This window comes from Erpetoichthys calabaricus, chromosome 3, assembly GCF_900747795.2.
Source record: "Erpetoichthys calabaricus chromosome 3, fErpCal1.3, whole genome shotgun sequence".
Lineage (NCBI taxonomy): Eukaryota > Metazoa > Chordata > Cladistia > Polypteriformes > Polypteridae > Erpetoichthys > Erpetoichthys calabaricus.
Genome location: NC_041396.2, coordinates 300,633,451 through 300,777,629, shown reverse-complemented (window position 1 = coordinate 300,777,629; position 144,179 = coordinate 300,633,451). Strand labels below are relative to the sequence as shown.

Below are 144,179 nucleotides of genomic sequence, written 5' to 3'. Positions count from 1 at the left end.
GGCCTTTAATGCTATTAGGACGGCGCTGGCTATGTGAGATGCCAACCAAGAAAGTGCAGGCTGCTTTGCTCATGAATGGCTTCCTGTTCATGCAGAGTTCACTCAACCAAAAACTGTTGGCCATCTGAAACAGTCCACAGGTGCAAAGGTCCTCCATCATGAAAAATAACAACAAGAACTCAAATTACCTGCACGTCAACTGAGGTGAGATGTCGTCACAAGATGGAATTCCTCAGATTGCCTGATTGAATGATTCTTGCAGCAGAAGTGTGGAGATCTTCTTCCTATGAGTGGTAATCCCAGCAAATGTGCACACAGTGGCCGCCTGTGGGCACACCATGGGAAGAGCAGGTCTCATTCCCAAGGCGTAACACTGCATCAAATAGTGTTTCCCAATAAGAGTATTAATTCACTTTTTGAGTCTCAGTGCCAGCTCTTCTTGGCATTGTGGGTCTTAACATTGTTCTTCACATGAGTATGCGATAATTGTAATGTGGAAATTTATAGTAATAAGTCGGTGGGCCATAGGTGGTCCGTCATGTTCTTCACTTGGTCGAGAGCAGTACATGGAGTCCATCACCACCGTGTGGCTTCTACATCACTGTTAAGTGACACCCACCCCCCAGCCCCCCCAAGTTTCATAGCTCAGCTATCTTTTCTAGGATGGTGTCAGCAGTGGGATCTGAGAAGCATGAGACATAAGGAAGTGCCTCCATTTTATTTCTTTCTGATCTCATTGTTGTCTAGGTAACCCCAAAAAGACATTATGGAGATCTCTTTTGGGGTTTTCATTCCTGATGTGTTCATTTTCAGTGTGCTGGAACATCCATCTTCAGGTCTCTAAAATCGGAGACTTTCAAACATCAATCCAGCAATCCGATCTTGAGTCTTTGGCCCAGTCCTGCAGATCCTGGACATCAATGCAGCTGTGTTGCTTTTCCACAGCGCCACCTGCTGGTTAGCCATGTGCCCCTTAACACCCAGGTGTGCTGTGTTTGCCTGTTGGTGCCCTGTTGGGGTGGCACCTGCTGGCTCCCTGAAGACTTGAGTGAGCTACAGCAGAACAGGAGGCAGTGATTCAGCAGAGCCAAGTGTATCCTTTTACAAACAGTGAGGCCCACCCGTCCCAGATGAACCGAGGAGGGTGGGCACAAGCAAGCCGGGGAGCTTCTGATCTTTTATGGCCGGTGAGAGAAGAAGTGCAATGTTATTTTTCAAAAGGCAAACAACGGCCCCGGCGTAATGGGATCTGTGTCACATAATTCAGATTGGCGGCATTTGAAATATGGATGTGTCGGGTGCAGCGATGGGGGCACCAATGTGTTTGGTGGTGTGGGCGCAAGGGAGCCCGAGCTTTGTTTGAGAGAACAAAGTAAAAATGGCTTTGGGTGCCGTAAGGTTTATTTATGGACGCCCGGCGAGACGTGTCACTGCTGGCGGAGTTGCTCGCATGATGATGAATGGCAGCTCAATGGCTGGTGGGAGGCGTCACATGGCGCTCTGCTCTGGACCACCTGACTGGGGCAACTGGGGACTGACACGTGACATGCAATATACTGCACACGGGTGGACATTTTCTGATTGCTGTGGAGAGAGCAGTATGCCCCCTGGATAGGTGCGCACACACACACACACACACGTGCTCACACTCTTGTAAGAAGATATAAGTGCACATGTATGCACACACAAACACACACATACACACAATAGTGTTTACACACACAAGCAGATTTAATTCAGTTCAGTTTAGTTTATTTTTATATAGCGCCCTTCACCAAGCACAAGCTCAGAGTTCACAATGCAAACTTTACAAATGACAAATCAATGACGCACACACACACATATATATATAGTGTGATAACAGACATGAATAAAAACACACGAGAGGATTAGGGGTACCAGGGGGTAACCCCATTTACTAGTCACTGGATGCGGCTAAAAAGAGGAAGAAGGGAATGTCATTGGATGCAGCAGACGTCATCAATGGGATGTCTTCCTCCATGTTTGTCCTGCAAAGGACAAAGAGCTCATGCTGGGTGGAGACAGACAGAAAGGGGTGTGGCCAGAGGCGGGGCTACCATTAATCTTCCAGGCTTCTTCAAGTCTGGGAGTTTAGAGATCAGAAAGGGAAGGAACCCCTCAAACCACATTATGTGATTTCCAGAACACAACAATAGCAAACAAGAGTGGAAAACTGGCCAGCATTTGACCAAACCTGCCCAGAAAAGGTGCGCTTTCCAGTAGCCTGAGTGACCCATGGGAAAGGCTGGCACCTGGTCAAATGGTTTCAAAATGTTCAAAAAACATAAGGATTAGCCCAAAAGTCCAGCAAAAGTTTCAAAACATTCAGAAAAATTAGGATTGGACCAAAAAAAAAATCATCCAAATGCTCCACAAGAGAGAGGATCACCATCAACCCCTGGTTTGTGAAAAGCAAGGCAGAAAAAAATGAATAAAGGCAGACTTTCTTTATAAAAAAAAAAGGAAAAATGCCACACAAAGCTCAAAAGAGCAAAAAAGATTTGACTGAAAGGCTCTCCTAAGATGAACAAATAACAACAACTCAATCCAAGTGTATTCTAATAAACCTAAGCAAACATTTAGTGGAATCAGTACATCCAGAGACCTGAAAGAGCATAACAGTCACTGGAAAGACAAGACCACCTTTGCCAGGGTACAACACAATGAACCGCAAGGGACTGCAATTCCCTGTCTGATTTTATTGGTAAGGGGCAATCGTTTAGCGGTGAGCCGTAAGGATGGCCAAGCCTCTTGGGGGGGAACCACCCACAAAAAACAAAGAACTTCAGAGAACAGATCTGCACACAAAGTAACTGCATTAACAATAATAACCTCATTTGAATCTGCCTCAACTGTAGAAGAGCTGCGATCACTGTATAATCAGAAAGGCTCCTTAGGGACCCCCACTGCTATGGACCCTCATATATACATATATATATATATATAATATATATATATATTATATATAATTATATATATATATATATATATATATATTTGCAGTTGGAGATCCACAAAGGGAGAAAAAAACGAATCACGTATCATAAAATAGTTTTTATTCCTGAGCTTTCAACCCCTATCAGGGGTCTTCATCAGAGGGTAATGATAGGGGTTGAAAGCTCAGGAATAAAAACTATTTTATGATACGTGATTCGTTTTTTCTCCCTTTGTGGATCTCCAACTGCAAATATGCAAACCGTATCACAGACCTTCTCTTCCATATATATATATATTATATTATATATATATATATATATATATATATATATTATAATATCCATCCATCCATCCATTTTCCAACCCGCTGAATCCAAACACAGGGTCACGGGGGTCTGCTGGAGCCAATCCCAGCCAACACAGGGCACAAGGCAGGAAACAATCCTGGCAGGGTGCCAACCCACCGCAGGACACACACAAACACACCCCACACACCAAGCACACACTAGGGCCAATTTAGAATCACCAATCCACCTAACCTGCATGTCTTTGGACTGTGGGAGGAAACCGGAGCGCCCGGAGGAAACCCACGCAGACACGGGGAGAACACGCAAACTCCACACAGGGAGGACCCGGGAATCAAACCCAGGTCCCCAGATGTCCCAACTGCGAGGCAGCAGCGCTACCCACTGCGCCACCGTGCCGCCCCTATATATATATATATATATATATATATATATATATATATATATATATATATATATATATACACACACTGTATACAGTATATATATGTAGTTCTTTGAGCATAGGCAGAGCATAATATTAATAATATTAAATATTATTATTATTATTATTATTATTATTAATAATAATAATAATAATAATAGCTCCAGCAGATTCCCGTGACCCTGTGTTCGGATTCAGCGGGTTGGAAAATGGATGGATGGATGGATTATTATTATTATTATTATTATTATTATTATTATTATTATTATTATTATATACACACACACCAAACACTGCTGTGTCTCTATACTCTGTCATACGGTCCGATAGACGTGCACGAGCGTGTCTTCAGTCGGGTCACGCACGCGCTCACGCGGGTCAGACTTTTAGACTTCTGTCTGGAATCTCAGGCTTCACACGCGCGCACACAAACACACACACGCGCGCGCACACAAACACATACACCCGCGCGCGCGCGACAGTGATCGAAGGAGGCATTTGGTTTTCTCCTAACTGGGACACCTTAGTGAATTTCAAGGCTGCTACTCGCTATTTCGGGGGACTGCCGTTTTGCAGCGTACGCATGCGCGATGACCAGCTCCTTTAACTAGACGCTAGCCATCAGGCTCCTCGGGCCGTTGGCTCGAGACAATCAGCTCGCAGTTCGGGGGTCTTTGTCCCGTAGGGACGATTTATGGCCATCCTCACACCTCGTTAAGCAAACAGGAAGGAAACGAGGAGGCAGCTGGACTCTTAAGTGCAGGCGGACATTCCTCTCCGCCTGGAGGCGACATGCTGTGACGGGTTCGCGCGAGTGTGTGTGTGTGTTTACACACATGCTGCGTGACTGAAAATGTCCGTGGTACGTGAGAACACTTGTTAACGTCTACGCCACACTAGACTTGCAGCTCCACAGCAAAACGTTGAAGTGGTCCTAGCACTGCGTGTTAGTCTGCGCTCCTTTTACTCATCCCTGCAATTAGACTGTTGGGATCGCAAAAACAGAATTCTAGGTCGATTTATAATAGATAGATAGATAGATAGATAGACAGATAGATAGATAGATAGATAGATAGATAGATAGATAGATAGATGTGAAAGACACTATATAATAGATAGATAGATAGATAGATAGATAGATAGATAGATAGATAGATAGATAGATAGATAGATAGATAGATAGATAGATAGGAAAGGTGCTCTGTAATACAGAGATAACAAGGCATGAAAGGCACTATATAATTGATAAACAGATAGATAAAGAAGACACCATTTAAAAGACAGACTGATAAACAGATAGATATGAAATACGCCATATATTAGCTAGCTAGATGTTGGGATATGAAAGGCACTATATACCTTGATATCAAACATTTCAGTTCTCCTCTCACTGTGTCTGCCCTCACTTCAGCCTGTCTTCACAAAGCACAAACACATTTTTTATGGCCGAAGTTGTTAAAACAAAAGTCTAAAATTCCCAGTTTCTTTCGCTCATTCCATGCGGTCGTTCCCGTAGAATTCCGGTTCGGTTTCCCGACGGTCTCTGGCAGACTCGTTTGCCAATTCAGAGTTGCCATCCCTGAATATTCCAGCAGAGGGCCACCTTCGCAAGGCTATAAGACCGGAGACGTTGCTCCGTTGTTTCTTTCCTGCCCAGCCCCCACCAAGCCCACCAAAGCGCTTAATGCTCCTTCAGCCGCATGGGGGCGCTCTGGGAACTCCCCAAATCCCCCCACCCCCCCACCCCCACACACACCGGATGTATGTGACTGCCAGCACCCCCAGACCCCAATTCCAAACACTGCTCACTTCCACCATTGTCTGGCTCAGAGGTCACCCCCTACCACCATCTTTAAGACCCCTAAGACTAAACTGCATTCTTGATGACAGGCAGCCTTGCCTAATGCCAGGGCAGTGGTGTTGAGAGTTTGGGTTCCTTAGACTGTCAGGACCCCCATGTTCCTAGGAGATGTGGAATGTGTGTTGGGAGCTGGGGGTGGGGTATTAGGTGGGGGGGGGTTGACAGTTGCTGGCTCCTTTTTATTGCCAGGCCTGCAGGGACTGTGGGCAAAGCCAGATAAGACTATTGGCATTTTGTGCAGCTCTGCCTTGATGGGGGGCAATAAAACCTTCAGAAGCCGAGGTGTTAATCACTCCGTCTCTTTCCCCGGAGGGGGCATTAAAGCCAAGAGGAGTCCAGGCAGATAAAAGCAGCTGAAAAAAAAAATCCCTTTTGCCTGAAAAGAAAGAATCTGAGGGCCTAGCGTTGGCAGGAGGGGTGGGCGTCCTGGAGGGGCAGCAGACCCCTGGGTGAGGGTGGAGCGTTTATGGCTGTCCACAGGCAGCTTTTATCTTCTCTTTAAGGTTATTTGTTTATTGCACTTGATTCTGGGCTGCGTCCTCTGCGAAGATCAAAGCTGCTGCGCCGTTTCCTGTCATAAATCAGTGATTTGGACTTTTTTTTTTTTTTTTAGCTCTGAGGCGTCTGGGGCTGTGGGGGGGCTACGGGCAGGGGGGCTATGGAGAAAACTGACCTTCACAGCTCCAAGGAAAGCTGGGTTTTTGGGGCTTTGTTTAAAATGGGGAGTCGTTAGGTGGGACTGTCTTTTTATTTGAGGCCTAATTCTTCTACGCTGTCAGGAAAGTGAAACCCAACGGAGGAAATTTCATATAGCACCTTGCATTATTGTCATATTGTTAAAAATACTTAACTCCAACAATTATATTTCAAAAATGGGTGGTGAAAGCAAACCTCTTAGGGATGCAGCTGTGGGATAGCGTCTTTCTGTCTTCCAGTTTCCATTTTAGGCCCAAATCAAATCCAGCTAAGAAAACAGCCGAGCCGTCGATTTGGTCACCCAGAATGAAAACACAAGGACAGATACGCGGATTGGCAACTTCTAACGCAGCTCATGGCAATGAAAGGTGCTATACACAGCCACTGAATGACTGTCTGCATAGCAAAATACTCTTAATAGGCACCCATTAAAAAGAACACCTGACTGCTTTGGAAAGAGCTGTGAAAGGCGCTATATAAAAAGGGGGGCAAATAAAAACTGGCTTGATTGATTAGTTAGCTTAACTGAGCCTTTGCTAAGTGGAAAAAAAAATTTCATTATGTTAAAATGGGAAAGACAGCTCAAGAGAGATAGATGTGAAAGGCACTATATAACTGAGAGATAACTCAACAGATAGTTAGTTATGAAATGTAATTTATAAAATAGATGTGAAAGATGCATTAAGACACTATATAAAATTACATTAGGTGAATTAGGCAGAACATAACAGACAGATAGATAGATAGATAGATAGATAGATAGATAGATAGATAGATAGATAGATAGATAGATAGATAGATAGATAGATAGATATGAAAGGCACTATATAATAGATAGATAGATAGATAGATAGATAGATAGATAGATAGATAGATAGATAGATAGATAGATAGATAGAAATGAAAGGCACTATATAATAGATAGATAGATAGATAGATAGATAGATAGATAGATAGATAGATAGATAGATAGATAGATAGATAGATAGATAGATAGAGGAAATGCACTATATAATAGATAGATAGATAGATAGATAGATAGATAGATAGATAGATAGATAGATAGATAGATAGATAGAAATGAAAGGCACTATATAATAGATAGATAGATAGATAGATAGATAGATAGATAGATAGATAGATAGATAGATAGATAGATAGATAGAGTGAAAGGCACTATATGATAGATAGATAGATAGATAGATAGATAGATAGATAGATAGATAGATAGATAGATAGATAGATAGATAGATAGATAGAGGAAATGCACTATATAATAGATAGATAGATAGATAGATAGATAGATAGATAGATAGATAGATAGATAGATAGATAGATAGATAGATAGATAGATGTGAAAGGCAGTATATGATAGATAGATAGATAGATAGATAGATAGATAGATAGATAGATAGATAGATAGATAGAGTGAAAGGCACTATATGATAGATAGATAGATAGATAGATAGATAGATAGATAGATAGATAGATAGATAGATAGATAGATAGATAGATAGATAGATAGAGGAAATGCACTATATAATAGATAGATAGATAGATAGATAGATAGATAGATAGATAGATAGATAGATAGATAGATAGATAGAAATGAAAGGCACTATAGATAGATAGATAGATAGATAGATAGATAGATAGATAGATAGATAGATAGATAGATAGATAGAGGAAATGCACTATATAATAGATAGATAGATAGATAGATAGATAGATAGATAGATAGATAGATAGATAGATAGATAGATAGATAGATAGAAATGAAAGGCACTATAGATAGATAGATAGATAGATAGATAGATAGATAGATAGATAGATAGATAGACAGATATTTCTCCGCAGGTAATTTGACATTTTTGCATTTTTTAAATTAATAAATCAATATAAACAAACAAACAAACAAACAAATAAATATTTTTATTATATTATGACAGATAGTCATATTACCCCATTTAAACCTCATTTAAACCAAAATGATAACCAGAAAGAAAACTCAAAAGCAAGAAAGAAAGAAAACCCCTGACTTGACTGAAGTTATAAAGAGCGTTTTAACAATATGTGATACTGACCGGCCCGTAAAGGCGCTATATAAATTAAGGTTTGAGTGCTGCATTGGAATAAGTGTGTTCAGAAAATGGATGTAAGAAGAATCAAGAATTGAACGCATATGACAGCATATTCACAAATCTAATTGTTGGCTGATGCATTTATTCTGAAAGGCGCTATATAAAATCAAAAGTATTTGCAGAATGTTACATTTCTACAAATGATGGATAAAGTCATTCCTGTTGCTCTGAAAGGCGCTATATAGAATAAACCTTGAATTCTGAATTGACTGGTTTGGTAGCAGCTGTTTGTGACAGGTATCATGTCTTGTTTTCAGATCGTTCGTCCTCCCCGCACTTGTGTGGCTCTGTGGCGCAATGGATAGCGCATTGGACTTCTAGTGTGAGCACTCTTGAGAAGTGATTCAAAGGTTGTGGGTTCGAGTCCCACCAGAGTCGTGGTTTTGAGGCTATCTTAGCTGCCTGCCTTTAGAGAGCCCCGCATTGGCGTTGCAGATGACGTTGTGTTCCCGCTACACTCCCCGTTGTTATCGCTTAGATGGACTGAATGGTCTCCTCTCGTTTGTCAGATTTCTTTCATATTCTGTGTGACATTTGCATGTTCTCGTCAGCTCAGTGTTTATGACAAAGACGCGTGTGTTCGGTGAGTTGTCTCTTCTCAGCAGGACCCCTAGTGCACGTGCGTGTGCATTGAGAGCTAGTCACAGGTCACATCTCCGTGCCGATTGGTTCGAGAAAAGAGATGACGACAGGCGGCCCGTCCAGGACTGGTTTTTACTTTGTGCCACTTACAACTGGCACAGCCTGAGCTGAATGCTCGGTTTTGAAAGCTCCCATTGTGTTGTTTTGTGGATGGGACTGTCACTTAGTGGCGTGCCAAATCAAGCAGTGAAAGCCCCGAAATAACATAAAGGCTCACCGCCAACTGTAGGTAGTCTTCTGTATGAAAGGCGCTATATAAAATGCTTGGTTATTAATTGAAATACATATCTCCAACTATGAAACACCTTAAATACAGTAAAGACTGAGTGCCAGTTTAATCGGTTAATATAATCATGAAAGGCGCTATAAAATATAAAACCCATTTCTGATTACGTAACTTTTGTGTGTGTTATGTCAGCCTTTGAAGAAGGAAAAAAAGTTTGACCTCCAGATATATCATATAATAAACGTAATTATTGGTAGATTTTCTTATGAAAGGCGATATATAAAAATGTACATTTTTTAAACGTATTGCTCTGTCAAGCTTTTCAAAGATTTTAAATTAAATTTAATCACCTTGTAAATCCTCGTGTTGTCGGTTTTCCGCGATAAAATTATTCACGTTCAATTAGCCAAGTTCGCTATGTCTTCCTCATGAAAGGCGCTACATAACATAATCCGGTTTTAATGAATTGCCGTGTTCGCTATGTCTGCCTATAAAAAACACGAGCAGCCAGCTTAATCGGATGCTAATATGAATTGCTGATGGGTTTCTTTATGAAAGGCGCTATATAAGGTATTCACTTCTTAATGAACTGCCACATCAACCTGTGAAAGAACTTAAATAAATTAAAGACTGACGGATTAATCGGCATGTAAAGGTTTTGCTGACGGTTTTCCTGATTAAGACGCTATATTTTATGATGTGTTATGTATGCCGGCTTATGAAAGACCATAAATGAAAGAAAGACCAGCTGCTGCCGGATTCATCGGACAATAAAATCAACTGCTGATGGTTTTCCTTATGAAAGGCGCTATAAAAGGTCATTTTAATGAATTGCCAAATTCGCTGAGTCTGTCTTTAAATAAAGACGAACTGCCAGATTAATCAGATAGTAATATAAATTGTTAATGGTTAGGGTTATGAAAGGCGCTATATAAAAGAGTCACTTCTTAGTGAACTGCCACATTAACCTGTGAAAGAATTTAAATAAATTAAAGCGGGTAAAGGTTATTGTTGACGGTATTCCTCGTGTAAGACGCTATAGTCAGTCAGTCAGTCATTTTCCAACCTTCTATATCCTAACTACAGGGTCACGGGGGTCTGCTGGAGCCAATCCCAGACAACACAGGGCGCAAGGAAGGAACAAATCCCGGGCAGGGCGCCAGCCGACCGCAGGGCACACACACGCACACACCAAGCACATACACTAGGGACAAGTTAGGATCGCCAATGCACCTAACCTGCATGTCTTTGGACTGTGGGAGGAAACCCACGCAGACACGAGGAGAACATGCAAACTCCACGCAGGTAGGACCCGGGAAGCGAACCACAGGTCTCCTTACTGCGCGGCAGCAACGCTACCAAGACGCTATATAAAAATGCCATTTCATGAATTGTTATACATGTTACGTCAGCTTGTGAAATACCTCAACGAAAATAAAGTATAGGACGGCCAGATCCGTCACATGATAACGTCGCTTCTTGATGCTTATCCTTGTGAAAGGCGCTATATGAAATATTCACTTTTAGTTATTTACCGCAACCTGTGAAAGCAGTGAAGTAATAAAACGACCTACAGACTAATCAGCATGTAGAGGTCATTGTTAACGGGGTTCCTCGTGTAAGGCGCTATATGAAAATACTTTTTTGATTAATGCATGTTGTGCATGTTGTGCCTGTAAACAAAAGGCCGATTCTCAGATTAATCGGATAAGAAAATCAATCGCTGATGTTTTACTTTATGAAAGGCGCTATATAATATATCCCGTTTTTAATGCATTACCAAGATCGCTATATCTGCAGATATGAAAAATCTTAAAGAAAGACGAACTGCCAGATTAATCAGATATCAATATGAATGGCTCATGGCTTTCCATATGAAAGGCGCTATATATTTTAAACGAATGGCCACGTCCACCTGTAAAATCCATCCATCCATCCATTTTCCAACCCGCTGAATCCGAACACAGGGTCACGGGGGTCTGCTGGAGCCAATCCCAGCCAACACAGGGCACAAGGCAGGAACCAATCCCGGGCAGGGTGCCAACCCACCGCAGCACCTGTAAAATAACTTAAATAAATGAAAGAATGACAGATGAATCATCTTATTAAGCCTGTTGTTGACGTTTTTTTCCCCTCATGAAAGGCGCTATATAAAATATTCACTTTGAATAAGTTACCACGTCAGAAAGAAGTTAAACAAATGACAAATTAGTTAGCGTGTAGAGGCCCGCGTTGACGGTTTTCCTGATGTAAAATACCATTTTTGATCACCGCATGTTATGCCAGCATAAGGAATCCTTAAATCAAAGAAAGGCCGGTTGCCTGAGTATTCGGATAATAAAATCAGTCGCTGTTACGAATGGCGCTATATAATATGATCCGTTGCTGTGTTCGCTGTGTCTGCCTATGAAAAACTTTAAATATTAAAGACGAACTGCCAGATTAAAGAGATGGTAATGTGAATGGTTGATGGTTTTCCTAATTGAAGACGCTATATAAAACATTCAATTTTTAATGAATTGCCACGTCAACCTGTGCTGAACTTCACTCAATTAAAGGCTGACAGATTAATCCGCGGGTAAAGAAAATTGCTGACGGGGTTTCTTTTGAAAGGCGCTATATAAAACGTTCACGTTGGGATAAATTGCATTGCGTGTCATATCAACCCGTGAAAGACCGACGGACTGTCAGATGCATCCGCTAATTGTTGATTATAGTTTTCCTTACGAAAGGGGCTACGTGAGGTGCCCCCTTTTCGATGAGTTACTTTGAGATGTGATTGTGACCGTTCAGCCGTTCTTATATAGCACCTTTCCAGGACGCCACCCATCGGGTTCCATTAAACCCCGACGAGCGCGCGTTCACGTAGGGCTGCCCGTGTAGCATTTTTAAGGCTGGTGCTATATAAAAATGAAGGCTGTATAATCAATGCGTTCTGTATAGCATTTTTTTTATTGTGAAAGGCGCTATAATTCAATGCGGATTCTGTTTTTGACCTCCTTGCTGCTTTTGTCTATTCCTGTATTCATTCTAATACTCCTTTCTTTTAGGAACACGACCCCCGATTACAGAATTTGGATTTTTGCCCCACCCCGTGTCTTTGGTGCGCTTGACGAAAGTTCAAGAGAGGCTTGAGCTCACGATCTGCTCCCCTTCGGGTTACCCCAGGGCTTGGTAGTAATTTAAAGGACATGGCCGTCGCTGTGTTCAGGTCGCTATATATAATATTATCTAAGAACCTCATAACTCACTCATAACGGCTCCCAGATTTGCTATCGTGTGTGGCATTGGTTGTTTGGTAATTGAGGTACTCTGGACACCCACCCACCAACCCCATCTCCTCCGCCAAAACCCCACCCACGGTCATTGGCGATGCTCGTGTATTGAAAATGTAGGCCGCTCCTCGTGTCTGGCAAGCGGCGGAGAGGAAGCCCGACAGCATCCTGCATGACGAAAAGCTTTTCATCAGTCATCAAAGGGTCAAGGAAATGAAAACAAATTCAGGGAAAGATCTGCTCGGCGAAGAAACCTCGCTCGCTCATTAAAATGTTTTATTGCTTCGCCTCTGTTTGCTGGAGGCTCGCCGAGTTGCGGCCAATGACCAGTAGAGGGAGCCACTTTCATCGGGGTTTGGGAAAACACCAAACCGAACCAAACAAACGAGTTGTGAACAGCGTGTGGGGCGAGCGGCCAATGTGGCGTTCAGTGCTCACACGCCGCTCCGCCCGCTCTTCTCTTCTTTTAATGTCAGCTTTGGCGAGGGTGACCATATTGCTCCCTCTACAATCTCAAATCAGATTTTTGTTTTTACACTTTCGGTCTGAAAAGCCCAAGAACAAAGCCAACCGGAGCATCGTGAGGACTTCGTTGGACTAGAGCGCCGCTTGTGGCCAGATTAGCGCTCGGCATCTTTCAGCGGAGAAGCTTTGAAGAAGGTAACCGCGCACAGTTGTGTGAAGCGGAATTGTGAAATGTAATAGGAACGTGTAACGTTTGGGACTGGCGTCCCGTCCAGGAATGGTGTCCGCCTTGAACCCACGATTCGGATAAACGGGCGTTATGTTTCAATTCTCCACATCGCGCGTTTATTCACCGGGTTAGAAATTATTATTATTTAGCAGATTCCTTTATTTGAGGCGATGTACAACAGTTGTGCTGCAACGTTTTTCCAGTTAGGGTGCAGGCAGGTGTAGTGACCTGATGAGGGTCTCACTTACTGTAGCACGATGTGAACTCACAACCACCGCACTGCCTGCCGTATAGTTTATAGATGGATAGCTCTGAAAGGCACTATATTGATAGATATATTAAAGGCACTATGTAGTAGATAGATGTGAAGGGCACCAGATAGTCGATAGATGTGGAATGCACTATATAGATATACAGGTAAGCATGAAAGGCATTTTACAGTAGGTAGATGTGAAAAGGACAATATAGATACGAAAAATCACTATAAAGAGTAGATAGTTATGAAAGGCACTTTATTATTAGGCTGACACCTTCAGTCAGGAGGCTTACATCATTTGAGACACAGCTGCTTGCAGTTCCTTAGTTTTTCCATTTGGCGCACAGGCAGGTGTAGTGACCTGCTCAGGGTCACACGGTGACAGTAGAGGGACTTGAACCCACAGCCTCAGAGACTGAAGTGGAAACGCTTACTCACTACACCACCAGTGATATATACTGTAGATGGATAGATATGAAAGGCGCTATACACCTAAAAAAATGTGATGATTCACACTTAATATTTTCAATCTGAACCAATATAATTCTTTTTAGCTTATTGATCCCACAATTTTTAAGTTGAGGAAAATCATTTAGAGTGATTGGGTGCAATTCACTTGTTTTATACTAAATCTATTTTTAAGTTCTTCTTTTTTGGCATTTGGAAAGCCAGCACGCTGGAAAGTTCAACCGGAAGAATATACAAACGGCCCCTCAAACACAACACACAAACAAACTAAAATATTAAGTTAAGTGCAATAGGATTTCTATGTTTATTCTATACAAACAATTTTTTTTACTTTGATTGAGATCTGAAACCAAATATTTCAAGCTACAACACTAAATAACTAATCTTAAGTTGCTTGAAACAGAAAATCTACGTTGAATGAACAACATCAGTGTTATACTTTTGTCAGTGTATAGAATAAAACTGTGAAAGGCACTCTGTTGAGAGATATATTAAAAGCACAAGGTAGTTGATAGACTGAAAGGCACTATATAGTCAGGAGATGTGAAAGTACCATAGGTATGAATGGCATGAAACAGATAGATAGATAGATAGATAGATAGATAGATAGATAGATAGATAGATAGATGTGAAAGGTACTATTAGATAGATAGATAGATGTGAAAGGCACTATTAGATAGATAGATAGATAGATAGATAGATAGATAGATAGATAGATGTGAAAGGCACTATTAGATAGATAGATAGATGTGAAAAACACTATTAGATAGATAGATAGATAGATAGATAGACATGAAAGGCACTATATAATGGATAGATAGATAGATAGAAATGAAAGGCACTATATAATGGATAGATAGATAGATAGATAGATAGACATGAAAGGCACTATATAATGGATAGATAGATAGATAGATAGAAATGAAAGGCACTATATAATGGATAGATAGATAGATAGATAGATAGATAGATAGATAGATAGACATGAAAGGCACTATATAATGGATAGATAGATAGATAGATAGATAGATAGATAGATAGATAGATAGATAGATAGATAGATAGACATGAAAGGCACTATATAATGGATAGATAGATAGATAGATAGAAATGAAAGGCACTATATAATGGATAGATAGATAGATAGATAGATAGATAGATAGATAGATAGATAGATAGATAGACATGAAAGGCACTATATAATGGATAGATAGATAGATAGATAGATAGATAGATAGATAGATAGATAGATAGATAGATAGATAGAAATGAAAGGCACTATATAATGGATAGATAGATAGATAGATAGAAATGAAAGGCACTATATAATGGATAGATAGATAGATAGAAATGAAAGGCACTATATAATGGATAGATAGATAGATAGATAGATAGATAGATAGATAGATAGATAGATAGATAGATAGATAGATAGAAATGAAAGGCACTATATAATGGATAGATAGATAGATAGATAGAAATGAAAGGCACTATATAATGGATAGATAGATAGATAGATAGATAGATAGATAGATAGATAGATAGATAGATAGATAGATGTGAAAGGCACTATTAGATAGATAGATAGATGTGAAAAACACTATTAGATAGATAGATAGATAGATAGATAGATAGATAGATAGATAGACATGAAAGGCACTATATAATGGATAGATAGATAGATAGATAGATAGATAGATAGATAGATAGATAGAAATGAAAGGCACTATATAATGGATAGATAGATAGATAGAAATGAAAGGCACTATATAATGGATAGATAGATAGATAGAAATGAAAGGCACTATATAATGGATAGATAGATAGATAGAAATGAAAGGCACTATATAATAGATAGATAGATAGATAGATAGATAGAAATGAAAGGCACTATATAATGGATAGATAGATAGATAGATAGAAATGAAAGGCACTATATAATGGATAGATAGATAGATAGATAGATAGATAGATAGATAGATAGATAGATATGAAAGGCACTATATAATGGATAGATAGATAGATAGATAGATAGAAAGATAGATAGATAGATATGAAAGGCACTATATAATCGATAGATAGATAGATATGAAAGGCACTATATAATCGATAGATACTGTAGATATGAAAAGCACTATATTATTATTATTATTATTATTATTATTATGTACATTAAACCAAATAATTAAAACAAGGCAATTTAGAACATTTGTGATTCCACAGGTTACATTTCTTTCTTTTCCCCAGTTGAAGCACAGACAGGTGAAGTGACTTGCTCAGGGTCACATACTGTCAGTGAGATTTAGATAGATAGATAGATAGATAGATAGATAGATAGATAGATAGATAGATAGATATTTAAACCCACAACCACAATGTTTGAAGTCCTAAGACACCCCACCGCCTGCCTTATATACAAAATTCAACAGCTTCCACCCAGCCAGCCATTTTCTGTACCAACTCATCTTGATCAGGACTGTGTGTCAGCTCTGAGCCTACATCAGCTAATCAGGCGAAAGGCAGAAACAATCTCTGGACTGGACACCAATCCATCACAGGATAAACTCTTTCTCTCTCTATGTCTCTCACACGCTTACACACACACACACACACACCAATCAGGGGCCAATTTAGCATCGCCAGTCCACCTAACCTGCATCCCTTTGGACTAAGAGAGGAAAGCGGAGCAGGGAATCAATCAGTACAAGAAACGAACCGCGTGATCCCCTAGCGGCCACACAGTAGTATGGCAGGCGCAAGGCCGCAGTTCCGTGTGTCGATCACTTGAGGAGCGCTTTTCACACGATCGAGTCAGTATTGTTCTGCCCCAGTCGGCCTCTTTAGTCCTCGCAGTTATTGGTTTTCGTACCCGGAGTTTAGCCTCCTTGCTATTTCTTCTCTTTTGTGCCATCGGGATTGAGACAGAGTTTCCCCGCTAAGATATTTCTAACATGACTTGTATTTGCTTGGATCAACCAGATGAATTACAGTATTTAATGGACACTGGTCACTGGTGAGGAGGAGACACGAGTGGTGTGAGCGACAGCTAGTAGACATTGTTTTAGTTCGACATCGGGCTTCGCGCTTCTTAAATTCGCGGCACTAGGCATATTTAAAAAAAAGTCTTCTGAAATTGATGATCTCAACAATAATTACGAACAAAGGTTCTAATGATACTTAACCGATGGTGTGGTTCCTCATAGCTCCATTTTGCTCCATTGCTGACAATCATTTCATTCTGTGAAGGGCTCTTTGCATGTCAAGTTGGTTCTTTAGACTTACAGGTAAAGGTTGCTAATTTGTGGACAAAAACAAAAATCTTCAATGTCGCAGGACACTAAAAGATAAAAAAATAATTAATTGTAGGCAGTGAGTGTCCCAGGAACACACTGGGATATCATGAACTATTTACGGTTGTCTACCAGTTACAGATCTAAAATGTCAGAAGTTCGGATCATTCATGCGGATGTTTTTTTAAGAAACAAAACACCGCACAGAAGAAACATTTTTTGTTTCCAATTGGTATCTTGGTAGCATTATTTGTGAGAGTATATAAATTTGTGAAAGTTAAAAAAGTATACATTAGTCAAAGAGAGACAATGATTTATTTATGTGTGTAAGTTAAATGCTTGGAACTGCCAGCACTTATGAACTGTGCTATCCATCCGACAGTTTTCTATTTCGATCAATCCAATTCACTGTCGCCGTGAGTGTTATGGCATCTGGATCAATCAATCGGTCAATTAGGCGAAGGATGGATAGATAGATAGATAGATAGATAGATAGATAGATAGATAGATAGATAGATAGATAGATAGAAGTGAAAGGCATTATATAATAGATAGATAGAAATGAAAGGCACTATATAATTATTAGATAGATAGATAGATAGATTGATAGATAGATAGATAGATAGATAGACAGAAGTGAAAGGCACTATATAATTATTAGATAGATAGATAGATAGATAGATAGATAGATAGATAGATAGAAGTGAAAGGCACTATATAATTATTAGATAGATAGATAGATAGATAGATAGACAGAAGTGAAAGGCACTATATAATTATTAGATAGATAGATAGATAGATAGATAGATAGATAGATAGATAGATAGATAGATAGATAGATAGATAGATAGAAGTGAAAGGCACTATATAATTATTAGATAGATAGATAGATAGATAGATAGATAGATAGATAGAGCGGTTTGAACCCACAACAGCAGGGTGTGAAGTCCGAGGTTTTGAGCGCTGCCACACACTGCCTGCCTGTGGATACTCCAGAAGTCATTTTAAAATCCTGAAGCCATTGAGTTTTCAAAAATCGGTTATCATTTTTTCTTCATGGGGGTTAAATAAAAGGTGGTCTCCGGGAACCTTCCTATGGATGGTTCTTTTACTTAACAATAAAACTCCTCTCGTATGGCATAGATAGATAACAGTTACAGTTATATGCGTTGTATGCAGTTTGCGATGAAATGTCATCCTGGTCAGGTGTTGTTCCTGCCTTGCGCCCTTTGCTTGCTCAGTTAGGCTCCAGTTCTTCTTCGACTCTGTCCTGCACAAGCAGGTTAGGAAAACATATTGGTGGATGATGGAAAGATACATTATTATTATTATTATTATTATTATTATTATTATTATTATTATTATTATTGTTGTTGTTGTTGTTATTGTTGCTATTATTATTTGTCGGGCGTCATTTTCTAGTATAACTTTCATTATCGGAAATGCGGTAGTTATAAATAACCAACTGACCACATAAAGCCACTTTGTTTGTATGAGTAAGCAGCCTTTTATTTGTAACGGAGGGCAGAGAATAGACAATGCAATGAACAGCAATTACACTAACAAAGCAAAGAGAGAACATAATAAAATTCAAGACTATTGTATTTAAAGTATTATAGACAAGATGCGCACATCTATCTTAAATCACATCGACTGCGTTAAACGTGTATATGTAACGTCACTGTGCACACTCTATAAACAGTACATTTTTTTCCCTCGACTTTATTGTTCACAAATTTTATTGCAGTCCCAAACAAATTGTGCAAAGATGCCTAAGAGCAACATATCAGCTTCAGACCACGATTAGAACGTGGCTTTGTGGAGCTCCAAGGCTGCGCCTGTCTGTTGTCTGTGACCCTGCGGCCAGCAACTGGCGTTTAAACTTGCAGGTCTCTCATTAGCATTCCGTGCCATCTGATTTGCTGGAATAACATGTATTTTCTGGAGCTCCGGCTCTGTCCACATACCAGACTTACAAATGTATCCGAAGAGACTCGTCCCTTTTCTTAATTCAAAACTCAGAGCAACATGAAACGTCGATTCGTATGGGACGGGAAAAGAAAAATGCAGATATACTGTAAAACGCGTCGTCATACTAAATAATGTTAGCGAAACTGAAATTTTAGAAATTAGTGAAAATAAACGAACTGAAAAAATAATGAATCATACATCTATTACTACTCTATTACTATTTCAACGAATACTAACACCAATGACCAATAATAATCAGGGTCGCAAAGGACGCGATGTTTACAACAACAACAACAACTATTATTATTATTATTAGTATTATTATTATTATTATTATTGTTATTATAATGATCCATTTCAGGGTCGCAAAGGCCGTGGCATTTACAACAGCAACAATTATTATTAGTAATATTATTATTATTATTATTATTGTTGTTGTTCTTGATATTATTAATAACAACTTCAGCAAACAAAAATACCACCACCAGCAACAACTACTACCACCAATTGTGATAATGATAGTTGTTGCTGATATTGTTACTAATAATATCAACACAACAACAACAGCAATAATAATAATAATAATAATAATAATAATAATAATAATATCAGCAACCACCAACAACTACTACCATATCGTCACTATTTTAAAAAAATAAGAACAACGACAATAATAATAATAATAACAATAATAATATAAACAACCACTCACAACTACTACCACATTATCACTATTTAAAAAAAATAAGAACAACAACGACAATAATAATAATAATAATAATAATAATAATAATTTCTGTTGTTGATTAAGTATTATTATTATTTGTAACGGAATAAAAGACTTCAAAAATGGATACCTGGATGAATGGATTGGTCATTCAGGTCCCGCCACCGCAGCTGTATGGCTGAAAAATTCAACTGTTCATACAGTATACATATATCATAATCGATTATAGCGCCTTTCACAGATATTGCACAAATAAGTGTACTCAGAACGTTTCATTACGTAGGTGAACACAGCCGAGCACATTATTATGATAGCACGGGGCGTTTGCACATTCACTTCCACGTTTCTCATTCTTCCGCAATTTGCACTTCATGTTGTCCCAATACCGAAGTTATAAATATTTATTTCTATTTGATATATAACAATAATACCATGACGCATTTTCCATCAGCCATATACATCTTCGAGGTAAGGAGCTATAAAAAATAATTATAGATATTTGTGTATCCATTGGCTGACTCGCAACGGGCCGCGCGTCGCTGTAATTGCGCTTCGATCCCGTGGTGTCGTCTGCCACGAGTCGCATGGCCGCCTTCTAATAATAACACGTAAGCCTCTTTCAGCGGCCGTATTTCTTTTTACTGCCGACACATTACATTTTACGCCACAGACAATGCACGTATGCATATAAATTTTTTGCCGTTTAGGGGGGTTGATTTTTTTACGGTATTATTACAGCCATCAGAATGAGCCCCATAGACGCTCATCTCCGCACCGCGCTGGCTTGTTTAGCTTGACCCGTGAGGACTCACATGAATATTGTCTAATCAATTTCATATTGCGCTCGACGTGGGGCGATCATAAAATCGAGCTTTAAAATAGTCGGCCATCAACCCCTAAAAAAATCATTCACTCTTAGATTGTAGAATTGATTTTCTACTACAAGGCCTGCTGCTGTTTATCCTAACCACGGTATTATTATTTTGCAATAATGTGCATTATTTGGGGCCTCGGAGAGCTGCAAAACCGCACGAGAAATTCACAGACAACCGGCGCGCAATCAGCCCCCCATCGACACACACACGGCGCAGGCACTCGAGGGGGCGCAGGAGCAGACGCGCTGCCGACACTTTAGAATTTAATAGCGCGGCCTCGTAAAAGGGAAAAAAAGAATCCTCATTACCGCCAGAAAACGGAATAAACACACATATCGGAAACTAGACATACGGGCACATGTGGGAACACCACACGACAGACGAGCCAACGTACATGAAGGGGTTTGGCCACACAATTTGTGTTTACATTAAAAACACACGACACAAAATACATCTTCTTAATACTCATTTTCATAAACTCTCGTGTATTTTAAATATAGAGTCAAAATAATTTGCGTTATTCGGTATTTCATTCTTTCAGTCTTTGAAGTTTAATATTTGCTAAAGAAACGTGAATTTAAGAATTGCTTAAAGTCGACAATTCATTTATTCTTCTTCAAAACACAATCAGAGGCTACAGCCGGGACTACTGGACTGTTCAAAGCGACATTGCAACTTCAATAACGGAGCCTGAAAATCAGTTAAATCAAATAAGAACTGTTAGGGTGGAGTAAATTTGGGCATCACTGGGAGTAAGGCAGGAATCAAATATTACGACGATGATTATTAATGATAGTAATAATAAGAATAATAATCAGATTAAATCAATTACTCATATTTTTGTAAGAGCTATTTAAATATTTAACAATATCCTGGCTAAATAATAATTAAACAGTTTTACCGTACAGTGTTCGAGGAGACAATTTAAGTTGGCATATAAATAATTCAGGAACTGTCAAACGTGTGCTTTATAAATAAAATGAATATCTGTCATATAGTGCCTATCACCTCTATCTTAATGTGCAAGTCCTATCTATCTATCTATCTATCTATCTATCTATCTATCTATCTATCTATCTATCTATCTATCTATCTATCTATCTAATAATTATATAATGCCTTTCATTTCTATCTATCTATCTATCTATCTATCTATCTATCTATCTATCTATCTATCTATCTATCTATCTATCTAATAATCATATAGTGCCTTTCATATCTATCTATCTATCTAATAATTATATAATGCCTTTCATTTCTATCTATTATATAATGCCTTTCATTTCTATCTATCTATCTATCTATCTATCTATCTATCTATCTATCTATCTATCTATCTATCTATCTATCTATCTATCTATCTATCTATCTATCTATCTATCTAATAATTATATAATGCCTTTCATTTCTATCTATTATATAATGCCTTTCATTTTTATCTATCTATCTATCTATCTATCTATCTATCTATCTATCTATCTATCTATCTATCTATCTATCTATCTATCTAATAATCATATAGTGCCTTTCATATCTATCTATCTATCTATCTATCTATCTATCTATCTATCTATCTATCTATCTAATAATCATATAGTGCCTTTCATATCTATCTATCTATCTAATAATTATATAATGCCTTTCATTTCTATCTATTATATAATGCCTTTCATTTCTATCTATCTATCTATCTATCTATCTATCTATCTATCTATCTATCTATCTATCTATCTATCTAATAATTATATAATGCCTTTCATTTCTATCTATTATATAATGCCTTTCATTTCTATCTATCTATCTATCTATCTATCTAATAATTATATAATGCCTTTCATTTCTATTATATAATGCCTTTCATATCTATCTATCTATCTATCTATCTATCTATCTATCTATCTATCTATCTATCTATCTATCTATCTATCTATCTATCTATCTATCTAATAATCATATAGTGCCTTTCATATCTATCTATCTAATAATTATATAATGCCTTTCATTTCTATCTATTATATAATGCCTTTCATTTCTATCTATCTATCTATCTATCTATCTATCTATCTATCTATCTATCTATCTATCTATCTATCTATCTATCTATCTATCTATCTATCTAATAATTATATAATGCCTTTCATTTCTATTTATTATATAATGCCTTTCATTTCTATCTATCTATCTATCTATCTATCTATCTATCTATCTATCTATCTATCTATCTATCTATCTATCTATCTATCTATCTAATAATTATATAATGCCTTTCATTTCTATCTATTATATAATGCCTTTCATTTCTATCTATCTATCTATCTATCTATCTATCTATCTATCTATCTATCTATCTATCTATCTATCTATCTATCTATCTATCTATCTATCTATCTATCTATCTATCTATCTATCGCACCTTTTATGTATCTTTGTCCTAATGAAATCAAACAGCGGCCATATATTCTTTTGCGGCGTATTTAAAGAGCTGCCCTGTACGGTCATACGTTTTCTATAAATATAAATACACAAATCTATAAAATGTATTCGTCACATTCTAACTGAAGAGTTACATATTTCTGCAGATGTATGGTCGCGTTCCCAAATCAATTGTTTTATCGTTTGAATTTGTTTTAATCCCATTAGCATTTGATTTCTAATTCTTCAATGTCATCAATTAGCATGACGTTTACGGTGAATTTTAATTTCTTAGGTTATTAAAGTCCCGGGCACACGGTTGTCCACAGCTTTAGCCCAAATGATTTTCTTTTCTTTTCTACTATGGGCTCTCTTTTATTATTCATTCATTTCCAGTCTATATGTAATCTAATTCTGTGTCATGGTTATTAACAGTTATTTTTAAAAAGAAAATCCAACACATGACTGTCTCTACATAAACTGGTGATTTAGCAACAGTGGCAATTATTTTATTACCAGGAATAAAATGGAATGGGAAAAAAGTATTCATTCTCCTTCTCCAGCTGTACCGGCGAGTACGAGGGCGAGTTTGCGCAAAATCAAAGGCTTGTGTTGTTGCCCAGTTCGGGTAAGCGAGTGATTCGTTGTCACTTTTCGTGTCCACAGACGCACAGATGTCACTCTGAAAGTGGCCCAGACGTGTTCAGTTCCTAAACTCGCACACAGTGCCAGATAGCGGTATTGGGCTTTGGACTTTAAGCCTTGAGGTTGAGGGTTCCAGTCCTTCAACTCACACTGTGTGACCATGAGCGAGTCACTTCACCTGCCTGTGCTCCAATTGGAAAAACCAACGAAATGTAACCAATTGTGTCCCAAATGGGATAAAGGCGTCAGTCTAATAATGAAGGCAGGATTCGTAATTCCATTATCCGTATATGCAGGAAAAGTAAAACTGCTGCCATAGTAGGCTATGGCACCTCTTAGTCTGCATTGCTTTAAAAATGAAAGGTTGCAAAGATGGATGGATAACAAAATAAGCATCATGACATCATTGTCAGTTACGTTAGCTGTAATCTAATATCTCCTTCGAACTGCAAGGCATAAACTGAAAGTTTGTCAGATTCTGAGATTTGTATTTTTATTTGCCTGTAAAACCCCAGCCCCTCGATCTGCCTTGGCGTCCCATGCGTCCTCTTCTCAGTATTCCCGACCTATCTGCGAGATCAGCGTGTGTGTGTGTGTGTCTTTGTGTGTGTGTGTGTGTGTGTGTGTATGTTTAAGCATCCTCGATCATCGACAGCTAGAAGATTCCGTGAGAGACGAGCGCGCGTAACTTAACACACCGAGCGGCAGTGACGTCACGACGCTGGGCGCCACCGCAGGCAAGATCTGAACGGTGAGGCGGCGATCAAGAGGGCCGTCAGATCCATTCGAGACCCCCAACCAGAAATCCGATACTCTTACAGTTTTTAATAGAGCTCATCAAAGACATTCCATCACTGGAAGCACCTCTGCTTCCCAGGTTTGTCGTAGTCTTCGCAGTTGTTACTTTGTACGCTTTATAATGAATGGCCCTAAAAACCCAATAATAATCGGACATCGAGATAATGCTCGTGTAAGTCTTTAACCTAAAGGGGGGGGGGGGGGGGGGGGGGTGTCATAAGGCAAAATATATAGCAAATCAATCCGGTGTATGTAGACAGATACAAACTGCACGTTTGGGAGACCATCATCTAGAGGAGTGCTGCAAAAACTTAATGTGACCCCCCCAACCCCTCACACCAAGGCTACATATACACCCCTGCAAAAACACACCTGGACTCCGGACAGCTTCCCCTGGACATTTGATTGCCCAGTTATAATTTGTATATCAGAACATTAGAAACCCCAAAGGGTTCCCTCACACCTTCTATGCTGATTTAAGTCCTGATTTGAATATCAGCATGCTCAAAACTCCAAGGGGGGGGGCCCTTAAAACCCCCCAACCCCTATGGTCTTGTATGTATTAGTACTCCAAGAAGGACCCCCCGGCCCTAGCTCATCAATTCCTGATTTGTTCATCAGCACTCTTGAAACTCCAAGGGGGAACCCTGGAACAAATCTACTATGAAATTAATGAAGTTTAAGCTTAAGGGCCCCTAAAATCCCAGAAGGGCCCCATGAAGTGATTTTATTCCGCATTTCTTAAAAATCATTGGGAATTTTAAAACCTGTACATGATTTTAAAAACATTATGGTGATCTGTTGTGGAACAGCCCTATTGAAGAAGATAACGGTGGTTACCCAGACGTCATTGTTGGTGGTGAAGGAGACCCCCATAACAGTTCAAGCCTTAGGGCCCCCCAAAAATGTAGGTCTGTCACTGTCCTTGCCCAATCTGCACACATCAGCACTCAGAAAACTCCAAGGAGGACCCCTCAAGGGGTTTCCCCACCCCTTTGTTAATTGAGTTCTGATATGAATACCAGCACCTTTGCCTTATCTGCACTCTTGAAACTCCAAATTGGATCCCCCGAGCTGATTGATTCCTGATTTGTATATCATCACATTCAAAACCCCAGAGATTTCACGACCCCTGTGCCCACTTAAACAATTTCTAATACAAATATCAGCAAGCTTGAAACTCCAAAGGGGACCCTTAAATACTCCCCACCCCCAAAGGCCTTGTATATTTTAGTGCTCCCGAAACTCAAGAAGGACCCCCCCCCCCCCCCCCTCCACCAGCTCATCGATTCCTTATGCATGTTATCAGCATACTTTAAACTTCAAGGGGGGCCCTTATTAAATACCCCCATCCCTATTCCCACACATATTAGCAGGCTTGAAAGTTCAAGGAGGAGCCCCCCCAGCTGATCAATTCCAGATAATCTACAGTCATATGAAAAAGTTTGGGACCCCCTCTTAATTCTTTGGATTTTGTTTCTCATTGGCTGAACTTCCTTTTAATATCTGACATGCCTTATGGAAAGAGTAGTATTTCAGCAGTGACATTAAGTTTATTGGATTAACAGAAAATATGCATCATAACAAAATTAGACAGGTGCATAAATGTGGGCCCCCCAACAGAGATATGACATCAATACTTAGCTGAGCCTCCTTTTGCTAATCTAACACCTCTAGACGCTGTCCTCCTATAGCCTGTGATGAGTGTCTGGATTCTGGATGGAGGTATTTCTGACCATTCTTCATACAAAACCTCTCCAGTTCAGTTCAATTTGATGGACAGCCTGCTTCAAATCATCCCATAGATTATTATATGATATTCAAGTCAGCAGGACTGTGACGGCCATTCCAGAACATTGTACTTCTCCCTCTGCATGAATGCCTTTGTAGATTTCCAACTGTGTTTTGGGTCATTGTCTTGTTGGAATATCCAACCCCTGCGTAACTTGAACTTTGTGACTGATGCTTGAACATTATCCTGAAGAATTTGTTGATATTGGGTTGAATTCATCCGACCCTCGACTTTAACAAGGGCCCCAGTCCCTGAACTAGCCACACAGCCCCACAGCATGATGGACCCTCCACCAAATTTGACAGTAGGTAGCAGGTGTTTTTTCTTGGAATGCGGTGTTCTTCTTCCGCCATGCAAAGCACTTTTTGTCCTGACCAAATAACTCCATTTGTGTCTCATCAGTCCAAAGCACTTTGCTCCAAAATGAATCTGGCTTGTCTAAATGAGCATTGGCATACAACAAGCGACTCTGTTTGTCATGAGTGCAGAAAGGACTTCTTTCTCATCACCCAGCCATACAGATGTTTGAATTGTAGAACGATGTACAGATACACCATCTTCAGCAAGATGTTCTTGCAGGTCTTTGGAAGTGATCTGTGGGTTGTCTGTCACCATTCTCACAATCCTGCTCATATGCTGCTCCTGTATTTTTCTTGGTCTGCTAGACCTGCAGGGTTTAACAGCAACTGTGCCTGTGGCCTTCCATTTCCTGATTCCATTCCTTACAATTGAAACTGACAGTTTAAACCTCTGAGATGGCTTTGTGTAGCCTTCACCTAAACCAGGAGACTCAACAATCTTTGTTTTCAGATCTTTGGAGAGTTGCTTTGAGGATCCCATGCTGTCACTCTTCAGAGGAGAGTCAAAGGGAAGGAAGCACAACTTGTAATTGACCACCTTAAATACCTTTATATCTCATGATGGGACACACCTGTCTATGAAGTTCAAGAATCAATGAGCTCATCAACCAAGTAATCAGCATTGAGCAGTGACAGGCACTCAAATCAGCACAATGACAAGGGGACCCACATTTGTGCACAGCCAGTTTTTCACATTTGATTTAATTTCATACAACTAAATACTGCTTCACTAAAAATCTTAGTTCAGAAAACACCGCAGTACTCCTAGGAAATGAAAGACAGACCACTGTTACCTTTTTTGTTAAAAGGAGAGTCGATTATTATGCAGGCTGAGAGGGGGTCCCAAACTTTTTCATATCACTGTATTTCAGCATGCTTGATACCCCAAGGGTGACCCTTAAATACCCCCTACCCCCAATGGTTCTGTATATCAGTGCCCTCAAAAACTCTAAGGAGGACCCCCACAGCTCATTGATTCCTGATATTTATATCAGTACACTCAAAACCCCATGGGTCTCACTGCTTCCCCGCTTAATGATTCCTAATAGGAATATCACATTGCTTTAAACCCTCAAGGAGGACCCTTAAATACCCCCCTATTCCCATTCCCACACATTTTAGCACACTCCAAACTCTAAGGGGGTATTAAGCCCACCCCAAACTCTTTGATATTATTGACTGCATCCCCAGGCAAGGCAGGCTAGTGAGGATCCTGCTGTCCCAGTTGCTCCCTGTGTGGCCTTTGCATGTTCTCTCTGTGCCCACCTGGATTTTTCTCCCACAGCACAAACTCATGCAGGTCAGGTGAACTGGCATTTCTACGTCTCTTTAATTTTATCATTTTTCATGTATTTTGTTTTGTACTTAATCTCATAGAATATGTTTTTGCTTCAGCTTTGTTATCATTCAATAAATACTGGTTGGTTCTATCATGTGTAGCGGATGGCCGGCAGCTCATCCCGGCCGGGACGTCCCTGAGATGGAAGGATGGAGGATGGCAGCTTTTCGAGGACACTGCCTCCCCCAAAACGCTAGATGGCAGCTCCCCTAGAGTGTAGCGGTGCCCCGGATTCCCGCAGGGCATCCTGGGATTTGTAGTCCGGTTTCTCAGCCCTGTTGGGTACCGTGGGTGCCACCAGGGGAAGCTGTTAAAGGACTAGGAAGTCATGAGGACGGAAGCCCCAAAGTACTTCCGGGCTGATTAAAGACAGTGGCGTAGCGTAGTGGGGGCGGCAGGGGCAGCCCGCCCCGGGCGGCACTTTTAGAGGGCGGCAAAATTTCACAATAAATAATAATAATATCTTGTAAAAATTTGAACCATACCTAAATAAGGGGGCGGCGGAATTTTCCTCCGCCCCGGGCGGCTGACACCCACGCTACGCTACTGATTAAAGAATTGGTATTCTCCATCTGACCCGGAAGTGCTGCTGGCAAGTCATGTGGAAGGAAGAACAGAAGCACTTCTGGGTCGGGCACTAGATAAAGGACTGTTGGAGACCCAGCAAGTGAGCCGGAGTTGGGAGGGAGTGTGATGGAGCTTGCTGGGAGGTGGAGGAGAGTATTGCATTGATTTATTGATTATTTATTCTATTTATCGTGGATGTGGTGCTTGAAAGGCACCATGAAGAAGAAAAAAGAATACAAAGAACTTCTTCATGCTTTTGTCCTGTGTCTGCGTATCCATCTGTTGGGTTTAATGGGGAGACAGCGACCCCTGGGGTTCCATCCATCCATCCATTTTCCAACCCGCTGAATCCGAACACAGGGTCATGGGGGTCTGCTGGAGCCAATACCAGCCAACACAGGGCACAAGGCAGGAACCAATCCCGGGCAGGGTGCCAACCCACCACAGGACACACACAAACACACCCACACACCAAGCACACACTAGGGCCAATTTAGAATCTCCAGTCCACCTAACCTGCATGTCTTTAGACTGTGAGAGGAAACCGGAGCACCCGGAGGAAACCCACACAGACACGGGGAGAACATGCAAACTCCACGCAGGGAGGACCCGGGAAGCGAACCCAGGTCACCCAACTGCGAGGCAGCAGCGCTACCCACTGCGCCACCGTGCTGCCCTCCTCTGGGGTTCACACATGTTAATTATGTACTCATTCATTTTTAAAGTTATGTTCCTAGTCTTAGTGGCAAGGTGGTACAGGCTCCTGCCTTGCAGCAAGGAAACTGGGGTTCTTGTCTTGGGTTCTGCCAACGTGGAATCTGCGTGTTTTTCTCGTGTCTGCATGGCTTTGCTTCCACAGTTCCAAAGAAATGCAAGTTAGGTGGACTGGTGGTGCTAAATTGGCCCCCTGATGTGTCGGTGTGTGTGTGTGTGTTCACCCTGCGATGGACTGGCGCCCTGTCTTATGGCTAATGTGTGCTGAGATGGGCACCAACTTCCCTGTGACATTGCTCTGGATAAACAAGTTAGAAAGATGGATGGATGGATGTTTGTTGTTAACTCTATGCCGAGCCTAAGGGGGCGGGTCCTCCTGAAGTAGCAATTGGTTTGATTCGCCCAGTGGTGGTGCTGCCAGGGTTTCAAGTCTTGGGCGCACCTGCACAATGTTTGCATGTTCTCCCCTTGCACTTTTGGATTGGTATTGGAAGGTAGGTGGATTGATGGATGGTTAGATGTTCCATGATATCTCTGTGCTGAGCTTAAGGGGCTGGGGTCTCCTGAGGTAGCAATTGTCGGGCTGCAGCCTTTGTGCCAGCGCTTTGGCATTGGACTTTGCTTTGTGTTTGTTCAGCTCTCCTGTGGATTGTTGGATTTTCTTTTGGATTTCGACAGTGGATTTTGCTTTTGGATGGCACCGTGGTAGGGCTGCTGGTGCATCCTATGTAAAATTGTCATGTTCTCCCCATGTCTTTGTGGGTTTCCATGCACAGTCCAAAGAGATGCAGGTTAGGTGGACTGAGGATGATAAATTGACACCTGATGTGTATGTGTGTGCTCACCCCACTGTGAGCTGGCACCCACTCCAGGGGTTGTTCTTGCCTTGTGCCCAATTGTTCCTGGTATAGCCTCCAGCTCCAGTTGGAAGATGGACCCTTACATGGTTGGATGTTCCCAGTTCTCTCTATATCCTGAGCTTAAGGGGCCGAGGTCTCCTAAAGTAGTAATTGTAGGTGCAGGCCTTTAGAAGCCATCATTTGTGCCAGCGCTGAGGCATTGGACTTTGCTTTGTGTTTGTCCAGCAGTCCTTGGATTCTTGGGGGTTTTGGTTTTGGGTGGCCCAGTGGTAGAGCTGGCCCCCTGATATGCGTGTGTGTGTTCACCCTGTGATGGACTGGCACCCTCTCCAGGTGCTCATGTCTTATGCTGAATGTATGCTGAGATGGGCTCCAACTTCCCTGTGACATTGCTCTGCATAAACAAGTTTGAAAGATGGATGGATAACTCTATGCTGAGCCTAAGGGGGTGGGGCCTCCTGATGTAGCAATTGGTTTGATTCGCCCAGTGGTGGTGCTGCCAGGGTTTCAAGTCTTGGGTGCACCTGCACGATGTTTGCATGTTCTCCCCTTGCTCTTTTGGATTGGTTTTGGAAGGTAGGTGGATTGATGGATGGTTAGATGTTCCATGTTATCTCTATGCTGAGCTTAAGGGGCCGGGGCCTCCTGAGGTAGCAATTGTAGGGCCGCCCCCAGGCCTGTATAAGCCAGCCTTTGTGCCAGCGCTGAGGCATTGGACTTTGCTTTGTGTTTGTTCAGCTCTCCTGTGGATTTTCTTTTGGATTTCAACAGTGGATTTTGCTTTTGGATGGCACCGTGGTAGTGCTGCTGGTACATTCATTGTGAAAGGACTATAAGGAAGTCACTGCGCACTGGAGAGATTCCGAAGGACTGGAAAATGGAGAATATCATCCCATTATATAAAAAGGGTGACAGGGCAGATCCAAGCAATTTATAGGCCAGTAAGCTTAACAGGCATCACAGGAAAATTAATGGAAGGAATTATTAAGGATAAGATGGAGCAACACTTGGCAAGGTCAGGAGTTATTAGGAACAGTCAGTGTGGGGTCAGAAGAGGGAGGTCGTGTTTTACTAACATACTGAGGAAACAACAAAAGGATACAACCAGAGTGGAGCAGATGATGTTATTGATCTGGACTTTCAGAAAGCATTTGATAAGGTGCCACATGAGAGGTGGGCATCAAACTAAAAGAAGTGGGAGTTCAGGGTGATGTTTGTAGATGGGTTCGGAATTGGCTCAGACACAGGAAGCAGAGGGTGATGGTGTGAGGAACCTCATCAAGAATTGTCCGATGTTAAGAGTGGTGACCAGCAGGGGGCAGTGCTGGGGCCGCTGCTATTGTTAATATATATAAATGATTTAGATCCATATTACTAACCGAGAATGTAAACCGGATGGCATGGACGCAGGTACACGGTGATGGGACCATGAGACGTACTGCACAGGTGCTTACAGTGCGCATCTCATAAACCGCACGCAAAGTTGTATCCACCACGCGCGAAGGAGTCACGGGCCAAAAACGAAAGAGCTCAACTGACATGAATGAGAAATGAAGCAACAACGCGCCCATAGCTAACGACTAACGACAGCCACACAAAAAAGAGGACTCTGCGCTGCAGCCCAGATTCAAACGGAAGAGGCTACGGCGGCCCCACGGCTCCATAAAGTACGGAAGGCGCAGGCGTCAGCGCCATATTGTGAGTGGCACTACTGCGGAGTGAAGGCACAGGCGTCACCGCCATATTGTGAGTGGCACTACTGCGGAGTGAAGTTAGGAATAATGTGCTGCTTGGGTCGACTAATGTATTTCAGGATACCCAACACCGGGGGTAGGCGAGCGAAGCGAGCAGGGGGCAGAGCCCCCTTGTAGGAATATAAAGAACAAGCTGGTTAAGTTGGTAGATGATACCAAGAAAGGTGGATTAGCAGATAATTTGAAATCCGCTATATCATCACAGAAGGACTTGGATAGCAGACAGGCTTGGGCAGACTTGTGGATGATGAAATTTAATGTCAGTAAATGTAAAGAATTACAGATAGGAAGGAAAAATGTGAGGTTAGAATACACAATGGGGGGGTCAGAAAATTGAGAGTCTACCTTATGAGAAGGATTTAGGAGTCGTAGTGGACTCTAAGCTATCGACTTCCCAACGGTGTTCAGAAGCCATTAAGAAGGCTAACAGAATGTCAGGTTATATAGCGCCTTGATGTGTAGAGTACAAGTCACAGGAGGTTCTGCTCAAGCTGTATAACACACTGGTGAGGCTTCATCTGGAGTCATGGGTCCATTTTGGTCTCCAGGCTACAAAAAGGACATAGCAGCACTAGAAAAGGTCCAGAGAAGATCGACGAGGCTGATTGAGGGCTACAGGGGGTGAATTAGGAGGAAAGATTTAAAGAGCTGAGCCTTTACAGTGATGAAGAGGAGACCTGACTGAAGTGTTTAAAATGATGAAGGGAATTAGTGCAGTGGATCAGACGGTGACTTTAAAATGAGGTCATCAAGAACACGGGGACACAGTTGGAATCTTGTGAAGGGGAAATTTCACACAAACATTAGGAAGTTTTTCTTTACACAAAGAATGATAGACACTTGGAATAAGAGACCAAGTAGTGTGGTAGATAGTAAGACTTTAGGGACTTTCAAAATTCATCTTGATGTTTTTTGGAAGAAATAAGTGGATAGGACTGATGAGCTTTGGTGGGCTGAATGGCCTGTTCTCGTCCAGAGTGTTCTAATGTTCTAAATTGTCATGTATCTCCCCATGTCTGTGTGGTGTCAGTCCAAAGACATGCAGCTTAGGTGGACTGGTGATGCTAAATTGGTCCCTGGTGTGTGTGTGTGTGTTTACCCCACAGTGGCCTGGTGCTCTGTCCAGGGATTGTTCTTGCCTTGTGCCCGATGGTCCCTGGTGTAAGCTCCATGTTCCCTATGTCCATTCTCAGGGTAAAGTGGGTTAGTAAAATGGATTGACTGATGCTTGGATGTTCCTTGTTCTCTCTGTGCTGAGTTTAAAGGGTTGGGGCCTCCTAATGTAGCAATTGTTGGGATGCCCCCCAGGCCTTTATAAGCTGGTATTTGTGCCCAGGGTTTATTCTTGCCTTGTGACCAATGGCTGCCAGTGTGAGGTCCATTTTCCCCTATGACCCTGCTCAGGATAAAGTGGGTTTGGAAGACAGATAGACGGATACATGGTTGGATTTTCCTTGTTCTTGCTATCTTGAGCTTAAGGGGCCGGGGCCTCCTAAAGTCGCAATTGTAGGTCCAGGCCTTTAGATGCCATCATTTGTGTCAGCGCTTTGGCATTAGACTTTGCTTTTTTGTTGTTCAGCTCTCCTGTGGATTGTTGGATTTTGGATTCCAACAGTGGATTTTGCTTTTGGATGGCACCGTGGTAGGGCTGCTGGTGCATCTTATGTGAAATTGTCATGTTCTCCCCATGTGGTTTTCCACCCACATTCCAAAGACACACAGCTTAGGTGAACTGATGATGCTAAATCAGTCCCTGGTGTGTGTGTGTGTGTGTGTGTGTGTGTGTGTTCACCCCACAGTGGCCTGGTGCTTTGTCCAGGGATTGTTCTTGCCTTGTGCCCGATGGTTCCTGGTGTAAACTCCAAGTTCTCTATGACCATTCTCAGGATAAAGTTAGTTGGAAGATGAATGAACAGATGGATGGATAGATGTTCTTTGTTCTTCCTACGCTGTGCCTAAGGGGTTGGGGCCTCCTAATGTAGCAATTGTAGGAACACCCCCAGGCTTATAAAGGCCTGGGGGTGTTCCTACAATTGCTACATTTGGGCCCATGGATTGTTCTTGCCATGTGCCCAATGGTTGAGGGTGTAGTCTCCAGATTCCCTATGACCCTGTTCAGGGTAAACTGGTTTTGGAAGGTAGATGGATTGATGGATGGTTGGATGTTCCATGATATCTCTGTGCTCTGGGTCTCCTGAGGCTTTGTGCCAGCGGTTTGGCATTGGACTTTGCTTTGTGGATTGTTGGATTTTCTTTTGGATTTCGACAGTGGATTTCGCTTTTGGATGGCACCGTGGTAGGGCTGCTCTGTGCATCCTATGTGAAATTGTCATGTTCTCCCCATGTCTGTGTGGGTTTCCATGCACAGTCCAAAGAGATGCAGGTTAGGTGGACTGAGGATGATAAATTGACACCTGATGTGTATGTGTGTGCTCACCCCACTGTGAGCTGGCACCCACTCCAGGGGTTGTTCTTGCCTTGTGCCCAATTGTTCCTGGTATAGGTTTCAGCTCCAGTTGGAAGATGGACGGATACATGGTTGGATGTTCCTTGTTCTCTCTATATCCTGAGCTTAAGGGGCTGGGGTCTCCTAAAGTAGCAATTGTAGGTCCAGGCCTTTAGAAGCCATCATCTGTGCCAGCGCCGAGGCATTGGACTTTGCTTTGTGTTTGTCCAGCAGTCCTTGGATTCTTGGGGGTTTTGGTTTTGGGTGGCCCAGTGGTAGAGCTGGCCCCCTGATATGCGTGTGTGTGTTCACCCTGTGATGGACTGGCACCCTCTCCAGGGATTGCTCATGTCTTATGCTGAATGTGTGCTGAGATGGGCTCCAACTTCCCTGTGAAACAAGTTTGAAAGATGGATGGATAACTCTATGCTGAGCCTAAGGGGGTGGGACCTCCTGATGTAGCAGTTGGTTTGATTGGCCCAGTGGTGGTGCTGACAGGGTTTCAAGTCTTGGCTGCACCTGCACAATGTTTGCATGTTCTCCCCTTGCTCTTTTGGATTGATTTTGGAAGGTAGGTGGATTGATGGATGGTTAGATGTTCCATGATATCTCTGTGCTGAGCTTAAGGGGCCGGAGTCTCCTGATGTAGCAATTGTAGGGCTGGTGCATGTTTGCATGTTCTCCCCTTGCTCTTTTGGATTTCCTCCCACAGTCCAAAGACATGGAGGATAGCTAAACTGACAGCGCTGCGTCTCTTTAATGTTATTGTTTGTGATGTGTTTCATTGTATTTAAAGATGTTAATTATCCAACCCGCTATATCCTAACTGCAGGGTCACGGGGGTCTGCTGGAGCCAATCCCAGTCAACACAGGGCGCAAGGCAGGAAACAAACCCTGGGCAGGGCACCAGCCCACCGCAGGGCACACACACACCAAGCACACGCACTAAGATCGCCAATGCACCTAACCTGCATGTCTTTGGACTGTAGGAGTAAACCCACGCAGACACGGGGAGAACATATAAACTCCACACAGTGTGGACCTGGGAAGCGAACCCGGGTCTCCTTACTACGAGGCAGCAGCGCTACACACTGCGCCACTGTGCCGCCCAAGTTGTTAATTAGGTTTTTGTTTTCACTTTGCTATTATTCAATGGCCATAGTTATATCATGTGTGATGGACGGCCGGCAACTCATCCCAGCCGACACATCCAGGCCGCTAGATGGCGTCTCCCCTGCAACATAGGAGTTCCCAGGATTACCGCAGGGCACCATGGGAGATGGAGTTCGGTTTTACAGCCCTGTTGGGAACCCTGGGGACCACCGTGGAACGCTGCAGGAAGACAAGGGGATTTTTATTTCCCGTATAGCCCGGAAGCTACTTACAAGTCACGGGGATGGAAGAACTGAAGTACTTCCGGGCTGAAGAAAAATATAACTCTTTATCTGACCTGAACGTGCTATGGAATCACATGGACTGAAGGACAGGAGCACTTCTGGGTCAAGGACTATTTACAGGACTGTGGGAAAGGAGGGCCGGAGTTGGGAGAAAGAGTGACAGAGCTGCTGGGTGGACAGGAGGAATGATTTATTGTATTATTATTATTGTGATTATTGATTATTGTATTGAGTATTGTGGAGGTGGAGGTGCTTTGTGCACATTATTGTAATAATAAAAATATTACTGGGACTTTTACCTGGTGTTGTCTGTGGGTTTTACAGGGCAACAGCGATCCCTAGTGTCACACGTGGTAATTACATATTTATGTTCCTTGTTCTCTCTTTGGTGAGCCTAAGGGGGTGGAGCCTCCTGAATATAGAAGTTATAGGACTGCCACCCATAATATCCCCCCCCAGGACTTTATCAGAGGCTTTCTGCTTGTTCAGCTTTCCTTTTCAATGTTGGATTTTTCTGGATTACGACAGTGGACTCTGCTTTTTAGGTGGCACTTTGGTACTGGTGCTGGGGTTTGCATGTTCTCCCTGTGTCCCTGTGTGGGTTTCCTTCCACATTCTAAAGACACATACATTAAGTGAATTAGCGATGCTACATTTGTGTGTGTGTGTGTGTGTGTGTTTACCCTGTGGTGAGTGGCACCCAGTCCAGGAATTGTTCCTGCCCCATGCACGAAGGTTACTGAGATGGGCTCCAACTTCCCCAAAACCCTGTACAGGATAGGTGGCTTTGGAGAACGCATGGACCCCAAAGACCCTTGACAAGTAAACAGCAGTGAAACGTCTGCTTTGGTGCGTATTTTTTGGAAGACGAGCCTGCTGTTCTACTTAGTCAGCGTCACAGAGTGAGCCACCGGCTCGATTTACCCAGCAGCTCTCTGATTTATAGCCCAGGAGTTTGAGCCAAGAATAATGAAATTATTAACAAATGAACAAAGGGATGAGTGAGAGAACGAGGTTTACACTTAACATCAAGTGCAGGTCACAAAAGCTAGAAACCTCTCAAAAGGTCAATCTAAAAAGCATTTGGAATGCGCTTACTACAGAAAGTAAAAATCTGAATAAAGGGGTCTGCAAAGTCAAAGCTGGAGGGCCGCAGCGGCTGCAGATTTCTGTTCCAATCCACTCGCCTAATTAGAAACCAAACCTCGCCAATAACAGATCTCATTTCATTTTATGGCTCCTTAGTGTTGTCATTTGGCCGTGTCAGCTCATTCTTACATCAAGGATATCATCTAAAAGATTGGCAGCCTGGATGGGACTGACCCCCTTCACATCTCCTACAGTGTGCTGGGCTGGTAACGTCACAAAAACAGAGGACCACCGAACTGACAGGCTCATTAAAGGGGCAGCCTTAGAGATAGGAGACGCCTTCTGGACATCATAGAGGTGTTGGGGGGGGGGGGGGGGGGGGGATGAAGACAAAACTGAGTGCCATTATGAACCACGCGGCACACCCTCTCTGTGACACCAACACTGAGGACTAACAGCCAATGAATCATTCAGGGGAAAAGTGACTGGGGGTCTCCTTTATACCAACAGCACCTCATGGGGACTGGGACTGCCAAGGAAGACGTGCCATGGTGTGTGTGTGTGTGTGTGTGTGTGTGTGTGTGTCTGTCTGTCTGTCTGTCTGTCTGTCTATCTATCTATCTATCTATCTATCTATCTATCTATCGCGCCTTTCACATCTATCTATCTATTATATAGTGCCTTTCATTTCTATCTATCTATCTATCTATCTATCTATCTATCTGTCTATCTATCTATCTATCTATCTATCTATCTATCTATCTATCTATCTATCTATTACATAGTGCCTTACATTTCTATCTATCTATCTATCTATCTATCTATCTATCTATCTATCTATCTATCTATCTATCTATCTATCTATCTATCTATCTATCTATTACATAGTGCCTTTCATTTCTATCTATCTATCTATCTATCTATCTATCTATCTATCTATCTATCTATCTATCTATCTATATTATATAGAGCATTTTAATTTACAGGACTGTATATCACTGCGTGTGTCAAATTTAGCGACTACATGATGACTTTGTAGTGCACTTGAACACGCCCCCTTTTTCTAATAGCCAATAGCATGCAGCCAGTTAGAGTCGGAGCTGTACAAGGGGTTAGCAGGTATTGGGGGTTCACTTACAATCTGTGTCCCCATTTTTCTTTTCTGCTGTGGTACATAAAACACGAGACACCAGACAGAAGGGCTTCTCCTCTGTTTGTGAGGTCCTGCGTTTTCTTCTTCCTCATCTCTACTTTCTATGTGTTGTTCTTCCAGCTGAACGCCTATTCAAAGTCAAACCCCTTTGAGGTGGCGACTCATTGACTAATGGGACATCGGACTTAATGTGTCACGCCCAGCGATATTCAGTCCTGTAAATTGACATTGTGTGGCGATGAGATGAGCAATCATCAAGTCTGACAGACCCCACAAGTAGACGTTGTGTAAGATGGAGAACTGCTGGATTGTTTCTCCTTTGCATCCTAATGCTAATGAGGAGAATGTCACATTACATGACTTGTGGTCTTAGGGTGTGTCAGACTTACCAACTATATCGCTGATCTCAATGGTGGACATGTCAGTTTACAGGACTGAATATTACTGAGTGTGTCAAATTTAGGTGGATTGGTGATTCTAAATTGGCCCTAGTGTGTGCTTGGTGTGTGTGTGTGTGTGTCCTGCGGTGGGTTGGTGCCCTGCCCAGGATTGGTTCCCTGCCTTGCGCCCTGTGTTGGCTGGGATTGGCTCCAGCAGACTGCCGTGACCCTGTGTTCGGATTCAGCAGGTTGGAAAATAGATGGAATGGATGGATGGTGTCAAATTTAACGACTGAATGATGACTGTGTAGTGCACTTGACCACGCCCCCTTTTTCTAACAGCCAATAACATGCTTGTCTCGACAGTGGACATGTCAGTTTACAGGACTGAATATCACTGGGTGTGTCAAATTTAACGACTGGCTGATGATGACTTTGTAGTGCACGTGACCACGCCCCTTTTCTAACAACCAATAGCATGCAGCCCGATGGAGCCAGCGATGTCCAGTGATTGCCATTCATGTAAACTGACATGGACTGGCGACAAGATCAGCAGTCAGCAAGACTGACAGACCCCACCAGTAGAAGTCATCTAATGTGACATCAGCTTTAGATGGAGAACTGCTGGTCCCTTTTGCCTTTGGAATCGCATTGCTAATAAGGGGCAACTAAAATAAGCAACAACAGGCTGGGGGTCTGACGACAAAAATGATGAAAGTGAAGCGTAAAAATATGGCATGAGCAATAAGTGCGTCAACAGAAATCACCGACTTGGGAAGGAAGGCACTGAGCCAAAAAGGAAAACCTACAGCCCTGATGACCCCCACACCCCTGGACTGACGTTGCAGACCCCCAGTCTAACATAAGAGGTAATGTGCACAAGTTTTGTCTTTGCTGTTAAATCATCTTGACTGCAGAGCATAAGGTTTCTGGTGCAGTCCTCTCTGCTAACAACACATTTCTACTTTAAGCTGTGCATTTTAAAACTGGGGTTCTGTAACAGCATTTTACTGAGCTGTGCGGCCCCTCGTAGTGCCATTGCTTGGGGAGACTTCTGTGCAAATGCACTCAAATCTTTGGGCTTTGAAAAAGTTCTTAATATCTGAACAAAGGAGAACTCGGAAATGTTTGGAAGGCTACGGGACCCCCACAGATCAAGAGAATACGAACTTGGCTGCGTTACTAAAATCACAGACAGACCCTGTAACTCAGGAAGCCATTGGGATTGTAGACACCTTACCTCGGAGATTTGAGGTTAGTTAGGGTCGAAATAAAAGGTTCATGTAGGAGCCTCCATGTGGAGGGATCTGTAAGGAACCACAAATGAGTTCTCCTCTGGTACTGCCCTGAAGGACCAACCGAGGACAAGAACACCAGATCGAGAAGACCTGGACTGTGACAGTGTCACCGTGGTATCACATTGGCTGTCACCATTGTCAAAGGATACTGAGAGCATCTGAGAAAAAAATCAGGTGGAGCAAAGAAAGATGAAGTGACTCGATCAGCGTCACCCAGTGGCAGTAGTGGGACTTGAACCCGCAACCTCAGGGTCTGAAGTGCAAAGCCATAAAAGCCATGCCACTCTGTGTGCCATAAATGAGAGACTGAGGATAGATAGATAGATAGATAGATAGATAGATAGATAGATAGATAGATAGATAGATAGATAGATAGATAGAAATGAAAGGCACTATATAATAGAAATATAGATAGAAATGAAAGGCACTATATAATAAATAGATAGACAGATAGAAATGAAAGGCACTATATAATAGATAGATAGATAGATAGATAGATAGATAGATAGATAGATAGATAGATAGATAGATAGATAGAAATGAAAGGCACTATAAAATAGAAATATAGATAGAAATGAAAGGCACTATATAATAAATAGATAGATAGATAGATAGATAGATAGATAGAAATGAAAGGCACTATATAATAGAAATATAGATAGAAATGAAAGGCACTATATAATAGATAGATAGATAGAAATGAAGGACACTACATAATAGATAGATAGATAGATAGATAGATAGATAGATAGATAGATAGATAGATAGATAGATAGATAGATAGATAAGGCACTATATAATAGATAGACAGATAGATTAAAGGCACTATATAATAGATAGATAGATAGATAGATAGATAGATAGATAGATATATAGATAGATAGATAGATAGATAGATAGATAGATAGATAAGGCACTATATAATAGATAGATAGATAGATAGATAGATAGATAGATAGATAGATAGATAGATAGATAGATAGATAGATAGAAATGAAAGGCACTATATAATAAAGAGATAAATAGATAGATAGATAGATAGATAGATAGATAGATAGATAGATAGATAGATAGATAGATAGATAGATAGATAGATAGATAGATAGATAGATAGATAGAAATGAAAAGCACTATATAATAGAAATATAGATAGAAATGAAAGGCACTAAATAATAGATAGATAGATAGATAGATAGATAGATAGATAGATAGATAGATAGATAGATAGATAGATAGATAGATAGAAATGAACGGCACTATATAATAGATAGATAGATAGATAGATAGATAGATAGATAGATAGATAGATAGATAGATAGATAGATAGATAAGGCACTATATAATAGATAGATAGATAGATAGATAGATAGATAGATAGATAGATAGATAGATAGATAGAAATGAAAGGCACTATATAATAGATAGATAGAGATAGATAAGGCACTATATAATAGATAGATAGATAGATAGATAGATAGAAATGAAAGGCACTATATAATAGATAGATACATAGATAGATAAGGCACTATATAATAGATAGACAGATAGATTAAAGGCACTATATAATAGATAGATAGATAGATAGATAGATAGATAGATAGATAGATAGATAGATAGATAGATAGAAATGAGAGGCACTATATAATAGAAATATAGATAGAAATGAAAGGCACTATATAATAGATAGATAGATAGATAGATAGATAGATAGATAGATAGATAGATAGATAGATAGATAGATAGATAGAAATGAAAGGCACTATATAATAGATAGATAGATAGAAATGAAAGGCACTATATAATAGATAGATAGATAGATAGATAGATAGATAGATAGATAGATAGATAGATAGATAGATAGAAATGAAAGGCACTATATAATAGAAATATAGATAGAAATGAAAGGCACTATATAATAGATAGATAGATAGATAGATAGAAATGAAAGGCACTATATAATAGATAGATAGATAGAAATGAAAGGCACTATATAATAGATAGATAGATAGATAGATAGATAGATAGATAGATAGATAGATAGATAGATAGAAATGAAAGGCACTATATAATAGAAATATAGATAGAAATGAAAGGCACTATATAATAGATAGATAGATAGATAGATAGAAATGAAAGGCACTATATAATAAATAGATAGATAGATAGATAGATAGATAGATAGATAGATAGATAGATAGATAGATAGATAGATAGATAGATAGATAGATAGATAGATAGCGCGGTTTGAACCCACAACAGCAGGGTGTGAAGTCCGAGGTTTTGAGCGCTGCCACACACTGCCTGCCCGTTGTTACTCCAGGAGTCATTTTAAAATCCTGAAGCCATCAAGTTTTCAAAAATCGGTTATCATTTTTTCTTCATTGGCGTTAAATTAAAAGGTGGTCTCCTAGGACCTACCTGTGGATTGCTCTCTTACTTAACAATATAAACTCCCCTCTTATGGCATCGCTCTGCTGCCCCTCTGTTTTTTAAGTGTTTGCGCTCCTTTTTTCCTTTAATTATAAGTGCGGCTCATTTGTTCACATGCCTCTCCCACTCTTTTCAAGTCCCAAAAGATAGTCTTAGTTGAAGGAAAACCGACACCCGAGTCATTTGTCCTGTTCTTCTCTTGGCCTCCCGGCATCTTGATGGTGGGCGTGAAGAAACGCATACAAATTACGCAAGATGCAGGTAAGGGTTATTTGGCAGTAACGCAATATTACCACACGGAGGCGCAAAATGCACACGCAGTGAAAATCAGCGGGCCGGTTAAACACGTTTTTATTTTTTATTTTTGTTTTTGTTTTCGTTTTTCGTTTTTTTTGGACTTACGGAACTTAGAAGACGGCACCGTTTTAATATGCAACTCTTCGAGGAATGCGTCAGAAAGGAAAGATCTACCGTGTGTGTTTGTGTATACACGTGACAAATATATGTATATATGTATGTAAGTCACAAAAGAGCCAATGTTGTCACCAGCACCACCTCTCATACAGACTACGGACAGTGTGAGACCCTAACATCTGCGAACAAAAGCAGACCACTTTCCCTATCAGGGGGGACCCGGGGGGGGGACGGCGTCGCTGTGTCTGGTTAAGAAGCTCAGGTGAGTGAGGGAGGATCGGCCGAGAAGCGAGAGGTCGCCGGCCAAAAGGTGCACAACTGGAATGTGCCTCGCCCACTCCTCCACCGGACAGCCCGGAGCTGAGCGGCTTTTCAACAGGGTGGCCTCGGGCCGCGGAGCGGAGCTGAGAGGCGCGGACGGGAAGCCTCGAGTTGAGCGCCGCAGGGCTCGGCGAACAGCTGTTTCTGGGGGGCGTGTCCGCAGGTGTGCGTGCAAGAGCGTGTTGGCAATGACCGGGCGGCCGTGACAGATGAGAGGGCACCTGCGCGTGCCGGCGGGGTCTCAGCTCGAAAGCCCTTCCGTTTCCGTGCCAGGTGTGTCTCTGTGACGTGGCGGTGAATGCCATGCCTTGCCGTCAGCGGTGTGCAGGGACACAATGTCTCCTCTGCTCAGTGAGATCTGTGCCAGCGCCAGTTACAGAGGTGCCAGTGTTGGCGAAGCTTGCAAATGGTTGCCAATTGTGTGACCACTGCTATGGCATCATGCAGCGTTTTGTAAATGGGTTGTTGCAAATTTTAACCTTTAATATGGTAAGAGGGTTTCTGAGAATTATGCAAACCATAAGGAAAAAAATACTTCATATAAAGAACAATACTTGCTGAGAGGAACGAAAAGTAATTAAACAAAAATACATTTTCATTTATTTGCTTAGTGGGCACTTTTATCCAAAGCGACTTACACAAGAGGTCAACCTAATCGAGAAAACATCAGTCTTTGGGGGGCTGTTTGGGAAACAAGTGTGACGGGACAAAGGGACCACAGACGAAATACAAGAACAGAACTTCATCCAACATGGGAGCCTTCGAAACGCTGGAGGTGGGCAGCTCGTTCCCCCAGGTAGGGGCTACACGTGAAAGCGGACTGGACTGAGGTGTGGTGCCACACAGGGATGGGCATCACCAGAAAGTCATTTATCAGCAAAGCCGAGTGGGCAAGAAGGAGCAGAGGATGTCACGAGTGTCATTCCACCAGGTAGGGGTTACACGTGGATACGGTCTGGACTGAGGTGTGGTGCCACACAGGGATGGGCATCACCAGGCAGCCATTCATCAGCAGACCTGAGTGGTCGAGAAGGAGCAGGGGACCCCCAACGTGTCTCCGCAGGTGCTGACTCACTGACTGCTCTGTAGATAAGCGTCAAGGCTGGAGGGACCCCAATGTTGTGCTCCGAAGAGAGGAGTGACGTGTGCCCACCTCGGCAGGTTGAACACCAGGCCTTTGGAATCATCTGCAGCGGCTTGGTGACGCCTGCTGGTACCCCTGCCAGCAGAGAGTTGGAGGTGGGCAGTTCTTTCTGCCAACTAGCAGCTTCACGAGAGAAGAGTCTGCATTGAGATTTGATACCACGCAGCGGTGATGTGGGTGAGGAGAAGCAGAGGACGTCACGGGTGTCGTTCCACCATGTAGGGGCTACACGTGAAAAGAGTCTGGACTGAGGTTTGGTGCCACGCAGGGATGGGCATCACCAGGCAGCCTGAGTGGGCAAGAAGGAGCAGAGGACATCACGGGTGTCATTCTACCAGGTTGGGGCAACGCATGAGAGCAGTCTGGAGTGAGGTTTGGTGCCATGCAGGGATGGGCATCACCAGAAAGCTTTATCAGCAGAGATGAGTGGGCAAGAAAAAACAGAGGACCTCACGGGTGTCTCCACATTCACAGGTGCTCACCTGTTGACTACTCTGTAGGCAAACATCAAGGCTCTGAAGTTAAGGTGTGTTGCCACAGGGAGTTCAAGTCCACGACAGGCGCCCATCTTACAAGACCAGATGCTGCATTTTAGACTATCTGCAGTGACTTGATGGCACATGCGGGTTCTCCCACTAGCAGTGAGTTGCAGTAGTCCAGACGTGACGAGACCAAAGGCCTGCACCAGGAGGTGTGCTGCATACTCCATGAGATAAGCTCTGACCTTACACAGAGGGGAACACCCAAGAGACCACTGCAACACGGTCCCTGAAGGACAGCTGGTCATCGATCAGCACCTCACAGTCGGGCACCAACTTGGCGGGTGTTAGGGACGCTGAGACGAGCTGAACACAGCTGGGGTGCTGAGTAGGAGGACATGTTGGGATAACAAGACAGTCTGTCTTTGGCAGGTTCAACTGGAGAAGGTGAGCCTTCATCCAGGGTGCCATATCAGTGAAGCAAATCTGCACCCCTGAGCACCGACTCATCATACGCATGGGGGGGGCAAAGATCAAAGATAATAATTTAACAATAACAATAATACTAATTATCATAATAATCCTCAGTCTGGAATGGGATGTGTGACGCAGGGACAGAAAATGAACACAAAGTGACCAGTGTGGCAGCAAACCTGCAACTCTTGGCTTTGGATACATTGAAAAAGTCTGATAAGTCTGATTTAATTAAAAATAATAATTATTTACATTAGTTTTAGGGTTACGGTTAGGGTAAAGTATTTTTCTATTTTTCACCTTCTTCTAAATCTCTTTTATTTTCCCTGTCTTTATTTTTCTCCTCCTTTATTCACTATCCCTTTGTTTCCTCTCCTTTCTTTATCTCTTTCTCTGAATTACTGATGCCTCTTAATCTACTGTTACCAAAGAGCCCAATAAGCATCCTCTCTCCTCACTGTCTAGGCTTAGGGTTAATAATAATAATAATTATGATTATTTACATATATATAGTGCCTTTCTCACTACTCAAAGCCATTCACATAGTGAGTGGGGAACCACGTCAGCCACCACCAATGTGTAGCCCCCACATGGATGATGCAAGGGCAGCCATTATGGCACCAGAGTGCTCATTACACCTGAGGTAATAGGTGAGAGATGAATAGCCAATCAGAATCTATCTAGCTATCAAAACATTCTTTTTTGTGAGTTGTTTTTTGCATAGATAGATAGATAGAAAGGCACTATATAGATAGATAGATAGATAGATAGATAGATAGATAGATAGATAGATAGATAGATAAAGGCACTATATAGATAGATACATAGATAGATATGTAAGGTGCTATATAATAGATAGATAGATAGATAGATAGATAGATAGATAGATAGATAGACAGATAGATAGATAGATAGATAGATATTAAAGGCACTATATAATAGATACATATTTAAGGCACTATATAATAGATAGATAGATAGATAGATAGATAGATAGATAGATAGATAGATAGATAGATAGATAGATAGATAAAGGCACTATATAGATAGATACATAGACAGATATGTAAGGTGCTATATAATAGATAGATAGATAGATAGATAGATAGATAGATAGATAGATAGATATTAAAGGCACTATATAATAGATAGATAGATAGATAGATAGATAGATAGATAGATAGATAAAGGCACTATATAGATAGATAGATAGATAGATAGATAGATAGATAGATAGATAGATATGTAAGGTGCTATATAATAGATAGATAGATAGATAGATAGATAGATAGATAGATAGATATTAAAGGCACTATATAATAGATAGATAGATAGATAGATAGATAGATAGATAGATAGATAGATAGATAGATAGAGGGCGGCACGGTGGCGCAGTGGGTAGCGCTGCTGCTTCGCAGTTGGGAGATCTGGGGACCTGGGTTCGCTTCCCGGGTCCTCCCTGCGTGGAGTTTGCATGTTCTCCCCGTGTCTGCATGGGTTGGCTCCAGCAGACCCCCGTGACCCTGTATTCGGATTCAGCGGGTTGGAAAATGGATGGATAGATAGATAAAGGCACTATATAGATATCTAGATACATAGATAGATATGTAAGGTGCTATATGATAGATAGATAAAGGCACTATATAGATAGATAGACAGATAGATAGATAGATAGATAGATAGATAGATAGATAGATAGATAGATATGTAAGGCGCTATATAATAGATAGATAGATAGATAGATAGATAGAGACTGAAAGGCACTATATAATAGATAGATAGATAGATATGTAAGGCGCTATATAATAGATACATGTGAAAGGCACTATATAATAGATAGATATGTAAGATGCTATATAATAGATAGATAGATATGTAAGGCGCTATATAATAGATAGATAAATGTGAAAGGCACTATATAATAGATAGATAGATAGATAGATAGATAGATAGATAGATAAGGTGCTATATCTTAGATAGAGAGATAGATATGTAAGACGCTATATAATAGATTGATATCTATAGTGCCTTTCACATCTATTATACAGCGTCTTACATATCTATCTATCTGTTATATAGCGCCTTTCACTCTCTATGAATCTGTCGATCTAATCTCGACATGCGTTGTGGTGCCGGGGTGGAGGTGGGGGTTTCCCTCCATCCTTGCTGCCCCCCCATCCTGATATTCCACAGCTCCTTCCACGTCACTCCATGTCGCTCTTATTCATTTTATTTTTTCCTGCCCACACATTTATACCTCCAGCACCACCTCAGATGTCATTTGGGGTCAGAAGCATCTGCATCACTTTTCCCAAAGTTTTGAGCTGAACCTTGGCAGGATCTTTAAATCAAATCAATAAATATTAATACATTTTATTTATATATCACCTTTTCCATGCTGAAAGCGCTTTACAAAAATTCAACATGAACTACTGGGGAATAAAAAAGTATAAGAAAAAAGATCAAATATGTATCATTCAAAATATTTCAAAATAATGATAATAATAACAATATCGGCGTAACGTACAAACATTAAGGATAAATGACATGAATCCCACAGCTCTGAATTCGAGTAAGAAGCTTCAAAATAGGATAAAGGACTAAGAAATCGCTGAACAAATAACATTATTGGTGATGCAAATACACATCATCTTATACACCTGGACTTGAAAGGTAAGCTAAGAGAAAGCATCAGAAAATATAACGTGGAAGGGTTTTCTTAAAAATAAGAGGGATTTTGTTTTCTTCATACTAATCACCTTCCATACGCTCCTTATCTTCTCCAACCCACGTGCTTGATGAAGGCCTCAACCAGAAACAGCTGACATACCGCACGCTGTGTTTGCCCCACCCACTTATTTCGAAGCTCGAGTATAACTGGTTAGAGGTCAGCGTGCACTGTGAGGATTGACTGGCTATCTGACGGCGGACATTCAAAGACCGATGCCGCGTCCGCGCATGGCGCGAGAGCCGTGAAAAGAACGTCAGAGACGGAGACACGCCCCTTCGTGCGGTTTTTCGCCACTCAGTCTCACACCTACACAGCGCTGCGGACACGGTGCTGTGTACCTAAAGTGGTGAATTTCTTTACGTGAGAGCCACACTGGTGACTGAAGGGACGATTATGACGCAACAGGCCATTACAGCGCATATCTGAAGCGCACGTGTTCATCATTTAGGTCCCTGCACGTGATAATATTATAATCGCCCTTCCTTCACTGCTTTCTGACACTCTGCCTTCTCCTTTTTGTCCTCTTACAGTTAGTAACAACAGGAGCAACCCTTCTTCCGTCAGCAGAGCCTCACTTTCTCTTCTGTGTCACTGTTAAGTATGTGACATTGTCACCTACTGACATGCGCAGTACCGCCGCGCCTATTGAACGGGCCTCCCTCAGCAGGTGTGAATGAGTTTCATTCCCTGGTCACGCGCACGTTTTGTTTTGTCGTCTGATTGCAGGCTTCACGCGATAAATCAGAATACTGCCAGTTTGTAATGCTGTAAAACAAAACTGGGCAGGAAAATCCTCACACAGTAACATGATTTTACATCCCCAGAGGTGTCTAGTTAATAATAATAATAATAATTCTTTGCATTATATAGCGCTTTTCTCACTACTCAAAATGCTTAGCAATTGCAGGTTAGGGGCCTTGCTCAAGGGCCCAACAGAGAAGAATCCCTTTTGGCATTTTACGGCATTGGAACCGGCAACCTTCCAATTGCCAGTGCAGATCCCTAAAATCTCAGTCATCCCCTCTAAATAGAAGCCTTCTAAGGTGACCTCAGCCTAAGCCGACGGCAGGGAACACAAGGCAGGAAGTACAAGTAACATTTTAGAAATGTCAAACTGTGCTGAAGAAGTGTCACAGAGTCTAACGCTCTGTCATACCCTGTGATCATGAGTCGAGTAATCTGGCAATGAGTCATCAAGTGTGACATTCCCTCCAACTAGAAGTCATGTAATGTGACATGCCCTGAGATTTTCAGTCGTGTAATCCGGCATCCTGAAGTGATGAGACTGGCAGCACAGTCATCCTCTCTGGTCGTGTAATCTGACATCCTCATTTCTCATTGTGTAATGTGACATCCTCATATGACACGATCATCAAATGCAGTAGTCAAGTTTGACATCCCCACCGACTGGAAACAGTGTAACGTGACATGCCCTGCGATTTTTAGTCACGTAATCTGTCATCCTCAGGGGACAAGATCAACCACCTGCAGCCATCAAGTGTGACATCCCCTCCAACTAGAAGTCTTGTAGTGTGACATACCCAGCAATTTTAGTCATGTAATCTGACATCCTCAAGCGGTGAGATCAGCAAGTGCAGTCATCAAGCCTGACATCTCTTCTGACTGAAAGTCGTGTAATGTGGCGTGCCCTGCCATTTCTTGGGATGTAATGTGACATTATCAGGTGACAAGACCAGCAAGTGCAGCCATCAAGATTGACCTCCCTTCTGACTTGAAGCCCTGTGATCGTTAGTTATGTAATCTGACATCTTTAGGTGACGAGCTCAGCAAAGCAGTCATCAGACCTGACATCCCCCTTGTCATGTAAACTGACATGCTCGGGTGACAAGATCATCAATTCCAACATTCCCGCCACCTAAATGTTGTGTAATGTGACATGCCCTGCAATGTTTGGTTGTGTAATCTGACATCCTCAGATGCACCAAGATCACCAACTTCAGCCATCAAGTCCATCATTCCCTCCAACTAAAAGTCATGCGCCGCGAGTTGTAGTCGCGCAATCTGACATCCTCGGGTGACAAGATGAACTACCGCAGTCGTCCAGCCTGACACCCCCTTCTGAATGGAAGTTGTGTAATGTGACATGCCCCATGATATTTCTTTGTGTGATCTGACAAGCTCAGGTGACATGGAGCCTGACACCCCCTCAGACTAAAAGTCGTGTGATGTGGCATACCCTGCGGTTTCTTGTGATGTCATGTGACATTATCAGGTGACAAGATCAGCAACCGCAGTCATCAAATCTGACATCCAACGAGTCGTGTGATCTCATGTCCTCAGGTGACGAGAGCAGCCATCAAGTCTGACATGCCCTGTGATACTGTACCTTGTTGTGTAATCTGACATCCTCAGGTGACCAGATGAGCTACGGCAGCCATCAAGTGTGACATCCCCTCTAAGTGGAAGTCTTGTAACGAGGCATACCCTGTGATTTCTATTTGTGTAATGTGACATCTACAAATGATGACATTAACAACTGCAGTCATCAAGCCTGACAACCCTTCTGACTGGAAGTCTTGTAGTTTGACATGCCCTGCAATTTTTAGTCATGTTAATCTGGCATCCTCAAGTGATGAGATCAGCAACTGCAGTCCATCTCTTCTGACTTAAAGTCATCTAATGTGGCATGCCCTACAATTTCTTGTAATGTAATGTGACATTATCAGGTGACGTAGAAGTTGGGTAATGTGACATGGCCTGTGGCTTTTACTCATGTAATGTGGCATCCTTAGATGATGAGATCAGCAACACCAGTTCTCAAGTCTGACATTACCAACAACTAAAAGTTGCATATTGAGGCATGCCCTGTGATATCTAGTTGTGTCATGTGACCTCCTCAGATGATGACATCAGCAAGTGCAGTCATCAAGCCTGACATCCCTTCTGACTGGAAGTCGTGTAATGTGACATGCCCTACAGTATTTAATTGTGTGATCTGACATCCTCAAATGGCAAGATCAGCAATGGAAGTCATGAAGCCTGACACCCCCAGCTTGTGACATGTCCTGCGAAAACTGCTTGTGTAACCTGACATCTTCAGGTGACGAGATGAGCTACTGCAGCCATCAAGTCTGACATCCCTCTGATGAGAAGTCATGTAATGTGACATGCCCTGCATTTCTTATTCATGTAACATGACATCCTCAGGTGACAAGATCAGTCACTGCAGCCGTCAAATGTGACTAAAAGTTGCATAATGAGACATGCCCTGCGATTTCTAGTTGTGAATTGTGACCTCCTCAGATGATGTCATTAGCAACCGCAGTCATTAAGCCTGACATCCCCACTAACTAAATGTCATGTAATGTGACATGCTCTGCAATTTCTAGTCATGTAAAGTGACATCTTCATAATGTACAAGATTACAAAGTGCAGCCATCAAGTCTGACATCCCTCTGATGAGAAGTCATGTAAATGTGACATGCCCTGCATTTCTTATTCATGTCTCATGACATCCTCAGGTGACAAGATCAACCACCGCAGCCGTCAAGTGTGACTCAAAGTCGTACAATGAGGCGTGCCCAGCGATTTCTAGTTGTGAAGCGTGACCTCCTCAGACCGCAGTCGTCAAGCCTGATGTCCCTTCTGACTGGAAGTCGTGTAACGTGACATGCCCTACAATATTTAATTGTGTCATTTGAAAACCTCAGATGACAAGATCAGCAATGACAGTCATTAAGCCTCACATCCCCGCTAACTAAATGTCATGTAATGTGACAGGCCCTGCTATTTCTACTTGTGTACCCCAAACATCCTCTGCAACTGCAGCCATCAAGTCTGAGAAGTCATGAAACGTGACGTGCCCTGCATTTCTTATTCAAGTAACACGATATCCTCAGGTGACGAGATCAGCCGGTGCAGTCATCGGATCTGACATCCCCTCCAACTAGAAGTCTTGTAGTTTGACATGCCCCGCAAGTTTTCAGTCGTGTAATCTGGCATCCTCAAGCGATGAGATCAGCAACTGCAGTCATCAAGCCTGACATCTCTTCTGACTGGAAGTCGTGTAATGTGGCACGCCCTGCCATTTCTTGGGATGTAACGTGACATTATCAGGTGACGAGACCAGCAAGTGCAGCCATCAAGATTGACATCCCTTCTGACTTGAAGCCCTGTGATCTTTAGTTATGTAATCTGACATCTTTAGTTGACAAGCTCAGCAAAGCAGTCATCAGACCTGACATCCTCCTAGTCATGTAAACTGACGTGCTCAGGTGACAAGATCATCAATTCCAACATTCCCGCCACCTAAATGTTGTGTAATGTGACATGCCCTGCAATGTTTGGTTGTGTAATCTGTCATCCTCAGATGTACCAAGATCACCAACTTCAGCCATCAAGTCCATCATTCCCTCCAACTAAAAGTCATGCGCTGCGAGTTGTTGTCATGCAATCTGACATCCTCGGGTGACAAGATGAACTACCGCAGTCATCCAGCCTGACACCCCCTTCTGATTGGAAGTTGTGTAATGTGACATGCCCCATGATATTTCTTTGTGTGATCTGACAAGCTCAGGTGATGAGATCAAAAGTCGTGTAATGTGGCATACCCTGCGGTTTCTTGCAATGTCAAGTGACATTTTCAGGTGACAAGATCAGCAACCGCAGTCATCAAATCTGACATCCAACGAGTCGTGTGATCTCATGTCCTCAGGTGACGAGAGCCAGCCATCAAGTCTGAGATGCCCTGTGATACTGTACCTTGTTGTGTAATCTGACATCCTCAGGTGACCAGATGAGCTACTGCAGCCATCAAGTGTGACATCCCCTCCAAGTGGAAGTCTTGTAACGAGGCATACCCTGTGATTTCTATTTGTGTAATCTAACATCCTCAAGCGATGAGATCACCAACCCCAGTCCACAAGACTTAAAGTCATCTAATGTGGCACGCCCTGCAGTTTTTTGTAATGTAACATAACATTATCAGGTGACGTAGAAGTTGTGTAATGTGACATGCCCTGCCATAACTGGTCGTGTAATGTGACATCCTTAGATGATGAGATCAGCAATGCTGGTCATCAAGTCTGACATTATCTAAAACTAAACATCACGAAATGTGGGCTGCGGTGCTGGCGTCCTCAAGTGATGAGATCAGCAACTGCAGTCGTGAAGTCTGACACCCCCTCTGTGCCACCGGCTTTCACCCTTGAGATCCTGAATTGGATTAAGCACACTTATGCATGTCTGTATGTATGTCTGTATGTATGCATGTACATTGTGGACCACTAGGGTGCATACAGCCATCCTAACCTGAAACAGACAATGCACTTTATTTCAATGGTGGAGCACTTTTTCTTTGCTCCCACAGCACAGAACAACAAAGCACAGCACAGTCAGTCTGTCCTTTCTTTCTTCGTCTTCTTCCTCTATCATCCTCCTCCTCTTCCTCTTTCCTCTTCTCTTTTCGCAAGCTTCATCCACCTCCTCCCGACTCTGGCTCCCAGAACGGAGTGAGGCGACTCCTTTTATTTAGTACCAGGGAGTGCTCCAGGTGCCTCATTACCTGGAATCACTCCCACTGGTGGGGCTCTGCAGCTCCCACGGAACCCAACAGGGCTGTACCAAACTCCAAGTCCCAGCATGCCCTGGGGGAACTCTGTGGTGTTAAAGCCGTCCAGGAAAGCTGCCCTCTAGTGTCCCAGGGGAGGTAGTGCCTCTCCCTTGGTCCTTCCATCCTGCTGGCATCCCGTCACAACATGCTAAGCTCCATCACTGTAGAAATCCAAGTGACATTGTGGCATTAATGCTCTCAATGGTATAATGAAAGGACAGAATCCTAGTCAGTCAGTGCTTTGCTTTACTGTGTCTTACTGTATCTTTATGGGTGCTCACGTTAAATCATTCATTAATGTTGTCATTTTACCCAAAGTCTTTCACTCCACAAAGTAAAAGACGCTATACAGAAATAAACTGAAGAAAATAAACAAAAATCTTGCAATCGCGAGGCTGTCACTGATGACGTCAATGACTGACAAAACATACAAATGCGCTAAAAAGCACCAAAGACCAGCTACTTACGCAGGTGTCTGTAAAAGGCACTATATAACGCCACATCTATCTATCTATCTATCTATCTATCTATCTATCTATCTATCTATCTATCTATCTATCTATCTATCTATCTATCTATCTATCTATCTATCTATCTATCTATCTATCTATCTATCTATCTATATCAAATGCCCTGCAATAAAGCCCACTCTGAAAATGAAATTAAGACGGAAAGTGCCCACCAGCCGTAATGGCGTAATCTTCCCCTGTGATCTCCATAATTTCTCCTCAAATCCTTACATGATGAGCCTGCCTGCAGAAGCCATGATTTAAAACAAAGAGCCCCAAAGCCCCGTGAAGTTTCCGTGCGATGACGGCTCAACACGGAAGCCGCCGGATTGTCAGATTTCGCAGGGAGCTTTGTGGCAGTGAGCAGCACAAAATGAAGTCTGACTGCTTTTAGAAATAAATCTGCCACGATGGACTCCTAACGCCGCTGTCCACGGCTGCCGTTACGCGCGCGGGGCCGACGGTGTGATTTATCTTTGATTGGTGCCGTTTCTGTTGGATTGATTTTTCAAGCATTTTGTAATGTCGTATAAAACAAAGACAAATTGCTCTGTGAAGTTCTTTGCGGCAGGCAGTTCACCGTGAGGTGTAACGTAACGCCACGCGACGTCCGTCTGCAGGTCCGCTTAATCCAATGCTGACTCACGGGAGACCAGAGCCCAGGCTGGCAAAGTTGGGCACGAGGCAGGAGCCCTGCCAGTCCATCAGAGAAACCGGGCAACAAGACTCATCCGGGCACGTAGGGAGGAGGAAGAGCAGATCGGACTGAGAAGTCACATTGACACAGGGAGAACATGCAGACTCCTCATGGATAAGGGATTTGAAGACATGTTGGACTTGCGAGGCAGCAGACACTTTTAATCCAAAGGAGGTCAACATACCCGAGTTAACATCAGTCTGGGGGACTGTTTGGGGACAAGAGTGACAGGAGCCAAAAGTGACCACCACAAGACTTGTTCTCGGGTAATGATTCAGTTTGCAATTGAAATGAATGAGAACCCTGTGACTCTCTCATGAATCAAATGGATAAGAATTGTGTGGCTCGTTCTCGGGTAATGATTCAGTTCACAAAAAAGATGAACGAGAATCATGTGACTCTCTCATGAATCAAATGGATAAGAATTGTGTGGCTCGTTCTCAGGTAATGATTCAGTTCACAAAAAAGATGAACGAGAATCATGTGACTCTCTCATGAATCAAATGGATAAGAATTGTGTGGCTCGTTCTCAGGTAATGATTCAGTTCACAAAAAAGATGAACGAGAATCATGTGACTCTCTCATGAATCAAATGGATAAGAATTGTGTGGCTCGTTCTCAGGTAATGATTCAGTTCACAAAAAAGATGAATGAGAATCATGTGACTCTCTCATGAATCAAATGGATAAGAATTGCGTGGCTCGTTCTCAGGTAATGATTCGGTTCGCAAATGAAATGAACAGGAATCCTGTGACACACTCGTGAATCAAATATGCAAGAAATGTGTGACTCGTTCTCTGGTAATGATTCAGTTCACAAAACAGATGAACGAGGTTCATGTGACTCACGCATGAATCAAATGGATAAGAAGCTTGTGACTTGTTCTCGGGTAATGATTCAGTTCATAAATGAACGGAACGAAAATCCATCCATCCATTTTCCAACCCGCTGAATCCGAACACAGGGTCACGGGAGTCTGCTGGAGCCAATCCCAGCCAACACAGGGCACAAAGCAGGAAACAAACCCCGGGCAGGGCGCCAGCCCACCACAGACAGCTGATATCAGTGGGGCAGAATGTCACCAAAACCCGAGGGGTCTTCACGAACACATTGAAGGAGTCAGAGTTTGACGTGGAGGTGGGCAGCACATGAAAACAGTCAGGACTGAGATTTGATAGCACGCAGAGATGGTGTCACTGCAGGCCAAAGTGGTCAAGAAGGAGCAGAAGACCTCAGACGGGTCTCTAAGGTGCGAGCAACCAACACGGATTTGAACTTCTTAGGTGCTGCCACAGGGAGCCAATGTAGCGATCTGAAGAGAGGAGTGACACGTGCCAACCTCAGACCTGCCACCACAATCTGAACCATTCTGCAGTGGCTTGGTGGCACATGCGGGTGCAGAGTTGCGGAAGGCCAGAAGTGACAAGACCACCGCCAGGAGCTGGAGTGGTGCTGCAGATCTACAAGGCCATAGCGGCATGGTGAGTGAAGGACAGCCGGATACCAGACGTCACCTCAAGGTTGGGTACAGCTGTGGCCAAAAGTGTTGAGGATGACCCAAGTGTTTGTTTGCTGCTTCAGTGTTTTCAGATCTTTGTGTCAGATGTTTCTCTGGTACACTGAAGTAGAATGACAAGGAAATCAGAAGTTTCAAAGGCTTTCATTGACAATGACATGAAGTTTATGCACAGAGTGTCCATATTTGCAATGTTGGCCCTTCTTTGTTTTTCAAGACCTCTGCAATTCGCCCTGGCAGGCTGGCAATCAACTTCTGGGTCCAAACCTGACTGATGGCAGACCATCCCTGCAGAATCAGAATTGGTGGGTTTTTGTTTGCCCACTCACCTCTTGAGGATTGACTACAAGTGGGGAGATTCCTGGCCATGGACCCCAAATTTCATGTTTTGTTCCCCGAGCCACTTAGTTGTCACTGTTGCCTTATCGCCCGGTGCTCCATCATGCTGGATTGTCCATTGTTGGTCACCAAACTGTTCCTGATGGTTGGTAGAAGTTGCTCTCAGATGTTTTGCCCCCATTCTTTATTCCTGGCTGTGTTCTGAGCCCTGCACTGCCTTGGCTGACATGAATGGTCTCAGGATGCTTTACTGTTGGCACAGTGACACAGGACTGATGGTAGCACCACTCACCTTTGCAAACAATCAGAAAGGGGATTCATCAGAGACCATGACTTGACCCCAGCAGTCCTCAGCAGTCCAATCTCAGAATATCAGTCTGTCTCTGATGGCTTCTTTGCTGCCCTTCTTGACACCCACCAGGCCATCCTCCACAAGTCTTCACCTCACTCCCACCTGCCTGCTGCTGTTCCTGTGCCAGCTCTGCCCAGGTGGTGCCCACCGCTGAATCCACTTTAGGAGACACTCCTGGCGCTTGCTGGCCTTTCTTGGGTGCCCTGAAGCCTTCTTCACCTCTCTATTGTAACTCAATCAGTGTGACAGAGTCACCTCCAGCCTTGTCCTCGTCACTGTCACCTGTGAGAATGAGAGGATCACTGAGGTGACGTCAGCAGGTCCTTTGGTGGCAGGGCTGACATGCAGTGGCTTATTGGGATGAAGTTCATTTTCATGGCAGAGAAGGACTTGGCAGTTCACTGCACTTCAGCTGCTCACTCGTCAGAACATTCTGGAGTCGATGCAAACTGTCATCCTAAAAACTGAGGCAGCAAACTTTGTGAAAATTGAATATTTGTGTCATTCTCAAAACTTTTGGCCACGACTGTGCAGACTCGGCAGATATTATTGATAATGAGCTCCACAGAGATGAGGTGTTGGGATAACAAGCAGGTCCATCCTTGCCAGGCTGAGCTGGAGACGGTGGTCCTGATACCACCCCCTCACCCCTGGAAGGCATCCGGCCCAGGTAACATCCTGGCTGATATTCTGCCTGACATTTCAACTTCTCCCTTATACAAGCCACACTCCCCACCTGCTACAAAGCACCCACCATTATTCCTATTGTCACAAAAAAGGGGGCAAACTTGACTGCCAGGCCGCTGCATTGACTCCTTGGGTGACGAAACGCATTGAGAGAATCATTAGGAGCCTCATTCAGACATTATAATGTGCGGCAGGCAGGGACAGGTGTGTCACCCACTGGGTGGGACTCCCTTCTTCTGCCTGGCTGGGAGGGACAGGAAAAAATCAACAAAAATGGACTTGAAAAGCAGCAGGGGGTCCCCGGCCTACACAAAGATAGGATCCAGAGGAGGAACATTACCCAGCCAGCAGGCCAGCTTTAAGGAAGGACAGGCGGAGCGCAGTTATTATATGTTCCCCTCCGGAACTGCTAGGTGGCAACATCCCTGGGGACAGGTACAAAAATGGACAACCACAGGGCATGCTGGGAGTTGTAGTGTTGTGGAGCATCCCTGGGGACAGGTACAAAAGTGGACAACCACAGGGCATGCTGGGAGTTGCAGTGTTGTGGCGCATCCCTGGGGACAGATACAAAAGTGGACAACCACAGGGCATGCTGGGAGTTGCAGTATTGTGGAGCATCCCTGTGGACAGATACAAAAGTGGACAACCACAGGGCATGCTGGGAGTTGTAGTGTTGTGGAGCATCCCTGGGGACAGATACAAAAGTGGACAACCACAGGGCATGCTGGGAGTTGTAGTGTTGTGGAGCATCCCTGGGGACAGATACAAAAGTGGACAACCACAGGGCATGCTGGGAGTTGTAGTGTTGTGGAGCATCCCTGTGGACAGGTACACAAGTGAACGTCATTTTCTGGATTTTTCCATGCTGTCTAAAGGCCCACTTTTCAAAGTGTATGGATACTTGTGACCCACTGAACAATAAAAAGTGAAACACTGGAAACTGGAGAAAATGACTTTTGCCCTGCACAGAGTAGACATCTCAAACGACAGGCCTGATATGTAGTTTGTTAGTGTAAAATCTGTGGAGGGCTATGAAAGGAGTTTTAAAGAATTCACCCCAAGTGGATGTTAACTTCGGGCTGTATTTGCACGTCCGCTCTTAACTTTGGTTTGTTTTTTGTATTTTTTTGTTACCTGAGGTGTTTTTGTCTGCTGTGCTGGAGGATTCGCAGAACAAGATTTGAAGTTCTTCCAGGTTGCAATATCAGCGAGACAGGCCAAGGTTACAATACAATGCAATACAATACCATTTATTATTGTGTAGCCCAAAATCACACAACGAGGCCTCAATGGGCTGTAACAGGCCCTGCTTTTTGACAACCCCCCAACCTTGACTGTCTAAGAAGACAAGGAAAATCTCCCAAAAAAAAAAAGGAAGAAACCTCTGGAAAGGTAGTTCAAAGAGAGACCCCCTTTCCAGGTAGGTTAGGCGCGCAGTGCGTATCAAAAAAAAAAGCGGGGTAAATACAATACAATACACAGAACAGAACACAAGTAATCCTCAAAACAATATAATAGTACAATAGAAATATTACAAGTACAGAGCAGAATTCAACAGTAGATGATATCCCATAATAGGATTTGGATTTGTTCAGAGAGTCCTGGAGACCTCGACCATCAAGCTGCCTCCCTCTGTTGGCCAATCAACAGCTGAGTCAGCGCTGGGCCAGCCAATCCGATGAAAAGACCCTTCTACCTGATGATTCTAGTGATCCTCCATCAGAGATGGCAGGAAGAACATCTTGGCAGGTGAGCCGTGGCACCAAGTGGCACATTTGAGTACCGAGAAGAGAAACAGAACAGGTGAGGAGGGTTAGTAACAAATTCTAACTGTCATATTCCTTATGTTTTAGTGCTAATGACTGACAACAGAGATGGAGTCTGTACAGTTAATCAGCAGCTCTAGTCAGGGTGTGCTAAACTGAAGTCGTGAGTCTTCAGCCAAGATTGTAGCTGATGCGTACCGTGTAGTCCTCTGGAGGGGCCGACTGTGTGTCACCAGATAAGAGAAAGCATCTGATTGGATGACAGGGCCAGTGAGGAGGTGCAGAGCAAAAAGAGGCGAGGACCCTACTAAAGGTAAAGTAAATCCTTAAATTATCAATCATCCCATTGAAAGCCACTATAAAATATTATGTTCTGTGTCTCTGAATAATAAATAATCTTATTTAAAGCCCTGTATGTAAAACATCGTACAAAATAAATCTTTGATTCATTATTTGATTTTTTCATTTCATTAATCAATTTCCCTATTGAAGACACCATATAAAACAAAATATTTTTATTTGATTAATTGATAATCTTATTTAAAGCACTTTATGCAAATAAATAACTCAATGAAATGAATCTTTGATTAATTAATTTTACCATTTAAGACACTAAATTCAACAAATCTTTTGTGTTTGATTAATTGACAATGTTATTTAAATAATAATAATAATAATATAGTGCCTTTCACATGCCTATCTGCTGTATATTGCTTTCCATATCTATCTATCTATCTATCTATCTATCTATCTATCTATCTATCTATCTATCTATCTATCTATCTATCTATCTATCTATCTATCTATCTATCTATCTATCTATCTATCTATCTATCTACAGTAGATAGACACCTGTCGTTTTATTAAGATGAACTAGTCATTCTACCCTTCTAAAATGGGTTAAAAATCTAAGTAATCAAGGGAGATGTCAGTGTTAACATTTGCAGTGCACCATCAATGGAGTGCATGTTGTAATACGTATAATAATAAAATGCTATGTATTTGTTATCTTAACAGATGGCAGATCACAAACGTTTGGAGTAATAAAAATTCTTTACTACAAATGTTAGTGATGCACCATCAGTTGGAAAGATAACTGCAATGCATATATCTCTGTTACGCGCCATTTGGTTTGGGATTCGTAAAAGCAGTGTTAATGTTTATGATGCACCATCTGTTAGAATGACAAACACAATGCACTTTATTATGACAAATGTTTGTGATGCCCCATCTGTTGGAATGACAAATGCAATGCAATTTATTACTATTATTATTTATTGTGATATCATCTATTGTTAAATTCTGCTCCGTACTTCTAAAATTTTTATTTTTTTTTACTTCTAAAAAAAACTTTTTATTTTATACTGTATTGAAGATTTGTTCTATGTATTGTATTGACCCCTTCTTTTTGACACCCACTGCACGCCCAACCTACCTGGAAAGGGGTCTCTCTTTGAACTGCCTTTCCCAAGGTTTCTTCCATTTTTTTCCTACAAAGTTTTTTTTGGGAGGTTTTCCTTGTCTTCTTAGAGAGTCAAGGCTGGGGGGCTGTCAAGAGGCAGGGCCCGTTAAAGCCCATCGCGGCACTCCCTGTGTGATTTTGGGCTATACAAAAATAAACTGTATTGTATTGTATTGTATTACAAGTGTTTCTTATGTGCCACCTGTTGGAATGAAAAAGACATAGTAACCAGGCAGACACACAGATACACCGTCAAATGTCCTTTTATTAAGGTGGACTAGTCATGCTACCCATCTGAGATGGGTTTAAAAATCTAAGTAATCAAGGGAGTCGTCAGTGTTTACATTTGCAGTGCACCATCTATGGAGTGCATATTGTAATACATATAATAATAAAATGCTATGTATTTGTCATCTTAACCGATGGCACATCACAAACATTTGGAGTAATAAAAAGGCTTTACTACAAATGTTTGTGATGCGCCATCTGTTGGAAAGATAAATTCAATCCATATGTCTCAGTTACATAGCATTTCGTTTGGGATTCTTAAAAGCAGTGTTAATGTTTGTCATGCACCATTTGTTGGAGTGACACATGCAATGCAAATGCCACTAATATATGTCATTTGGTGTGGGATTCATAAAAGCAGTGTTAATGTTTGTGATACACCATCTGTTGGAATGACACATGCAATGCAAATGCCACTATTACATGTCATTTGGTGTGAGATTCATAAAAGAAGTGTTAATGCTTGTCATGCACCATTTGTTGGAGTGATACGTGCAATGCAAATGTCACTATTATATGTCATTTGGTGTGGGATTAATAAAAGCAGTAATAATGTTTGTGATGTGCCTTCTGTTAGAATGACAAAAGCAATGCACTTTATTATGACAAATGCTTATGATGCCTCATCTGTTAGAATGACAAATGCAATGCATTTTATTACAGCAAGTGTTTCTTATGTGCCATCTGTTGGAATGGCAGAGACATAGCAACCAGACGGGACACACAGATACACAGACACTTGTTCTTTTATTAAGGTGAACTGGTCATGCTATCCGTCTGAGATGGGTTAAAATCTAATTATCAAGGAAGACCTCAGTATTAACATTTTCAGTGCACCATCTATGGAGTGTAAATTGTAATACATATAATAATAATAAAATGCTTTCTATTTGTCATTTTAACAGACGGCACATCAACACATCTGAAGTAATAAAACTCTTTACTACAAATGCTTGTGATGCAAATGTAATGCATATGTCTCTGTTATATGCCAATTGCTTTGAGATTCGTAAAAGCAGTGTTAATGTTTGAGATGCACCATCTGTTAGAATGACAAATACATTGCACTTCAGTATGATAAATGTTTGTCACATGCCATCTGTTGGAATGACAGAGACACAGTAACCAGACAGCCACACAGATGCACTTGTCCTTTAGTGTAGGTGGATAGGGGGGTATTTTCTGCTTAAATAGGCCATTGACTTCTGCAAGGACTTACTGTATGTAAGCAATCAGGTAAACACTAACGAACATTCCCTTATAAAGAGAACAGCATTGACTTACATTTTTTCACCGACACCTTGATCCAAGGCAACTTACAACATTTAGGACACAAGTGGTTACATTTCTTTTTCCTCTTCCAATTGGAGCACAGGCAGGTCAGGTGACTCAGTGAGGTCACAAAGTGTCATTAGCAGGACGTGAACCCACAACCTCAGGGTCTGAGGTCCAAAGCCTTAACCACTATGCCATACTGCCTGCCTCCTTAACATCCCCCTATGTCGAGGCTAGTAAGCTGACATTAGGAACTCCTAGTAGATGTGTGGTGCTGTGATCCATACCATCCCTGAGGTGCAGCATGGCAGTAGTGGCATCAGTGAAACAGAACCTGGCGATGGCAGCCAAGTACAGAGAAGTCCTTGAAGATAACCTGCACACCAACTCAGACTGGGGTGATCATTCAGCACCACGATAACCAAGACAATGCTGAAGTAACTTCAAGAACAAGATGGGGGGACACTCTGTCCATATCAGGCAGTTGAGCACTGTGTGGACCTTCCGGGTTCCTGAGCCCATCCCAGATGCTGCTCACTGCTCATAAGGATGGCACCACCCAATGGAGGTGCTGTAACATCCTTCCACCTCAGCACCCTGGCATGGAAATGAGATATCTCTCCATCCTTGGCCTTCCGTTATCAAGGCCTCCTGGCCAGGAAAGGGAGTGGGGGTCCATACCCACTGGGAAGCCGGTTCGTCCATCATCAATATTTGATGGCGTGCCCAGTAACTGTTGCGTGTCGTGGTTGGCATTATGCCATTGCCAGCTGTGGCTAAGAGTTTCTTTGTACTCTGCACACAAGCTTAAACTTGAACTATTAGCCCACATTAGTGCCTTCCATTAGCTGGGTGCAATGCCAGCCATGTCAGAATCCAAAGACCTCCCATTTCGATTTCTAGTCCACTGAATCCAATAAGGTGTCCTGCAGGCCAAGTGTGCACGGCTGCCAACGTCAAACTATAAAGACTGCCGTCTGGTGGACTGGTTATTACCGGGTACACGGGCCTGGAAGTGAAATGGCTGGTCAGGCTGCCGTGTTAATTGCCCGCTTGCTTACCTGTCTGGAGAGTTGGCAATGTCAAAATGTAAAGGTCAGCCGTTTAAGTGCCAATTAGAACCGATCACATTGCAGTTTAACTGTCTGGCTGTCAGGAGCCCCAGCGTCCCGCAGCGTAACTGTCGGCCTGATTGACGACGTCCGAGCTGAGCCGCCAGCAGCTTGGCAGACAGACCCGAGTGTGAGCTCCAAGGCTTACAGCTTTATGACCGATGTTGGTAAGTGACGTGTTTGTTAGTCGAGTGGATATTAAATAAAGGGCGACCGATGGGTTGTTCAGCAAGATTTGTAAAATTCATCTTTATGCACGCTTGTCAGCCCCGCATTGCTGGTCACTTCTGCTTTGTCCCCAAAGAGAAAGTAAGAATTTTTAAGGGCAAGACCGGGAGGGATGGCGTCACAAAAGCCATGCCAAGACCGTAAACCGAGAGTCGAGTCTTTCTTATGTCACAACCAAAAAGGGTGAACCGTAAAGGACGGACATGAAAGGCATGAACCAGAAATAAAAATGCATTGTAAGTGCCGAACAGGATTATGTGGCATCCCAGTCGGGATGAGTATGGAAGGACAAGAGAAAGGAGCACTGGGGAAACGCTCCGAATTTTGTATATTTTTTATCCCCCATCTGCTAGATGGCAGCAACCCTAGCACTGCGGTAACCATGTGGGACCCTGCGGAGCATGATGGGAGTTGTAGTCCTGAGACTACTCCATGGGAGCCACCAGGGGTGCTGTAGGGATTCATGATCCCTACTTTTCAGGACTTACACCTGACTCACAAGTGTGCCCATCAGGCTATGGCCCTGGCACCAGAACTACACCCGGGTCTGACATTAAAGGAAGTTGTCCAGCCTCCTCTGGTAAGTCGGGGGAAGGATGGACAGAGAAGATGGATGGAGGAAAGAAAGAAGAGTGTTATTCTGCTTGTGCTGGTGAGACCTGTGATAAACCTCCTGTGTTGTATTTTATAATAAAAACCTCTATTTTGAACCCGTGACTGTCTGTGTATCAGTCGTTTTCAGGGTTTGGAGCTCAGTGGCGCCCCCTATCTGTCACACCAATCATAGACACCAGGAGGTGTATGGCACCGACCTTTTATACCCTTTGACCTCTACACGTCACCCATAGCAACAAACCACCACAACAAAAGACTGAAAATGGTGGCGCTCATGAGGGTGACAAAAATGGCACCCCGGCATAAGGGAAGAAGTGGTCAACTCTTTGGGGACGTTTGGAAATGAAAACTGAATTCCAAAGTTGGATCTCTGTGATCTTTAACTCCGAGAATAGACAGAACAGAGCTGAACACAAATTAAAGAAAGAAACCAATCACCACAATTTGCTTATTAATATTTCTGTCAGGGTTAAAAGAGGGTTCCTGCTCTTGCTTATATGTGAATTATGTGGTTCATTTTTTATTACTGTTCATATATCTCCACCGTCACTGATAATTTATTTATTATTATCTAGTTATGTGTCAGCTATTCGTTCTATTTAATCTTTACATCGTATCTATGTATGGTCTTTCTATTTTGTGGGTGGATCCACAAGAGATGGGGCCACCTGTCCATCACTGTCAAGGCACCGCCCCTTAGCTTTATAAATACATGCTGGGAATTGAAGTCCGGTGCGGTTCACTTAAATGCTCAGCAGTGGAGTTTGTACTTGTGAGTATTGCTGTCTTCTTTTTTTGTGTTTTTGCACAAGTCCTTGACTTCTCGCTGCTGTTTCTTGGATTATTTTCTGGATTTCATTTTGGGAGTTCTTTGCCTTGGATTGCTTTTTGCGTGAGCTCTTTTTTTATTATTATTTATCTGTATCCTGGAGCTGAACACATTTTTAGATTTCAGGGTTTCCCGTTTACCAGAAACGAGCTTACAGCTTCAGGTCAGATGTTCCAACCATATAGTGAATCCAGTTCTCGATGGCGATGAGAAATTTGACTTACTTCCCTATTAATTGATTCCTTTGATCTGCTTTGTATATGCTGTATGTAAGTTAGAAGCTCAAATAATTAAAATAAGACAATAAGCTCGAGAATCATAAATGAACAAGAATTGAGCGACTTGTTCTTGGGTAATGATCTAGTTCATAAACCAAATGAACGAGAATCCTGTGACACACTCATGAATCAAATGAGTAAGAAATATGTGACTCGTTCTCGGGTAATGATTTGGTTCACAAATCAAATAAACGAGACTCATCCATTCATCCATCCATTATCCAACCCACTATATCCTAACACAGGGTCACAGGGGTCTGCTCGGGCCAATCCCAGCCAACACAGGGAGCAAGGCAGGAAACAAACCCCAGGCAGGGCGCCAGCCCACCGCAGGGCAACGAGAATCATGTGACTTATTTATGAGTCAAATGAACAGGAATTGTGTGACTTATTCTTGGGTAATGATTGAGTTTGCAAATCAAATGAATGAGAATCCTGTGACTCAATCACTCAGCAAATGCACAAGAATCATGTAAGACATTCTTGGGTAATGATTCAGTTCACACATCAAATGAACGAAAATCCGATGACTTATTTATGAATCAAATGAACAAGAAATGTGCGACTCATTCTCGGGTATTGATTCAGTTTGAAATTCAAATGAATGAGAATCTTGTGACACACACATGAAGTAGAACTCTGCGACTCATTTTCAGGTAATGCTTCAGTTCACAAATCAACTAAACGAGAACCCTGTGACTCATTTATGAATCAAATTAACAAGGAATATGTGTCTCATTCTCGGGTAATGATTCGGTTCGCAAATCTAGAATCATGTGACTCATTCACGAAACAAACAAACAAGAATTGTGTGAGTCGTTTTCAGGTAATGATTCAGTTTACTCATCAAATGAATGCAAATCCAATGACTCACTCATGAATCAAATAAATGAGATTCATGTGTTAAGAAAGATCTAGAGGAGACATCGGGACAACTGAGCTATCAGCTGTGCCACCATGCAAGGGTCTACACTTGAACTATATGAGATCCTGTTGGCAGAAGAGTGTAAATACATGCAGAATAACAAGACAAATCTCAAATGTCTGTGAGGTGGGCTGATCCTGTCAGACTGCAACGGCCTGCACTTGAAACACTTAACGGTGAATCACCTACTTGAGATCGCCAGTGGACCGTAAGGGGAAGTGCCTTCAAGACTAAAGCCTGGAAGCACTTTACCACACAAAGATTTGCAGGACTCTGGAGCAAACTACCAAGACGTGGAGTTGAAGCAGAAACCTTGACAACATTTAGGAAGAATCTGGATGATGTGTTAGCACAGTTGAGCTATTAGCAGAGTCACCATGCAAGGGCCTACACTTGAACATTATGAGATAATGACTGCAGAAGTGTCTAAGTTCACGCAGAATAACAAAAACAAATCAAATGTCTATGACGAGGGCTGATCCTGTCAGGATGCAACGGCCTGAACTTGAAACACTTAACGGTGAATCACCTCCTTGAGAACTCCAGCTGATGTTAAGTGGAAGTGCGTGTAGGACAGTTTACAGGAAGCACTTTGTTACACAAAGATTTCCAGCACTCTGGAACAAACTACCAAGACGTGAAGTTGTAGCTGAAACCTTGACCACCTTTAAGAAAGATCTGGATGAGACATTAGGACAGATGAGCTATTAGCTGTGTCAGCATCCACGGGCCTACATTAGAACTATAGGAGATCATGTTTGCAAATACGTCCAGAACAACAATACACATTTCAAACATCCGTGAGGTGGGCTGATCCTGTCAGAATGCAACGGCCTGCAGCTGAAACCCTTAATGGTGAATCTCATACTCAAGGTCATCAGTGTAAGTTGAGAAGAAATGTATTTAGGACTAAAGCCAGGAAGCACTTTGTTACTCAAACAGTTATGGGAGTTGAGAACAAACTACTAAGACACGGAGTTGAAGCAGAAACCTCGACAACCTTTAAGAAAGATCTGGAGGAGACATTGGGACAACTGAGGTATTAGCTGTGTCAGCATGCAAGGGTCTACACTTGAACCATATGAGATCCTGTTGGCAGAAGAGTGTAAGTACATGCAGACTCATAAAAAAAGAGGAGGTTAGGCAGCTGTAAGGTAGACTGATCCTGTCAGAATGCAATGGCCTGCAGTTGAAACCCTTAACGGTGAATCACATACTTGAGGGCACCCGTAGGCATTAAGGGGAAGTGTGTTTAGGACTAAAGACTGGAAGGACTTTGTTACACAAAAATGTACAGGACTACCAAGATGTGACGTTGAAGCAGATACCCTGACCACCTTAAAGAAGGATCTGGAGGAGATATTAGCTGTGTCGGCATGCAAGGGTCTACACTTGACCTATATGAGATCATGTTGGCAGAGGAGCATAAATTCGTGCAGAACAACAATACAAATTTCAAATGTCATTGAGGTGGGCTGATCATGTCAGAATGCCACGGCCTGCAGTTGAAACCTTTAACGGTGAATCACCTCCTTGAGATCGCCAGTCCACGTTAAGGGGAAGTGCCATTTAGGACTAAAGCTTGGAAGCACTTTACCACACAAAGATTTGCAGGACTCTGGAGCAAACTACCAAGACGTGGAGTTGAAGCAGAAACCTTGACAACATTTAGGAAGAATCTGGATGATGTATTAGCACAGTTGAGCTATTAGCGGTGTCACCATGCAAGGGCCTACACTTGAACATTATGAGATAATGACTGCAGAAGTGTCTAAGTACATGCAGAATAACAATAAAAAAAATCAAATGTCAATGAGGTGGGCTGATCATGTCAGAATGCAATGGCCTGCACTTGAAACACTTAACGGTGAATCACCTCCTTGAGATCTCCAGTCCACGTTAAGGGGAAGTACGTGTAGGACAGTTTATAGGAAGCACTTTGTTACACAAAGATTTCCAGCACTCTGGTACAAACTACCAAGACATGAAGTTGTAGCTGAAACCTTGACCACATTTAAGAAGAATCTGAAAGAGACATTAAGACAGATGAGGCATTAATTGTGTCAGCATCCACGGGCCTACACTTGAACTATAGGAGGTCATGTTTGCAAATACGTGTAGAACAACAATACAAATTTCAAATGTCTGTGAGGTGCGCTGATCCTGTCAGAATGCAATGGCCTGCAGTTGAAACCTTTAACGGTGAATCACCTACTTGAGATTGCCAGTGGACCGTAAGGGGAAGTGCATTTAGGGCAGTTTACAGGAAGCACTTTGTTAGACAAAGATATCCAGCACTCTGGAGCAAACTGCCAAGATGTGGAGTTGAAGCAGAAACCTTGACCACCTTTAAGAAGAATCTGGAAGAGATATTAGCACAGTTGAGCTATTAGCTGTGTCACCATGCAAGGGTCTACACTTGAACATTATGAGATAATGACTGCAGAAATGTCTAAGTACATGCAGAACAACAATACAAATTTCAAACGTCCGTGAGGTGGGCTGATCCTAACAGAATGCAATGGCCTGCAGCTGAAACCCTTAACGGTGAATCACGTACTTGAGGGCACCAGTAGGCATTAAGGGGAAGTGTGTTTAGGACTAATGACTGGAAGGACTTTGTTACACAAAAATGTACAGGACTACCAAGACGTGACAGGAAGATCTGGAGGAGATATTAGCTGCGTCGACATGCAAGGGCCTACACTTGAACTATAGGAGATCATGTTGGCAGAGAAGCTTAAATTCGTGCAGAACAACAATGCAAATTTCAAATGTCTATGAGGTAGGCTGATCCTGTCAGACTGCCGTGGCCTGAACTTGAAACACTTAACGGTGAATTATGTACTTGAGATTGCCAGTCCACGTTAAAGGGAAGTGACCACCTTTAAGAAGGATCTGGAAGAGATATTAGGACAGATGTGGCATTAACTGTGTCAGGATCCACGGGGGCCTACACTTGAACTATAGGAGATCATGTTGGCAGAAGAGCGTAAATACGTGCAGGACAACAGTACAAATTTCAAACGTCCGTGAGGTGGGCTGATCCTGTCAGAATTCAATGGCCTGCATTTGAAACCCTTAATGGTGAATCTCATACTCAAGGTCATCGGTGTAAATTGAGAGGAAGTGTATTTAGGACTAAAGCCAGGAAGCACTTTGTTACTCAAACAGTTATGGGAGTTGAGAACAAACTACTAAGACACGGAGTTGAAGGAGAAACCTCGACAACCTTTAAGAAAGATCTGGAGGAGACGTTGGGACAACTGAGCTATTAGCTGTGTCAGCATGCAAGGGTCTACACTTGAACCATATGAGATCCTGTTGGCAGAACAGTGTAAGTACATGCAGAATAACAAGACAAATTTCAAATGTCTATGAGGTGGGCTGATCCTGTCAGAATGCAACGGCCTGCACTTGAAACACTTAATGGTGAATCTAATATTTAAAGACACCAATGGAAGTTGAGGGGACGCGGAAGTGCTTTGTAATGCAAACAGTTGTGAAAGTCGGGAACAAACTACCGAGACGTGAAGTATTAACATGGACAAACTGTATGGAGGAGATGTTGGGACAGCTTAGCTATTAGCTAAACAAACTGGCCCTGATGGAGTGAACGGTCTCCCCTCGTTTGTCAGATTTCCTCTGTGTGCCACATTCATTTTCTCTTCTGAAATGGGCAGGGCATGAGTTGGCAAGTGACTGGATGATATTCATATGCCATCCTGGCAATTCCAGCGTGCTTCACGTCCAAGGAAACATCTGAGCATGTTGAAGAATCCTGAAGATGAGAGCAAACCACCATAGGCAGGCTGGTTACGGCTTTGAACTTCAAACCCCGACACTGTGTGACCCTGAGCTGAGTGCGTCGCTTCACCTGCCCACACTCCAGCTGAAAGATAAAAACCAAGCCAGACATAACCAATTGTATCTCAAATGTCATAAGTCACTTTGGATGAAGGAGCCAGGCCAGTAAGTGCGTCTATTGAGGTGCTCCTGAGGAACTCTGGGATGTGCAGCTGGCTCTCACCTGACCTTTGCCGGAACAGCTCCATGACATCTCCATGACATCGTGGTGTTGTAACTGTCCCCAAGTGGCACTTATGACACTGACATGGTCAGCCTGTGGCTTTTCATTGCTCATTAGCGAAGTGTGGGGTCTGACGTTCATTTTCAAAGGACGCGATTGTGTGTCGGTTGTCTGCTGGAGACTCCGTCCCCATCTTACAGTGCATGTGGAGGTTGGGAGGCGGGGAGCTGGCAGTTAATGGTCTAAAAGTCACAATAATTTGGGCAATTTCTCTCCCTCTCGAGCATCTGGCCCTTCTGCAGCTGTTGCCAACACACCCATTTCTACCCAATTATGAACAGAAATAGCGCGGCTCCATGGAGCCAGCTGGGAGAGCGTTATCGACAGCTCCCTAATATTTTCTCATTAATAATAATTAAATGAACCCCCCCCCCCACCACCACTACTGCCCCCCACCCGCGCGTTCACATTTCTATTTCCAAATCCAATCCTGTTTGTTCTCTAATCCCATCTGGTTTGCTGCACCTTCTTCACATCCCGCTTCTTCATCCCTCAATGTCAGCGCTGCGCTTCCAGCCATCGACCTCCGACCCCTGCCTGGGTTCAGCGCCAGGTCAGGGAGCTCTTGGGGGGGGCATGTGGGGTGTGTGTTGTGTGTGTGTGTCGATGGAGGGGGGGGGGGGGCTGCTTCTGTTTCCTTCCTGGGTTACAGCTGCAGCCGTTTCCATGGCAACAGCAGAGCGAGTGCGGCTCAGCCAATGAGGTCACTTCTTCCTTCTTCACTCTCTCTCTCTCTCTCTCTCTCTCTCTCTCTCTTCTGCTCTTGCAGGTAATTTAACTAATTAGCCCAACTGTACAAAAAATACATAAATAAATAAATAAACAGAAATAAATAGAAACATATATATATAATTATAAATAAATAGAAATATATATATTTATATGATACATATATACATACGTGTGTGTGTGTGTGTGAAGAAAGAGGGAGACATTGGGATACGTTAATCGACAAGGTCCAAAAAATGATTACTTGTTTGGTGTCTAATATGAGTGATTTTATATATACAGTGTATAAATATATATATATGTATTTATATGTATGTATGCTGTATATATATATATATATATATATGTGTATAAATATATATATATATATGTATATGTATGCTGTGTATATATATGTATAAATATGTATATGTATGCTGTATATATATGAATAAATATATGTACCTGTATATGAATGCTGTACATATATGTATAAATATATGTATATGTATGCCATATATTTATATGTATAATTATATATATGTATATGAATGCTGCATATATATGTTTAAATATATATATGTATAAATGTATGTATATGTATGCTGTATATATATATATATGTAAAAATATATGTATATGTATGCCATATATTTATATGTGTAAATATGTATATGTATATGAATGCTGCATATATATGTATAAATATATATATATGTATAAATATATGTATATATGTGCTGTATATATATATATATATATATATATATATATATATATATATATATATATATATATATATATATATATATATATATATATATATACCTGTAGACACTAGTAGCCAGCTGGAAGTCATAATTGTAGAGCTCTACCAGTACTCCTCTTGTTCCTCCTCCTCCTCCTGTAGATACCAGTCTTGCTTGTTTCATGATGCCCTCCTACTGCCCTGTCCAGCTCTCCATGTGTGATGGTCCATCTCCTGGTATCTCCTCTGTGCTCTTGAGACTGTGCTGGGAGACACTGCAAACCTTCTTGTGATGGCGCAGATGGATGTTCCATCCTGGATGAGCTGGACTACCTGTGCAACCTGAATTGGGTGCTCATGTTACTGGTAGTGACAAGGACACCAGCAAAACACCAAACTAGAGAAGGATCAGTCAGGATGGATAAGGAGAGAGGGACTGTCTGTGGCTGCCATTCCCTTTTTGGGGTTGTCTTGCTGTTGCCTCTCCAGGTCACCTGTTGTCACTTGCATTTGCACTAAAGCAGGTGACGTTGATTCACAGACACTTCTGCTTCTTACTTGGACACATTGATATCCCTAAAGCTTCTTTGGCTTGGTGTCAGACTGTGGTGATTAAGTGTTCCCTTCTTTTTTTGAGCATTTTATATATATATATATATATATATATATATATATATATATATATATATATATATATATATATATATATATATATATATTGTGAACCACAACGGGGCACTCCAGCCACCCCAACCTAATGCAGACAGGCAGTGATATGAGTTGCAGCACAGCACACGTCATATTTACAAATAAGGAAGCGTGTTTCCCACAGCAGCACAGTACAAAGCACCAGGCACAGGGCAAGTACACAATTCCTTCTTTCTTCTCCTTTCTGCCTCCACTCCTCCACAGGCAAACTTTGTCCCTCTTCCTCCTGACTCAAGTGGCTCCTTTCTTGTTACACCTGGGAGTGCTCCAGATGGTTCATCAGGGTTAACTGCAATTACTTGAAGGTGTGATGGAAACCCAAAAGAGCAGGGGCCCCTAGAGACCCTCTCTCCCCTAGTCCTTCCATCCAGCTGGCCATAGCCACCCATCACAATGTATATCCATCCATCCATTATATCCTAACTGCAGGGTCATGGGGGTCTGCTGGAGCCAATCCCAGCCAACACAGGGTGCCAGCCCACCGCAGGGCACACACACACCTACAGACCAAGCACACACTAGGGACAATTTAGGATCGCCAGTTCACCTAACCTGCATGTCTTTGGACTGTGGGAAGAAACCAGAGCACCAGGAGGAAACCCACGTAGACACGGGGAGAACATGCAAACTTCATGCACCACCATGCCACCCACAATGTGTATATATATATATATATATATATATATATATATATATATGTATATGCATATATATCTATATATGTAAGTATATTATAAAATGTTTACTATATATATGATATATGTGTGTATACTGTATATATATATATATATATATATATATATATATATATGCACACACACACACATATACATATACGTGATTTTGTGAATTTCCCCTTGGGATTAATAAAGTATCTATCTATCTATCTATCTATCTATCTATCTATCTATCTATCTATCTATCTATCTATCTATCTATCTATCTATCTATCTATCTATCTATTATATAGTACCTTTCATATCTATCTATCTATCTATCTATCTATCTATCTATCTATCTATCTATCTATCTATCTATCTATCTATCTATCTATTATATAGTGCCTTTCATATCTATCTATCTATCTATCTATCTATCTATCTATCTATCTATCTATCTATCTATCTATCTATCTATCTATCTATCTATCTATCTATCTATTATATAGTGCCTTTCATATCTATCTATCTATCTATCTATCTATCTATCTATCTATCTATCTATCTATCTATCTATCTATCTATCTATCTATTATATAGTGCCTTTCATATCTATCTATCTATCTATCTATCTATCTATCTATCTATCTATCTATCTATCTATCTATCTATCTATCTATCTATCTATCTATCTATCTATCTATTTAGAAAATGTGAAGGCTGTCAGACTGTCAACAGTGTATAGTTCCCTTCATCCCTCTATTCAGTTTAACAGATGCACCAGCGAGGCACACACACAGATAAGATAAGCACGTGCCATTTATAGTGAACGCCTGCAGGATGAAGGCGGCTGGGATCAGAGTGAGGGCAGACAGAAAAAGAAATGAGAAAGGTGAAGAGGGCAGATGATGCATCACGCTGGCCACTTCTCTTTGTTCTGTATCGCGGTGCCGCCGCTCTGCCTTACTCCTGTCAGGGCTGCTCATGTTTGAGGCTTGAGGTGGTGTCGATACTTGTCATGACACCTGCACCCACTTTCAGGGAATGCAAAGAGGCCCTTACTGTACATCGCATCTCCCTGTGATTCTTGAGGCAAGTCGCACAAATTAGTTTGACATCCCCTTGGCCTCTGCAACCTTCTTTACCTTAGTTTGCTCCTCTGAAAAGTTACTGCTTGGTGAGTCCACTTTCTGGTTAAGGTGAAAAGGCAAATAACAGCCAGAGGCTTAAAGAATTACATCATATGGGAGAAGAGTCGAATTGGGTTTAAAATCTGGAGTATGGAGGTCTAACAGGATCAGTCAGTCACAGTGTGCAAGGAAATGATGGAGAAGGAGTCAAGTTACTGCACAAGACATGGACACGGGACCAGGTCAGAACTGAATGACATGGCCTCATGGAATGATCAGAGATAGATAAATAGATAGATTGAAATGAAATGAAAGGCACTATATGATATACAGTAGATAGATAGATAGATAGATAGATAGATAGATAGATAGATAGATAGATAGATAGATAGATAGATAGATAGAGCATTACCAGGAGCACAGTACCCTCCAGAATTATTCAATGGAAGACGTGTGGAACCATCAGATCTCTTCCTGGAGTTGGCCGTTTTGCCACAGTGACTAAGTGGGTAAGAAGGGAGCTTCTAGCAGAGCATCAAAAGTCCTCTGCTGAGATATGAGAACCTGTTAGAAGGACAACCCTCTCAGCCACACTCCGTCAGTCGGGGGCTTATGGTAGAGTGGCAGGATGAAAACCACTCTTGAGGAAAAGACATTTAAGGGACTTCAAGTGCCCAGGAATAGAAAAGGTTGTCTGATCTGATAGAAAAATTAAACTGTTTGGGCAGACCTCCAAGCACAACGTCTGCTGAAGACCTGGCACTGCTAATCACCTGTGTAATGCCAGGCCTATTGTGAAGTCTGACGGTGGCAGCATCACACTATGGGGGTGCAGGGACAGGGGGACTGGTCAGAATTGATGGAGGGCTGAACGCAGCCAAGCACCAAGGAAGAAAAATTGCATGCCGCCTAAGCCTGGGGTGACAGTTCACCTTTCGTCATGACAATGACCCAAAGCATACGGTCAGGACAACGCTGGAGTGGCTTTGGGACACATCTATGAATGTTCTTGAGTGGTCCAGCCAAAGCCCAAAGACCTGCAGATGGCAGTTCACAGACACTTCCCACCCAATCTAATGGATCTTGAGAGAATCTCCCAGGAAGAATGGGATCAGCCACCCAAATCCATGTGTGCCAAGCTCGTAGAGACTCACCAAGAAGACTCAAAGGAGGCATTGCTATCAAGTGGGTTTCTCTAAAGTACCGAATTAAGGTTTTAAATACTTCTCAAAATGAGAGATTTCAGTTTTTGGTTTTAACTAAATGTATAAAAATTTCTGAAAACATATCTTCACTTTGTCATTTTTGAGTGTAGAGTGATGGAGAAAAATGTTCAGTTTATTCATTTGAAATGAAATCATGGGTGTTCACATAGGGGATAGCTTAAGAGCTCTGGGGATAGTAATTCCCCTGCCTCTTCACAGGTTGCTGCTCTGCACGTCCCACTAAAGACCGGAAGATTGGCGACTTTAACACCAATGACATCACTTCCTGCATCCGCTCAGCTGGACCCGCCTCTTCCTGCTGGAAATGCTTAAAGACAGAAGATCTGCTATCTTGGGCAGTCAACATTTACATTTAGACTTGTGTCTGGAAAGACTTCCCCCTTCCAACCACCACCCGAAATTTGAATTTGTAAATAGGGGTTGCTCTTCGGGTGTCCCAAACTTTTATGTGTTTCTCTCATTTTATCTTATAACAATAAAGTGTGATAAAGTGAAGGGGCCGGAATACTTTCTGAACACACTGGATGTATTGTGCAGACCCCCTAGGATGTACAGCCCTTAGAAAAAGGGAAAATAGGACAGGAGGAGAAATCGACAACTGCCAACATCGCATCACAACTGTCAAGGGCCCCCAAGATAAAAATGTCTGACGAGATCAGAGTCGGCAGATTAAAAACCACAAGATACGGACGTCTGACGGGATGGGAAGTGCCCTGAAAGAAAATGAAACAATCCTGATAGCTGACAAGATCAGACCCGACATCCCGATATCCGACAGAAAATCAAGAAGCACGGAGGTAAAGATACAAGACAGAGGGTGTGACGGTTGGGACGAATGGTGGCAGAATGAAGGATTCTGACGGGACGAGACTCCGCAGGGGTGAAGCTGCCAAGCTCGGACCTCTTAAAAGTTGAGGCTGCTCAGACCGTGAACTGAATACGTGAAACTAGAAGAACTGGGACAGTCGACAGGATCCCCCCCCCCCTAGTGATTACCCCTCTACAGAAGGGGACTCCGTCTCAGATCCTGGGGGGCCGCAGTTCTTCTTTCCAGCCTTCTTTACTTAACTAATAACCAATAACTGTTACAATGGAACACTTTGGCCATCATTTTAATTTCATCGTATTATTGTCTGACTGCTGGTTAAGAAAAAAGAAAAACAATATAATTAAGAATTCTGAATCTTAAAAGGCAAATTAACTAAATTAAGGGAAATAAAGGACCTTTTAATGGCCACAGTAGTAAGCGCCTTGAGCATGGGAAAGGCGCTATATAAATAAAAAGTATTATTAAGTTCACTACTAATTAATAAAAGGTTCTGCTCTTCTGACACAGCTGGAAAAACATTGTGGTCAAGTGGCGGCCTTTTGCCGTTCTGTGACGCCGCTGCTGTCCCCTGTCATCTCCCACTTCACTCCGCTTGGATCTTCCTCATCTTTTTCTTCCTCTTCACAGCAGAGAGATGTTCTGTTTGGGATAAAAACAATGCAAGGCTTACCTTCACTTTAAGTAGGAAATGCTCTGACTCTGTGACTTCTGGAAATCGCCTTCCTACACCCTTATGCTGCACGAGTCATCTTGTGGTAGACCACCTGGACCCACCGCCGTCTGCCTTTCAGACAAACATCTCTCTGCTCCACAAGGCTTAGTCTCACCTGGAGAAAGCTGAACGTACTGTGAGGATTCTGATTTACGACTTCTCCAGGGCCTTCCATACCATCCAGCCGTCCCTGTTAAGAGGTATGCAGGTGGGTGAACCTCTGGTGTCCGAGATGATGGACTATCAGTCAGGGAGACCACCATCTGTGAGACTCCAGGACTGTGTGAGCAACACCACAAGAAACGGGCCTCGGACTAGAAATACAGTATAACAGCAGGTCAGGTCACCTGCACAGGTCCACAGATGACTTATGGGGGGTACTGATAAGGGGGAGATGGGGGGGGGGGTCTGGGGGAGAACTTTAAGAACTGTCTGGAACTTAACATCAGCAAAACCAAGGAACTGCTTATTGACTTTCACCACACCATGTCAAGTCACTATACAGGGAGGAGGTGTACGGGTGGTCCGCTTCTCCAAGTACTTGGGGGTCCACATCAGTGACAGGTTGGACTGGTCTTGGAACCCAAAGGAAGAAATGGCAAAGCATCTATCTATCTATCTATCTATCTATCTATCTATCTATCTATCTATCTATCTATCTATCTATCTATCTATTATATAGTGCCTTCCATTCTATCTATCTATCTATCTATCTATCTATCTATCTATCTATCTATCTATCTATCTATCTAGTGCCTTTCATTTCTATCTATCTATCTATCTATCTATCTATCTATCTATCTATCTATCTATCTATCTATCTATCTATCTATCTATCTATCTATCTATCTATCTATCTATTATATAGTGCCTTTCTATCTATCTATCTATCTATCTATCTATCTATCTATCTATCTATCTATCTATCTATCTATCTATCTATCTACTGCCTCTCATTTCTATCTATCTATCTATCTATTATATAGTGTCTTTCACATCTATCTATCTGTCTATCCATCTAGTGCCTTTCATTTCTATCTATCTATCTATCTATCTATCTATCTATCTATCTATCTATCTATCTATCTATCTATCTATCTATTATATAGTGCCTTCCATTCTATCTATCTATCTATCTATCTATCTATCTATCTATCTATCTATCTATCTATCTATCTATCTATCTATCTATCTATCTATTATATAGTGCCTTTCTATCTATCTATCTAGTGCCTTTCATTTCTATCTATCTATCTATCTATCTATCTATCTATCTATCTATCTATCTATCTATCTATCTATCTATCTATCTATCTATCTATCTCTTATATAGTGCCTTTCATTCTATCTATCTATCTATCTGTGATCTTCCACAATTTCTGGTGTTGCTGCTTCAGATATTTCTAAGTGGTAATGATATTTAAAACTTGTTTGTAGTCACCAGGGTGGGCACTTTACTTGGTGCCCGCTCAGCGTTTGCCCTGTGCAGCTGTGCCTTTTCTCCTCCATGATTCAGTTTGTTTGTACCTGTGGGTTGGGTATTTTATTTTTTATTGACGTATTTGTGATTATATTTGATTTACTGTAACTTACATTTGCTATCTACTTGGTAATAAAAGAACATCGAGTGCAGGATGATGAAGACACAGCCAGTTAAATCACGTAGCAGTAGTCATCTTAAACAAGGCATTAGCCTCTGCTGTTTTAATGGCACTGGTTTTGGCTTGTGACCTTCCTTATTCCAAATAAACTCTTAATCAGGTTCATGATAAACTAACATATCAGATCAATTTAAAAGCCACTTGTCCTTGAAGACAGTGAACTTGCAGACTATGTGACTCACACTTTGAGAACCCCTGGTTTAGAGCCAGTGTCACTTGTGATGGCCGCCGTCCTCCAGTGTCACTTGATGTTTTCTTGATTACGTTGCCCTCTTTTACAATTCATGTTGGATGAAGATGTCTGCTCCATGAATCAATGTAAACCTCAATGTCACGCATGTCTTTTGCAGACAGAAGGACAGACGTGACTCGTGAGGTCAGGTCATGTTTATGTGACAGACGTCAGCACGCGGGTATGAAAGCTCCGGGATGGCCCCACCCCATTTTTCATGCCAGAAATGCCATTGGATATCTGAGGGGAGGAGCGGCACGACCCTGATATCTGACATGAGTGGCATCTGGCAGGATCAGAGTGCAGAGAGGTAAAGCCATGAGGCGCGGGTACCTGGTCAGGATCAGTCACCCAGGGTCTAGATAACTGAAAAGATAAGAAGGACCAGAAGTAAAACTACCCGGGCATGAGAAATGAAACTTCAAAGAGGTGAAACCTTCACCCAATAAATCTTCACAAGATCAGAGTCCATTGACGTCCAGCTAGAAGATGCTGCTGTCTAACAGACTCGGAACTTCAAACTAAAGAGCTCTTTGATGTATGCGGTGGATTCTAGCGCATTCGGACCCTTTCACTTTCTGTTGTAAAAAAGGGAAACAAAATAGCAGAAAGATTTGGGGAACCACCCCGTTTATTATAACAAGCAATGGAGTTCAACAGCAGCCATAAAATACGGTAGTCAAATGTGACAGAAGGGGAAGGTGAGGTGGTTGGGTCTTTATAGGCGGCGGGTCCTTGGAGGATGTGAGGTCAGAAGGGGGCGTGGTGTGGCAGCGCAAGTGGGTGGAGCTCGTGGTTGGCTTTCCATTCTGGTGGTCTGTGGAAGAGGGAGGGAAGGCATTAGTGAGCTTTACCAGCCCCTGACTCGGCGTCTTACCCTCAGTTAAGTCCTTAGACTGCCTCCCATGTGTGTGTGTGTGGCACTTTACACTTTAATATATTAATTTTAATGGGTGTATGTGTGCGGTGGGTTGGCACCCTGCCCGGGATTGGTTCCTGCCTTGTGCCCTGTGTTGGCTGGGATTGGCTCCAGCAGACCCCCGTGACCCTGTGTTTGGATTCAGCGGGTTGGAAATTGGATGGATGGATGGGTGTATGTGCCATTTTTCCCTATTAGTCTAAAAGCAAAGAAAACAAAGGCAGCGTGGTGCAGCGGTGAAGGCTTGGGTGCATGGACTTTAAATTCAGAGGTTGTGGGTTTGAAATCCCACTGCTACCACCATCTGACCCTGAGCAAGTCACTTCACCTGCCTGTACTCCAACGGGAAAAACGTAAAGAAATGTCACCAGGTGTACCTCAAATATTGTAAGTCGCTTTGGATAAAGGCGTCAGCCTCACAAACTTTACTCACTCGGTACAGCAGGTTCGCCTTTCCTGAAAAGTCGTGTTTGCTCTTTCCAGGAAGATTCAGATGCCATGTTGGCAAAAGGTTTACTAATCGAATGAAATCAAGATTGATCTTTCTGGATTGAACTCCCAGCACCATGTTTGGTGAAAACCAAACCCAGCAGACCACCCACCCCCACCAAAACACACCATTACCTAACGGGAAGCATGGTGCCGTCATGGGGGGCGTTTCTCTGCGGCAGGGTTGATGGGAAAATGGAGGCTGCCAGTCACACATGAATTGTTGTGGAAAAGCTGCAGCCCCTCTGTTAGACAGCTGAAGGTGGGCAGGTGGTTGATTTTCCAGCACCACAAGCAGCAGCAGCTCTAGACACGCTGAAAAAAAAAAAACCAAACAAACAAACATTGCAGTGGTTTATGGGTAGGAAGGTGAATGTCCCTGATTGGTCAAGTCAGACCCTTGAAGAGAGCAGCCCACCACTGCTCACCAGGACATCTGACCGAACTCAAACAATTCTGCAAGAAGGAAGGAGCGAATACCCCCAGTCTAGGTGGGCAAAGATGGTTGAAACATTGTGCCATTTACACAAAAGGTGACTCTATGAAGTAATTACATCAGGAGACTCATTACTTTTCATTTTTTAGTGATTTTCGGATTTTTTTCCTTTTGAAAGTATTCAGTTAAAGTACCACTTCCGGATGCACGATTTTTTCTCAGATTTCATATATTTTCCGTCATTTAATATCCACACAAAATTTGAATCATTTATTTTTATTTATAGCCATAGTTTACTTGAAATAATCTGAAATGTGTTGAGGTAAAGTAGCACTTCCGATCGCCGGAAGTGGACGAAAAGTTGATCGTATTCCTTATTTTTGATATAAAGCAGGGGTACAAATATAATTTCTTTGCATTTAGATAGATAGATAGATAGATAGATAGATAGATAGATAGATAGATAGATAGATAGATAGAAATGAAAGGCACTATATAACAGATAGATAGATAGATAGATAGATAGATAGATAGATAGATAGATAGATAGATAGATAGATAGATAGATAGATAGATATTTTATTAATCCCAAGGGGAAATTCACTTACTCCAGCAGCAAATTGCTCAGCAATTGCAGGTTAAGGGCCTTGCTGAAGGGCCCAACAGAGCAGAATCCAGGGCCGGATTTATATGAAAAGAGGCCCTAGGCTATTCCACTTATGAGGCCCTTTCACCTTCCATTTTTAAGTTTGTAAATTACATGAGAGATAATAAAATTTTGCTAACAATTTGAATGTAGGCCCCTCTTGATCTTGAGGCCATAGGCTGAAGCTTAGTTAGCCTATAGGAAAATCCGGCCCTAGCAGAATCCCTTTTGGCATTTATGGGATTCGAACCGGCAACCTTCCGATTGAACCTTCCAAAATCTCACCGACTGATGTTTCGGGTTATCGTGTTTACGCACAGACAGAGAGACGTCATTTCAAAAATGATATTTTGCCACCACCCCGGTCTCGATTGTGCTGCCCATTCTTATCTGTGGGTTTGAAATGCCCAGTCTAGAAACTGAGTGGCCAGACATCCTTTTTTTTTTTTTCCTGGACAGTCCCTCTAATACACTGAGATGATAATACAGCTGAGTTCAGTTTTGGGACTATGAAAATCCACACCAATCTATAACACTACTTGGTCCTGACACATTCATAGTGCCCACCCAAGTTCAGGATGTCCAGACAAATCTCTTCCTGATAAATGACCTCCCTAAAAACAGCATGTCATTTGTAAAAGAACCGCATTGGTCAATTAGTCCTGTCCCACTCCCATTTCCACTACAGCAATATACTGTATATATATTGCTGTCAGTTTTGGGAAGCGTGTGTGAAACGCATTCGAAGATGTGGCATAAACGGATCTTTAACGCTGTCTTTATATTGAATACAATGTTACCGGCATTCTCTGCGCCTACGTCGTTAGCCCCTTTTCAGATTTCGCGGCAGGATGTGGCGTGGCTGTAACAGACCCTGCAGCCCACGGGGAATTCAGTGCGCTGTAACTGCGATTGGCAAATAGGTGGCGCTTTGTGCACGAAACAGACACGGAGCGGTGCGTTAAAGAGATCGGGAAACCGGAGTGAGAAAAAAAAAGCACTTCAAAATAAAATAAAAAAAAAAAAAACCAGCATCGCTCAAACGTCTGCAAAAATCGAAACATCGTAGTTTCGTTTTATTTCGATCTACTATTTTGCTTTGGTTTATTTTGGCATATTTTGGTGCTGCATTAATATCAATACTGTATATTAGATAGACTGGTTGATGTACTGTAGCTACAAAGCCACAAAGGGAGGAAATGAGTCAGATATCTTCAAATAAGCTTTTAACATCCTATCAGGTGTCATCATCAGAATAAAAATGATTAGACACACAGGGATCAAAGGCAATCTATAGCAAATGAGGGGGTGGTGGGTGTAAGGGGTGGGGATTAATAAGGTGGGTTTCGGAGGGTGTTGGTTATAAAGTCTTATTATTTGGGTGTTCTTCTTTTTGAGCCTGCATGAGCTGGATTCATGTCCAACTGTCTGTTAATGGCGTTTTCGTTAAATCAGGAATAGCTCTCTGACACCTTTAGATAGAGAGATAGCTATAAAAAGCACTATATAATGATAGATAGATAGATAGATAGATAGATAGATAGATAGATAGATAGATAGATAGATAGATAGATAGATATGAAAGGCACTATATAATAGATAGATAGATAGATAGATAGATAGATAGATAGATATGAAAGGCACTATATAATAGATAGATAGATAGATAGATAGATAGATAGATAGATAGATAGATAGATAGATAGATATATGAAAGGCACTATATAATAGATAGATAGATAGATAGATAGATAGATAGATAGATAGATAGATAGATCTGAAAGGCACTAAATGATAGATAGATAGATAGATAGATAGATAGATAGATAGATAGATAGATAGATAGATAGATAGATATGAAAGGCACTATATAATAGATAGATAGATAGATAGATAGATAGATAGATAGATAGATATGAAAGGCACTATATAATAGATAGATAGATAGATAGATAGATAGATAGATAGATAGATAGATAGATAGATAGATATGAAAGGCACTATATAATAGATAGAGATAGATAGATAGATAGATAGATAGATAGATAGATAGATAGATAGATAGATAGATATATGAAAGGCACTATATAATAGATAGATAGATAGATAGATCTGAAAGGCACTAAATAATAGATAGATAGATAGATAGATAGATAGATAGATAGATAGATAGATAGATAGATCTGAAAGGAACTATATAATAGATAGATAGACAGATAAATAGATAGATAGATATGAAAGGCACTATAAAATAGATAGATAGATTGATACAAAAGGCACTATATAATAGATAGATAGATAGATAGATAGATAGATAGATAGATAGATAGATAGATAGATAGTGGAGCGAAATGATGCTTGTAGGACAAAAGGATGTGCGATATGGGTAACAAACCACTTTTAATTTAGCAAGAAAACAGAAAAACAACGAAAATATTAACTTCACAGATTTCTAACGAGATAATAGTTGTCTTATTAGGACGTTCAGGTACGTAAACGGCCTTCTGTCAACACGAGCCTGGTCCATGTTAAAAAGCGTTAAAATGCACTATATAATAGATAGATGTGGAAGGCACTATAATAAAAGATAGATATTTATGAAATACATATAGTAGTAGAATTTTTAGATGATTGTTCTAACGATAGGACGTTTCGTTTCTTTTTTCTTATTTAATATATATATATATATATATATATATATATATATATATATATATATATATATATACTGCGGTGGGTTGGCACCCTGCCCAGGATTGGTTTCCTGCCTTGTGCCCTGTGTTGGCTGGGATTGGCTCCAGCAGACCCCCGTGACCCTGTATTCGGATTCAGCGGGTTGGACAATGGATGGATGGATATATATATATATATATATACAGTATTCACTTTGAAATATTAGTTATGCGGCTTATGAACGGCACTTATAGTAATAAAGCTTGCTTAGCAGCACTTGCGCCCATTTTTCGTGATTGATCACTTGGATCATCCTGAGGCATTGCTGCGTTTTTTAGGACACCTCCTGTCCTCTCTCTTTTTTTATTACCTTTGAAGTTACCCGCGCTCGATGTTTTCCGCCTTCTCATTGGTAATTTGAAACGCATTCCTTCTCGGATGATGAAAGTTTTTGGAGAAGCAGTAAAAGAATAAATGAGTCTCGGGATAAAACAGTCGCATCTACACGCAGGTGTTTTAAATGATTCGTTATCTGGTTGGAAAAAGTGAGATAAAGATACAGGAAAACAGACGGAGTGATTTCGGTCATTTTTGGCTCCGACTCGTCCAGCACTTTTCTATAAGCAGGCAGACGCTTTGTTCGAAATTTGAATTTTTTGTTCCCTCTTCCCCAAATATGTGTCTGTGCGGAAAGTCACATGATGTAAAATACCCAGGGGTGATTTATTATTATTATTATTATTATTATTATTATGTTTTCTGAGTATTACCATTGTAAACACATATAGCCATGTAAAGGTCAGACATGTGTTGTGCAGCTCTCGAATGTCTAAATTGCCATCCCTCTCTTTCTCTCTCTCTTTTTTTGAGTCTGTTTTTCCACAGCTTCATTTGAGAAATGCTCCCATCATGTTCCTAATCCGTAAAACCAAAGTTAAGAGCCGCGCTTTCCGCATGGGAGCAGAGAGCACAAGATGGTCACTTTTTACATTCCCACATTTTCACTTATGATTAGCAGACGCTTTTATCTGAAGTGCGTCTTCCACCCTGGGCTGGACGCCAGTTCGTCGTTAGCCACACTCGGCGGTGCTGACACGCGTCCTCCACTTCCAAAACGCTACACTGAACCTCATCCTGCTGATGGACTGGCGTCTTGCTAGCGATTATTTTTGACTTGCGCTTGAGTACTCCTGGATTCAAGAGCGGCGTTTGGGGGGTGGCAAGTGGGGCAACCGCCCTAGGCCCCGCGGCTAAGGGGGTCCCGCTTTTGAGGTCCGCGTGTCCCGTTCGAGCGATTTGTCAAGTTAAATTCTCCAGTTATATTTTGATAAAGTCCGCGTGTTATCTTGCAAAAAATTTAGCTGAATACAGTATTGTAATGAGAAAATCCCGTGTATGTTAACATTATTTTTTATTAAATTCGCACGCAAGTTTATAGGCTACAGTCCACTAATACCGGTAACAGCGCTTGACGTAACCGGCCCCGCGTGGGGTTAGTCAGCCCTAAGCCCCTCACACCCCTAAGGCCGCCACTGCCTGGTTAGGCTTCAGCTTCCCTGCGGTCCTGTCCTGGATATGATTTATAGATCGATGTGAAAGGTGCTACTGTATATAATACACTGATATGATAGGCACCAATCTCTTTATCCACAGCTTTATTGAAAGCTGCGTGTTGATTACAAATTTATTTTTCCAAGAAAATAACAAATTGAACTCACACAACCAATGGCATTCATAGTCAAACTAGAAAAAAAACATCAGAAAGAAAAAAAGAAAGCAGGAACAAGCAAATAAATAAAAAACGGACAAAATCTAACACAACAGAATGTTTTTTTAAGCAGTCCTACAGTTTAGCGTTCTTGCGTTTTCCATTTCATTTGAGTCACGCATCTGTTATTTGTAGGTTGCGTTAGATGAAAGTCTACAACACGTATACTGTATATGTCTCCTTACATTACCGCGTCTGTCCGTTTGTCTGTCCAGGATATTAAATCACCTGCAGCTAGCAAACCCTTCGAACTATTGACCTGAAATTTAGTACACATATACTACATGACGTCTACTATCCACTTTCGGGGTGATGATTGACCTCCAAGGTTATTCCTTTTTAATTTTTATTTTATTTTATTGTACTGTAGAATCAACTCTCTGCAGCGAGCAGAGCTGCGGCTGTGCGGCGCATGCGTACGGGCGCCTTTCTCTTTCCCTACTTCACCGTCACTTCTCTTATATCTTGAATCATTCTTGAGGCAGTCCTGCGGTGGGTTGGCACCCTGCCCAGGATTGGTTCCTGCCTTGTGCCCTGTGTTGGCTGGGATTGGCTCCAGCAGACCCCCGTGACCCTGTGTTCGGATTCAGCGGGTTAGAAAATGGATGGATGGATGGATTCTTGAGGCAGATTGAAGGTATAACGTGTAGTGCGCCGTTGCTGGAATAATAAATATATATATATATATATATATATATGATGTGGCCGAGTGAGGAATGACAAGTCCAACAGGTAAATGTTAGGGCCGTCCCAGTCTATTGTAAGAAACATAAAATCCAAACAATCGGGCTGTGGCGCGGGATTAAAACGAAAAGCGCAATAAATAAATAAATAAATAAATAAATAAATAAAGAGCCGGTTTAGGCTTAGGGAGTTCTTTGTTTGCCAAAGTCACAAGATAAGAGCTCCGTCCTGCGATGTTCTCTCATCTCTACACAGGTTCTCTGGAGCTTCAGCCGGAGTGACCGTTTGTTTTGTTTTGGGTCACCACCTCTTACTAATGTCCTTTTTCCACAATTGCTTATTTTTACCAGGTGGTCAGTTTTAGGAGGAGTCCGACATGGTTGTTCCAAACTTCATCTATTTAATAATTATGGAGGTCGCTGTGCTTTTGGAAACCTTCAGTGTTGTAGCCGTCCGCAGATCCGAGCCTTGGCACGATGTCCTGTGTTCTGCAGGCAAGTCCATCGCCCTCACGGCTTGGTTTATGCTCCACTGGCGGACCTTCGATGGACGGCTGTGTGCCTCTCCTAATCAGTCCAGTCAATTGAACTGACCAGATGATGGGATGCACCTGAGACAAACCTCAAGTGTCACAGATAAGACTCTAATTACTTGTGTCAATGGCACATTTCACTTCTTTAGTTTTAATACATTTGTCAAATTTTTCCAAGCTCCTGTCATTCTGTTTAATGTTGCTTTATATGGAAGAAAAAGAGTTTTAATAATTTTTGCACATGACTGCAATGGAGCAAAATATGAAAATAGTGAAGGGTGTGAAGATTTTTTAAATGCACTGTCAATATTCTGACTAAAGCTTTTCACTGTTGTTTGGTTATTATTACTTTTACTTGATTTTGGCATTATTATTAAGAACGAGCTTACATTGAATGAGAAGACTTCTTGATTGATGACAGTCTTCTTCTTCTTCCATTACTTTAATTATTGCAATTATTTTTGAAAATTTCATTTTAATTATTATTTTTTGCAAGTTGAGTAAATTTCCTAAAGCATTTTCTTTTATTTTAGAAGCCCAACAAAGTGGCATATTTTATTAGAGCATTTACGTCATTTTCTAATTATGTCACCACTTCAATAACAAAAGAAAAATGCCAGATATCTTTAATGTCCATTTTACACGTGGGTTTCAAATACATCTGATGAAATCTATTGTAATCGGTGTCCAGTGAGTTAAAAACAAACCAACCAAAAAAAAAAAGTTACGCGATTATTTTTAATAGTGTGTTGTGTAATATCTTAAAAATTGCATCCCCAGCTCGGTACAATATGTTGAGGCATCGAACGTCATTCTTTGTGCACTTCCACGGGATTCTGCCAAGTTTGTTATTATCAGTGCATACCTTAAATCGAGGAGCCGTTCATGTAAAAGACGCAAAACGAGTGCCAATTAATAACGGGAAATGCCAAGCGCATGCGTATTACTAGCTGCGACAATGGGCCGGAGCTAATTCGGCTTCTACGCTGCCAAGCTTGAGAAGTAAAAGCCAAACCGATGGTCTTCTGACGATTATGTGTTTTGCATTACCTTCATCGAACCGGTGTTGTTAATTATGACATTCCCCGTTGCTCTCCTAATCATCGATGCCTGTTTTCATCTTCTAGGAACATCAATTCCCAGCAACCCATTGGTCTATGCGCGGTGCCTTGTGGGACATACGTCATTTGTGCAGTCACCGGCTGCGACCACGTGCGTCAGCCTGTTGCCGGAACAAAGCCAGTCAGTTGATGATCCTGGTAAGAAAAATTCGTTTAATTTTTTATGGCGTAAAAGCGCAGTCGATACAAAATGCCATTTAAATATAGTAAGTAACCGTGCTTAACAGTTTATTTGGGAACACATTCATGACTATATTTCGTTGTCATTTTTATCTTTCTTATAACGGTAAACGCACGCACAAACATACCCAATGAGGAAGGCTTAGTTACTTTTTGTTATTTATAATGCTTTGTTCAAAAATGAGAGCGAAAGTAAATAATGCTTTTGTCTGATGGCAAGTTTAACTTTTCCGTAATTGCTTTATGTATTTAAAGTGGATGGTGGTACGTGCATTACGTAAAGAAAGGAAGAAAATAAAATCAGGAGAAATCTAAAGTGCCGTTGTGTTGATTTTTTTTCCGTTTCCATAGTGTGCTTATTGGCAAATGAAGGGACTCGTTTAGGGTCATACAGCTCATCCAGCCTGGGAATGGAAATGTGAGGCTTGTTTTTTACATTCGGGGGCAGTGTAGTCTAGCAGTTAAGTTCGAGGACTGTAAATCACAGTTTAAGATTCAGTGCCCGGCATCGGCCCCCATTTTAAGTAGATCATGCCGTTAATCACCCGGTCGTTAAATTACTGTATGTTCTACACTTGCAGGCACCTGCGATTTATACGTTTTTGAATGAATGCTGTAGCGAAATAGATGTCATTTCAAATGTTTGTTTAAAACTCGACATGCATTGAGGCAAATCCTCGTTTTCAGTGCGTCCCATTATAAATATAAAAGTCAGTAACAAATATAACTATAATGGTAAAGTCAATAAAGTACATTATCGTATTATATCAGCAAAAACAATTACAGGCTATAGGTAAGTGATTTTAAATACAAAATGTGAATTGTCCAATTAATGTAAAACAGATGAGCTGTAAAGTTATCTTGTAGATTGTTCAAGGTTACCAGTGTAGAAAGCTTAATCCTATGAAGTCCTATTAATACAGTCTTGCTTATTGTGCAGCCGGAAACTTGCAACATGTTGCACGTTATTTGGACACGCAAGTAAGGATGTCATTCTGTGCTGTACATGTGACAATACAACAACTATAACCTGCCAATAGTAATATTCTAAAGGCAGTGACGTCAGGTTTTCTTGTATAATAAATCACCATAATTTAAAATTGGTGGGAAAATTGTCCCAACAATTCTCTTCATACTTTCAAGCCAAGTCAATATGTTATTTGTCACTTACAGTGGGAATCCCTCCCTTTGAAATATTCCCATTTTTTTTTTTTGCTTTACAGCCTTAAATGAAAACACACACAAACATATTTCTTCCCAGCTTTACTTACTCAATGCCACCTGTAACATCCAAGTGTAAGATATCACAGCTACAGTTCAGAAACAATCAAAAACAAGACCTACTGAGATTAATAAAGGATCACCTCCCCAATGTCAATGTCATTTTGTTGAAACCCCTTTTGCTTTAATGACAGCCTTGAGTCTGTTGGGATGCTTCTCTATCAGCTTTGCACATCTAGATTGAGCCCACTCAATATCTGCCCCCCACTCTTCTGTACAGATTGGATGGTGAGCGTTGGTGGGCTGCTATCTTCAAATCTTTCCACAGATTTTCAGTCAGGGCTGTGACTGGCCACACCAGGACATTCACTTTTTCCTCCTTCAGCCACCGTATGGTCCATTTTGCTGTGTGCTTCGGGTCGTTGTCGTGTTGAAAGGTGAACATTACTGCCCATCTTCAACTTTCTGGCAGAGGGTAGCAGGTTTTCCTCAAGAATTTGACAGTATTTTGCTCCATCCATTTCTCCTTCTACCCTAATGAGAGCCCCAGGCCCCTGCCACCTCCATGCTTTACTGTAAGTACGGTGTGTTGTGGATGGTGAGCTGCATTGGTGCACCATTTGGTGTTGAGGCCACAGAGTTTGATTTCGGTCTCATCTGACCATAAGACCTTATTCCACTTGGCATCAGAATCTTCAAGGTGCATTCTGGGAAAGCTCAAACGAGCCTTCATGTGGCCTTTCTTGAGAAGTGTGACCCTCTTGAACAAGCCACAATTGTGGAGCGCTTGTGAAATTGTTGTCACATGAACACAATGACCACTCTTTGCCATCAAATCCTGTAACTTCTTCAAAGTGGCCATTGACCTCTTGGTAACCTCTCTTACCAGTTTCCTCCTGGAGTTACGGCCTAGTATTACCAAACACTTCTTTATGATGGACTTTACTGTGCTCCTTGGGATTGATAAAGCCTTTGAGATTTTTTTGTCTCCATCTCCTGCCTTATGTCCGTCCACAACTCTATCCCTGAGATCTTTTCAAAGTGGCTTGCCACCCATAGTCAGTTGTTTGCTGTCATTAGCACTACCAAGCAAGGGAATGAATGGACCAGGAACAGCTTCACTAATCACACTCATTACAACTGATCACAGCCAGTAACCAGGGTCTGCAATGGAAATGGTGGGCACTGACACCGGATTGAGTTGGGGGGGGGGTCCTTTATTAATCTCAGTATTTCTTATTTTTTATTTTTTAAAATTCTTCTGAACTGTAGCTATGATATCTTTCACTTGAGTGTTATAGATTGCATTGAGTAAGTAAAGCTGCAAAAATATTAGTTCGTGCGTGTTTTCATTTAAGGCTGTAAAGCACGGGTGTCAAACTCCAGGCCTGGAGGGCTGCAGGTTTTCATTCTAACCTTTTTCATAACAAGTGACCAGTTTTCCCTGCTAATTAACGTCTTTTCTTTAGCCCTGTTTTAAGGATTCAGTCCCCTGATTTGATTCTTTTCTTCATTAACTGACAGCCAAACAGAAAGTAGACGTGAAACGAGCCAACAGATGATCAGTTAAACTGGGGATTCAAACTCCAACCAATTTCACTCCAACCAGTTTCTTAATGAGATGCTGATTTTTGCTGTTAATTGAACCCGTCATTTAATTCCATGGCTTGTTGCTGATCTCGTTCTGCCACAGCAGACATTTACAAAACTGTTGATTGTCTGTTTTACTGAGACTTTCACCTTTCTTTATTTTCAGCTATTGTGTGATGGGCACAGGGGAGCTGGTCATGTGGCTTCTTGTTTTGTGTCTCATTATTGTTTGGCTGCTAATTAAGGACAAAGAAACAACTAAGGGGTCTGAGTCACATCAATTAAAACAAAGGCAAAAGAAGTTCATTAGCAGCAAAAAACTGATCACTTATTAAGGAGACGGTTAGAATGAAAACCTGCACCCACTGCGGCCCTCCAGGACCGGAGTTTGACACCCCTGCTGTATATTTCGAAAGGGGGAGGGGATTATTTTCTATACCCACTGTAAACACTCACTGTAAAAGAAGTTCTGTTTCTGTAAGAAATGAACTTTTGCTGTAGTTTGCTTACCAAATACTCCTATTACTACAACAACAACATTTATTTATATAACACATTTTCATATAAAAAGTAGCTCAAAGTGCTTTACATAATGAAGAAAAGAAAAATAAAAGACAAAGTAAGAAATTAAAATAAGACATTAGCTAACATAGAAAACGAGTAAGGTCCGATGGCCAGGGTGGACAGAAAAAAAAAAAAAAAACTCCAGAAAGCTGGAGAAAAAAAAAATAAAATCTGTAGGGGTTCCAGGGCACCAGACCACCCAGTCCCCTCTGGGCATTCTACCTAACATAAATGAAATGTTAGATTAGATTTTAAGGTGCATTTCCCATTAAGCCATATACAAAGACCCTTATACTCTGTCATAATATTGCTGTCACTAATAATGCCACGCCCATTAACGTTAAAAATATTCAGATTATTATAATTAATAAGTGTATTGGCACGGTGGCACAGTGGGTAGCACTGCTGCCTCACAGTAAGGAGACCTGTGGTTCTCTTCCCGGGTCCTCCCTGCGTGGAGTTTGCATGTTCTCCCCGTGTCTGCGTGGGTTTCCTCCCACAGTCCAAAGACATGCAGGTTAGGTGCATTGGCGGTCCTACATTGTCCCTAGTGTGTGCTGTGCGTGTGTCCCGTGGTGGGCTGGCTGGGATTGGCTCCAGCAGACCCCCGTGAACCTGTGTTAGGATATAGTGGGTTGGATAATGGATGGTTGGATGGACTTGTATCAACATCTAAAATGAATTTTTGAGTATAAAATGCAACTTGCAGGGCAACAAAATAACATTGTAGGATACTGGAACAATTTTGACGAGAGCAGGCAAATCTGCCCATCATATTCATCAAGGTGTGACGCCTGGGGTTGCACGCAGCTGGCGTTTCCTCCTTGAACCCTGGGCATTGATAGTTAAGAACCGAGACTGGACTGGGGCGAATGAGGACACACAAACAGCAAATAGTGGTGCAGACGTGCCGAGTGCGTTTAACCACAGTGTCCAACAATGAATAAATAGTGCAATTTCATCTTCTTCTTCCTATATGAAGATATGACTCTGTGATAAAAACTGTGTGCAAGTCGAGGTTAAAGTCCCAATAAATACAATCCATTAACGGGTTCAGATCAAGAGTTAAACACACTCGGGTTATTCCATTAAAAGAATCACGAGCCTCAGTGTATCCTTCTAAGGCCGGAGTTATACTTCACGTGACACATGCTGCAGCGGACGCTCCTGCTACGCAAGCGTTGAAGTGTTTATACTTGCGCGCATACTTTACGTAAATCTGGAGGAATCCGTCAGGTGGCAGTGCGAGATATTATCACGGTGAGAACATGCTCGGCTTCTCTGTGTTGTGAATTGCCCAGAACACCCATTAAATTCCGATGACACCTTACCGCAATATCTCTGAAAAGGATATTTAATGATTAAATCCAGGGATGTGTCCATTCCAGCAAGCATTGGGCACGAGTGAGTAACAATCCCTGGACGATGCCTCAGCTCATCGCAAGGTGAATACAATCACACACATATACACTAGCGTCATTTTAGCGGCACCAGATCCCCAAATCTGCATATCTTTGGAAGGAAACTGGAGCACACTGAGGAAACCCAGCAGGAAAACATGTACAAGTACTGGTCATAAAATTAGAATATCATGACAAAGTTGATTTATTTCAGTAATTCCATTCAAAAAGTGAAACTTGTATATTAGATTCATTCATTACACACAGACTGATGTATTTCAAATGTTTATTTCTTTTAATGTTGATGATTATAACTGACAACTAATGAAAGTCCCAAATTCAGTATCTCGGAAAATTAGAATATCAATTAAGACCAATGCAAAAAAAGGATTTTTAGAAATGTTGGCCAACTGAAAGGTATGAACATGAAAAGTATGAGCATGTACAGCACTCAATATTTAGTTGGGGCTCCTTTGGCCTGGATTACTGCAGCAATGCAGCGTGGCATAGAGTCGATCAGTCTGTGGCACTGCTCAGGTGTTATGAGAGCCCATGTTGCTCTGATAGTGGCCTTCAGCTCTTCTGAATTGTTGGGTCTGGCGTATTGCATCTTCCTCTTCACAATACCCCATAGATTTTCTATGGGGTTAAGGTCAGGCGAGTTTGCTGGACAATCAAGAACAGGGATACCATGGTCCTTAAACCAGGTACTGGTAGCTTTGGCACTGTGTGCAGGTGCCAGGTCGTGTTGGAAAATGAAATCTGCATCTCCATAAAGTTCGTCAGCAGCAGGAAGCATGAAGTGCTCTAAAACTTCCTGGTAGACGGCTACGTTGACCTTGGACTTCAGAAAACACAATGGACCAACACCAGCAGATGACATGGCACCACAAACCATCACTGACTGGAAACTTTACACTGGACCTCACGCAACGTGGATTCTGTGCCTCTCCTCTCTTCCTCCAGACTCTGGGACCTTGATTTCCAAAGGAAATGCAAAATTTACTTTCATCAGAGAACATAACTTTGGACCAGCAGCAGTCCAAAGGCGAGACGCTTCTGATGCTGTCTCTTGTTCAAGAGTGGCTTGACACAAGGAATGCGACAGCTGAAACCCATGTCTTGCATAAGTCTGTGCGTGGTGGTTCTTGAAGCACTGACTCCAGCTGCAGTCCACTCTTTGTGAATCTCCCCCACATTTTTGAATGGGTTTTGTTTCACAATCCTCTCCAGGGTGCGGTTATCCCTATTGCTTGTCCACTTTTTTTCTACCACATCTTGTCCTTCCCTTCGCCTCTCTATTAATGTGCTTGGACACAGAGCTCTGTGAACAGCCAGCCTCTTTAGCAATGACCTTTTGTGTCTTGCCCTCCTTGTGCAAGGTGTCAATGGTCGTCTTTTGGACAACTGTCAAGTCAGCAGTCTTCCCCATGATTGTGTAGCCTACAGAACTCGACTGAGAGACCATTTAAAGGCTTTTGCAGGTGTTTGGAGTTAATTAGCTGATTAGAGTGTGGCACCAGGTGTCTTCAATATTGAACCTTTTCACAATATTCTAATTTTCCGAGATACTGAATTTGGGACTTTCATTAGTTGTCAGTTATAATCATCAACATTAAAAGAAATAAAAATTTGAAATACATCAGTCTGTGTGTAATGAATGAATCTAATATACAAGCTTCACTTTTTGAATAGAATGACTGAAATAAATCAACTTTGTCATGATATTCTAATTTTATGACCAGCACCTGTAAACTCCAGGCAGGGAATATTAGCGATGTGACTCCCTGCAAAACAGCAGTGCTAACGCTCCACCACTGTGTCACCCCATGTGTGTAATTATTAACAGTATTCATTATTTAAACGAAATTACCGATTTATCTGTAAAATGTAATATACATACTTTAATGCTTTTCATCATGAAAGTGATATCAAGTATAAATCTAAGGATTCTAAATGTGCAGAGAGTTGGAATATCATACATGTAATGTGCTCAGTGTGGCAATTCGCTGCCGTCAGGAGCAGAGGAAGCCCTAGAAAAAAGAAGACGGTATGTGAGAATTTTAAAATGTGTCGTGTCATTACGATCGGGAATATGCAACGCTTGAATATAAAAGCACCACGAATACATCTGTATGTTGGCATTTTGCTTCACCACCTTGAACCATTTATCAAATATCGAAGCGCGCACACCGATCTCGTAGGATCCGAAAAGCGGCTTTCTGTCCCATGTAGATAGTAAACAGAGACTCTGACGTCACATTCCATCATTTAGCACACTGCACCCCCCGACTTTTTGCTGGTACTGCAACTCGCGCATGCGTCACATTAATTTCTGAGGACCTGCTCAGAGGATGCATGAAATGAACGCTCAGAACGCGTGGCGGCCAGGATGCGGGCACGTACGCGTTCTGAGCGTGAAGTATAAATGAGCCCTAAAACTACGTCTCCTCTGCTCACCGTTATGGTCTGTGGTCAATCTTCACTGGCTTGTATCCCCATCATCATCTTCTGTTGTCCACAGGGGTCTTGTGAGCCCAGCTTACCTCTGCCATTTCCATCCCTCAGCGTCCATGGGACCTCTCGGAGTGGCTGGCTGCTCCTGCACCACTTCGTTGCTCGGCAGGAGCGACCTTAACCTTGAAGCGGGGCTTTCTTTCCTGACCGCCATGTACCGTCTCTACCGTGATCCTGACATTCTCCTCTTGTCTCTCGCTCGATTTCACCTCAAGACATTCTTTTTTTCATCCGTTTTCCCCTTTCTTTTTCTTTTCCAGGCTCTTTGTACCATATGGGTGCAAGTGCCTTGATGGTGACCCGCAGAGTACTAATGAGGAAACCAGCTGAACTGATCGCATTAGAACAGTCGAGACGAGAACAGGCTGTTCAGCCCAATGTAGCTCGCCAGTCCTATCCACTTATTTCATCCTGTTTTGTCGTGGTAGAGTCATATTTTCCTCTACTTTCCCCATTTATATTATTAACTAGACTTTAAGCCCGTTATAATAACGGGCGCTAGAACAGTCGTCCATAAACATTAGTAGGAACTGTCTATATTAAATGGCAAGGGACCTTTCACCTCATTAAATTTTTTCCGTAAAATTCCCGTAATTTCTCTGACAGTAATACTGGCTTTGCTGTCTGTAATATGCATTTAATTTTCTGTCACAACAGTGGGCAATCAGCAGATTCTCTCCAGCAACTGATGTAATGTGCGCGAAAATAAATCTACTTTTAAAAGTCATCGTATTGTAATATCATGAAAATTTGTATATTTAGGAAAACCCCTTCAATGACTGAGACTTTACACTTTACCGGGCCAAGCTTCTTAATCGCAAATCTGACATCCTCAGAGTGAACACTTGCACAACAATGGGGAAGCTGGTCTCTGCGTCTCAGTACCCGATTGGATTTTTGGTGTTTTATGTTTTAGGTCTTACCTCATTTACCGAAATCCGATTGGATCGGCCACGCGATATTTTATAGGTCCCGCCCTCTCTGTCTTGTGTGACGCGTCAGGCGGCCTTTGAAGCATCGCACCATACCCTACGCATGCGCACTTCACCAGAAGACACACACGGACACTGGACGCACACAGGGGTTTTATTAAAGAGGATAGGTAGCCTTTGTCAGAATGCCTCAAATCTCACAGACATAAGTTTATAAGGTACTAGCCATGTGTGCCCAACTATGTTGCGCGTGTTAAAGTTGTCTGTGAAGGGCTCCCTGTTTAAACACGGCTGCCAGTCGTGAACTGGGCCCTTCGTCGCACAGCATTATGATTTTTTATAAGGGAAACAAAATTACAAAAGAAAACCCTTGGACATTGATTTGATAGGAACGGCCTACTCGGAATCACTGTCCGAATAGTAATTATGTGGTGGTAGAGGAGCATTTCTGTTTCTCTTCCCACGACTTATGGATGGTTCATCTTAAGCGGCATCTTCCGCATCGTCTTCGAGACGTAGCGTCTGTGCTTCGCTTTATTGAGCTTTTCGCGAGACGGCATCACAAATATCAAGTCGTTCCAGTCCCTTAAGAGGATCCGCTGTGGGAGAGCGGCAAAGCAAACGAATCTGAACACCAGCGACCCGCGATCGATCCCCACAGCTCCCACCCCAAATGAGACTGTCATTTATACGTAGCTTTTCGTGAGGCAGCAATTCGCCGCAGAGAAGACGTAGCGTCCGTGCTTCGCTTTATTGAGCTTTTCACGAGACAGCATCACAAATATCAAGTCGTTCCAGTCCCTTAAGAGGATCCGCTGTGGGAGAGCGGCAAGGCAAACGAATCTAAACACCAGCGACCCGAGATCGATCCCCACAGCTCCCACCCCAAATGAGACTGTCATTTATACGTAGCTTTTTCGTGAGGCAGCAATTCGCGGACAAAGATCAAGATCCAAATGAAGATTATATATAAAGATTGTCCCATATAACTTCTCCCCACCTTCCTTTCTACATCAATAACCTCCGGCAATTAGGTGTAGTAAAAGACAAGCAGGAGTCAAGTTACAATTTAAATAATGTATTATTGATAATATTCATATACTAGCCAACGCCCGCCGTTGCACATGGCGGTGTAAGAATAGGAACGGAAAATGGTGAGAAATGAATTCAGAAATCAAGAAGAAATAAAAACTTCTTGAAAGACGCAGTTGTGAATAGGTGTTTTGGTGGAGGCAACAGATAATGAGTCGAAAGATCTAACCCTAGAAAAAGCCACGTACAACTGACTGTGGCTGAAGACTGGTTGTTGCAGATTAACGCAAATTTTTGCAAACGTTTGTCCTTGGGACTTGTTGATAGTCATGGAGAAGGCGAGACTGAGTGAGAATTGTGTGCGTTTAAATGTAAAAGGGAGATTGGTGCCGGAAGGAAGGAAGGGGAGAGATTCTGGGAATGAAGATTGTTTCAGAATTTTGGATAGCGATCAGTTTGCACTCAATAATATTTGTATGTATTCGGGTAACGATGAGTCTTGTTCTGTTGCAAAGACCTTTTGATGACATAATATTTGGGAGGAGCATAAGTACAGCTCCCACCTTCAGATGAAGGATATGGGGAGGCATGCCAGTTGGTGTGAGGGTGTGTAAAAACTCCTGTGGGTACGTTAGTTGATCATTAGGATCGTCACTGACTACTGTATCTACACTCTTGAAGGTCACTTTTTCACCCTGTATAAGATCAAGAAGTTTGTTGTTAATATGTAGAGAATCGTTGTTTGTGACGCTCAGTATTGCTCTTGCAGCAAGTTCTTGGGGAGTCACAGTCGAGAAATTAATATCATCGTAAAATTGAGCAACTGGGTCTTGTTGTGGTAAACATTGAGAAGGTAGTTCTGCCGTTAGTTTTGTTGCATGTATCTTGGACTTCCTGGAAATGTGGATGGTAATATGATCATTTTGCCTACACGTACGTTATTATTTTCAGTGTTTGCTTGCAGTGTGTCTGATAGTCCTTTGTATTATTCGACGCGCAGATCTTGTTGATGTAATCTGAGACAGTTGAGACGTGCACCCTGTGTTTTAACATGCGCATCTACGACGTACTGTGGGAATAGTTTGTCGCTGGAGTGCAAAATACTAAATGTATTCCTCATTGCTAATCTCTGCGTGTAAAATTGGCTTTGAGTAAGCCTGATTCGCTTGGTGGTTCTTTTATTGGGAACATGTTGTAAATCTTTGTGCCAGCCAATGTCTCCGTAAGGGAATAAAAGTGGGTAAACCATAAGATGACGTTGTACAAAAACCCGTCGACGGAGAAGATACTGTCATTCGTTTTAGGCTTAGGAAACAAACATCGCGGTATAACGAAAATAGGAAGGAGTGAAAACCAATAGCAAGGATCGAAACCAATGCCAGTGGTCGACAGAGTACGTTCCTGTAGCAGGCTACAGAAAAGACTCTCAGGCGCACACATGGCTGAAGTGAAAGGTCACGCGGTCAGGCTAGATATAGGGCGGTGACGTGACGCCAATGGGATCATGAGAGAGGAGCGTGGAACGCGGTAGTCAAAAGGAGGAATACAAATCGAGAAAAGTGGCGTGGGGGTGTATGGGAGGCCTCAGGCAGCGTGGGGAATTGTTTGGAAGAGCAGGAATAGGAATCGAGAAATGCTGTGTTGGCAGGACCGCTTTTGAAGAGGAATCAGGACGAACCAGAAGAGAAATATATATGAGATAATAAAAATAAGCAAAGTACATTTGAATATTGGCAACCATAAAACCTGAGAAATGCTGATGTGTAGTTTCCGGCAGCACACAGATTTGTTAGTTACTTAAAATGTCTCTAGTTAAGTCCTCATTGTTGGTCAGCTTTCTCCAGAACAGGCCGCACGCCCATCTCAGTATGGCTACCTAGCTGTGCTCTTCATTGTGTTGTCCTTTTCAGTTCATGGTGTGTGAGATGGTCTTTCATCAGTTTGTTAAGAGAGACAGAAAGTGAGGAAAAGGAAGCAAATGTGTAGATTTTCTGTCCAAACTCTACAGCCAATAGGGTGTCAGGGTACTTAAAGGCTTCTGATACAAGCCAATTCCAAACAGCCTTACTTCAGACCAATGAGGACACAGAATACCTTCACACCTGCCACCCCCCAAAACCATCTGTTAAGGTGACGCTTGCCGGCTTGGTGGTCTAGCTTTCTTGTAGGGGTTGACTGAGAGACTTCAGCAGAGAAATATTAGCCAAATTTGTTTGAGGCACGGCCCCCAACCCTGTCGTAAAGTTACAAAGAGACTCATTCCTAAAAGGGGGGGAAGCGGTTCTTAAACCGCTGTTGCTGTTATTATCAATAATGTAACACTAATATTACATTGCTTTGTCTAAGTTACAAATAAAGATATACCAAATATTTATCAACTTGTATGCAAAATTTCACATCACAACACTTCCAAATAACATCAAGTCAACTTTTGAAAGTCCTTAAAGTCCTACTGCCCACCACACTACTTGGTCTCTTATTCCATGTGTCTATCGTTCTTTGTGTAAAGAAAAACTTCCTAATGTGTGTGTGAAATTTCACCTTCACAAGATTCCAACTGTGTCCCCGTGTTCTTGATGAACTCATTTTAAAGTCACCGTCTGACCCACTGCACTAATTCCCTTCATCAGTTTGAACATTTCAGTCAGGTCTCCTCTTCATCACTGTAAAGGCTCAGCTCTTTTAATCTTCATAACTCACCCCCTGTAGCCCTCAATCAGCCTCATTGCTCTTCTCTGGACTCTCTCTTGTGCTGCTGTGTCTTTATGGAGTCATAAACTGACCACAGTACTCAAGTTGAGGCCTCACCAGTGTGTTATAAAGCTGGAGCAGAACCTCCTGTGACTTGTACTCCACACATCAAGGCGCTATATAACCTGACATTCTGTGAGTTTTCTTCATGGCTTCTGAACACTGTCGGGAAGTCCACTATGATTCCTAAATCTTCTCATAAGGTGGACCCCCCATTGTGTATACCTCACATTTTTCCTTCCTATGTGTAATTCTTTACATTTACTGACATTAAATTTCATCGTCCACAAATCTGCCTGAGCCTGTCTGCTATCCAAGTCCTTCTGTGATGATATAACGGATTCCAAATTATCTGCTAATCCACCTATCTTGGTATCATCTGCAAACTTTACCAGCTTGTTACAGTAAAACCTTGGGTTGCGAGTGTTTTGCAAGACAAGCTAAAATTTTTAATAAATGTTAACTTGATAAACGAGCGAGGTCTTGCAATACGAGTAGTCCGTATACGCTTTGTCTGCTGAGCATCACGTGATCACAGCTGAGCCGATGGTGGTTCTCTCTCTCTCTCTTGCTGTGGGATTGTGGGTAATCGTCTCCCATACTCGGTCTCAGTTGGCGTGCCTCACTCATATAATCTTTTATATCTTTCTCTTCTGGTTCGTCCTGCTTCCACTTGAAAACTGGTCCCGCCCACACGCAGCCGACACGGCATTTCTCGATTCCTATTCGTCGTCTTCCATGTCATGCACTATACTGGCCTGCTGAGCGTAATACAGCCAACAAGTGCTTGAGGTGCTGCCACAACGGTAAAGTAGCTTTACCACCTTTGCGGGAGCCACCTGTGTCTTTACAACAGCTTCTTACACAGCAAACATCAGAAGCTAAAAATTGTCGTGAACACATTCGAGAATACAACTCTTCTCTAGCGTTTGCTTCCATGGGTGCACAGATAATTCAACCTCCTGGTCACAGACCATACTGTTTTAAAATACACGGGCAAATTTATCACCAAATTTCTCCACTATACGCTAACACTTCTACCTCTCCAGGATATGGACAGTTGTATGTTTTTGACACAGCGCAAGCTACTGAAGTACGCTTACAAAATAAAGCAAACTCTGCCTGCAGCGAAAATGTACTTCTCCAGCTAGATTCCATGCTCAGAACCATCAACCCCTTCGCTAAATCATTCAAACACATGCATGAAATCACTCAGTCCAATCCAACAGCATCTGTATAAATGGTTTTCAAGGAATACCCTGGGCAGGATTTACGACCCCGACTTGTCACACCGATGTTGCAGCGATTTTCGTCAGAGAAGATGGCGAACCGCCTGCCGAAAGGGTCATTTGCATCTATCCCATAGGCAACTCCTGTAAACAGATTTCCACACTCAATATGAATTGCGATCCTATGGTTTACCCACTTTCATTCCCTTACGGAGACATTGGCTGGCACAAAGATTTACAACATGTTCCCGATAAAAGAACCGGCAAGCGAATCAGGCTTACTCAATGCCAATTTTACGCATAAAGATTAGCAATGAGGAATACATTTAGTATTTTGCACTCCAGCGGCAAAGTATTCCAACAGTACGTCGTAGATGCGTATGTTAAAACAGAGGACGCGCGTCTCAACTATCTCAGAGTACATCAACAACATCTGCGCGTCGAACTATCAGACGCACTGCAAGCAAACGCTGAAAATAACAACATACGTGTAGGCAAAATGATCAGATTACTGTCCACTTTTTCAGGAAGTCCAAGATACATGCAACAAAACTATCGGGATGCCATGGCCATAGTACGTAAATTTGGAAAGCCTGATTTATTTATCACATGTAATCCTGCTTGGCTGGAAATTCCATATGCACACTGCGTGTTTCAAGAAGTATTTATTTCTACTTGATTTCTGAATTCCGTTCTCACCGTTTTCCATTCTTATTCTTACACCGCTGGGCGTCGGCTAATAATAATAATTCTTTGCATTTTAAATACCGCTTTTTCACTACTGAAAGCGCTCGGCAATTGCAGGTTAAGGGTCTTGCTCAAGGGCCTAACAGAGCAGAGTCCCTATTGACGTTTACGGGATTTGAACCGACAACCTTCCGATTGCCAGTGCAGATCCCTAGCCTCAGTGCCACAACATCTGTATGAGCGTATACTGTTTACTATAGCATGGTGACCACGTGTGTGTGTGTTGTGACGTGTGAGTCCCAGTCTTGCACCCCAAAATGCGAGGCTGAGTCTCAGTACTTTAGCGTCATCAGCTGTATTCAGCTTGAAACAGGAACAGCACGGTTATTTATTGTAGCGGGATTTGCTACTCTACTCACACACAGGCATAGCAGTCTGGCAGGGTCATGGCCAGGTTAGTGCCCAAGTAATCCTGTGCCCTGCATTTGTAATGTGCCTTGTATCACCCATTGATGGTAGGAGCTTATAGCACGTCTGCGATAATTTCGGATTCTCTTTGGAGGCAAACTGCTACAGCGCTTGGGAGCCTGCAGTTGCTTTGGGATGCTCTTCCACATATCATCTCATTGTTTGGAATCCCAAAAGAGTTTAGAAACCTTATAGTGTGTAAAGCATTTTTTTTATTTTGTGTCCAAATGTAGTGACTCTTCAGGCAAACGCAATTGTCATTGGAGAGACTCCTTGTTAAAGTCGCCGAAAAAAGAAAAAGATTCCAGTGAGCCAACAGACAGCAGGGATTCCGTTAGTTAGAATGAAAGTCGTTGTACATAATAACCCTTCTCTCTCGTCTCCCTCACAGCAGCCATGATTCTTTTCAAAGGTAAAGTGCAGGTTAATTTGTTTTATGTATTTTTACTTTATATTTTGTTTTGGGTTGTGGGACGAATCATCTGAGTTTCCATTATTTCTTATGGGAAAATTTGCTTTGACATACAGTGCATCCAGAAAGTATTCACAGCGCATCACTTTTTCCACATTTTGTTATGTCACAGCCTTATTCCAAAATGGATTAAATTCATTTTTTTCCTCAGAATTCTACACACAACACCCCATAATGACAATGTGAAAAAAGTTTACTTGAGGTTTTTGCAAATTTATTAAAAATAAAAAAACGGAGAAATCCCATGTCCATAAGTATTCACAGCCTTTGCTCAATACTTTGTCGATGCGCCTTTGGCAGCAATTCCAGCCTCAAGTCTTTTTGAATATGATGCCACAAGCTTGGCACACCTATCCTTGGCCAGTTTCACCCATTCCTCTTTGCAGCACCTCTCAAGCTCCATCAGGTTGGATGGGAAGCGTCGGTGCACAGCCATTTTAAGATCTCTCCAGAGATGTTCAATGGGATTCAAGTCTGGTCTCTGGCTGGGCCACTCAAGGACATTCACAGAGTTGTCCTGAAGCCACTCCTTTGATATCTTGGCAGTGTACTTAGGGTCGTTGTATTGCTGAAAGATGAACCGTCGCCCCAGTCTGAGGTCAAGAGCGCTCTGGAGCAGGTTTTCATCCAGGATGTCTCTGTACATTGCTGCAGTCATCTTTCCCTTTATCCTGACTAGTCTCCTAGTTCCCCACAGCATGATGCTGCCACCACCATGCTTCACTGTAGGGATGGTATTGGCCTGGTGATGAGCGGTGCCTGGTTTCCTCCAAACGTGACGCCTGGCATTCACACCAAAGAGTTCAATCTTTGTCTCATCAGACCAGAGAATTTCATGGTCTGAGAGTCCTTCAGGTGCCTTTTGGCAAACTCAGGTGGGCTTTACTAAGGAGTGGCTTCCGTCTGGCCACTCTACCATACAGGCCTGATTGGTAGATTGCTGCAGAGATGGTTGTCCTTCTGGAAGGTTCTCCTCTCTCCACAGAGGACCTCTGGAGCTCTGACAGAGTGACCATCGGGTTCTTGGTCACCTCCCTGACTAAGGCCCTTCTCTCCCGATCACTCAGTTTAGATGGCCAGCCAGCTCTAGGAAGAGTCCTGGTGGTTTCGAACTTCTTCCACTTACGGATGATGGAGGTCACTGCGCTCATTTGGACCTTCAAAGCAGCAGACATTTTTTTTGTAACCTTCCCCAGATTTGTGCCTCGAGACAATCCTGTCTCGGAGGTCTACAGACAATTCCTTTGACTTCATGCTTGGTTTGTGCTCTGACATGAACTGTCAACTGTGGGACCTTATATAGACAGGTGTGTTCCTTTCCAAATCATGTCCAGTCAACTGAATTTACCACAGGTGGACTCCAATGAAGCTGCAGAAACATCTCAAGGATGATCAGGGGAAACAGGATGCACCTGAGCTCAATTTGGAGCTTCATGGCAAAGGCTGTGAATACTTATGTACATGTGCTTTCTCAATTTTTTTTATTTTTAATAAAGTTGCAAAAACCTCAAGTAAACTTTTTTCATGATGTCATTATGGGGTGTTGTGTGTAGAATTCTGAGGAATAAAATCAATTTAATCCATTTTGGAATAAGGCTGTAACATAACAAAATGTGGAAAAAGTGATGCGCTGTGAATACTTTCCGGATGCACTGTAAGAGTGCTTTGGATTACAAGCACGTTTCCAGAACGACTCACGCTTGCAAACCGAAGCACCACTGTACTTGTATTCCTATCTAAATCATTTCTACGAGGTGGGCCATAAGTTTCCATACATAGGAAAAGAAACATTTTTTTATGAAAAACCATTTTTATTAATACAATATGCTCTACATGACTGCCATTGTTTTGAAAACACATTTCAATATGTGTCCGCCACTGCTGATGAACACGTATTAGCACAGCTGGAGTTATGCTTGTAATGGCGATGGTGATACGTTCCCTAAGATGATTTATGTTTCGTATCTTTTCCTGATGCACCATGGCCTTCAAATGCCCCCAAAGATAAAAATCAAGTGGGCCATCGGTGTGATTTCAATTTGTTGCTCTTTATTCAAATGCATTTTTTAGGGTACCTGAAATATAAAAAATAAAATGTTAAAAACCATATGTACTTATGACCCACCCTTTACATATTAAAAATAGTTCTGGCCCCAGCACTGCCCCTGCTGGTCACCACTCTTAACATCACCCAATTCTGATGAGGTTCCTCACACTATCACCCTCTGTTTCCTGTGTTTGAGCCAGTTCTGCACCCATCGACACACCACACCCTGAACTGCCACCTCATGTCTGCACATGAAAGCACAATCGGCCAATTTCCCTATCAGCACCGTGGCGCCCACTTCCACTTCACCATGCCTATCAAACCTGAGCCGCTGCACTGTTTTTGCTCTTAGAAATGCACACAGCCACAGACCCCTTAATTTGCTCCACCATACAATGTTGTCCAAAGTAACATCAAGTCAAGATTTATTCCATGTGTCTCTGGTTCTTTGTGTGAAGAAAACATTTCTGACATATCTGGAGAACATGTGCCCGTGCTTTTGTTGCAGATGTTATTTTAAAGTGACAGCTGGGATCCACTCTTTTAATTGGTTTCATTATTTTAAGGCATTTTCACGCCTTATTCGTTTGATGTGTGTTGTTTTTTTTTTTTTTTCTTTTTTCAAACTCTGGTGCAATTTCCCCAAGTCCAGTTCATTTAGGTATACGTGAACATGCCAGTCACCCTCGGGTGCAGACCAAAATTAACCAGACTGAGATACCTTTGGACAGGTTGGTCTTGGTGTGGCACCATGTGAACATTAAAGCGGTATGAATGAGATACGACGCAAGACTGATACGACTACATGAAATACTGTGCCTTATGGGGGAAACGGTGCATGCTGTGGTAGTCACACAAAGCGTCTTCTTCTTTTGGCTGCTCCTGTTAGGGGTTGCCTCAGCGGATCATCTTTTTCCATCTCTTTCTGTCCTCGTCATCTTGCTCTGTCACACTCCTCACCTGCATGTCCTCTCTCACCACATACATAAACCTTATCTTAGGCCTTCCTCTTCTCCCCTTTCCTGGCAGCTCTATCTTTAGCATCCTTCTCCCAATATACCCAGCATCTCTCCTCTGCACATTTCCAAACCAATGCAATCTCGCCTCTCTGACTTTGTCTACCAACCGTCCAACCTGAGCTGACCCTCTAATGTCCTCATTTCTAATCCTGTCCATCCTCGTCACACCCAATGCAAATCTTAGCATCTTTAACTGTTGTCACCTCCAGCTGTGTCTCCTGCTTTCTGGTCAGTGCCACCGTCTCCAATCCATACAACATAGCTGGTCTCACTACTGTCCTGTAGACGTTCCCTTTCACTCTTGCTGACACCCGTCTGTCACAAATCACTCCTGACACTCTTCTCCACCCTGCCTTCACTCTCTTCTTCACTTCTCTTCCACAATCCCCATTACTCTGTACTGTTGATCCCAAGTATTTAAACTCATCCACCTTCATCAACTCTACTCCCTGCATCCTCACCATTCCACTGACCTCCCTCTCATTCACACACATGTATTCTGTTGTGGTGGTCCTACTGACCTTCATTCCTCTCCTCTCCTCTCTTATCTCCACCTCTCCAGGGTCTCCTCAACCTGCTCCCTACTCTCGCTACAGATCACAATGTCATCAGCAAACATCACAGTCCACGGGGATTCTTGTCTAATCTCGTCTGTCCACCTGTCCATCACCATTGCAAATAAGAAAGGGCTCAGAGCCGATCCCTGATGTAATCCCACCACCGTCACTCCTACCGCAGACCTCACCACTGTCACACTTCCCTCATACATATCCTGTACAACTCTTAAACGTACTTCTCTGCCACTCCCGACTTCCTTATACAATACCACAACTCCTCTCGAGGCACCCTGTCATATGCTTTCTCCCCCATTGGCCGTTCCATAGCTGAGTCAGCGCCAGGCCAGCCAATCCGATGAAAGGACCCCTCTACCTGACGAGTCCTGCTATCCTTCATCAGCGATGGCAGGCAGAACATCTTGGCAGGTGGGCAGTGGCACCATACCAAGAAGAGAAACAGAACAGGTGAGGGTTAGTAACAAATTCTAACTGTCATATTACTTATGTTTTAGTGCTAATGACTAACAACAGAGATGCAGTCTGCACAGTTAATCAGCAGCTCTAGTCAGGGTGTGCTAAACTGAAGTCGTGAGTCTTCAGCTGGTATGTGAAAGCTGAGAGTGAAGGGGCATCTCTTATTGTAGCAGGCAGACCAGTCCACAGTTTAGGGGGTCCTGTAACTAAAAGCTTGACGTCCCACTGTTATTTTATTAATCCTTGGAATCATAAGCAGACCGGCATCTTGAGATGTTAATGTGCGCCCTAAACGTAACTGGGAGCCAGACAAAGATGAGTCTTTTAAAGACCGTGATGTCTGAGGAATTGGAGACCACGCACATACTTAGAATTGGTTTCTGGCCTGGCCCTTTACGTAGCAAGATTTGACCAAATTCCTTGAATCTTTTGATTATGTAGTAGGGGATGAAGTGCTCACTGTTCTCCCAATTTTTTTTTCTTTGCGGAAAACATTGTTCTGAATAATTTGCTGGATTATTTGTTGAGTCATCTTTTAGCAAATTGACGAACCTCAACCCTGTTCCTTTAGGGGGCGGTAGCTAACTAGTTGAAATAAGTTCTTTTGTAATTGTGGTGTTTTAGGTAACCAAAAGCTGTATATAGGATATTAAAAGGCGATACCTCTCCCATAGTGATACGGCGGTAAAAATCACATAAGAGAAAATAACTTAGCTTTCTTTAATGACGATTTATGCGGCATTACAGACAGGAAGCTAATAGCAAGACAATACCAAGGTGGGATATTGATGTATACAGTCTGCCATTTTTCATCGCTGTGCTGGAAGGCTGTTCAGGACGGATGACGATATCACCCATCCATCTGTCGGCTTCAAATGTCCAAGTCTTTTATACTGGTTTCTCCACGTGCAGGCCCTTACTTAGGTTCCAGACAATGGAAGAAGATTTTGTGCTGACTTTTAACAGAGGACAAAATAGTATACACCTGTCTTTAGGCTGACTATTCGTTCCTCCAGCTGTCTTTGTCTATCTTGTCCTATGCTTGGCCCAGCAATTCTAAATGCTGATCCCCTTTGTGCTAAATCTGGCTCAGCTATGCATGTACAAAGAAAAGAAAAACAGATTTAAAATGAGACAGTGACATTAAACTTAATATTATAACAAACTTATAATAATAATAATAATAATAATACATTTTAGTTATATAGCGCCTTTCCCATGCTCAAGGCACTTGCAGAATATAATAAAGAATAGCAGGGTATACAGTATATAGCATTGTACAAACCAGATAAATAAATAAAGAAGATTGAGAATTCTGAAAAAAAAAACAGACACCATAATTGATGGTCTTACACACACACACACACACAGGTCACATGAGCATCTTGACAGAGAAGTAAACTGAGAGAAGGGTAATAAAGTCAAGTCGAGCTAAAAGCCTTCCTGAACAGATGAGTTTTGAGTTGTTTTTTAAAAGAATTCATGGAGTCAGCTGAGCTGATTAATTTCGGTAGGTCATTCCAGAGTCTGGGCGCTATACAGCTGAAGGCCCTGCTGTCACCCATGGAGTGTAGATTAGTGGGGGGCACAACAAGATTGCCAGAATCAGAGGACCTTAGTGGGCGGGCAGGCACATAGTGATGGAGAAGGTCACTGATGTAGTTTGCCGCGAGGACGTTTAAGGCTTTGTATGTTATTAGTTGGATTTTATATTCAATCCTGTAAGACACAGAGATTGAAGACGGAGCAGGATGGGTGTGATGTGCTCGCTGCTGCTGGTTCGAGTAAGGACTCTTACAGCCGAGTTTTGAATAAGCTAGAGCTGTGATATAAGATTAGAAGGGGCACCTGCCAGTAGGGAATTACAATAATCGATGCGGGATGTGATAAAAGCATGGACAAGTATCTCAGTGTTAGAGAAGGAGAGGAAGGAGCGAAGGGTGGAATAAGAAAGGGAGGAATCACAAATGACACCAAGACTTTTTACAGTAGAGGCAGGTCTGATGAGATCACCGGTGAAGGCGCTCATTTTATTAAGTTGCATTTTAGTCCCAATTTGCAGGAGTTCAGTTTTATTGCAATTTAATTTTAAAGAGTTCTGCTCCATCCAGGTTTTAATTTCACTAAGGCAGGTTGTGAGCTGAGAAAGCTCTGATGAAGTTCCACTTTTAACATTGAAGTAGAGTTGAGTATCATCTGCGTAAAAATGATAACCCAGTCCATAGCTACATATAATATGGCCAAGGGGAAGCATATAAATACAGAAGAGAAGAAGGCCGAGGACAGAGCCCTGAGGAACTCCTTGTGTGACTGGTGCTGAGCTGGATCTGCTGTTGTCAAGACTAACAAACTCTTGCCTATCAGTCAGATAGGACTTGAACCACTGGAGGGCAGTGCCAGAGATACCCAGCATGTTCTCCATTCTGGACAGTAGGATGTCACATCTGACCTGAGTGTCAAATGCTGCACTGAGGTCTAACAGAATTAATATGCTACTTTGTCCAGAGTCTGCTGCCATAAGCAAATCATTGGTTACCTGTAGCAGAGCAGTTTCACAGCTGTGCTGCGGCCTGAAACCAGACTGAAAGGGTTCCATCAAATTATTAGAGGTTAGGTAATTGGTGAGTTGGGAAGCTACAACACGCTCAAGAACTTTTGACAGGAAAGGTAAGTGGGAAATAGGCCAGAAATTGTTAAGATTGTCAGCGTCAAGACCAAACTTTTTTAAAATTGGGGTTACAGAAGCAATTTTAAAAGTGAGCGGCACAGAGCCAGTGTCAAGGGATGAGTTTATTATTGTTGTAACAGTCGGGATTATGGCATGAAGGCAGGATTTAAGTAGTGTGCTGGGGATGGGGTCCAGTACACAAGAAGTCAGCCTCATCTTACAAAGCAGATGTGACTGGTGAGAACTTAGAGAAGGAGCTGGATGGAGTGGGAAGACAGGGAGAGATATAAACAGATGATGTATTTATGTTAGTTGAATTATTTAGATCAGGGGTGTCAAACTCCAGTCCTGGAGGGCCGCAGTGGCTGCAGGTTTTCTTTCTAACCATCTTCTTAATTAGTGACCAGTTTTTGATGTTAATTAACTTTTTTAGCCTTAGTTTCATTTAGCTTGACTCCTGCCCCTTAGTTGTTTTTTCCTTAATTAGCAGCCAGACAGTAATGAGACATAAAACAAGCAGGACATGACCAGCTCACCTGTTCCCATCAAATAAAATCTGAAAATAAAGATGAAGGTCTCAGTAAGGTTGATCTCTCAGGTTACCAAAACATTTTGATGGAGTTCTTAGAAAAAAACAGAAAATCAACAGTTTTGGAAATGTCTGCTGGGGCAGAATGAGAGCAGCAGCAAGCCATGGAATTGAATAAGGGGTTTAATTAACAGCAAGAATCGGCTTCTCATTAAGAAACTGGTTGGAGTTTGAAGGCCCAATTTAGCTGTTCATCTGTTGGCTCGTTTCATGTCTCATTTTTGTTTGGCTGTCATTGAGTGAAGAAAGAATCAATTCAGAAGACTTAATCCTTAAAAACAGGCCTATTAAAATAGAGGGAAAAGAAGTTAATTAGCAGTGAGAACTGGACACTGATTAGGGTTAAGGTTAGAAAGAAAACCTGCAGCCACTGCGGCCCTCCAGGCCTGGAGTTTGACACCCCTGATTTAGATTTTTAATTTTGTTATGGAAAAAGTGGAAGAATTCCTCACAGACTTCAGTAGAAGAGGTAGTTGGGCCAGATGCGGGTTCGAGTAGTTTATTAACTACAGAGAACAAAACCCTTGGGTTATCATGGCCACTTTTTATTATTCTGCTGTAATGGGTGTTCTGGGCAGAAGTTAGTGCTTCTCTGTAAGCTCTTCGGTGGTCAAAGAAAGCCTGGATGTGCACGGTGAGGCCAGTCTTGCGTGACATTCTCTCAAGGTGTCGGCCAGCTGCTTTCATAGATCGCAATTCTGAGTTATACCAAGGAGCTGAGCGTTTAAAGGAAACCTCCTTATGTTTTAAAGGAGCTGTTTTCCCTAATGCTGAGTGAAGGGCTGAGTTATACTGGTCAACAAGACTATCTAGTGTTGATGGAATAGGTAAAGACAGAAAAAGATCAGAAATTGATCCAGAAAGGATAGAGGGACAGATATGTTTAAGGTTTCTGTAAGAAATTTGTCATTTACAGGTAAGAGGAGGGAAAGGCAGTGAGACAGTGAAAAATACTGCTCTATGGTCAGAGAGTCCCAAATCAGTGCTGTAAATGTTGGCAACAGATAGTCCAGAAGTGCAGATCAGATCCAATATATGACCACCAGAGTGGGTGGGAAAATCAACATGTTGTGTCAAGTCAAAACAGTCCATTAAGGATAGGAATTCATTTCTCAGTTTAGATGTGGGGGTGTCAATATGGATGTTGAAATCACCAAGAAGGATAATTCTCTGAGAGTAAGAGCTTAGGTGGGTCAAAAGTTCAATTAGATCGGATAAGAAAGATGCATTGTATTTTGGAGGACGATAAAGAACAATGAGTGAGACAGGACCTGATTCCGTTATTAGTTTAAGAGCCAGGCACTCAAAAGACAATGGGCAGTCAATTGGGATTCGTTTGATGTTTAAGTCTGCTCTGATAATTACTGCAAGCCCACCGCCTCGTCTTAAGCTGCGAGGCTCTGTGTGGAAAGTGAAACGAATTGGAGTCGCCTCTGTGAGAGACTCAAATTCGTTTGGTTTTTGCCAAGTCTCCGTTAGACACAGAATATCAAGTTTGGTGTCAATGATGAGTTCTGACGGCACCAATGCTTTGCCATTAAGAGATCTCGAGTTAAACAGTGCAATATTAGTTAATGAGGCTTCTTTTTGCACAGAGCCGCGATCAGGGTTTATTTCCACATAATGCAAATTTGGACACTGACACTTCTATTTCCAGGGTCATGAGAAGGACGGCGTATTCCTGAGCAAATGCTGCCGGTGGTCTTTTCATTTGCAGCCCGGTGGTGGCGGCGACCTGACCCATGATGTATATCATCCTTGCTTTTGAAGAAGTAGACCTTTTTTCGGATGTTCCTTATATACTAGAACACAATTGCCTCACCCGTTTCTCATACCCTTGTTATACGAACTTGTCACTTCGTTATTAATCCTAAACTACAGTTGTCCCCTCTTTCTGGGAATTTGTTGCAAGCACCAATTTCAGTATTAACAGACATCTTCAAAAAACAATGCAGGTGATTAGACAAAACATGAAATAGTTTGTTCTTTATACGGTTTTTGTTTGAATACAAACCAAAGGAACCAAAGTATTTTGTTTTTATCGGCATTTACTTTATTGTCCCATATTTGTTTGGAATTGGGGTGGCACTGTGCTTTTCTCGAAAACCACACAAATTAGGTTTCAGGGCAGAGAATATTGAACAACATGATTTCAGCTGATCATCCAGTCATCATGATATATATATTTTTTTGTAGGTGTGGCAATTTGGGAATCGGCCAATGAGTATTGAGATCAGATGTTTCACTTCTTTATCTAGTGGAATTTCATGAGCAGCCTTCCGCACGTTAGTAACACTAGATGAAACCGAAAAATCCAAAGCATGTCTTATATATAAACGTCTATGCATGGAGGTGTGTGGGCCTGTCTGTCTGTCCGGTCCGGAAATGCGAGGCTACAACTTGAACCTCAAAGAAAATGAGTTTGTCGGCAAAGTGAAACCGTCGAGAAAAGAGAACCTTGCTTAGCCTCTAGTGCCCAACCGATGCGATTGATTGAAGTGCCAGAATCCAGGGTTTCTAGGAGCCCATGCCTTTTACAGCATGGGCTTACACAGCTATTCATATATGTATATGTGTATGTATATATATATATATATATATATATATATATATATATATATATATATATATATATATATACACATACAGTGGGTACGGAAAGTATTCAGACCCCCTTCAATTTTTCACTCTTTGTTATATTACAGCCATTTGCTAAAATCATTTAAATTCATTTTTTTCCTCATTAATGTACACACAGCACCCCATATTGACAGACAAAAAAAATAATTTTTGAAATTGTTGCAGATTTATTAAAAAAGAAAAACCGAAATATCACATGGTCCTAAGTATTCAGACCCTTTGCTCAGTATTTAGTAGAAGCACCCTTTTGAGCTAATACAGCCATGAGTCTTCTTGGGAAAGATGCAACAAGTTTTTCACACCTGGATTTGGAGATCCTCTGCCATTCCTCCTTGCAGATCCTCTCCAGTTCTGTCAGGCTGGATGGTAAACGTTGGTGGACAGCCATTTTTAGGTCTCTCCAGAGATGCTCAATTGGGTTTAAGTCAGGGCTCTGGCTGGGCCATTCAAGAACAGTCACAGAGTTGTTGTGAAGCCACTCCTTCGTTATTTTAGCTGTGTTCTTAGGGTCATTGTCTTGTTGGAAGGTAAACCTTCGGCCCAGTCTGAGGTCCTTAGCACTCTGGAGAAGGTTTTTGTCCAGGATATCCCTGTACTTGGCCGCATTCATCTTTCCCTCGATTGCAACCAGTCGTCCTGTCCCTGCAGCTGAAAAACACCCCCACAGCATGATGCTGCCACCGCCATGCTTCACTGTGGGGACTGTATTGGACAAGTGATGAGCAGTGCCTGGTTGTCTCCACACATACCTCAGTGCAAGACAGATGACAGCCCGCATGGAGTTTGCTAAAAGACACCTGAAGGACTCTGAGATGGTGAGAAATAAGATTCTCTGGTCTGATGAGACCAAGATAGAACTTTTTGGCCTTAATTCTAAGCGGTATGTGCGGCAGGAAGTCTCGCATCTCGACAACAAACGAAAAACGAATTACACACACAACCTTTCTGAAGAGCAGCGGAAAACTGCCAGACAACACGAAACATTACGACAGAAAAACTACCGGAATTCTATAACACTGACAACTCCAATCAAGATATCTCCTTTTATATTACAGCGTAGGCAATTCCCCGTTCGTTTAGTACACAAGTCACAACGACAAACGTTTAATAATGTCTTGAGTTTTTTTTGCCAGACCCTGTTTTTACCTATAACTACATTTTCCAGAGTTGCATCGAAACCCGAATTAAACGTACAGGTACTTGCGGGTTACACACAGAGGAATATTTTCGCTGACAATAACGTTTATGCAACAAACTGCGTTTTCCAACAATTCTTATAGACGTCGGTATACAACATGACCTGATGGCCACGCTTCACACATACTGACTGACTGACATGTGCCCTGCATTTCCCGTCTCATCCAGTATGTTCTGTTAACCTGTTTGTGTAACACTTTCTATTGTAAATATTCCTGCTGTTGTAAGCGACTATAATAACATCCCATACTAATCATGTGACTATTCTAATATTGAGTCCTCTCACAAGTCACTACTGTATATACTCGCGTTTAAGTTCTCCCGCGGATAAGTCGGGGCTTGATTTTACTGTATAATTTTCGTTATTTTGTATTGTCGGTCATATAAGTTGAATGTGGAAAACTCACGCTATTGGTCCAAGAGATTACGATATGCCAATGCCCGCCTGAGAGAGTAACCACGGAGCACGCGGCCTTTTTTGTTTCTATGTATTTTGCCTACGTGACCACACGGTAATACCCGAACTATTCTGAAGCGACGTTTGCACTGTTTTGTGTTTTTTGTATCTCACACACTCATACACCTTTATCGTAAGATAATCCCTTATCTACAATGGAGCGTTCGATCAGAAGAAAATAGGAAGCTGGTTTTAAGTTAAAAGTTGTTGAAGTGGCGAAAGAAATTGTTAACTGCGCTGCTGCAGCAAAATTCGATGTGTCTGAGATACTGGCACGAGATTGGAGGAGGCAAGAAGATGTAAAAAAAATAAAGAAATGTAAATGTCGTATTTTTGAACGGGCGTATAAGTCAGGTTCTGATTTTATGATTGATTTTTCAGGTTTCATGACCCGGCTTATACGTGAGTATGTATGGTACTTATTAAAAGAATCTCCTTTCTTACTGTAACGTGTGACATTCTTCTCTCCCTCATCATCATTTCATTATACTTTTATTCCTGCGAAATTTTCGCAAGCACGATTTGCTAGATCAACAATAATTCAAGAACAAATCCTCGCCACTTGATTTCCTGAGATTAATAGTTCGTAAAGCCTGTAAATACAAGCAGACAAAACCGAAAAAGGTTTGGGGGTCCACCCCCTTATATTGTATGAACACCGAGTAGTCCAAAACGGGGCTGGGAAAAAATAGAATAAAAAGGGTAGAGCCTGGCTTTTATAGGTAGGGGAAAGGAAGAGGCGGGTCCACAAAGGTAGCAACAGCGGATGTGATGTCAATAGAGGGGGCGTGGTCTGGAGAGGAATGAGGAAGTTGGTTAGGGCTTAGCTCGTCTTACCTTTCATTGATCTGTAGAGGAAGGAGAATAGGCATTAGTACACAGCATCCACCCCTGACCCACCGTTCTACGCCCAGTGAAGCCCACTGACTGCCTCCCGAACGCATGTGTGTGACAAGCGGTAACAACAACAAAAAAGAAGTGATGTATGAAAATGGTCAGTAGTTTTAACTGGAGGATCTTAATGAAACAGGTAACCATGTTTGTAAAGGCTAACTAAGCAAGTCTGTTTTTGGTCAAGTGCAATATGTGGTTTAATAGAGGAGGAAAACATTATTATTATTATTATTATTATTATGGAATTAACTGCTTTGCAGATTTTGATACATTTTGAATAAGAGCTAGACATTATTCATAAATAACAATCAAATATGGTTTTTCTTACTGAACATGTACACTTGCTTCTTACCTCCTAGCGTGTTTGGTGCCCGAGTCTGTCCAGCAAGAATCAAGGCTTTATATCTTACCGTGGACAAGAAAGGAACGGTCAGACACACAGCAGTGACTCCATCTGTCCTGTATTCAAAAATTCTTAAAAGGTACATGCAGATTGAGCACGGAAATAGAAGTGTAATAAATATCACTAAGTAGAAGATCGTTCACAAATGTCTGTTCAGTTAAATTTATACAATTTCTCTTAGCCATCACTCAGGAATATTTTTTTCTAGCACGCGTTATTGAGGAGTGATCAATAAAACCAAGGTCAAAGACACTTGAGGCCATCATTTTTTTTTTCTTCTGTTTGGATAAAATGCAACATTCAAGGTTGATTCTGTTGGATAACTTAAGTTGGGCATGGCGTGGTCAGCAATCAGTGGAGAGAAATTAAGATTACCACGGACTTATTTCAAGTAATGAGATATATTACTGATTATCTACCAGATTAGATAAAGTCACCCAACATAAGCCATCTCCGTTAACGTACTGAGCCAGCAGATCAACTAGTTAATCAACTTTAGAGGGTGAGCTCAGGGCAGCCTGTATATTTCCACCAGCACAATTGGGTTATTTTGCCTTAAATTCACTTTTCAGAGTCAGAAATTCAGGGTATTCTTCCACTCTAATGACATAAAGAATTGTAGAGGATGTGACCCTTAGCTATTAGACGCGGCACTGCCAGCTCTTTAGGTGACACAGTGGCTCTTGTGGTCTCTGTGTGCTTTATTTAGAGGTGAGTGTTGCATTGTTCTTTATTGTAGATTTTTATTTAATGTTCCTCATATGTCAAATTTTTGATGTGAGCACTTTGTGTGTGGCTATGTGAGTCAGGGTAACCAACAGTCAGTGGTAGGCACAAAACGGGATAATTACAGTAATACACAGTATTGAACACTATTTATTCTTCTGATACTTTTATCCAAATTCAGATATAAATTACAAGTTGTTTCCATGTTAAGGAAAGTACCTTAAACAGAGTGCAGTGCGTGGCATTGGCCTCTTAGAGAGCTGGCACCGATTCTATCTATCTATCTATCTATCTATCTATCTATCTATCTATCTATCTATCTATCTATCTATCTATCTATCTATCTATCTATCTATCTATCTATCTATCTATCTATCATACAGTGCCTTTAAAATCTATCTGTTATATATATATATATATATATATATATATATTACATTCAGTAGAGCTGAACAGTCTCCCATGCACACGTGAGTGACAGTATACAGTATATACAGTATATATTTTGGGGAACAAAAAAAAAAAAGTAAATTGTGGTTTGCAAGTACCACTTTCCATGTCATTTATAAGCGCAGCCAACCCAAGAGTAGCACTGTACATGCACTTAGATAGCTTCATTTTATTGGTTTATTTTTTATTTTTAGATCTTTATTCATCCAATCTATAGCGTTTTTTTTTTTCGTTTTTTTTTTGCATTTCTCTGGTTTTTTTTTCCATTTTGGATTGAATTTGTCCAGTGTTATATATAATATCATTTTAAACCTGCCCTACCGCTCTTCAGTTGTGTTGCACGGATCCCACTGACTTCACTTTGTCTCAAAAATGTAGAAATGTTCTGAAATTTCAGCAAACTCAGCAAAATGCATTGAAGTCAGAGGGGAAGTAGAAAGTGATTTAGTTATGAGTGGATTATAATGGTGGAGTGATCTTTGAAGTGTCCCTGAGGGTTAGGGTTATGTCTCGGCTTGACTCTCATACATTCCCTCACAGAGACAAAAAGCAAACGATAATAGAATAGAAATTGAAGACTGTTCTTTTTCTTCTTCTTCTTTTGGATGCTTCCATTAGGGTTTGCCACAGCAGATCATCTTTTTCCATCTCTTTCTGTCCTCGTTATCTTGCTCTGTCACACCCATCACCTGCATTGCCTCTCTCACCACATCCATAAACCTTCTCTTAGGCCTTCCTCTTTTCCTCTTACCTGCCAGCTCTATCCTTAGTATCCTTCTCCCAATATACCCAGCATCTCTCCTCTGCACAAGTCCAAACCAACGCAATCTCGCCTCTCTGACTTTGTCTCCCAACTGTCCTACCTGAGCTGACCCTCTAATGTCCTCATTTCTAATCCTGTCCATCCTCATCACACCCAATGCAAATTTTAGCATCTTTAACTCTGCCACCTCCAGCCCTGGCTCCTGCTTTCTGGTCAGTGCCACCATCTCCAACCCATATAGATAGATACTTTATTAATCCCAAGGGGAAATTCACATACTCCAGCAGCAGCATACTGATAAAGAACAATATTAAATTAAAGAGTGATAACAATGCCAATAACAATGCAGGTATACAGACAGACAATAACTTTGTATCAGGGTCCACATAAAATAAAGTGGTACGAGTTGACAGTGAAATAGAGAAAAATGCAGAAGCTGGTCTCACTAAATAACATATAATTACGCAAACTACAACAATCCCACCCCATTTCCCTTCCGGCAATTATACAGTAAACACAAATTCAGCAATAACGGGCAACTAACAAAAACCACCCGCGATAAAGTCCATAATAATAATAATAATAATAATTCATTACATTTATATAGCGCTTTTCTCAGTACTCAAAGCGCTATCCACACAGGGAGGAACCAGGAAGCGAACCCACAATCTTCCACAGTCTCCTTACTGCATAAGAAATGGCAACTAATGGAATGAAATGATGGAGAATGTGAATGTAAAGATCAGTCCTATCGGTACTTCCTGGTGATGGTGTGTGATGGGATCAGGAGCGCTCCTTTCTTCGAAGGTCGACAAATAATCCCAACAGTCCTCATGCTGCAGGGAGACACCAGACAGTCCATATACCCGAGCAAGAGACAATCCAGGACAAAACAAGAATCCACTGGTATGGGACGGGAAGGCAAACAGACAGGTAACAACAACAAAAAACACTCTCCTCTCTGTAGAACCGGCCTCCCTTTAAATCTTGCGCCGGCCTCCTTGTCCCCAGCAGCCCCTGCTACCTTCAGCAGATGACCAATCAGAGCCATTGCAGGGACTGCTGGGAGATGAAGTTTTCACTCCCCAGTAACGCCGCTGCAAGTTTTTCTTTGGCAAGTGTGGCTTTTTTGACTAAATATGAGTGGAAATGTCTACAGGCTCTACAAAAATGTTTAGTATGGCCTGTCCCACGTCCCTACATTGCAACACATCTGCACGGCATCCATGTCACGTAAGCATGAACGTGTGCCTCAGTGTTAATTCTGAAAAAACATTTTGATTTTAGTCTTAGTTTGTTGACTAAATTGTTTTGTAGTTTTAGTCACATTTTAGTCCTTTAATTATTGTTAGTTTTAGTCGACTTAAAGTAAATGAGTCCAAAAGTCAAAATCAGATCGGTATCTTGTTTAACATATGAATATGCACAGAATATACTGTACCTCTACACTATTAGACTAACATGTACACTCATGTACGAGAGCACATTGGGCCATGGAGAAGCAAAGAAATACAGACTTGGTGGAGAGAAAAAAAGTTGACATTTCCTCTGTAAACCTTCGTTTTTATTCTCTCTCTTTAGTTTAAGTTTGCATGTCGTAAACTTCATCTTAAAATCAATGTTTAATTTACTAGATTTTCTCAAATCCCGTCATAACTAATGTAGCACATTAAATGCTTTGTATTAAGTGTGCCACAACCAATCAGAGCCATTGCAGGGAATGCTGGGAATTGAAGTTTTCACTCCCCAGTAGCGCCGCTGCAAGTTTTTCTTTGGCAAGTGTGGCGTTTTTGGCTAAATATGGGTGGGAAGTGTCTACAATTTTTCAAGTTAAATTAGCAGAAATAACTGTTTGGAAGACTGGCTGAGAACTCTGTCTACTAAACATTATACTTTTCGATGGTTTTAGTAGTTTATATAAGTTGTAATATTTTAGAAATGCCTGAATATTATTTTTGTGCCCCGCCCCATCTTTTCATTTTCTCCCACAGAGCCTGAAATCCCCTCTTTTGTTATATTTAATGGAGGCACCAAACCGTCACTACATGGTATCATTTTTTTTTTTTTTTTTTCTATCCGATACAGGCCCTTTTCCGTATGTGGAACTGAATCCTGTTTCGATTCCGATCTGGATTGTCCGTTCAAGGGTGTGCCTTGATCATGTCATTTTTGTACAACACGTTAAAAGCAGATAAAGGAGCGGGGTGTGTAATTGTGTTTTATTATTTATCACAATCAAATGTTCACCAGCTGTTGGGATTTATCAAAGCAGTTAAGAAGACTGTGCCAACACTTTGGATTCATCTTGTATATCCGTATTATTTTCTGAAATGGAGGTGGAGGGATCCTGCCTGAAAAGGCTGAGGCATTTAATGCTGTAGGCCTTCTGTGCTGACTCAACATATTTAGGAAACAAGCACAGCTTTGGTAGTATAGAAGAGCCTCAGCAGTCAACAGAAACATATAGTATGGTGTTACCTGAGTCACTGCATTGCAACACATCTGCATGGCATCCATGTCATGTAAGCCTGAACGTGTGCCTCACTGTTAATTCTGACAATACATCTTGATTTAGTTATAGTCTTAGTTTGCTGACTAAATTGTATTGTAGTTTTAGTCACATTGTAGTCCTTTAATTATTGTTAGTTTTAGTCGACAAAAAAGTAAATTCATTTTAGTTGAAAGTAAATCGATTTTAGTTGACTAAAAGTAAATGAGTCAAAACAGTCAAAATCAGGTGGATATCTTGTTTAACATATGAATATGCAAAGAATATGCTATACCTCTAAACTATTAGACTAAAATGTACACTTATGTATGGGAGCATATTGGGTCCATGGAGAAGCAAAGAAATATGGACTTAGTGAAGAAGAAAAAAAGTATGTTGAGAAAAAGTTGACATTTACACTTTATTCTCGCCATTTGTGTTGAAATTAAAGTCGACATTTCCCCTTTAATCTCACCATTTTTGTTGAGATCAAAGTTGACATTTCTTCTTTATTCTCGAAATTTCCACTTTAATCTCGCCGTTTATGTCGAAATTAAAGTCGACATTTCCCCTTTAATCTACCATTTTTGTTGAGATTAAAGTCGACATTTCCCCTTTAATCTCACCATTTTTGATGAGATTAAAGTCGACATTTCCACTTTATTCTCGACATTTCCACTTTAATCTTGCCGCTTATGTTGAAATTAAAGTCAACATTTCCTCTTTATTCTCAATATTTTCACTTTATTCTCAACATTTCCACTTTAATCTTGCCGCTTATGTTGAAATTAAAGTCGACATTTCCAGTTTATTCTCGATATTTTCACTTTATTCTCGACATTTCCACTTTAATCTTGCCGCTTATGTTGAAATTAAAGTCAACATTTCCTCTTTATTCTCGACATTTCCACTTTAAACCCTTGTTTTTTCTCTCTAGTTTAACTTTGCCATGTTGTAAACTTCATCTTAAAATCAATGTTTAATTTACTAGATTTTTCTCAAACCCGGTCTACACTGAACATACACCTAGGACCCCCTGCGGCAAGGCAGCAGCACAACCTCCACACCACCGTGCCCCCATGTGTTTAATACATGCTTTAATGCATTTCATCATGAAAATTATATCAAGTATTTATTTTAGCATTCTAAATGTTCAGATAGCAGGAATATCATGAAGTCAATGTATTCTTTGTGGCGACCGCTGCGTGCGGCTCCTCTCGGCGCAAGAGGAAGTCAATTTAAGAGGCGTGTATCGATTAACATGGGTTGGGGAACAGTTAATATGAAGCATTTAATGTGCTACATTAGTTATGACAGGATTTGAGTCCGATTTACTTTCTTGTATGGAAAGTATTGTAATCGTCCAAAAAATTTGATTTTGAGATTTTGATGAATCTCGACACTTTAAACCTACCTGAGTCCGATTTATTTTCTCGTAGAGAAAGTATTGCAGTCATCCGAAAATTCAGTTTTGAGATTTTGATGAAATCTCTGCGTTTTAGACCTCCCCAGGTCCGATTTACTTTCTCGTAGGGAAAGTATTGTAATCGTCCAAAAATATGATTTCGAAATTTTGATGAATCTCCACGTTTTAGACCTCCCTGAGTCAGAAAATACCATTTTTGGAATTATGTCTTTGTGTGTGTATGTATGTAAACACGATAATTCGAGTACGCTTTCTCTTAGCTTAACCAAATTTTCAATACAAGTATTAGATACAAAATGTAGATTTATGTCAACTTTTGGGCTATTTCCGCTAACTGGAAGTGATACTTTTACCTTTTATTTATGCAGCTGCAGAGTCCGATTTATTCAACTTTATTTTTATAATAATTGTTCAATATTTTATTAATTTGGTTTGATTTCTTGTTGATGGTTCTTTAATGCACATAATATATAAATATAATCATTGTCTTGTGGTTTGCTCCTCAAATATCCACCCCCATATCTGAGTATATGAGAAAGTCGAGGGGAGACCACGCCCAATGTTTTTCATTAATAATTACGTTTTCCCCAATCACACGCTTTGCCAGACATGATTTTTGCTGTTTTTCTTTTTGAGGTGTGTTGAGGCGCTGCTGTGTCATCACCACTGTAAGCCTTTTTCATGTGTAGTTTTTACTGACATTTTTCTTAGATATTATTGTGCCGTCCGAAGTTATTTGTAAATTTGCAGTCATGCACTAATGCAGTACCGACCTTACTATCGATGTGACATCCCTACAAGCAGCCCACCTAAAATAAACAGACACACCTGACGCCATTAGTAGTGGCCGGTTGAATGAGAGCCAGAGGAATTGGTATTGGCGTCAGGCAAGTCGCCACCTAGATAACGTTACATACCTTGGCATGAATCTCAAAATGGCGCATCTGTAGATGCCTCTTCGGGTTTTTGGTGTTCTTTCCTGTGAGCTTCATTCCACACAGCTTACACTTGGTTTTATTTTCATCAACGTAATTAAAATTTGTCCATTTGTCTAACCACTTTTTTTGCCCAAGAATCATGTTTGCTGACATAGTGGAGCGGAGTACAGCAGGATTCTGGCTGACATGATGATTTCCTGATGCTGCCCAGAGCTAGTGTTATCCAATTATAAGCGTTTATGCATGTTTGTTAAATTGCATCACTGTGTTCACGCTCGTTATTTGCTGGCAAACCATGTCATGTGTAATAGAGTCCAATACTTGGATGGGAGACCATCTAGAAAAAGTTTGGGTTGCTGCTGGAACTGGTGTTGGTGAGGCCAGCAGGAAATGTTTACCATGTGGATCCCAGTGCCCCAGGACAGTGATGGGGGCACCGTGCTGTAAAAGTGAGACCATCCTTCAGATGAGACGTAAAATTTTTGAAGTTTTTAAAATTGCACCATTGCATTCACACTTGTTATTTATTGGCAGACCACGTCATGTGTAATAGAGATGTGCAAAGAGCTTCACATTGCTCATTGTCCAGTTGTCTGTCTGTAACATTTTCGTTTTGTTTATTTTTCGTCACGCTGCCTCCCCCTATTGTCGATTCCACAGCTGAGTCAGTGCTGGACCAGCCAATCCGATGAAAGGACACTTCTACCTGACGATTCCTGTGATCCTTTATCAGAGATGACTTTACCTTAGGCAGGCAAAACAACTTGGCAGGTGGGCAGTGGCACCAAGTGCCACATCTGAGTACCGGGAAGAGAAACAGAATAGGGGAGGAGGGTTAGTAACAAATTCTAACTGTCATATAACTTATGTTTTAGTCCTAATGACTAACAATAGAGATGCAGTCTGTACAGTTAATCAGCAGCTCTAGTCAGGGTGTGCTAAACTGAAGTTGTGAGTCTTCAGCCGGGATTTAAAAGTTGAGACCGAAGGGGCACCTCTTATAGTAGCAGGCAGACCACTCCACAGTTTAGGGGGTCCTGTAACTAAAAGCTCGACCTCCCACTGTTATTTTATTAATCCTCACAATCATAAGCAGACCGGCATCTTGAGATCTTAATGTGCGCTCAGATTTGTAAGTCATGATAAGTTCAGACAAGTAAGCCAGACCTCGGCCATTTAAGGCTTTATATGTTAAAAGGAGGATTTTGAAATCTGCCCTAAACTTAACCGGGAGCCAGAGTAAGGACTTGAGGACTGGAGTTATGGGTTTGTATTTTCTTGTTCTTGTAATAATTCTTGCAGCAGCATTTTGGATTAACTGGCAGCTGTATAAAGAACAGTCTGAACATCCAGTGAACACTGCATTGCAGTAGTCAATCCTACTAGAAATAAATGCAGGAATGAATTTCTCAGAATCCTGTTTATTTAGAATTATGTACAATTTGAAATTGGAAAAAAAATCAAATTCTCATTTAGAGGATCTGTTCAAAACTTTTTTTTTTAACTAATCAATAACAGTTTAGATTAAGCCTTCTCATGGGTGGAGGTTGATTTGTATTTAGTTTTGTTAAGTTTGACGTGATTGTATGTTATATGCTTTTAATAAATTCAATAAAACAACTAAAAAATAAATAAATTGCCGCCTTCTTTATGCCCCTCCAACCCGTTTAGACAAACCTTTTTTTACTTATGAACAACATCCATACATACTGAATAGTGGCTCAAGATATCTGGCCTGCGCAAGATTTGGCGTCTGCAATGCACTTTTATTTTCTGACTTTGCTGTCTCTTTGCAGATAAACGTTGAACAGGGCGATGGAGGCCGCTGAGGAAACAGAGCTGTGGCCCACCGATGGCTTAACCAGCACGAACCTGCAACTGCCTCCTGAAGCTGATGCACTTCTGGAAGGCAAAAGTCCAGCTGCCCGCTTCCTTCAAGCGGAGTTGGGCCTAAATAGACGGCTGCAGGAGATGACGTTTTGTGACCCAGTGAAGTACATTTATAACCCGTTGGTATACGCCTGGGACCTCCACCTGTGCTACGTTAACAAGTACTGCCAGGCGCACAAGACTGTGCTTTTCCTGGGGATGAATCCTGGGCCTTTTGGAATGGCACAAACCGGGGTGAGTGACATTGGAAACATTCTCTGTTCTTTTTCTTTACCCCTTAATGAGATCTGTTATCTCTTTCTACATTGAGATTCACTCTAAAGAGGCCCCGAATATTCTGTTGTAATTCCCGTTAGTGTTAAGCAATCTGAACCCAAAAAGTCCGCCATATACCTTAAGTGTAATCGATTGCATTACATGCGATGCTGAAAGTGGTTTCCATTTCCTGCCAGACACATTTTGACACGGCGCTCCATGTTCCTGAACATATCGGCAAGCGTCTCGGTTGGGGGAATAGCAGCAATTTCACGTTGGATGTTTTCCTTCAGATCTTCCACAGTGCAAGACTTGTCCCAATAGACTTTTCCTTTGAGCTGACCCCAAAGGAAGAAATCTGGTGGTGTCAGATCCGGCGATCGTGTTGGACAAAAGCCCCTGTTGCACATGAAGGACTCAATTTCTGCCATGCTCCTTGCCGATGTGTGACATGTTGCTCCATCTTGCTGGAAGTCACCTTCCGTTAATTCACGATCACCCAGTTGATTCTGACATCACTTAAACTAATTGGTGACCTGACAGGTTGGCACCAGGAATACTGTGCACCACCATTCTGATGAGGTGACTGAGTGAAGGGGTACGGGTGGTATGCACCCAGAAGTTGCAAACGGCTGTACGGGGCCTACCTCATTGCTCTGATGGCTTGTTCGAAGCTCCATATCCTGAGGAGCACATTGCACGTTGTTTCCTTCAGAGATTGTTTCGTCCTAGTAAGAGTTATTACAGAATATTCGGGGGGTCTCTTTCGAGTGAATCTCCCAGTACTTTTTGACTCCTACCGAGGAGTCGTCTTTTGGACAGCAGCTGGTTCTGTCCTTCTGAGCTCCGCACCAGCACCCACCTCCCTGACCATCAAGTGAGGTCAGAGGTCAAAAGATCAGCTAAATAAATGGGGCTTTAATTTGTCCCCAGCGTTGCATTCATCTGGTGTCTAATTGGCAGATCTGTCGATGGCTCCAGGTGAACTATTAATGTGACATTTGGAGGGGAGTTTAAAGCGTGAGTTTGTTTTGTGAGAGGCTATGGCTACCGATCAGGGAAGCCAAGGCTGAACATTATTTTTTTCTTTCTGGAAAATGAATAATGCAGCTAGCAGCTGAGGGTTTTATTCAATTACGTCGCGCTTAGAACACCATTTTAACAAGAAGCTTGTAATTATCCTCATTAAGAGGGAGAACATATTGAGGGAAAAGAAATGCCAGTAAATTAATAAATAGAACGCTCATCTCTGTGCATTTCTTATATCTTTTCACTTTCACTTTGTCTTCAAAAATGAATAAGAGTTTATTTCCTTTTTTCCTCATTTCATTTGCTTAATTTCTGTGTGGTACAACTCTCTCTCTCTCATAAATATACACATATATATATATATATATATATATATATATATATATATATATATATATATATATATATATATATATATATATATAATATAAAATCAAACATCTGTCTGTCTGTCCATTTTTCTAGTGGATTTAGATCGGTTTTTTTCTAGAATTTGCTTGAACATTCCGATAGATTTTGTGATTTCCCTCATCACACTAAGTATCACAGTTCATTTTGCGGTACACCGATTTCTTCGTGCTAATATGAGAGAGACGGGCTGCGGGCCGAGGGGAGGGGGAAGCGAGCGGAGCCTCAGGATTAGGGAGCCGGGCTGGGCCTTCCTCACTGACACACCAGCCTCTGTTCGAGTCAGTCTGATGTGGCATTGGCGAGAGGGTTTTAATCCCCCACGTTCCTCTAATCGCGATGGGCATGCCCTTTCAATTCAAGAGATGACAGTTCCCGGTTAAGTTTTGCTTTGCAATGTCAATTAACATGACCCCGGGACAGACCCTCAAGTTAGCAGGTGGTTGATCTTAGCTCACCGGGCTTCTCACATGGTCAGCTTTATGTTGCTTTTTCCTGGGTTAGTTCCCTAAGAAATAGATACCTCCTCACCCCGATAGCAAAACCAAAAATATTGTACAGTGGACCCTTGACTTACGAACTCAATTCGTTCGCGAGGGCTGGTTGTAAGTCAAGATTATTTTTCCCACAAGAAATAATGGAAATACCCATAATGCGTTCCGAACCTCCCACAGCAACACTTAGTTAACCTTTTCATAATAAAAAAGGGTTGTATGATGTGCATAATTTACCAAAACACCAATAATTTTTCTAATGTACTAACCAAAAAGTTATAAAAAATGCCTAGCCTACCAGAAACAACAATTTCATACTGTACTCACCATTTAATTTGACATCTTTGGGCTGCAGGAAGGGAGGAGGAGGAGAATGAAATGGAAGGTGGTTATTGTTTGGAAGGAGTTTCCTTATGCAAATCTTTTCTTTGTAAAATTGTCGAGAAGGTGGATTTCGACATGCTGTACATATTAGCAAGATCGGTCACACAAACACCACTCTCATATTTCCGCACAATTTCCTTCTTCGTTTCGATTGTGATCGCTTTCTTTACCTTTGTTACCTTCTCTTCCTTCCTTAGCAATTATCGAAATAAATTATATAAATCACTGCACTGACCGAAATTACGTCCACAAATACATGTATCTGGGCTCCGACTGACACTTACAAACGCTCTCGGCTGTTTGTTTACAATCACGAAAGCGGATACACGTGACCGCATTCAGGTCGTAACGCAAGATGTTGGTCGTAAATCAAAACAAAAATTTTGGTTGTAAATCAAGTTGTTCGCATGTCAGGCCGGTTGTATATCAAGGGTCCACTGTATATGAAGAGGCCCTCAGAATGAAGGCTGTCAATAGAAATTCTTCTCAATACAAATTACGTTTTTTTAAAATTGATTTTTAAAGTTTGTCCTGCTTCACTATTATGTGGGCAGACCCATGGGGAACAGCTTAATCTCTCTCTCTCTCTCTCTATCTCTCTCTCTCTCTCTATATATATATATATATATATATATATATATATATATATATATATATATATATATATATATATATATATATATATATATATATATATATATATATATATATATATATATGAAAGAGGGCACTGTGGCGGATGTTAGCCGACTTGCTGACCAACCACAAGCGTTACCTGGTAGGTAACCACCCATACAATCAGATTGTGATTCGGACTACGAATGCCATGAATGTAATTACCCAGATCTACATGCTGTCAAATAAATGAACCACACGCCGTAGTGCAGTGTTAGGGGCTTCGCCTCTGGCGCTGACGTTCGAGGTTCGATTCCCGAGAGGGGTTGCAGTGAGTGTGTATGCCTGATGAGCCCAGAATTAGGGTGAAACACGTGTCGCGTACTCTTTGCATTATTTGACAGGAAAACTATTTCAACCATATATATACAGTATATATATATATATATATATATATATATATATATATATATATATATATATATATATATATATATATTTGGGCGGCACGGTGGCGCAGTGGGTAGCGCTGCTGCCTCGCAGTTGGGAGATCTGGGGACCTGGGTTCGATTCCAGGGTCCTCCCTGCGTGGAGTTTGCATGTTCTCCCCGTGTCTGCGTGGGTTTCCTCCGGGCGCTCCGGTTTCCTCCCACAGTCCAAAGACATGCAGGTTAGGTGGATTGGCGATTCTAAATTGGCCTTAGTGTGTGCTTGGTGTGTGGGTGTGTTTGTGTGTGTCCTGCGGTGGGTTGGCACCCTGCCCAGGATTGTTTCCTGCCTTGTGCCCTGTGTTGGCTGGGATTGGCTCCAGCAGACCCCCGTGACCCTGTGTTCGGATTCAGCGGGTTGGAAAATGGATGGATGGATGGATATATATATATATTTTCTTGGTCCCGTTAGGGTTGCCACAGTGGATCATCTTCTTCCATATCTTTCTGTCCTCATCATCTTGCGGTGTCACACCCATCACCTGCATGTCCTCTCTCACCACATTTATAAACCTTCTCTTAGGCCTTCCTCTTCTCGTCTTCCCTGGCAGCTCTATCTTTAGCATCCTTCTCCCAATATACTCAGCATCTCTCCTCTGCCCATGTCCAAATCAATGTAATCTCGGCTCTCTGACTTTGTCTCCCAACCGTCCAACCCAATCTGACCCTCTAATGTCCTCATTTCTGTCCATCCTCGGCACACCCAGTGCAAATCTTAGCATCTTTAACTCTGCCACCTCCAGCTCTGTCTCCTGTGCCACTGTCTCCAGCCCATATAACATAGCTGGTCTCACTACCGTCCTGTTGACCTTCCCTTTCACTCTTGCTGATACCCGTCTGTCACCAATCACTCCTGACACTCTTCTCCAGCCACTCCACCCTGCCTGCACTCTCTTCTTCACTTCTCTTCCACAATCCCCATTACTCTGTACTGTTGATCCCAAGTATTTAAACTCATCCACCTTCTCCAACTCTACTCCCTGCATCCTCACCATTCCACTGACCTCCTCATTCACATACATGTATTCTGTCGTGGTGGTCCTACTGACCTTCATTCCTCTCCTCTCCAGAGCAGATCTCCACCTCTCCAGGGTTTCCTCAACCTGCTCTCAATTCTCATTGCAGATCAGAATGTCCTCACAGGTCACTTTTCTGCCCTTCATTTATGTTTCATAAAGTTAACTGTTCAATGATCAAGAAGTGCAATACTTACACTTGATCGTGAATTCTGAACACATATGTACCGTGTCCTGGCAAATTATCAATGGACGGGCTTGCGTTGACATGTGAAATTTTATCTTTAAACAGAGAACCATTGACATAGGGCGGCATGGTGGCACAGTGGTAGTAGTTAGGAGACCTGTGGTTCGCTTCCTGGGTCCTCCCTGTGTGGAGTTTGAATGTTCTCTCCGTGTCTGTGTGGGTTTCCTCCCACAGTCCAAAGACATGCAGGTTAGGTGCATTGGCGATTCTAAACTGTCCCTAGTGTGTGCTTGGTGTGTGTGTGTGTGTGCCCTATTTCTGCCCAAGCCTATTTATGTGAGTTTATACACTCCTCTACCAATTTATACCCATATTGGAAAGGGGAATTTTTCTCAACTTCTTTTCTTATTTATTTATTGACTTCTTTAACAGGTGCCCTTTGGAGAGGTGCAGTTTGTGCGAGACTGGCTGCAAATCACCGGAGAGGTGACTCGTCCTGAAGTGGAACACCCAAAGCGACCGATCCAAGGGCTAAATTGTCAAAGAAGTGAGGTGAGCGGTGCAAGATTTTGGGGATTTTTCCAGAAACTGTGTGTCACACCAGCAGTGTTTTTTCGCAACTGCTTTGTGCACAATCTGTGCCCTCTTGTCTTCATGAACGAAGCGGGCAAGAACCTGACTCCATCTGACCTGCCGGCAGCACAGCGAGAGAAGCTCCTGCAGATATGTGACGAAGCTCTCTGCCAGGTGGTGCAAGCACTGGGGGTCACCACCGTCATTGGGATCGGCAAGTTGGCCGAAACGCGGGCCCGGAAGGCTCTGTGCACCGCCGGGATGGAGACTCGTGTGGTTGGAATCATGCATCCGTCTCCTCGAAATCCACAAGCGAATAAGGGCTGGGAGGAAATTACTAGGAACAGACTTGAGGAGCTCAATATCTTGCCTTTGTTAACTTAGAGACATGAATTGACTTCATTGTTTTGTTTTTTTTCAAATGTGTTTAAACAGCTGGACTGAAATGGAACAGAGTGCAATCCTGACTAAACAATGAAGATGTTGGGAAAAGCGGCTCTAAATTATCTTCCTCTATGCTAACTTCTTGAGGTCGATAAAACAGATATGCTATTTAGTCAAATTTTCCTCAGTACAGCATCTAGCTGGTCAGGTTAGTGCACATGTCTTCAAATGCTTGCCCCTCCACATTGCTGCTACCCATGTAAATGTTTTACTGTCTTTATTCTTACATATGTTCAATAACATCCATGTGGGGCTCTTTGTGCAATTTTACTGATATCAACCATGAGGAACATTGAAGCTGTAAGCATACAGTATCTCACAAAAGTGAGTACACCCCTCACATTTTTGTAAATATTTTATTATATCTTTTCATGGGACAACACTGAAGATATGACACTTTGATACAGTGTAAAGTAGTCCGCTTGTATCACAGTGTAAATTTGCTGTCCCCTCAAAATAGCTCAACACACAGCTAGTAATGTGTAAACCACTGGCAACAAAAGTGAGTACACCCCTAAGTGAAAACTGTCCAGATTGTGCCCAAAGTGTCAATATTTTGGGTGGCCACCATTATTTTCCAGCACTGCATGAACTCTCTTGGGCATGGAGTTCACACGAGCTTCACAGGTTTCCACTCCTCCATGACGCCATCATGGACCTGGTGGATGTTAGAGACCTTGTGCTCCTCCACCTTCCCCACAGAGACTGAATAGGGTTTAGGTCTGGAGACCTGCTTGGCCAGTCCAGCACCTTCACCCTCAGTTTCTTTAGCAGGGCAGTGGGTCGTCTTGGAGGTGTGTTTGGGGTCGTTATCATGTTCAGTTTCCGAAGGGAGGAGATCATGCTCTACTTCAGTATGTTACAGTACATGTTGGCCTTCATGGTGCCCTCAATGAACTATAGCTCCCCAGTGCCGGCAGCACTCATGCAGCTCCAAACCATGACACTCCCACCACCATGCTTGACTGTAGGTGAGACACACTTGTCTTTGTACTCCTCACACACGCTTGACACCATCTGAACCCAATAAGTTTATCATGGTCTCATCAGACCACAGCACATGGTTCCTGTAATCCAGGTCCTTAGTCTGCTTCTCTTCAGCAAACTGTTTGTGGGCTTTCTTGTGCATCATCTTTAGAGGAGGCTTCCTTCTGGGACGACAGCCATGCAGACCAGTTTGATGAAGTGTGCGGGGGGCGTATGGTCTGAGCATTGACAGGCTGACCCCCCTCTGCAGCAATGCTGGCAGCACTCATACGTCTATTTTCAAAAGACAACCTCTGGATATGACGCTGAGTACATGCACTCAACTTCTTTGGTCAACCATGGCGAGGCCTGTTCTGAGTGGGACCTGTCCTGTTAAACTGTTGTATGGTCTTGGCCACCGTGCTGCAGCTCAGTTTCAGGGTGTTGCCAATCTTCTTATCGCCTCAGCCATCTTTATGTAGAGCAGCAATTCTTTTTTTCAGATCCTCAGAGAATTCATTGCCATGAGGTGCCATGTTGAACTTCCAGTGACCAGTATGAGAGAGTGTGAGAGCAAGAACACCAAATTTAACACACCTGAGACCTGGTAACACGAACGAGTCACATGACACCCACCGGGGAGGGAAAATGGCTAATTGGGCACAATTTGGACATTTTTATCTTACGGGTGTACTCACTTTTGTTGTTAGACATTGATGGCTGTGTGTTGAGTTATTTTGAGGGGACCGCACATTTAGACTTTGATACACGCTGTCCACGGACTACTTTACATTGGGTCAAAGTGTCATATCTTCAGTGTTGTCCATTCAAAAGATTTCATAAAATATTTACAAAAATGTGAGGGGTGTTCTCACTTTTGTGACATACTGTATAACATTACTGGGCATTTGGAAGGTGCCTTGAGGTTATGAATGGCATCTAGTAAGGGGTCACACCAAACAGAAAAGGTCTCCATTAATCAGATCTCGTATAATCAAATCTCAGTTTTCCAAGACCTCTTTTCCGTATACAGGGTGAGCCAAAATGAAGTACCCCATTTCTCAAGGTCACTGCGTGAGGTAGAAGCGGCCGAGTGGTTTTGCAGGGGGTCCTTTGATAAGACGATCCCTTGTAGTTTTCAGTCGGCCACATGCCTTGGTCCGGTGCACACCTTTGTTTTCACTGTCGAAGTCTTCTTCAAAAACAACTAATCCATCATCGCAACGCAACACGCCTTCCGAACGCACTTCAGCATTCCATCCCAATCGGAAAACAATTCTGACAATTTAGGCAGACGGGTCCAACATTGAACAGAAAATCTCCAGGCCATCCTCTGACTGTACGAACAAATGCCTGAAAGCGTCCAAGCTGTAAGGGCGTCCATTTTGCCGTCTCCTAGACGTTCAGCGTGCTTCCACCTTTGGCATTTCCAACACGTCTTTGATTTTGCATGTGGACATTAATTTCCATCCATACAAAATGATGGGAGTGCAGAAACTCACTGAGAGAGACTGGCAGAGCCGAAGAGAGTTGTGCGCTCCAACATTCAGCAAGCCGTTCATCGAGATGCCATTGTCATGTGTAGCGGCGAGGCACATTTCCATTTGAATGGTTGCGTAAATTAGCAAAAACCTTCGCTACTGGGCTGAAACCCAACCCTCGTGAACTTCATCAGAGACTCCCACACAGTCAGCACACGTTTAGTGCGTCGTTGCAGAATTTGGCATTGTAGGCCCTTAAGGGGGAGCAACAGTCACCGTCACTTCAGAACGTGACATTGAAATGCTAGAGAACTGGAAAAATGGCAACAGCTTATACGGCACTGCGTGGAGATCCATGTAAGTTTTGCGTGAGAAGCTGATCATCCTGCGCGGCAATGTCGTGGTGGCCTTCACATTTGCCTGATCTCGCTCCATGTGATTTCTTCTCAAGTCGAAGGTCTACACACACCGACCACAAAATCGAACGTTATTCGCCACAAAATCACCCCCTACTCCCCTTGAAATGGCCGAAAGAGGCATGCGAGCGTTCATAAATCTCGAAGAGCGTATCACTAATGATGGCCACCACCCTGAAGACATCATTTTTAAAACACAGTGACAAAAATCTATTCTGTCGTCATGAAATTTATTTTATCTTGTAGCGTTTTTGTTGAGTAAACGTTTGAAATGTGGTACTTTTTTTTGGCTCACCCTGTATACGTTATACAAGGAGTTTACTGGTAAACTGTCAGGTTAACATCTTTCACCATCTTACAATGCTGTGATTGTAGCCATTCCCCAACTCTCTGTGAATGGTACTCATGACCATTGATCAATGGACAATTTGCACGTCATTGATCACACGGCCAATCGTTAGTCAAAGGTGATAGTTTCGGTCATTATGCAAAGGTACTGTTGATAAGGTTGGAGAAACCCGCAGTCAACTGAGACTGAGGAAGTCACTTGGATGAGTGATGTAACATATCTCCCTGGAAAAGAACGAAGTCCAGATGAACTGAATCAACTTTCTAGAATTTCCTTCCCTGGATTTATTGAGCATGCATCGAGACTGTCAGGTTAACAAAATCAAAGTAAAACTCAACCCAACAATTTCCCAGGTCAACCTTATTAATAGTGACGCCTTGGGATTTAGTGACGCAGTTAATGAACGAGTGAAGCCGTAAAATTTCAGCATTTACCACGCAAACCTTCACGGCAGCCTTGTATACGATGCACATAACATTAATGTGCGTGGAAAAATAAAAAAGAATCATCACAGACCTTTAACTCGATAGTGTCCAAAAATGATCACGTGAAGTTTGCTTTGCATTTTTAGCTATTTGGAGACTAAATAGGGCAGAATCTGAAATAAAGTGAGCCAAGGTGAGCAGGAAACCATTTAGCCTGGTTACCACCAGACATGGGCATGTGCTGTCTGGCTCACAGCTGGCTCCGTCTTTGTTAAATTGAAGGCATTTTTCATCTGTGAAAGGAGCTGTGCACTCAGACAGCAGTGAAACAGAATTAAAACAAATGGAGCGTAGGGCACACGAGGTGGAGAGGGAGCTTTGTGCTTCTCAAATGTGGTAGCCCCACGTCCTCCTGAGCTTTGCTGCTTCGTATTTTGTACAACGTTTTTTTTTTTTTTTTTTCTGTTTCCAAAAATTCTAGCAATGTCTTGAATGCATTAGGAGCAAGTGTGCATGAATATGCAAAGAAAATGCTAGAAACTGAAACATGTGCAACATTTGACCATGGCTGGTATTTCCTTTTAGACAAAATTCAAAATCACTTGTTATGTATGCTGGCCATTAACCCTTTACACGAGAACCAGATTTCTAGTTGGTTGGTCTGGAGCTGTCTCGTGAACGACTATTCAGCCGTTGCCTTTCATACGTACACGGACGAGCAAATCGCAAGAAGTCGCTGGGATTCAGGCATCAGTTGTTAGTAAATAGTTAATAATAGTTTGGTCACCCTTCACTGAAGTAAACCCTAATCCAGTATAGCGGACATAGAGGAGTTGCTTTTCATGGCACTTACCTGTATGCATCTACATTACGTGCCTAACGTGCGCAAAAGCCTAGCAGTCTGCCTGTCACAATAGTTTTGTGATTAACCCTGCGGCGTTGCGCACGTGCCCAGTGTAGGCAAATATCTATGTATCTGTGTCATTGGCTGTTTCAGTGTATTTAGGGTTAGAGCAGTGCTTCCTAAACTCGGTCCTGGGGACCGACCCCCTGTGGCTGCAGGTTTTTGTTCCCACCAGCTTCTCTTTTTAATTGGACTCCTGGGCTAATTAAATGAAATGTTATTTCCCAGATTCTGTGTTTTGGAAATAGTAGAGAAATTAGGAAGCAAAGAAAAAAAAAAAATTAACTCTTTGAGGGCTAAGTATTTTTTCATCTGTATTTGAGCAGGTGCCGGCCACCGGAACCTGATGGCGGATCTGACGAGAGCTCGACGCGAATGTGCAAAGCAAAATACTCTGTAGATAACGTGTTGCGTATAATTACTGAATCGGACTCGAACGTATCGCACTGAGATTTTGATACAAGGAACCTAAAATGCACCAGTATCAGCTGATTGGCCCTCTAGCTGACTGGTGCTGAACGCTACTGTACGTCGTTTTAAGTTGACACCCACCCTTGAAAGAGTTAAAATGTACAAGGCAGTTATATGGGAATAGAGTTTTATATTTTCGTCTTGATTTTCATTCTACCTTTCTAAGTGTTCTAATTGTTTAATTAATCCATTATTTAGTAGGTAGTGGGGCTGACGCTAAAGCAGTTGCAACCTTTCACGTTTCAGTGTTGTTTGCCAGAGTGTCTGCTCTGCTCGTTTTTAATTGTCATTTATAAGATACAACAAAGGGGGAAAACTATACAGGGAAAGGGCAAAATAGAACGAAATCAACAAAAGGGAGTTCAGTATTTCAATCGATTAGCAAAAGCAAAAATAATTCTAAATGTCGTGTAAATGTAAAAACTATGCTGCTGTGCTTTTCTGATTGTAGAATGAGAGAAAAAAAAATACCAGCTAACCTATGAGATGCGTGTTATCAGGTGATTAGGAATCTGGTTGGAACAAAAACCTGCAGCCACAAGGGGGTCCCCCACCCCAGGACAGAGTTTGGGAAGCACTGGCGTAGACAATATGAAAACGCTGGTGTGGACAGAGATCACTCAAGTGCTGTTTTTAATGGAAAATGTAGTAGTGTGGACATCACCTCACAGACACACTTACGCAAGGTTCGTTTAAAATAAGCTGTTATCCTAATGTTTGGGATATTGTAGGAAAACTGTGGGAACACCTTCTGCATAATTAGTAACTGTAATGGCAGCTTTATACATCTTGAAACATTAGACAATGAGGTTTCACTGTTTTGGAATTTGTGTACTGGGTAACACTAACCTCTCTCCTCATCTCTAGTACATGTAATTTTATTATTATTTTTTTACTTTTCTTGTATCCGAAGTATAGTGAAAGTATTGTAAACGTCCAAAGATGCCATGTCGAGTTTTGATGAGTCTCCATGTTTTAGTCCTCCCTGACTTTCTCGTATACGAAGTATAAGGAAGGTATTGTAATCGTCCAAAAAATTCCATTTCAAGATTTTGATGAATCTCGATGTTTTAGACCTCAACGAGTCCAATTTACTTTCTCGTAGGTAAAGTATTGTAATCGTCCAAAAAATTCCATTTCGGGATTTTGATGAATCTCGATTTTGTAGACCTCACCGAGTCCGATTTACTTTCTTGTAGTGGAAGCATTGTAATTGTCAAAAAAAATTCCATTTCGGGATTTTGATGAATCTCTACATTTTAGACTTCACTGAGTCCGATTTACTTTCTCGTAGGAAAAGTATTATAATCATTCAAAAAAAATTCCATTTCGAGGCTTTGACAAATCTCAATGTTTTTAGACCTCACCGTGTCTGATTTACTTTCTCATAGGTAAAGTATTGTAATCATCCAAAAAAATTACATTTCGGGATTTTGGTGAATCTCAATGGTTTTAGACCTCACAGAGTCCGATTTACTTTCTTGTAGTGGAAGTATTGTAATCGTCCAAAAAATTCCATTTCAAAATTTTTACGAATCTCAATGTTTTAGACCTCACCGAGTCTGATTTATTTTCTCGTAGGAGAAGTATTGTAATCATCCAAAAAATACCATTTCGATATTTTGATGAATCTCGACGTTTTAGAACTCTCTGAATCAGAAAATATCAATTTTTGGAATTATGTGTGTGTGTGTGTGTGTGTGTAACACGATAACTTGAATACACTTTCACTTCGGTCAACCAAATTTTGCATACAAGTATTAGATACAAAACATCGATTTCTATCAACTTTCAGGCTATTTCCATTTACCGGAATTGGTACTTAACCTTATATTCATGCAGCTGCGGAGTCCGATTTATTCAACTGTATTTTTATAATAATTGTTCATTGTATTATTAATTGATTTGATTAGTTGTTGATGGTTCTTTAATGTACATAATATAAAAATACAGGGTGAGTCAAAATTATGTTAACACTAATGGTGCTGCTATGTATATACTTTGTGGCAGACGACCGGGGACCTTGCCTCACCGGGACGCCTGGAGAGTGGAAAGACTGGGAGAGAGGCAATACCTCCCCCAGGGCCACAAGATGGCAACAAAACCCTTGGTTTGCATCGGGGTTTGGAAGCTCAGTCCTGTTGGGGACCGTGACCAGTGCCAGGGGGCCCTTGGACTGCAGCACTTCCGCCACACCAGGAAGTTCTGCAGGAAGAGCGTCGGGGAGTACATCCAGGTACCTTATAACAGGGGCCGCCTGGAGTTGGGAGGTAGAAGACAGATCTTGCAAAGGGAGAGGAGTGGAGGCGGCTGAAGGAGAGAAGAAGGGAAAAGGAAAGAATGGACTGGGAGCCATTTGCACTGGGTGATATAATGTGTGGTGCTGTGTGCAGGAGACAGGAATAAACGTGTGTGTGTTTGGGACGTTTGTCTCATGGTCTGTTTGTGTCCAGGCTGAATCTTCACAACTTATATACAGTTATTGTGGACAATGTATGTGCCACATACGGTATATGTGTTATGGCGAACCGGTTGAGACAATCCTGTAAATCATTTTGCACATATGAAGTATGTTTTGTGAATAAATTATTTCCGCCATTCAAATGTTAACATAATTTTGACTCGCCCTGTATAATCCTTGTCTTATGGTTTACTCCTCAAATATCCATCCCCATATCTGAGTATACGAGAAAGTGGAGGGGAGAGCACTCCTGGTTTTTTATTTTTTTTTTTTCAAATCTCGTAACTTTCCTGACGGGAGGGTGTCATTTGTCTGCCTCCATTATGAACACTAAACTTTTATGTGTACCGGACTGCTCTTTAAAGTTCTCAGCTGTATTATCTTTTGACTTTCTGATCCATTTTAGATTTTGTGTCCACACTCCAGACCTTTCCCCACTAACAAAAGCATTAATGTTCTTTTTAACACTTGTTCATTTGGCTAAAATATTGATTTGACGTGTCAATTATACTTGACAACAAAGATTTTGCTTCCTGACTACTTTTGTTGTGCATCTTATGGAGTTTGACCCGATGATCACAGAACTCCGCTTTACATTTTCCTTTCAAGTACCGTTTTATTGTTTGTCTGTTCTCATTGTTTTTTTTTATCGTAATCGCCCCTATTTGTCATTTCTTCCCATATTTTAAGTTCAACTACAGCTGGAACATCTGTGCTGATCTCAAACTAGTGGCGGAATGAGGCTCAGATATACCAAGAGCTGCAAATGGATCGGCCACGCCGAAGGGTCTCGTTACTTTAAAGAGCGCTGGCCACACCGTAGGAAAAGCGTGGCACACAAAACACCTGTCGACCCAGCAAAGCTAACTTTTACTTTGTCTTCGCACAGATCTTGGAGTAATGAAAGTTTTTTTTGAAAGCAGTGAATGAGGGAAGGTTAAGTATTTCCGTTTTGGTGCCGAGGTTAAGGGAGGCGTTTTTTTTTTTGGTCCGCAAATCAGAAACGTCATCGATGAAATAGCGGTTTTGAGGGTAAGTTTTGTCTCTAAAATAAAAGCAATTTGCTTGGATTTAAATTCTGTACAGCTCTCGTCCGCTAATAAAAGAGGGTTAAGACGCCAGTTGGCGAGATGGGTATGTGGAGCTTGGTGGTTTAATTTCCATGATCAAAGGGGTCTGGTCGGAGATAACAATGGCGTCGTACTTAACAAGATTTAATCATAGGCAAGAAATTGTTGTCTATAAAGAAATGATTCTTGAGTTAACCATGTTGCACTGTTGAGTATAAAGAATATGCTCTTGAGTTTAGGTTTAGAAATCTCCAGGGGTCTAATAAGCTGTGATTGGAAATAGCGGTTTTAATATCTGCTGGAGGAAATGACATTAATGGCAGCACCAGAGCACCAAACTCCAGCCAGCTGGGGGACAGCGTGCTTCAGGTGTATAAAACCATGAGGTGCAACGTGACGCTAAAGATTGATTTTCTGCACTATCATGTTGGCTTCTTCCCCGCTAATACAATGCAATACGGTACAATTTATTTTTTGTATAGCCCAAAATCACACAAGGAGGGTCTGCAATGGGCTTTTGACAGTCCCCTTAGCCAAGACAAGGAAACCTCTGGAAAGGCAGTTCAAAGAGAGACCCCTTTACAGGTAGGCTGAGCATGCAGTGGGTGTCAAAAAGAAGGGGGGTCAATATAATACAATACACAGAACAGAGCACAAGTCATCCTCAATACAATATTACAAGTACAGAGCAGAATCCAGCAGTAGATGATATCCCGTCAAGCTGCCTCCCCCTATTGGCCATTTCACATCTGAGTCAATGCTGGGCAAGCCAATCCGATGAAAGGACCCCTCTACCTGATGATTCCTGCGATCCTCCATCAGAGATGGCAGGCAGAACAACTTAGCAGGTGGGCAGTGGGCACCAAGTGGCACATTTGAGCACTGAGAAGAGAAACAGAATAGGTGAGGAGGGTTAGTAACAAATTCTAACTCTCATATTCCTTATGTTTTAGTGGTAATGACTAACAACAGAGATGCAGTCTGTACAGTTAACCAGCAGCTCTAGTCAGGGTGTGCTAAACTGAAGTTGTGAGTCTTCAGCCGGGATTTGAAAGCTGAGAGTGAAGGGGCATCTCTTATAGTAGCAGGCAGACCAGTCAACAGTTTAGGGGGTCCTGTAACTAAAAGCTTGACCTCCCACTGTTATTTTATTAATCCTTGATGTCATAAGCAGACCGGCACCTTGAGATCTTAATGTACGTTCAGGTTTGTAAGTCATGATAAGTTCAGATAAGTAAGCCAGACCTCGGCCATTTAATGCTTTACATGTTAAAAGGGGGATTTTGAAATCTGCCCTAAACTTAACCGGGAGCGAGTGTAAGGATTTAAGAACTGGAGTGATGTGTTCATATTTTCTTGTTCTTGTAATAATTCTTGCAGCAGCATTTTGGTGTAGTGATAAACATGCAGAAAGGTTTCAGAAGGACATTGCAAAGATGGAAAAGTGGTATCCGAGCAGGTGGAATCCATCAATACTGGCTGTTGTTGGATAATGAAATGGGCAGCTTAAGGTGCCGAGTGCAAAAATCTCCATTAAACTAATGTGATGCGTCAACATCATTAAGTGATTAAACACACTAATTGAAAAGCAGTTTCTCCACATTCCTACGTGATATCATCTACCTGAAAATTTATCTGTGTTCAACTTGAAGCAGTCTACCAAAATCAGCAAAAAGATTTAAGGAAGCAAATCTTTATGAAAAAATGTGTTGTCCAGTGTTAATCAGAAGAAAATGTCAGCAAAGACCATGCAGTAAGGTGACATCAGTGAAGGCTTCACGGATGTGCTGGCACCCCTCTTAGTAAAGGTGCCCATCTTGTATCTGCTCTGCAAATTACAACTGGAATCCCTACAGGCATTAATTCAGTGATGAAGAAAAATTAAGTGAGTGAAGGCTCATGGGTTGGTAAGTCATGTTAATTTGTCGTCTTTTTGGATTGCTCAACTTCAATTTTATATAATCTGAACAGTGTCCAGGAGGAGATGGCAGCCAGCTAGATGAGGTCTCCAGAATCATTAATGGTATCGGCGACTTTCTCTTGCAACTGATTGTGGAACCCCTCAAGTGGTTTACATGCTGCTGGAGGGGGGTTTTTGTTGTCCTCTCCTCTGTTATCATCTCACCGTATTGCAATGGTAATCCTAATTGACGTATATTGTTAGAATCCTTTTATGTTAATCACTTTGAAAATACTAATTTTGTTTTGTTTTTTATTTGTATTATAAAATTTGTAAAGTTTGTAATTTGTATCAAAATATTAGAACAATCTAAACGAGAACAGGCCATTCGACCCAACAAAGCTTGCCGGTCCTATCCACTTAATTCTTCTAAAATAACAGCAAGTGAAATTTTGATGGGCGGCACAGTGGCGCAGTGGGTAGCGCTGCTGCCTCGCAGTTGGGAGACCTGGGGACGCTTCCCGGGTCCTCCCTGCGTGGAGTTTGCATGTTCTCCTCATGTCTGCGTGGGTTTCCTCCAGGCGCTCCGGTTTCCTCCCACAGTCCAAAGACATGCAGGTTAGGTGGATTGGCGATTCTAAATTGGCCCTAGTGTGTGCTTGGTGTGTTTGTGTGTGTCCTGCGGTGGGTTGGCACCCTGCCCGGGATTGGTTCCTGCCTTGTGCCCTGTGTTGGCTGGGATTGACTCCAGCAGACCCCCCGTGACCCTGTGTTCAGATTCAGCGGGTTGGAAAATTGATGGATGAAATTTTGATGGTCCTTAAAGTCCTCCTGTCTACCACACTACTCGGTCGCTTATTCCGTGTGCCTGTGGCTCTCTGTGTGTAGAAACACTTCCTAATATTTGTGAGTAATTTCCCCTTCACAAGTTTCCAACTGTGTCGCTGTGTTCTTGATGAACTCATTTTAAAGTCACCGTCTGATCCACTTCACTAATTCTCTTCATCATTTTAAACGCTTCAGTCAGGTCTCCTCTTCATCTCTGTAAAGGCTCAGCTCTTGTAATCTTTCCTCATAACTCACCCCCTGTAGCCCCTCAATCAGCCTCGTCGCTCTTCTCTGGACCTTTTCTAGTGCTGTTATGTCCTTTTGTAGCTTGGAGACCAAAACTGCACCCAGAACTCCAGATGAGGCCTCACCAGTGTGTTATAAAGCATGAGCAGACCGTCCTGTGATTTATACTCCACACATCAAGGCGCTATATAACCTGACATTCTGTTAGCCTTCTTAATGGCTTCTGAACACTGTCTGTCTGATAGTCCACCATGACTCCTAAATCCTTCTCATAAGGTGGACTCTTGATTTTCTGACCGCCCATTATGTATTCAAACCTCACATTTTTACTTCCAATGTGTAATACTTTACATTTCAATCAATTCAATCAATCCTCTTCGTTCCTTGTGGGACATAAGTCTTCAATGAGCTCCCACCATCGCCTGCGGTCCTTTGCGGCATGTTGTGCTTCTCCCCATGACAGGTTCATCTTTTGAAGCTCTTGTACCACCGTTCTACGCCAGGTGTTTTTGGGTCTTCCAGTTTTTCTTTTTCCAGGTGGTGTCCATCTTAAGGCAACTCTTGGGATGCGGTTTTGCTCGATCCTTAACACATGTCCAAGCCATCTTAAGCGTCTTAATGTAATGTCCTTGGTGATGCATTGACTGTTTTCTTATATAATTGTTGGTTTGATATTTTGTTGGGCCAAAAGATCTGGCAGATTCATTTGAGACATCTGTTGTGGAAGACCTCAAGTCTCCTCATGTCTTTACTGACCACACGCCAACACTCTGAACCATACAAGAGGACAGACTTTATGTTGCTGTTGTACAGGAGCCTCTTTGTTTTTAGGCTGTATTGTTTAGACCTCCAAGTGGAACGGAGTTGGGAAAAGGCGCCCTGAGCCTTTCCCAGCCTTGCTCTAATGTCTTTATGGACAGCGCTGTCCTTGCTGATAAGGCTGCCAAGGTAGGTAAAGTCCTCCACAAACTTGAGTGGTGCTCCATTTACCTGGATGGGTTCTGTGGGGATGGAGTTTATGCACATTTATTTTTAATAAATTTGCAAAAACCTCAAACTTTTTTCACATTGTCATTATGGGGTGTTGTGTGTAGAATTCTGAGGAAAAAAATGAATTTAATCCATTTTGGAATAAGGCTGTAACATAACAAAATGTGGAAAAAGTGATGCACTGTGTATATCTATATATATATATATATATATATATAGATATAGATAGATAGATAGATAGATATTAATTTTAGTATAGTAGGCAGGATAGATAGATATAACCATAGATATTGTAAAAGTAGAAAGACGAGCGGTCCTTTCTAGATGCATCCACTGTTCCCTTGACGCTGGTGTATCTAAAATGCGTTTTTTTTTCTTTCCTTCAGGGACACCAGAGCTATTCCCGAGTTTTCCAACACTAAGTGCTCTTAAGTCCACCCTTTTAAGAGCGGTCAATATTGCAGATGGATTACATGCTTAATTACAAATACACCGGGATGTAAGCATGACCTCGCTCGCCTGCTCCAAACCCCGTCAACCCCCCGTATGTACACACACTCGCCTTCTCTCGGTGGTCCTAAAGCTATCAGGCCATTGGTCAATATGTTTAACCCCCTTGTGGTTTGAGTTCCTCAGAGTCTTATTCTTTTTATACTCACACGAGTATATTGTCAGATCTCATAGTCTTTCATTTTAAAGTCGGCCATTCAGTTCAGTGGTGGTCCAAGTAAGCGGAGAGAGCTGCAGGTGGAGTGGCAGTTAGAAAGCCATCGCTGAAATGCTCAGAGTAAGAAGAAGAGGCCTGAGTGGGCCAGAACCCACCGACAGCCTCACCGTACTCTGACATTAAAGCATTGAACAAATACAGTAAACCAGGGGTG

General features: G+C 42.0%; 1 protein-coding gene and 1 non-coding gene across 2 annotated transcripts; both read left to right on the top strand.

Annotated features, from left to right (window-relative positions):
* The first annotated feature begins 8,668 nt into the window (after window positions 1-8,668).
* On the top strand, window positions 8,669-8,763 carry trnar-ucu (transfer RNA arginine (anticodon UCU)). Its single transcript has 2 exons — window positions 8,669-8,705; window positions 8,728-8,763. It is a non-coding gene; the product is annotated as a tRNA-Arg (tRNA).
* A 79,535-nt stretch (window positions 8,764-88,298) lies between these two features.
* smug1 (single-strand-selective monofunctional uracil-DNA glycosylase 1) lies at window positions 88,299-138,801 on the top strand. Its single transcript, XM_028791246.2, has 3 exons — window positions 88,299-88,367; window positions 124,805-125,132; window positions 130,207-138,801. The coding sequence occupies exons 2-3, from the start codon at window positions 124,824-124,826 to the stop codon at window positions 130,729-130,731; spliced, it is 834 nt and encodes a 277-aa protein (XP_028647079.2). The 5' UTR covers window positions 88,299-88,367; window positions 124,805-124,823; the 3' UTR covers window positions 130,732-138,801.
* The last annotated feature ends 5,378 nt before the right edge of the window (window positions 138,802-144,179 follow it).

Excerpts from the sequence above, each read along its gene's own strand:
- smug1 (XM_028791246.2), top strand. The coding sequence starts at position 124,824 with ATGGAGGCCGCTGAGGAAACAGAGCTGTGGCCCACCGATGGCTTAACC. Across the intron at positions 125,133-130,206 it reads TTGGAATGGCACAAACCGGG|GTGCCCTTTGGAGAGGTGCA; the intron begins GTGAGTGACATT and ends CTTCTTTAACAG.